Genomic DNA, 144179 nt, shown 5'->3' with positions numbered 1-144179 from the left:
ACTGTAGCCAGAGGGCCACTCCTAACCGGCCAGTTCTGGGCTGTGAAGGAATCTACAGTAAGTGGGAGAAAGGGCCTCCATACACGGCTATTGTTTCAGTTAAGGCTGTGTACAGCTTCAGTTTCTCTCTTGCCGTTCACGCATTCTCTTGAGCCATTTGTTTTTGCCTTGCATTTTTCTGCTACCCCCCACCCGGTTCTTTCTGGACCACTTTTTCCCTAATCTTCCTCTAGCAATCAAATTGAGGAAGAAGAAAAAGAATACGTGTTTGTTCTTATATGCAGCTTTTCTCTAGCCAAAGGAGTCTCAAAGCAGCTTACAATCGCCTTCCCTTTCCTCTCCCCACAGCAGACACCCTGTGAGGTGGGTGAGGCTGAGAGAGCCCTGATATTCCTGCTCGGTCAGAACAGCTTTATGAGTGCTGTGGGGAGCCCAAGGTCACCCAGCTGGCTGCATGTGGGGAGTGCAGAATCAAACCCAGCACACCAGATTAGAAGTCCACTACACCAAACTGGCTCTCTTGTTTGTTCGCTTCCTGCTGACTTTCTGTTGAATGGCCCATTGCTGTGAGACAACTTCACCCTGGGCTCTCTTTCTCCTGCCTTGACAATGAGGAATTTTTTGCCCCTTGTGTCAGCAAACTTTCAAGTGTTTTTGTTGAAAGACACACGCCTGATTTCAGTATATCTCTATACAGCTATAACGCGGCATTACACCGCAGTTCAAATTCGGCACCTTCTTACTTTTCCTTGAATAATATATATTTTTGCCACAGCCATTGGCTTCCTTGCATGCTCAGAAGCCACAGGAGCATTCATTGCTTTTTCTGGCCTCTCAGTCTTCAGATAGACAGACAGAATACTTTTATAGGCATAATTCAATTATTAAAACCACCATGAGCCAGCCGGGCAGTCCATAAGCCTAATGATAAATAAAATAAATAAAATATTGACAAATACAGGCCCAGTGTTATGAACAATCCCAGCACGCGTCTGTGTAATTATCCTTTTTTGAACTAAGATTCCATTCTTTAGATACTGCCATCAAGAATGTTGCTACCTTTACTGCAACCCTGGAGTTTCTATCAGCTAGTGCCCTCGGTCGCCTCCCTCCCCCCTTCCACCCAAATATACTTGATGAGATTTTTTTAAAGTAGGTTGATTCGCAGGGCGGCATCTCATGCCAATGAAAACGTGACTTGTTGTTGGCAAATAAAGGCCACAGGCTTTTTATTCCTGCAGCACCCGAACTGGGGTTGGCCCAACATGGTAGCAACCTGCACCTCAGCCGTATTGGCTGCTCACCTGAGGGTCCAGGACACCTTGTGACTTGCCTCATCCCAGCTGGGAGAGCCAGTCTCCTGTGCCTGGAATCCCTCACCAAGAAAGCGACCGTTGAGGGGGCCACCGGGTGTCCACCTCACTATGGCGCCCCTAGGTCATTTGGCCATGAGCCCCTGACCTCCCAGCCGGGCAGGCAGCACTTGCGTGTGTGCCGGTCACATTAAGGAGACCCCCCCCTTTTTCTTCCTCTTGATAGCAAAATAAATTTTAACTCTTTTGCCACTCATGTGGTCTTTCCCCTTGCTTCTCCATTTGGCGGGGAGGGCAAGGGGCACCCCTTTTGCTTGGAACAACACTAAGAATAACAATTTGGTTATTCTCATGCATGCACATGCCTAGCCCCTCTTTTAGCAGTGTACTCATATATCAATATTAGCATATTCCCAACAAAAAATACAGAAAAGGGAAGAAAGGAAGGTTGGAGCTGTGACCCCCACCAATGTTGCTTTCACCCTCACTCAAAAATCCTGTTTTTTTAAAGGCACGTCTATATGGAAACTGGAAAAATGTGGAAGACATTTTAGAACCCTTGTATGCAACATGAGTCTGATGCTAGCAGATCATCTGTGTGAAAAATCCATGTGCTTGTGATTGTACAATCACTTCCCAAAAGGAATATAGAGTTTAAATCAGTATGCCAGTTGGAGTGGCACCGCTGTTGTTCTCTGGAGATGTAGGATATACATTTTCTGAATAAGCAAACTGAAATTTTCAGTTTTTCATTGGTCTTGAGCATCTTAATCTGCCAAGGAAGAAGGACAGCTGGTTTTTTATGCCCTGCTTTTTACTATTCGAAGGAGTCCCGAAGTGGCTTACAATCTCCTTTCCTTCCACTCCCCACAACAGACACCCTGTGAGGTGGGTGAGGCTCTAAGAGCCCTGATATTACTGAAGAAAAAGAAGAAGAAGAAGAGTTGGTTCTTATATGCCACTTTTCTCTACCCGAAGGAGGCTCAAAGCGGCTTACAGTCGCCTTCCCATTCCTCTCCCCACAACAGACACCCTGTGAGGGAAGTGAGGCTGAGAGAGCCCTCATATTACTGAAGAAGAAGAAAGTTGGTTCTTATATGCTGCTTTAATCTACCAGGAGTCTAAAAGCGGCTAACAGTCGCCTTCCCTTTCTTCTCCCCACAACAGACACCCTGTGGGGTGGGTGAGGCTGAGAGAGCCCTGATATTCCTGCTCAGTCAGAACAGCTTTATCAGAGTTGTGGGGAGCCCAAGGTCACCCAGCTGGCTGCATGTGGAGGAGTGGGGGATCAAGCCCGGTTCTCCAGATTACAGGCCTCCCTTTTTAACCACCACACCACACTCAGCTCTTGACTGTGTCGAATGGAGGAAGTGAGAAAGAAAGTCCTGTGCCTTTGGCTACCGCCATTGATTGGACAGCAGCAATCGCCTGGTGTGTGCTCAGCATCATCTCGGCCAAAGTGGCCTATCTGAGCATTGTGAAAGTGGAATGGCAGCAGTGGGGCTCTTAAAATTCATAACTATTTTGAGCTTGACCTTGGGCTGCTTGTGGAGTCTGAAGGTGGAGTGTGATTAAAAAATCAGCCTCGGGTAGTGCAGAAATGAGCATTGGCAGCACTGAAATACAGCTTATGTGTGCGTAGTTCACACTTAAGAGTCATTTGAGCATTAAGCACCCAAGTGACACTTGCCTTTGCAAAACCTGCTCCCGGTTTTGCATCCATACAGAAAAATCTGCAGGTGCTTTCATGTTCTGCCAGCCAGCGTCACAATCACTTCCTTTGAACTAGTCCGAAGAGGGTAGGGCATCTCCATCTGCTTCCTTCTGATGGACAGAGCGGAATCCGACCTCACAAATGCTGTGAAAAGACGAGAACAGAAACTCTGAACTCCTGGCAAAGGCAACCTTCCCGGTGGGAGGGGGGAGAGGCTTTTGAACTCTCACTGAATGGCTAATCTATATTTCATAACCAGAAAGTCAGCATTTCCTTTACGTAATTGCACTAGGAGGAAGTACATAAGGCCTTTGTGGAACCTGTAAAGACTATTGCCTTGGGCCATTTTTAATGTGCAATAAATTATTCAACAATGAGGCTCTCTCCGTTCTATTTACAGTAAGTCTAAGCCGGGTGTGCGTGCGGGAGACATAACTAACGTGAAGCAGCCTGGGCTGGAGCGGATGGGCCTGGAGTGATTGCGGGAGTCATTAGTCTTGTCTCGTGCTCCGTGGGGCAGTCCCGCTGGTTGTGCAAATCAGTGGAGCTCCATTGACCCCAGTAGAGCTCTGTTGATTTACACCTCCTGTGGATCAGAGAGGTCAGTTTAAAGAGCACTTTGCCGCAGTAATTTTAGATGTATGTAATTAAGTCCGTCCTTAAATTTCTCGTGTCTTGGAGAATTTAGTCCTCATGAAGGGTCTCATCAGCATCCCTTTCCAGTGAAATCCAAGGTGCGCCCCCCTTTTCAACATGGCACTGTACTTCCCCCCAAAAAACAGACAGAAGCCCTATGGTGCCTAAGAGATTATTACAAGTTGTCTTCAATTTACAACCCATTGGAGTTTTGTCTTATTTTTCTACAATAGGCTAATACAAGTGGGAACCTGCAAGACTTATGGGATGTATCCCTGCTCCTCCACTGTTTCCTCTTTCCTTTCCCTGGAGGTGCCATAGCATCCTCTGTATTCCTGCTTCCTTCTTGGGTTGCCAACCTCCAGAAGGGGCCTTGTAAGTTCCCGGAGTAACAACGGGTCTGCCAACTACAACGTCAGTTCTCTTTAAGGGAAACTCTTGGAGATTTGGGAAGGTGAGCTTTGGGGAGGGAAATGACCTCAGCAGGGTATGATGCTATAGAGTTAATCCTCCAAAGCAGCCATTTTCTTCAGGAGAACTGCTCTCTGTCATCTGGAGATCATTTATAATTCTGAGTAATCTCCAGCCTCCACCTGGAGGTTGGCAACAGCATCCGACTTGGAGGAACTGGCTGATTTAGAGGGTGGAGTATTATTCAGTTCTGAGGTCTCTCCTCTCCTCGATTTATTTATTTAATTTATTTATTTACAGTTTAATTTATACCTCGCCACTCTCGCCAATGTCATCTCGTGGCAGCTAATAAAAAACATAATAAAAATACATAATATAAGCCATAAAACCCACATTAAAACATTAACAATATAAACAATATTGAAATAGTATCAAAAGCCCACACCTAGTCTCTCTCCATCTCCAGGGATCTCCTAACCTGGAGTTGGCAACCCTATCTCCATGCCATGCCCTAGCCAACCTATTTTCATTTGCCCCTTTGTTTTCAGCTTTCCCTCTCCCTCCCCACCCACCCTCCAGCCACCTCTACCTAGGAAGTCTGGTGCCAGGCCCACTTGCATAGTCAGGAAACCTCAAGGACCTCACCTCACGGTCCCCAAGGTCCACCCACCCCAATATCTAGGAATTTCCTATCCTGGAGGTGGCAACCTCATCTCTTTCCCACCTACAACCAACCTTCCTTTATCTGCCTTTCTGTCTGACGTTGCCTCTCCCCTCCTCTCCCCAGGAAAACTATGGCCCAATTGCGTGGTGCCAACCGCCAGATCTGGCCCACTTGCCTAGCAGGAACCCTCACTCACTTTTATTTTATTTATTTTCAGACGTTTAACCCACCCTTCTCGACCATTCACCAACTGCAGTTTTATGTACCTCCCATCTTCACCTCTATTTACTATTTATGTACTATTTATTTACTATTTACTACTTATTTAATATTTATTTACTTAATCTAAACATCCGTAAGAAGTTCTTGACAGTTGGAGCGGTTTCTCAGTGGAACAGGCTTCCTCGGGAGGTGGTGGGTTCTCCATCTTTGGACATTTTAAAACAGAGGCTGGATAGCCATCTGACGGAGAGGCTGATTCTGTGAAGGTTCAAGGGGTGGCAGGTTACAGTGGATGAGCGATTGGGATGTGACCAGATTTCTGGTGCCACAAGGCGGGACGCGCCGTCTCCACTGCAGCGGCAGTCGGACCTTCCCCCCTCCCTCCCCGACTGGCCTCAGAAGGGCGGCGGCGGGGCGATGGTGGCGGCAGCGGTGGTGGCAGCGGCAACAGGTAGGCTCTCCCTCCCTCCTCCCTCCCCAACTGGCCTCAGAATGGCGGTGGTGATGGCAGAGACAGTGGCGGTGGCAGGCGGCAGGCAGGCCTCCCCCCCCCCGACTGGCCTCAGAGTGGCAGCGGCCCAGGAAGAGCGGCCCGAGCAGGTGGCAGCAGAGCTGGCCAGGAAGCCCCACCCCGAAGCCCAGGTACCTGCTCGGGGGCCTCCTGAGCCCAGGTGCCTCCGTGGGGGCCTCCTGAGCCTGGGCTGCTTGCTGGGCTGCCTGCTGGACGTGCAGCCAATAAATAAATAAATAAACTTTAAAAAATTGGAGAATGCTGCGGGACAATTAAAAAATGCCACAGAACATGGGGCAAATGCTCAAAATGAGGGACTGTCCCACCACCTTACCCATGAGGTCCCTTCCAACTCTATTATTCTATGATTCTATGATTTATACCCGACTTTTCTCCTCGGTGAAGACCAAAGCAACTTACGTCATTCTCCTGTCCTCCTTTTCATCTGCACAACAGATGCAACTATTGTAGGTAAAGCTGAAAGTATGTGACCAGTCCAAAATCACCCACTGAGCATCCAAAGCAATATGGCATTTCCTATCTCAGATCCTACTCTGAAGCTCTAACTGCTCTACCACACTCTACCCTCGGGGTAAATTGCTGTTTTGGAGGGTGGACTCCAAAGCCTTTTACTCCATTGAGGTCTTTCCATGCCTCAAATCCTGCCCTCTCCTGGCTCTGCCCTCAAAGTCTCCAGGTATTTCCCAAACCCGAGCTGGCAATCCTACTCTTGAAGGTATGCAATTTGACCATCTTCAGTATGAAGCCAAAGATTTAAATTGCCCTACTCTTAAATGGAGAGCCTCTTGTGGCGCAGAGTGGTAAGGCAGCCGTCTGAAAGCTTTGCCCATGAGGCTGGGAGTTCGATCCCAGCAGCCGGCTCAAGGTTGACTCAGCCTTCCATCCTTCTGAGGTTGGTAAAATGAGTACCCAGCTTGCTGGGGGGTAAACGGTAATGACTGGGGAAGGCACTGGCAAACCACCCCGTATTGAGTCTGCCAAGAAAACACTAGAGGGCGTCACCCCAAGGGTCAGACATGACTCGGTGCTTGCACAGGGGATACCTTTACCTTTACCCCAAGGATGCTGTATCATCTAGTCTGACCTTAAATAGGGCCAAATACAGAATTATAACTGACACTTCCAAGGCCTTCTGCTCTCTTAAAAGCCAGGAAGCCCAAAAATAAGTGTCAGTGTTTGCTGAACTGGGAGGCACAACCCCCCTTGGGAGGGGCATGAATATTGGGATCTGGGCTGTTGGCAACAGCAGTTTTTCACAGATGACTACATGCCAGCCTTTCTAAGAAGACATCAGCAAGGATCTGGCTCCCTTGCTGTTACGACTTCCAAGTAACAAAAGCAAATGGAAGTTGGCGGAACTTCTGGAGAACCACCATTGATATCCAGAAATGGTCGTTCCCCTCACCCATATGGAAAACAAGTCTTATGACAATCCCAACTCAGTAGGTTCTCAGTCTCTTCCTCTCAGCAGCCCTCAAAGCTGGAATATTATAGAGTAGCTTTTGGAAGGATACCAAGAGAAGAATCCTCTGACTCATGGATCTCTCCTTGGAAGTCTTTAGAAATTTATAAACAGAGGCTAGATAGCTATCTGATAGAGAGGCTGATTCTGTGAAGGCAAAGGGCTGGCAGGTGACAGTAGATGAGCGATTGGGATGTGAGTGTCCTGCATAGTGCGGGGGGTTGGACTAGATGACCCATGATTTCCCTTCCAACTCTATGATTTTATGATTCTAATTCCTACTGCACGTGTGAAGTTCAATATGTGGTTCATCAAAGGATAATTTTGAATGTCTCGTTCTTGCCGTTTCAGCCTGAAAATCTTTGTTTCAGTTTTATTTTGTGCAAATTGACCCCATTACTCTATTTTCACATTATCTTCCGTTTCCTCACATCTATTTCCCCATGCTCAATACATTTTTGAACATTTGTGTCAGTAAATCAGCACTACTATGAGATACATACATGATACATAAAAATGATACATGCACATAAAAATACCACATCAAGGGCATCTTTAAACAATACACCTTTGTGTACACACACACACACAAAAATCAGTCTCCAAAATGAACAACAAAAAATGACAACTGAATTATTACATTTTTATCCTGTCCTTCCTCTGAGGATTTCAGATCAGCATATATCACTATGTCATTCTCTCTTTTAACTCTGTGAAGTGGATTAAGCTCAGAGAACAAAGTCGTTGTGGTTGTATAGAGCTGGATATCATCCACATATTGATGACAACCAACCGCAAAGCTACAAATGATCTGTTCTAAGAGAAACATTGAAAAACGGGAGAGTGGGGGGATAGAACTGTGCCCTGTGGAACACAACAGGTTTCACATTGAGGAGAGCTCATTTCCAGTAGCAGCCCTTGGAGTCTGATCCATGAGGAATGATTTCAACTAACTCGGCACAGAGACCCAGATATATACTTCACATTTTGGCAGCATCAGTATAAACTACTTGAGGCTGTAGTAGCAGAGTAGTAACATGTCTTTGACATCATTTGTAAGTTTCCAGTTTATTTTATTCATTCATTCATTCAATTTACTGTGATGTCTCGGGGCTCTGTAGCATAATCTATGACATTCCCTCTTGGTATTGGAGGCATTCAGGGGGATTGACTCCAAAAAGTTCATATTGATATGAAATTAAGCTTTTATTGTTATGGGTAGTGGTGCCAGGTCCTTCCTAGCTGCTGGCAAGGGATGGTGGGTGTGCATTCCAGGATCAGGGAGGAGCACAAAAATTAAAGTGATATGCTGACATAACCCGGAAGTCAGCACATTCGCAACATGGGTGTTTGTGTGTGTGACACGGGCTTTTAGGCAAAACCTTTGTGGTAGAATTAGCTTCTCACCATAGAGTTTTGTCCCAAAACCAGAGCTTCCAGGTGACATCACCACATTGCATTTACTTCCTGCTTCTTCCCTCCCTATGCCTGGTATTTATTTATTTGTTTATTTGTTTATTTGTTTGTTTGTTTATTTATTTATTAGACTTTTATACCGCTGTTCCCTTAAGCTCACGGCGGTTTACAAGATAAAAATTGCAATAAAACCCATAGTTAAAACAATTAAAACCAATCCACAATACCAACGTTATCAATGTTAGGCAACAGGCGAGCACTAACTAACCCCACTAACCCCCCCCAAAACCGCCCCACGTTAGCCGAGGGACATCAGGTTGCTAATACTATAATACTGTAATATGGGAGTGAGGCAATCAGATCATTCAGATGAACCCAGGGAGCCCAGATCTAATGCTGGGACCGCCCGCACTGCTCTCCCAGTTTCTGAGAACCCTAAAATAGGGGGAAAGACTCCATACCGGGGGATTCCCATGACTCCACTGGCAATCCTAGTTATCGACTCAGTCAGTTGTTTCTGTCTTGATAAGAAGGCCCAACTACAAATTTTGAATGTGGTTGTCGTCATATGCTTCTACCAGCATCCATGGCTTCCAGGGCCCAGTGCTACACAGCGGATGTATTCGTGACAATTCATAACTTCAGCAACCTTCACATGGCATAATTTTGATAAGGAAAATGAGCAGGGTAGGGAGTGGTCATAAGAGTAAGTCCTGGGACTTTGTGGCATTTCGACAGAACATGGTACACACATACACAAAGATGTGCAAAAGCTGGATCATGAAGACTGTCTAATTCTTTTCTCCCCTGCCAAATATATTCAGTCATGAACCGTGTTGAAACAGGCATTTGTATATTTGTGATTTTCTCCAGAGCGATAAATCCTATTTTATGTTCTCCAGATGTATGTTCTCTGCAATCCCTCTGCTGGGCTTTTTAGCTAGGATTCCAGGAACCGCACAGAAAGAAAATCTAAAGCCCATTATTTTTTCCCCTTTAACCACTCTTTCTGGCTAAAAAACCTGACTCATTTTTCCACTAAATTCTCTCAACCAGGCATGTATTTTTAAATAGTCCATCACTCATTTTCTTTAACATCCTTTTCCATTCACATGTTCAACATTGGCAATAAATGCAAGCCAGCCAAGATGACCTATAATTTTGTAATGTGTGCTTTATTACATACTTAACACTTTAATAAGTTTCCAGATTGCTGATTCTGAAAGTGTGAGGTGGGTCTCTCTGCAGACTCATGAACATGTTTGGTTTGTTTTCATTGGTGCCATTCACTGGCCAGGAAGAGGAAATGCAGACAAGTCCTGTGGGCTCTGTAGCCAGAGGGACTATTCACTCTTGTTGAACTAGAGGGGATCTGATAACCATTTTCAAGTATTTAAGAGGGTGCCCTATAGACGATGGAGCAGAATTGTTCTCTCTTGCCGCAGAGGGACAAACCAGAACGAATGGGATGAAATTAATTCAAAAGAAATGCCATCTAAACATCCAGCAGAAGTTCCTGACAGTTGGAGCGGTTTCTCAGTGGAACAGGCTTCCTCGGGAGGTGGAAATTTCCATCTTTGGAAATTTTTAAACAGAGGCTGGACAGCCATCTGACGGAGAGGCTGATTCTGTGAAGGCAAAGGGGTGGCAGGTTACAGTAGATGAGCGATTGGGATGTGAGTATCCTGCATAGTGCAGGGGGTTGGACTAGATGGCCCATGAGGTCCCTTCCAACTCTATGATTCTATGATTCTATGATTCTAGTGGCTGTACCAGCAACCAGAGAAACAGCCTCCTATTATTCATGGCTTTGTTTAAGGCTCAAACAGAGCTAATTTATGTGCTAGCTAAGTAAACAACCACTTAGGAGTACAGGTCATTAGCGGACTTTAAATTAAAAAAAACAAAAAAGGGGGGGCTTTACTAAATTCTCTTTTTGGGGGTAATGCTATGGGGCCTCTTAAATCTGCCAGTAGTTCAGGGTGTCAACATATTCTTAAACTAGTCCTGAGCTCAGGTGATACTGTGTTTCTTTGAACCTTCGCTTTTTATTTGTGTCTTCATGTGGGCCTGTGTTAAGAATTGAATATTATAAACTTGATTCCCCCAAGGAAGCTGGAGCAGGTGTATTTAGAGTCTCTTAATATAGTTTAAGAACATCTGGTTTAGACAATACTAAGTACACTTCAAATATTAGATTATTGCTTCCACCAAATGTGACTGGTATACTTTTTTTTGAATGTGAGACAAGCTCTTTCAGAGTGAAAGATAACTCTGCTTTCCTAACGATCTCTTTTTTGTTTGACATCTAACACTTCCCAGAATATTCCCCGACCTGGTGGAATGAGCTCCCGGGAGAGCTGCGGGCCCTGCGGGATCTTTCAACGTTCCGCAGGGCCTGCAAAACGGAGCTCTTCCGCCAGGTTTATGGTTGAGGCCGGGGATGATAACATAGATCTACGCCCCCCCCCCTGGGATTTGGGACCCGAAGTGAACATCATCAGGACCTCCTCTCCACCCGCCAGTAGTGGGAGGGGGGGAAGTTGAGTTGCCGATCTCCGCCATGTTGGTAATGTTTAATGTTTTTTGTCTTTTAATGGGGTTTTAATGGGGATTTTAGGATACTGTAACAAATATAATAATAATAATAATAATAATAATAATAATAATAATAATAATAATAATAATAATAATAATAATAATAATAATAATAATCTCCCAGAATTCCAAGCAGGGGGCTGTCAGAGCTTCACTGAGTTCTGCATATGATGGATGGATTGAGGATGCAGTGTGGAGTAGTGGTTAAAGTGGTTAAAGCTCACTAGGTAACCTTGGGCCAGTAACATACTCTCAGTCTAACCTACTTCACAAGGTTGTTGTGAGGTCGGTCCCCATCAAGGAGAAATTTAGAAAATCTTCCACATGAAATTATTTTGTCGAAAAGAAAAGGTGAGAGAAGTCAAAAGTGATTCTGGCCTATGGAGACAAGAAAAGGTAAAATAAAGAGGTAAAGTAAACCCTAGTCTCTTAAACTCTGAATCAAATAACCATTTTCTGCGATGCAAGAAGTGAATACTTGGCCCAGAACATTCTTAATCCTGGATATTTAACGCTAGTAGGGCTGCCATCTGATTGATGTAAAATAAAAGATTTAATCATCTGATGAATTAGTTGATCGTTGTATCTGAATAAAACAATGAAAGAAAAGTGTGTTTCCATTCCTTTGATATGCATATTTACCTATCATAATCTTACCATAATCCTACCCATAATCTTTAAAAGGCACATGTGAGGGCGAAAGGGGGATGGGAATCACTCTGCATCTGCCACCCACCTTTTTCTGTTATTGTTGTTTTGCAAACGCCTGGGTTAAAAATGGTTTTAAAGGAATGGCTCTTGTTCTTATGTAGTGACGGGGGGAGGGGGGTTTGTTACTGAATATTTTTTTAAAGCCAAGAACATACGTTTCCTAAAACACTTCCTAAGACAGTTGTGCAGGGCCTGCAAGACCAAGCTGTCCCACCAGGCCTATGGTTGAGGCCTACAAAATGCCACCAATAAGATAGCCTCCCTACATAAACGCTAACCTTCTATAGGCCATCCAGCTCTAACATTACATTACCTCCCCCTTCCTCCTACTGAAGAGAAGGTAGTGAGTTCCTCTGAGGGTTTCCAGGTAAAACTGATTTTAATATTTAAAATATTTTAATTGGGGCCGGTGAAGTAGTAACATCTAATGGGCCTTCCCTATCAAAAAGATGCCCCAGACCATGATCTATGGAAGATCAAAAATTAAGACTCCTAATGCTGCTATGCTGTTTCTAACACCAGATGCTATACTGAATTTTAAAACATATTTATTTTAGATTTTAAATTAAATTCATGGATTGTTTAATGATTGATGTTGGTAATATGATACACTTCTCTGAGCCAGTTCACAGGGCCTGTTTCTGTACTAGCAATATATTTCAGATTTGCATTTTTAAAGGGTCAAATTTTTGTCCATTTCTGCACTAAAACTTGCTTCTTCAGATGCAATCTCACAGCAGCAAAGGAACCCCTAGAAAACTGGATTTCATATTTCATTTTGCAAAAGCATTTTTTTGAAAAGGGGAAGGGAGCAAAGCATGATGGGAGGCTGCCTCTGTCAGACTCAGTGCAGAAAGTGTATCATGAATTTCAGCCTGGGAAATGAGGGGAGGGAAACCCAAATGTGGAAAGGCTAGGGTCAACTCACAGCATCCATGGGAAATCCAAAGCAAGGCTAGAACAAGGTGTGTCTCCTAATGCGGAAATGTTCTGGGTAGGGCAGAATATCAGTTAAATGAATAAATGAATAAACTCTTGTAATATGTCTTACATGTTGTAAGCTGCCCTGAGACCTCAGGAAAGGGTGGCATAAATACAAAGCCATGCATGTTGCCCTAATGTGATTGTTGGTAGAGTAGGGTTGTGTTATAAGTTTCATTCTGGTTTTGTTGCCTGCTAGGTAGATGATGTGGCAGCGTGAGGGGCTTCTTCCTGCAACACTGGGAAGCCATTGCCAGTCTGAGTAGACTTTGATGGACAGATAATCTGACTCATTGTACAACTACGTATCATGAAATAGGCCTTTGAGAGACTGCAAAGGTCTCATCATGAGACATTATTATTATTATTATTATTATTATTATTATTATTAGATTTATTTCCCGCCTCTCCCGATAGGCTCGAGGCGGGTCACAACAACTAATCCCATTAAAATTCCCATTAAAACATCACTCTACTAACATGGCGGCTAAAAATCCCATCCCTCCCCCAATTATTAAGAGGTGAAGAGGAAAGGATAGGGGAGTAGCGTACACTCCAACATTCCCATCTGCTTTTGTGTTGGTGTGGTCCTACTCCTGCTGCCTCTCCACTTTTATTGCTACTGAGAGGAGACACAAAATATGGGCTCACCTGATAGGTGATTCCTGGATCTGCATGTGAGCTAAGATTTTACCTGCAAGCCACCTAACCAGTGGGCCGCAGGGGTCCTATGCTGTCAAAAGTGATTTGAGCTCTTCATGGCAATGTGCTTGAGATTTTACAAGAGAGAACATGGAATGTGCTCTATAGTTATGGTTTCCAACCTACAAGTGGGACCTGAATTCCAGAATTACAATTGATCTCCTGACTAAAGAGATCAACTCCTTTGGAGAAAATGGCTGCGTTGGAGACGGGAATCTATGACATTATACCCCTCTGAGGTTGTATGCTTCCCCAGACCCCATTCTGTACCCCCAGCTTGACAGGAATTTCTCAACCCAGAGCTGGCAGCCTTATGACAGTGTATTGTGCATGAATTACTGCTTTCCATGCATGGCTAATAGGGGACTAATATACATGCTGAGTGGTACCTCCCATTGGCGACTGTATCATCTTTCGTTGACAGTGTGATTAATAGGTTGCAGAGGAATTCTCAAGGACACTGTGGATCTGATTCTTGGGGATGTTAGATTAGCTTTGTTGGATCTACAATTCATTATGCTTTTGACTTAGCTGAGGAAACACAGCAACCTTCTTGACTGTGTCATACCAGTGTTAGTACGTGGAGGAGAACCACAGGGACAGCTGTTGAGAAAGGCTGAGCTAGAAGTTACATATGCCTGTCTATCTCTTTTTTCCTTCCTAAGATGACTTCCTTCATCTTAGGAAGTCTCAAAGCAGCTATACAACGATATAGGCTAGATATCAGGAAAAGGTTTTTCACAGTCAGAGTAGTTCAGCAGTGGAATAGGCTGCCTAAGGAGGTGGTGAGCTCCCCCACACTGGTAGTCTTCAAGCAAAGGTTGGATACACACTTTTCTTGGATGCTTTAGGGCTGATCCTGTGTTGAGCAGGGGGTTGGACTAGATGGCCTGTATGGCCCCTTCCAATTCTATGATTCTATGATTCTGTAATTCTGTGATTCTATGATTCTATGATTCTTCCTCAGGCTTTCTCAACAGGGGTTTCAGGAAACCCTGGAGTTTCCCAATGGCCCTGGAAGTGTTCTGCCAATGGGGTGGGAGTTAATTAATTATAATGTATTTTTAGATGTAAAAAAATGAACAGGATGATATGACCATATTTGGTTATATTGACCCACCCACCCTAATTGGCCAGTGATAGAATTGGAGAGGGTCGAAAGGGGAGGGGCCCCAGTCATAAAATCCTTGCTGGCCAAGGCTTATTGCATTAGTGATCGGAGTCCACAGTGGTAAGTACTCTCATTTTAACTTCATTGTATTGGGTCAGGGGGCAATACAGTGGTGGAAGCCTTCCCCAGTCCTGTTCCTGGCCCAGTGGAATAGGCTGCTGGGCCATTTCTGGTGTGTATGTGTGGGGGGGGGGGTGCAGAAGAAATGGAGCATGATGTCACATCTGGTGGGAGTGTTTGAGTCATGCCACTTCTGGTAACGTGACTTCTGAGGGTATGGCAGGGAGGTGTGTCCTGCTGACATCACATCTGGGGTTTCTCGAAGCCTGAAGAATGCTTCAGAGGTTTCTCAATGGAAAAAGGATGAGAAAGGCTGTTCTAGCTAATTGATGCTCTGTCATCAATGGAGCCCCCGAACATCACTAACCCTCTTAACTTTCAATGCTAGCAATCAGAGCCAGGTAGAGTTTCTGTGAGCCCGGTTCAACCAGCCCTTTCCAACCCCTTCTTTAGTCAATATATAGAATAACAGCAATTCCCATGCTAGCCCATTCCCTGTCTCTGCTCCAACTGACTAGAAACCAACCTCAGTAAATGCATCCCAGCATGTGTTCAGTGAACAATTTGAAAAGATCAGTAGAAACAAGAAATTATTTTGAACAATCTCTATTGCAGGCATTTAATACCTCAATATGCCATTCACTGCATGGATAAATCCTTTAGACCAGTGGTCCCCAACCCCCGGTCCAGGGACCGGGACTGGTCCGTGGATCAGTTGGTACCGGGCCGGGGCTCCTCCTCGTCCTCCTCCCTGGCTGCTGTCTCGGGAGCTGTCCTGCCACTCTGCCACCGGCACACCTTTGGTGCTCTCCGACGGCCGCCATGGCTGGGGCTCCTCCTCATTGTGGCACTGCGCAGCTGCTGCTGGCAGCATCCCCCAGCAGGCGGCGGGAATTCAGAGGCGCCAGTGGGAAAGCAAGCGGAGCAGGGGCTCAGGCAGCGGCGGTGATGTCCTTCAGCAAAAGACTACTCCCCCCCCCCCCAGGCCTCAGTAAAATTGTCAAGCGTTGACCGGTCCCCGGTGATAAAAAGGTTGGGGACCACTGCTTTAGACATACATCATTAATACCATATTTGACCTGAATTGGTAGCTGCTGTACCGTAGCAGTAGCATAAAGGGGAGGCACATTTTGTGGGGCTGCAGAGACTCTTCAGAGGGCAACATTAATATCCTTCACCATCGCTACCATCTGCCTGCTTCACAGCATCGGCTCACCCTGATGTAAGATAAACTCAGACTCGTGCAAAGTGGTCCCTCTTGAGCTCTGCTTGATGGAGTTCTGTAATTAAGCTGAAGAGACCTGCAAATTAGTGGGGGATTTGGCACGCAAAATGATCTATACACAAAACTATCGGACCATGGCCTGAAGATCCTTCTATATTCAATGCGCCACGAAAGAAGCAAAACACTGCAGGTTTTGCTGAAGCTGCAATCGAGTGTTCTCCCCCCTGTTGTGTTGTGTTTGAGTGTTGTTTTCTCTTCTTCACAACATATAGTACTTAGAGGTATATCGAATCTTGGGGCTGGAGGAAAATTTAGTGTTCTAAAACCGTTGTGCTAGAGAAGCAGGAAAAGAACAGCCATGAAACAACACAAAGATTAACCTGGCTCAGCGTTTTGATGACTCTTCATGTGACGTAATGCTCCATTTGACGTTATGCTATACTGACCTTTCTGTTTACATACTGAAGCGAACAGTTATGTAACAGAGCCCAGCGAAAGCAAATAGAATTCAAACACAAAGGAATAAATTCTACATCCAGAAAAGAAGCGAAATTACAGCAAATTTACACACACAGATGAAGAGACTCACAAGATACACAATGAAATTTGGGGTACCAAAAATAAATGCATTTTTAATAGTATTTGTTACTTTCTAGGTGTTTTTTCAGGACTTAAAACCTTTCTTTCTGTCATGGGTTATGCAGTTCCTGAAGTCCACAGGCAGTTAATGTTTGAGTTTGTGAATGCCTGGTAGATTTTCTTACAGACTGTTCAAGCCTAGACTGTTGAAATATTCTGCATACTGTTGACTTTTTAAAGTGTTTGGGCACTACACTGACTGAGAAATTCCACAGGTAGATTACTGACAGGAGCTGGTTTATGGATTATCATATGAACATTGCAGTGTAAGCACTAGCTTCCAAGTAGTTTGTGGTTTAGCTTAATTATCGATTTATTTATATGTATTTGATTCTTTCATTTTATATTACCAGCCATCTTGGGGCTTAAAATGAAAGTTGGAATATAAATATTTAGGTAAAGTTGTGAGGATACTTTAAAAGTGACAACCTTCCAAATATTTAAAGACAACAATCACGTCCCCTTTCAACTTCCTCTTCCCCGGACTGAACATTCACAAGTCCCTCAGCCTTTTATCTTCCTCTTCTTCTTCCTCTTCCTCTTCTTCTATATCCTTCAGAAGACAGCCTCCAATGAGCATATCCCTCAGCAGGCATTTTCCTTCCAATGCCATTTCCTCCTTTCTTCTTAACTCCATCTTTGATTTTGTTTTGTTTCCTCCTCTGCCCTTGTTGCTCCTCCCATCGCACCTGTAAGGGCCTGAGCTCCAGTGGCACTAAGTGCCATCTTGTTAGACAGTTTTGTGATCATGTTGTAGAGCTCAGGGGAGGATCCATAGGAAAATCAACCCTTCCATGGTCCTTTGGACTGGTCTCTTCATCCCAATTCTGGTTCACACCGCTCCTGTCAATGACATTTATCTCCTTCCTCAAATTCATGCAGGATATCAATCCTCTCCTCTAGGCCCTAACACTTATGACAAGTGTTGTCCATCCTGTCTTCAGGGAATAAAACAAACATGGCACACTCCTTACAGGCATCTGAATATGGGCCTTGAATATCCATCATCACCTTCCAAATAGATTCCTCCCCTCTAGACTCAAGCTGATCTCCAGGCTGATCCCCAGGCAAAGAGCCAGAGCCCTTCAGCTCTCACCCTTTGGCTCCCACCAAAGGCTCCCACCTCTGATTAGGAAGAGCCTTTGAGGTCACAGGGTCACAGCACAGGGCAGGACTTGAAAAGGCCTTGGTTCTGTGGTCACCGTAAGTCAGTTGCAACTTGATGGGACACTATTATTAAATCCTACCACTTCTCACTGGAATAGCTGCTATGGAACATATGTACCCTTGGATTCTTATCTCGATGAGATCTAAGTCTGTGCAGTGAGTGCCAAAGAAGTTACGACAGAGGTTGACCACGCACCCCTTCTCTAGAATGAAAACAATTCCGCTTCTGACGCGACTCCTTCATATCATGAATGCCTGAAGAGCAACAAATGAGAGGAGGCCGTTGTGAGTGCTGTCTAATCTTATACATTGCATCTGTAGGCATACCAGAGTGGAAATATGTGGAGCATGTGCTGAGACTATTAATCAAATTCTTTATTAAGCTTTAGAAACAGTATGGTTCTATGAATAATGCATTTTCCTTCCTCACACACTGTTCACCTTATTTAAAGACATGGAGCTGTCATAATTAAACGTCTTTGTTTCTACCTTCCTTCTGTGCTAAATTTGGGGGGAGTCGGCGGGGGGGGGGCGGCGGAGAGAGGTGGCTGTATGTGGAGATTTACTAAAGTATGTCGAAACGTTTGTAAGAAGCAGTTGCCTCTGAGCCTACCACTACACAAATAGAAGAGGTACTAAAAAAACCCACGCAGCTGCAGGATGTATGCAGCGCATCAGAGAAGATTTTCATATTTCCTTACAATGTACTGCTTGAGATGAATTGCGCTTTTTAAAGAGACCTGCCACTGGACAAACTCAATCTACCAATAAATTTGTTCACAATCAAATTCATTCACCTCCTGAATTTTCACCCTCTTCCTGTTTGTCTCGTGTGAGTTGCTTTGATTCCTTTTTTGTTTTGTTTTGTTTTGTTACTGCCATTTCCTAGAGATGGGGATCGAAGTCCCTTGGTAGCGTTTTGTCTTTCTTTCTCTGATTATCTCTATATTAGCATAAGTATTCTGTTACGCCTTTTTTAGAATTGGGGGTGGGGGGCGGTTGGAATTGGCTTTTTACCGATTATACCTATTTGAAAGATCTACTTCAGTTTTCCATAAGGCCCCTTCCCTATAGGTTTGGATGAATGAACATTCTGGTCATGCGCCATCCTCCTCAAATTTGTCTTTGAATCTCTGTTTGACTGCATCTTTCCATAGGCAGTGAAATGAGACGAGTGGGGGAAAAGCCTAGCTAAATCCATCTCAGTCTGTCATGGTGATCAGTGGACCTAATGAATTTGGCAGAGAATTTTTGCAGCACAGAATTTTGGAAGCTACCCTAGTGTCTGGTCTAATCTAATCACTTAAAAAAAGAAAAGAAAAGAAAGAAATCTGACAAAGTCCACAGTTTGATCGTTTTCTGTAGCACCTTTTGCGAAACCATAAAACATTTATTCATTTATTTTAAATATTTCTATCCCACATTCTCTCCTTAGGCAAGGAGGCTAACGAAACAACATCAAGCTGCAAACACCCCGAATAAAAATGCAGAGGAGAGATGCCAAAACAGTTCCATCAAAGACTAGATATTGCACTGTTGTTCAGGCAGGGAAATTTAGGAGGCGAGATACTGAACGAATGTTACGCAGTTAATGAGATGACTGCAGCTTTTCTCAACTTTTTTACCGTTGAGAAACATTATATTGCACCATTTCACTTTTTAAAAGCTTCCCACTTGGTATACCTAGGCTAAAGTCTATCAATTTTGATAAGATGATTTGTTTTCCAGTATCTTTAACAGTTGAACCCCATTCCATTAATCTGTCATGGTATCAGTAGCCAGACCTCTCCTGACTTGGAGGAGAAGTTTGCCTACAAACACCCTTTTCCAACAGAGCAGCACATTGCCCTGCAATGGCCTCACCGGGCTGAAAGGAACAATGGACACCACTTGCATCCAAGATGACCAGATTACTCTGTCGGTTCCCAAATAGATATGGAACTGTACACACAAACACCATGCTTCCAGGTGCTGCTATATAGTTATGAAGAAGAAGAGTTGATTCTTATATGCCACTTTTCTCTAGAGCCAGTTTGGTGTAGTGGTTACGAGTGCGGACTTCTAATCTGGCATGCCAGGTTCGATTCTGCACTCCCCCACATGCAGCCAGCTGGGTGACCTTGGGCTCATCACGGCACTGATAAAACTGTTCTGGCTGGACAGTGATATCAGTGCTCTCTCAGCCTCACCCACCCCACAGGGTGTCTGTTGTGGGGAGAGGAATGGGAAGGTGACTGTAAGCCGCTTTGAGCCTCCTTTGGGTAGGGAAAAGCGGCATATAAGAACCAACTCTTCTTCTTCTTCTTCTTCTTCTTCTTCTTCTTCTTCTTCTTCTTCTTCTTCTTCTTCTTCTTCTTCTTCTACCCAGAAGAGTCTCAAAGCGATTTACAATCTCCTTCCCTTTCCTCTCCCCAAACAGACACCCTGTGAGGAAGGGGAGGCTGAGAGAGCCCTGATATCACTGCTCAGTCAGAACAGCTTTATTAGGGCTGTGGCGAGCCCAAGGTCACCCAGCTGGCTGCATGTAGGGAAGCTGGGAATCAAACCTGGCTCGCCAGATTAGAAGTCCGCACTCCTAACCACTACATCAAGCTGGCTCTCACACCAAGCTGGATCTCAACCCCCCCCACCCCCACCCTGATGGACCTGGAGGGAGTAGAAAGGGGAGGGGCCCCGGTCATAAACATTCTTATTGGCTGAGGCTCGTTGCACATGGTAGTGACTGAAGTCCAGAGAGGTAAACACTTTCATTTGAACTTAACTGCATTGGCAACAGAGCAGCAGATGCCTGCCCCAGCCATGGGCTATTTCTGGCTTTGGCAGGGGGGTGGGGAGGAATAGAGTATGATGTCATATCCAGTCTGGATGATATCACTCCTGCTGACATGTGATCTCCAAGGGTGTGGCAGGAAGGCATGGCCAGCTGGCCTCTTTCCTGGAATTTCTCAGAGCCTGAAGAATGTTTCAGGGTTTTCTCAGTGGTGAAAAGGTTGAGAAAGGCTGCACTAATCTAGACACAGAATTCCAGGGGGGGGGGGGGGGGTATCCATGTTACTTTGTTAGCAGCAAAACATACACGAATTAATAATTATTGTAGCATAAGCTTTCATGGACTAGAAGTCCCTCAGATACATTTTCCAGCCCACTATGCTCTCAGATCTGACTGAGTGAGATGGTTCCATAATCTCTGGGCCAGGGATTCCCAACCAGGGTTCGGTGGACCCCCAAGGGTCCGTGGGAGTGCCAGAAGGGATCTACAGCCTTTCCCCTCCTGCCTTAATGGATTTAGCCACAACTTAGGGATCCGGCAGCAGCCTAAGCATGAGTGAATTCTCTCATGGTTTCTGCACTCGGGAGGGGGTGGAGCCTGCATGCTTACTCCTGCCTTAAACCCCCTCCTATCTCTCCCTCCTCAGTCGTCCTTGAGCCTGCCTGTTAGCATAGTCATTTCTTCTCTCAGGATAATTACCTGTATATGTGTGTGTGTGAAATCTGAATAACTCGAGAATTTCAGAAGGGATCAGTATTCTGTGTGCAGCCTGTATGTCATAATTAGAGTGAAACACTGTGTGAAGCATGATCTTGGGACTTAAATAATATTTGCAGAAAATCCCCAGGCAATATAAAGCCTAAGGAATAATAAGCATTTTACCAGCATTTCTGCATATGATCCCTTTGGTAGATAGTGGCAGGTGGTTTCTCTCTCTTAGTAATCGTCACTCAGTTTTTTGAGTGTATACATGTGTACCTCCTATGACTTGTAAAGCCCTTTTTAGAATGCTGAGAGCTTTTAGTGCTGTCATTTGAAAGTAATTTGAAATATTGTAGTTAAGTGGACAGGCATTCTTAAACAGTCTTGCGTATGGCAGACATTTATAACAAAATTCTCCAATGGAAAGGGAATTGTGTAGTCTCAAGGGTTAGCACAGCAATGCAGTAACTATATTTCAAATTAACAGTGGCTTAAGGCTGCAATAGAATAGAAAAAGACCCTGCCTTAACAAGGTGCTTAGAAATCCGCATGGTTTTGAAACACATGGCCTTTAGTTCTCGGGGCTTTCATAGATTTGAGGTTGTATGTCTCCATTTATTTTTTTTTAGGTGAAGCAAGTTTCTAGCCCCCAGAGAAAGTAATTACGAATATTTGTAAATTCATGGATAGATATTAGCGATTACAGAATGCTGCAAAAAGGAAGGACTTCTAACCATGAGCTGTTTTTTTATTATCAGCAATAAAAAAGAACCAAACAGTGTTTTCTTTATTCTTCCATGTTTCCCCAGCTTTATTTGTAATTTCTAAAATTTCTTAAACATCGCTCCACAATGTGGTGACCAATAGGTCACTGTTCCGCCTCTTTAAAGTTATTGGTATCTGGTGTTTTAGGCACCTTAAACCATTTTTTTCAGTCCATGACCAAAATGATATTTGAAATTTAGAAAAAAATCCACAAGAGGAAAAAAACAACCAAATCTGCAGCCAAAACACAAGGCAATGATGTCTATTAATAAGACTTTTCACAGTTAGATCAATGTATGTCAAACGTTGGAATTAAGTATTGGGCTCTGTTTATAGTGATGATCTCGTAAATCATATGGAAATTAAAGGACTTCATACAAAATTAACTCACCCCCCCCCCTCCCGTCCAGGTCACAACATTTGCATATTTGTAACAATTACAAGTATATATCCGGAAGGATAGTAACTTCATGCCCTCATTTCAGAAACTCAGCTGTTGATTGCTTCCAATCCAGGGCCAAGGGTTGCCTATTCTGCCCCACCCCCACCCCAGCTACCAGAAAGGGATGAAGGTGCGGGGTTGCCAGTTCAAAGTTGGGAAACTCCTGGAGACTTGGGGGTGAAGCCTGGGAAGGACAGGGACCTGTCATTTCCCTTGCTGTTTGCTTTCTCTATGCCTGGCATGAGCCTTGCAGCTCAGGTGGGAGGGTGATGGCCAGGGTTATTCTGCCTCATGCTAGGGGAAGACTGAGAAGGCAGGGGGTGAAGTAAAGGGTGCCCCTTCCCATTGCAGCAACCTGCTCTGAGCCACCCAGCAGTCTTGTGAAGCCTGTGCACCCTTACCTTACCTTCCTTTCCTGCCTATTTGCACTCTCTTCCCAGCATGAGGCACAACAGCACAGGTGAGAGAAGGGTAGTGAGTTGCTGAAGAGGATAGGCCTTTCTCTCTAGCATTCCTGGCACAAGACCCAAACCTGGTAGGTGTTGTACTGTTAGGATTCCCACCAGAATGAAAGGTCTGGTAGTTCAACTTGATGATGACTTTATCCACTTATACACTTTCCTGAAACATGGGATAGGTGCCATATTGGCCCATTATGCACGGGGGGGATAGCGCACGGAGCCGGCTGCAACCGGCTGCAGATTCGGGGCATGCCGCCGAAAAAGCCGCGTTAGCGAAACACGGAAGAAAGCGCAGCCGGGTGACTGGGGCGCAACCAGAAGCGGTGCCAGGGTCGCCGCATGTATAATCAGTTACTCTGGGATTTGCCGCCGTTGTGTCCTTCCCGTGCATAAGCAGTTTGCTTCGCTTCTTCTCCCTCCACGTTTTCCATGTGACCCAAAATCGCCGTTTTGGTGGCCGTGCATAATGGGCCATTGAGAAACACTGCTCAGTAGCCACATGTAGCATGTGAAAAAGTCACGTGTAGATCTTGAGCAACTGAACGAGTATCATTGCTACATAAGGAGGGAGGTAACGTCTTCATAGGACAAGCTGCCAAAAGATTTGCTAGTTATACTGAAAAATTCAAAATATTTGAGGTTGAACATTGCCAATTAATATGCCTTGCCAATTAAAAAAATGCTAGGATGGATAAAATTTTCCTTTCTCTTCTCTTGTCAGCATTATTTTACATTGATGCAGATATTTAAACAGCTGAAGCACAAAATGATCGCCTGTTATTTAGCTCCTTGTGAAGTGTTTTCTCAGAGCTCTACAAAATGTGAGTTAATGAGGGGGAAAGACACCAGCAGTCTTCATTCTCATTCCTGTGAGAGTTTGTTATTTATGTTTTGAGGTGTTTTTTTTTGGGGGGGGGATAAGCTGTAAGGCCACACATAAAAAAAGTATGAGCAACCTTCTATGAAGATTGACCATACCTCAACCTACACATTTTAATAATGTTTATTCAGTGTTTCAGTAATCCTGCCAAAATTTTACTTGTGTTATCTGTTTTATTCAATTGTTGTTCACCACCCCAAGATGGCAATGTCCTAGAGGGGTAGCATACAAATTGCATGCATAAACAAACAAACAAGAGGGTTATGATATCCATCAGGCTATGTCCTTATAACCCAGTCATTCTCAAGTTTTAAAAAATATAATTAGACTTTTAGCCCGCCACTCCCACAAGCACCTTGTGGCAGGTAACAATAGCCCCAATAAAACCCCATTAAAACCCCCATATAAAATCCAACGTCAAAGAAAATGGCGGCAGTAACAGCCCTCCCCCCATCCTGGTCCTGGTCCTGGCCGGGCAGCCACCACCTCAGGGAGTAAGGATTCACCTGATAACCTGGAGTTGCCTGGGGAGTGTCCCCTGATCTTACTTGCTCTGGCCTCAATGAAAGACCTGGCTTTTTCTCTACCATAGTCTCCCCCCCTCCCCATAATTCCATGAAGGAACTCTGATTCATTTCACATGAAAAGAACATCAAAATTGTCACCTCCACAATTGTCACCTAAATTAATGGTCAGATACAATTGGGAGGGCACGAATTAACATACGATGAATACACAAAAATCGCTTCACAAAGCTCTATTTTCACTCACTGAAAATTATTCAGGGAGGTTTGTTAGCTTAGTAAGTTCTGAGGAAGGCGGTTCTTCCTGCAAACATCCTTTTCAAGAAACTTGTACTCAAATGCAAAGATCGTGTGGTCTAACTATTGGGAGCCTCCGGCATGGTACCCAATTCCATTCATGCTGGTTCTGTTCTTGGGGGACAGGGTAGAAGCTGGAACACCCAGAACAGGCATTAAACAAACAAGGCGCTGGATGCCAGGTGTTATGTTGTGGCAGCTTACCTAATAAAACCTGTACAAAGGTTAAAATCATAAAACAGAACTCATCAACCTACCTATCTATCATTTATTGATTTGTTTATTTATTTAGACATCACAGAGCAGAGTTGCACCTAAAAAGCAAATCTCCGTCTAAAACACGCAGCTGGTCACACTGACAGTTCAGGCAAATCCCCCCACAATACTAATATCTGAGTTTTCAATCCGATCAACCACAGCTGGGAAGAGCGCATAGAGGTCTATCACATCTCTCCAGAGGCCAGGGCAGGTGACCTTAAGCCACTTGGAAAGAAAAAGTGAGGTGTCACAAACCAACTCTTCTTCACATTCCACTGGCCTATCCAAGGAACAGGATTCATCCACCCTTGTCTGCGATGGTGGAGGGGGGGAGAGGAAGGCCTGGGCTCTGGGAAACACATTTACCAGTCAGAGGCCTCTAGGCCTGGAATCCTGCCCTCCAGAGAACAGGGCTACCTGCCAGAAATGTTTTTTTCTGTATGGGTGTGTTTTGGTTTTCATCAACAGACCTGGACCGTTTCCACACGGGGAACTTCACTGCCCTGGCTCCCATGCGGGGGCATAAATCCAGGGTGGACGAGGTGCACCGGGCTGAATGTTCCCCCATGCGGGAGCAGGAAGAGGCAGAGCAACCTGCCCCAGCTCAAACTCCAGCCTGCAGCCTGGTGCAAAGCCTCCAGAGCAGAAATTGTCCTGGTCACCACAGAAGAGGAAACAAAAACCTAGCTGGAATAGTTAGCAAAAGGTTGAATGTCTGTGTGAACTAAACAAGAAGTTACAAAAATATGTGAATATTTATTTTATGGAACTTAAAAAAAAACCTTTCAAGTTAAAAACACACACAAAGTCTATAGGCCACTGTTGCACTGTACAATCTTAAATCTTAGACCTGACAGGTTTTGACCCTCACTTCTCTCTTGCTGTCTCTCAAAACTCGTCTGTGAATTGGGAGAAGGGAAGAAAAGAAAAACTCCATCAGGGAGCCCTTGTCCACCTCTCCCAGCCATTAGCGCTCTCTCCAGAGGTCAGGTTTGCCATGCGTTGGTTGTAAAAGTCCCCTCAAGAAACCAGGTTTACCTGTTCTGTTGAGATTAGCAAAACAACCTTGATGATAGAATTCGAATCTGTTTAAAGAATTGATTTGGCAGAGTTGGCAACCAATAAAATATTGTCATTTGTGAGATGGAGGTCTTGGAATGGCTTGTTTGGAAAAGGTTATACTTAGGATAACATTGACTAGACCTTATAGAACAGCTCAAGTGGATGATATGATGCAGGAAGAGTGCAGAATTTGGAATGTGCAGGATAAATCTAAGCAGTTATGGATAGAACTAGGAGGAATTCCAGAAGAGGTACCGGATTTACGGAAAAGGATGGAGGATGAAGCTAAGGAGATTGATGAAGATGGTAAGTGGCATAAAGAATGGTTAAAGAGAATTACCAAGGCCCTGAGATTATAGGGATTTCGAATTTGGTAGATGGATGTCATTAATTTGTCAGGGTAGCAGAATGGAAATGTTTAAAGATGAGGTTATTAGTAGTAGCTGGATTATGGATAGGAACTTCCTTCATTGGAAGTTTTTAAGCAGAGGCTACATAGCCAGCTCACAGAAATGCTGATACTGTGAATTTAGGCAGATTGTAACTGGGTAGGCAGAAGGGATTGTGACCCTTTCTTGTATGCCCAGGGAAATGCCAATCACCACTTTGGAGTCGGGAGGCAAATTTCCTCCAGGCCAGACTGGCCAGGAATTCTGCTTTATTTGGGGGGCATCATCTTGGCATGGAATCGGGGTTGCTGTGTTGGGCAGGTAGATTTAAATTTCCTGCAATCTGCAAGGGCTTGGACTAGATGATCTTGGAGATCCCTTCCAACATTATGACTCTTATAGAGTTTTTGAAAGACAGTTTACAACAGCTTTAAAGTTAAGATCTAATGTGATCCCCGCAAGAGAGTTTCTTAGTAGAGGAATCAAGGAAATTAACAGAAAGTGTAGAAGATGCTCAGCAATATACAAGTCATGTTCCCACAGTTTAGGTCAATGCTCAGTCCTACAAGAGATGAGGATCAACAGCACAATTAAATCTGTGATATTCTTGTAAATGAGGTCAAGAAATGGAGCTGGATAATTCATCATGAACCCCATTTTAGGAATATAGATGGAGAATTGCAAAATCCATATTTGATTTTTGTGCAGCATAGAAATGCGATAGTGATGGATATCACTGTTTGGTTTGAATATAGGAAAAAAGGATTAAGTGAGGCAGCTAGAGAGAAGATATTACTGAGAGTTGGAAGAACAGATAAAATTATTGACCAACATCAAGGAAATGGAATTCTATGGCTTTCCTGTGGGAGCTCATAGTAAATGGCTGGAGGACAATTATGCAGTACAGAGATCTTGGATATCCCAGGAAACCAGCAGAAAGATATTGCTCAGAGAATTAGTACAAGGACACTACAGAGCTCCATAGATATGATTCAATCATTCATGAGGTACAAACTATGATAGTGGGTACAAAATGATAAAAGTGGCAAATACAGAATAGGAACATTTTATTGCACCTATTGACTATTTGGGGATATTAAATCAAAAGTATATATAGTGTATATATGGTCTACTATTTAATACAAGAACCTCTTGTGGCGCAGGGTGGTAAGGTAGCCAACATGCTGTCTGAAGCTCTGACCATGAGGCTGGGAGTTCGATCCCAGCAGCCAGATCAAGGTTGACTCAGCCTTCCATCCTTCCGAGGTCGGTAAAACGAGTACCCAGCTTGCTGGGGGGTAAATGGTAATGACTGGGGAAGGCACTGGCAAACCACCCTGTATTGAATCTGCCAAGAAAACTCTAGAGGGCGTCACCCCAAGGGTCAGACATGACTCGGTGCTTGCACAGGGGATACCTTTACCTTAAGTTTAATATATTTTAAAATTGTTTTAAATTTTATAATATGAGGTTTTAATGAGTTTAATTAAGACCATACTAAATTCTAATTGGACTACTTGGCAATCACTATTAGCCTCATTATGAAATTGAGTGCAAACAAGACTAGTAGGTGGGATTTTTCATAAGGATTACATTTATAGATATTGCACATACCAACTAGTGCAAAACATCATGGCCATAATGCCATCACTAAGGAATGACATGGACTTTAAAGTATGATGGACAGACCATCAGCGTCTGACCAACTCCTTTAATTTGAAAGAGAGGGCACTTTAGAGCCCTAGTATACATAGCCAAATGCCTTGTCATCTTATTCGTGACATGCGTGAATGATGAACATTATTCAATCTCCCAGGTATTAAGGAACGCAAACCAAAAATGAAAAATGCTTTGCATTAGATGAAAATCTTAGCAATATTGGTTTTCTGATTTATCTTCTGAGAAACTGTCTTCAGATCAAAGAATCCTAAATCAATATGATCATGTTTACACGTCATAAAGTAGTCGCTAATTTATTTATGTTGGAATTGGAACTTAACTTGCTGTTCAATGTAGAAATTAATCCAGTTTATCATTTTGTTAATGTTTATGCATGGTTTCTGGATAATATTTTCTTAATTTTTAGCAACAAATTATCCACAGAGTCTTTTTTAAAATGGGAGAATGAACAGCAACATTAAATTTACGGCCAATATTGATACAAAACAGATACCTTTTTTTTGACACACTGGTTTTGCTTTTCGATGAGAGCTCTTTAATTATTTCCTCCTACAGAAAACCATTGGATAGGAATACATTTCTAAACTTCAGATCCTACCATCCGTTACAGCTCAAAAGAAACTTACCTTTTGTGATATAAAAGAATTAATACAAGCCAGGAGTCATAACGTAAATACCTTAGAGAATTCACTTCTTGAATGGGGTTACCCAACTGAAATCATTAAATCAGCTAGAGCCAGGACAAATGAGATCCCCCGGGAGTCCCTTCTTAGGTATAAGGCTAAGGAACCCAAAGACAGAATAATTTTTCCATTGGAATATTCTAAATTTACCAACAAGCTATTATCTGTAAATATTGTCATTTGGTCTCCAACATTCCGGACTGCAAAGAAAATCCTTTAAAAGCGCAACATCACTCTAGAAATATTGGGGATATGGTCACTTACAACCAACAAAGGACTTTACAGATAGTAAGATCCCTTCCTAGCGGCAATTTTCTGTGTAATGGGTGCCAGGTCTGTAAATGTTGAATAGAAGTTGATACTTACCACTTTTATGATGTTAACTTTACAGTACAAATTCCTAACTTTCAGTTTTAACACTCAAAATGTCATGTATTGCTTTTTTTCAAAAAATAAATGTTAGCTTATATATGTAGGTATTTCCACCAGAAGACTTAAAATACTAATTATGGGGGTTTGAACTCTACTGTGGATTAGGGTTTGGTGCTTCGGTGCGCCTTGGCCGCTTTGGTGACCGCGGAAGCCCTAGGTGGCCAGTGCTGCAGCGAGGAGGGGAGGGGTGGTGCTGGTGCTGATGCACCAGCCGGCACCCACATGCAGGCACAGAGCTCTGTGCCTCCGTGCGGGCACCAGCTGGTGCGCTGGGACTGCCTATCTCCTGTGCGCTGCAGCGCTGGCCGCCTCAGGCTTCTGCAATCGCCGAAGTCGCTAAGGCGCACTGAAGCGTCCAACCCTACTATGGGTCTGGCCTACTTTTTGTAAATGTTCCTTTAAGAATGAATCAGCAACCACCCTGAGCCTCAGAGGAAGCCAGTATATATAAATGTAATAAATAAAACAAATAACTAAATGCATAAAATAAACTTCAGGAATTTCTATACTTAAGTGCTGCTGTGGACATATGAGAATAGTAGGCTGTGTCCATCTTTACTCAGTCCCCCAGTTCACTACGTTTCATATTCAGGAAGATTTTTTTGAATAAGAGTGTTAAGTATGGTCAAATAACAAAATGGTTTTGCTTCTATATTTGGTAAAGGTAAAGGTAAAGGTATCCCCTGTGCAAGCACCGAGTCATGTCTGACCCTTGGGGTGACGCCCTCCAGCGTTTTCATGGCAGACTCAATACGGGGTGGTTTGCCAGTGCCTTCCCCCAGTCATTACCGTTTACCCCCCAGCAAGCTGGGCACTCTATATTTGGAAAGTGTGTTTTTCTTTTGGTGTTTTCTGACTATACACACCCAACTGCACACTGCACTTATCAGCCAAACCGAAAAAGGAAAAGGAGCACAGGGTAACAATAGTACGAGGAAAAAAGACCTGTGTAAGGTCAATGGAAAAAAATGTTTGCCACTTCTTCTTACTGTATTCCTTTATTGTTGATTATATACAAATCAATATTTTAAGTACCAATATACTAGTATAAGTAATGGTTTTGCAAATTTTGGTTTCTTCAGCTGAAAACTAATTTAGCATTTTTACTTAACATAAAGTTATATACACACATTTATAAAATACACTAACGTTTAATATTAAATATTAACACAAAGCTAGCATACTTTCCTGTGCTAAATATAGTTCATTATAATTGTCTTTCATGTTTTTACTATTACTCTACAATTATTTTTTTTTTTCAAACTTAAATGGACTCCGGGGAATGGCAGAGGACAGGAAGGCCTGGAGGATCATTGTCCATGGGGTTGCGATGGGTTGGACACGACTTCGCACCTAACAACAACAACAACCATTATTTTACTAACATTAAAAAATAAGCACTGAAGAAGGAGAATCTTACCCAAATACAAAACAATTTAATTGCATCAGTTTGATAAATGCCCTCTAGCATGCACAAATCATTACAACAGCTCAGAATGTAGCCAAATTTAAGAGAGTTCACAGCTGCATCTTATTAGAAGAAGAGTTGGCTCTTTTAAGCTGCTTTTCTCTACCTGGAGGAATCTCAAAGTGATTTACAGTCGCCTTCCCTTTCCTCTCCCCACAACAGACACCCTGTGAGGCTGAGAAAACCCTGATATTACTGCTCGGTCAGAACAGCTATATCAGTTCAGAGGTGAGCCCAAGGTGTCTGCATGTGGGGGAGCGCAGAATCAAACCCAGCTCACCAGATTAGAAATCCGCACTCCTAACCACTACATCAATGCAGCTAATTAATTGTCATGATTGAGGCCGTGAGGTGTTCAAGTTTCAGTTTTATATGTACAAATGGAACGATGTAACGGGAGCTTGGCAAGGAGTTGGAGGATTGTGCACGATGTCGTGCAATTTTTTTTTTTAAGCGTCCACGAAAGGTAAGACTATCGCTGTATTAAACTTGTGCAGAATGGACCTTGGTTTTCCTAAGACCAATTAATGGAGGATATTTACACCCTGGAATGTCCTCCACTAAATGCCAATTGCAACTCCACTAAATAACAACAACATAGCCTTTCTATAGCCTTTTGCTAGCCTTTCAAACAAGAGTTGATATATTTAAACTCGTTGAAACAACTGAAATTGAAAGCTTTTTTTGGAAAAACAATGAGGAGACTTATTTAAGAAACAACCTGAATTTATTCCATATATAGAAGTTCCAAATATTTCTGTTTTCTCTTCAATTATAATAAAGGAAATTGATACACTGGAAAGTAGCTTTTAGTGCTCTAATTTTTCTAAGAAAGATAGGGATATTCTACACAACTTTAGTGAGGACTAAAATAGCAGATAAAGGTGGAGCCCAGGTTGTACTGGATATAGTAAATTATGGAAATTAATAGACAATTGAACAATACTAATAATTATACCCCAATTAGGAGGAATCCTACAAGACATATTCAGAAAATATTAAAAGTCACTATACAAGGTGCATTGGCTTTGGGTTATATAAATTTACAATTGTCTAATTTTTTGTTACCAGAATTTCCATGTGCGTCCATCTTCGATGTTCTTCCTAAGAATCACAAAAAATTGTGCCCCAATTATTTCAGGATCAGGTTCAGTTGTAGAACAAGTGGCAAAACATTTGGATCATTCCTTAAAGGTTCCATCTATGGCCACACCTTCCTTTATTAAAGATTTTATTAATAAAATAGAAGTGAGAGATGTGTCATCAGGTTCTATCATAGCCACCATGAATGTAGTCTCCTCAGTATATACATCAATACCATTGGATGGTGCTAGAGAAATCATCAAGGACAGTTTCAATAATAGAGAAAATAAAATGCCACCCACTTCACTACTGTTAGATCTCTTAGATGTTTGTTTAGAAAAAATTATTTTAGGTTTCAGGATAAATTTTACATACAGAGTGTGGAGAGCCATGTATTATTAAATAGTTTAGATTTATTGATGATCTCTTTCTTGCTTGATGGTAAGGTTGATTTTCATCAATTTAAGGGTTATTTAAATACCTTAGATGGTTCTTTTGAATGTATTGGTGATTTAATTACAGGAAAATTGCTTTTTTAGACATGGAGGTGTATATTAATGATAACTTAAAATTACAGGTACATCCTTATAGAAAAATTCCTGACAGGAACACCTTCTTATACTTTTTCTTTTCATCCTTTTCGTTTAAAATATAATTTGCTGTTCAGTCAGTATTTGAGAATAAAACGTTACTCAACAGCTAGATGAAATAATATTAGAGAAGCTGATAACTTGGAATGGAATTTCTCAGAAAGAGGATACCCTACTAGGGTGGTTAAACAGGCAATGAAAAGTACAGATAAAATAGAGAGGAATTTTTTACTGGATAAGAAAGTTAGACCAAAGAAGAAAAGGTTATTTTGATCCTTTACTTTTTCACCTGACAAAAACCTATAGAAAAAATAAGAAAGGAATTAGCATTTAGAGGAGGACATTCCAGGGTGTAAACATTCTCTATTAATTGGTTTTTGGAAAACCAAAAGTTTAGATCACTATATTATACGTACTGACATACATACAACGGAGAAAATGCATAGCGGAAGAGAGATGTGAAGCAGGGGCTTATATCTGATGCTCTTAATGACTGTACTACACCTGTTAAGGTTTGCTGCTCTGCCATCTGGACTGAATTTTAATGGCTCATCTCTTAGTTGCTGTACTGCACTGTGTTGCTTTTCTTTTTTCATTCATGCTTGATGAAAGGTCCCCATGGGGGACCCATCTGCAGCTGATTTTATGATGTCTGAAAGTACTGGTTCTTTTTATCTGATCTCCAGCGGAGGGGGGAGTCTTCCCTTCTCCAGATGGAAGAAAATAAGAAAAGGAAAACATTAAAAAGGAGCACCGCTGGCCAAGACTTCATTGTCTCAGAATGAATTGGCAGCAACCTATGGACATTGCCTAATCTGGAACAGTTTGGCTAGACACCACTTACTAGAACGCCTAGTCCACCCTAGGCAGTCTTGGAGGTCTAAAGGAAGGCATCTGTGCTTTACTAACTTGCACGGCAAAGACTTTGAACTTCAGAGTTTCTTTGTTCTCAACTTCATTTTAGAACTCCTAAAACAGTGATGGATGAATGGAAAGAACATCACCTTGTGAAAGGCTTATGGGGGGACGGGACCCTGCAATGTGCAGCCATCTGGTCTGGACTAAGTCCCACATACTTTAGTTTTTAGTTGTTGGTGTACAGTAAATATTCAATAACACAGGAGACAGATTTCCCTTTTCTTTGCCCTTGCAAAGGAACTTGTACATGTACAAACCACATGTTTCTAGTTGGAGACATGCAAAATGGTCCATGTATGTGCTCACAATTCATCTGCTGCTGAACATATGTAAGAATTGGGGCGACCAGATATTCTCTATGGACACAGAGCATACTGAAATGTGAGAAATATAGCCTTCAAGTCACAACAAACTCCTTTTAAGGCAATCAGAAGTGGCACAATCGGGCAGAATATGGTTGGGAAGCATAGCTGTGTACATGCCCACCCCACGCCCCTCCCTTTCCCACTCCTTTCAGGCCCATCGTTGGCTATTTTGGGAAGCAGGGGAGATTGACATGACCATATATAGACATACCATATGATAAATGTTTAACAAATTTAAAATATGTATAAAAAATTAACTCTCACCCATTCGGGAACCCCTTGCAGGTCCGTCAAGAAACCCCAGGGTTTCACTAAGCCCTAGTTGAGAAAGCCTGGTATATGTGGATCAAGACAGAGGGGAAATAGAATCTGCCACAAGCATATGGCATGCATAAGAACACATGGTCCCTGTTGTTCATACACATCCTATATATATTCAAATTATGCTTCTGTAGGGTTTGTTCTGATCATTTACTGAAGGAAGGTGGGTTGGGATGGGGACTGCTGCACCTTTTATTGCTATCAAAAGAATGACAAGTCATTTATTTCCATTTAATACAATCAGCATTGTAAACATGATAGATAGGAATGTGCAATTTTGTTTTGCTTTCTCAAGGCCAATGCAAGTGGGCGATAACTATCCATCAATCATCATTTTCAGCACACATTAGCTCCTACCCAGTGTGTTTTTATCCTGTCCGCTGCACACATGGTTCTTCAACAGCAGACCCCTGAAGTAGGTTTGTTGGGGGGGGGGGTCAGGATCACACAACAAGCTTCAGTTCAAAGTGGGCCTTTTGAATCCGGTGTTCCTGGAGCCTAGCCTGATCCATTCACCGCTATACCACTGACTCCCTATTTCCTTTTATTTATCTATCTATCTATCTATCTATCTATCTATCTATCTATCTATCTATCTATCTATCTATCTATCTATCTATCTATCTATCTATCTATCTATCTATCTATCTATCTATCTATCTATCTATCTATCTATCTATCTATCTATCTATCATTGAATTTCTATACTGCCAGAAACTGGCTCGTGGCGGTTCACAAAACAAAAACAGTTTCAATTAAAAGTACTCCCAATAAAACAGTAAAACAATGTAAAATATAAATACAAATACAAGATGGTGGTATACTAATAACTTTAAAAATCGCTCCCCATATTCTGGGCATCGGTCTTAAGATGTATATGTATGTGTATGTGTATGTGTATGTGTATGTGTACTGGCTGGGAGATGGAAACAGGCCCCCAACACAGTCAACCACCACAGTAGGAGCCGGGGGGGGGGGGGGGGAGGACCAGATCTAATACCCCAGGGTTCCAGCCTGGCCTCAACCAAACGCCTGGAGGAAGAGCTTCATTTTCAAGGCCCTGCAGGGGTAGGGGTGGTATTCAGATTATTTTAATCCTTACTGAAATACTGGAGATTCTCTCATCCTTATCTTTCTCACCCCACTGAACCTGCCTTATACGGAGTCAGACCATTAGTCTATTAAAGTTAGGTCACTGGTCTATCGAGGTTACAGAACCATTTCCTGTGATGGAGGCTTTCACAGGAGGAGTTCTTTCACCTCACCTGCTACCTGATACATTTAACTGGAGATGCTGAGCAGTGATCTTGAGCCTCCCCAAGTGAAAAGCAGATGGTCTTCCACTGAGCCATGCACCCTGAACTGCTTTTCTGATGTTACAGCTTAGTGCTTCCACAGCAGTTCCATGCTGTTAGTGATACCCAGGAAGGCAGGTGTCTGTTGACAAGCAGGAGGCACAGATGAGGTAATGGAGGATGAAGTAGAGGAAGAGGAAGGCAAAGGAATAATTATTTCTCCCAGTCAGTTTGGCTCCCTAACAAGCAAAACAAAGCAGGGTTCAAATTATGTCGCCCCCCCCCCCCCCCGTGATTTGAAAACACATTCAGACCTATCACAGAAAATTAGACTTCCTCTAAATTTAAACAAATGTTTACATGCAAAGTGTGCTTGTGTGTGGGGATTCTATTTACTCTATGCTAGTGAGCAAAACCGATAAGTGGTAGGACCTCTGAATTAGTGAAGATGGAAGAAAAGTGTATAACATAGCATTGCCGTTTGCACCCTCCCATTGTTTCCCCTAGGTCCTCAGATTGTTTTCAGCTATGGTTTTGTGGATAATTCCTCCATCTGAATTGGTCCACATAATTCCCCACATGTCCTCTGAAGGCTAAGGCAGATTAAGAGTAATGTCACACTATACACCCATTGCATTATGGGATATCAAAATGTTTGAATTATTAATGAGGCAGAATTAGGATTGACAACCAGCAGGGGAATTGTGGGTGGGGTGGGCACATGAGGGTGGCTGGAATTGATGGAATGATGTCACTTCCTGGAAAACCTGAAAGTGACATCAAATCTCTCTAGGAGTCTTGTTAGAGCGGTGTGATGTCACTACCAGGTTTCCCCCCAGAAGTGGTGTCATTGCCATGGCCCAATGGCTATTAAAAAAATCTCCCCCATTTATAAAAATGTTTCTTTCTACCACCACTCAGAAAAGCAATTGGAAAGTGGAGATGGGGACTCTGGGAACTCTGGGAACTCTGGGCAGAATCAAAAAGGAGGGACCTGATTCTGGACCTGATTCTGGACCTGATTCTGGAGTTCATAGGACTACCCTATTTACTTAGAATAGGATATCTTGAGTCCAACCAATCCTGTTTTGTCCTAAATTAAGCCAAATTTATCTTGGCAAAGGAATAAGGAAGTTGGGGGGGGGGGGTTCCAGGATTTGTGACAGTAGTGGATCCTCTGTCTTAGCTGTTGATGCAATCATTTGTGATAGTCCATCAAGGACAGTGGGAAATATAGTCATTTATGGTTCTTACTGTCCCTATATGCTGTAACTGCCCCATTACGCCAAACCTCTGTATTTGTGCCACATGCGGTCACAGCAGAGAACCAGAATTTACATTTCCAGTGGTTCTCATATTTGTGGTAGTATTCAGGACCTAGTAGATCAAGATTTTACAAGGCGACATTTAATTCTAAAGGAACATTTTGCTATAATCTTAAATCTGCAGTAAACAGAACTTGTCCAAGATGATGTGCCGAAATCTCTGACACCATTCCGACAATCACCCCAAATCATTAGCCAGTTTGGTGTAGTGGTTAGGAGTGCGGACTTCTAATCTGGCATGCCGGGTTCGATTCTGCACTCCCCCACATGCAACCAGCTGGGTGACCTTGGGCTCGCCACGGCACTGATAAAACTGTTCTGACCGAGCAGTGATATCAGGGCTCTCTCAGCCTCACCTACCCCACAGGGTGTCTGTTGTGGGGAGAGGAATGGGAAGGCGACTGTAAGCCGCTTTGAGCCTCCTTCGGGTAGGGAAAAGCGGCATATAAGAACCAACTCTTCTTCTTCTTCTTCTTCATCTACACTTTTTAGTAGAAATGCCATTGGGTAAGAATGCCAACAAATTCTGGTTCACCACGCTTCCTCAGTTATTTTATTTAATATTTAAAAGATTAAATAACCGCTTAATAAACTTGAAAGCTTACAAAAATTGTAGTAATAAAACCCAACAGCAACTATGATTAAGTTGCAGTAAAAACAAATAAGAAGTCAATGCAAATGGGAGATAACTGTCAGTAAGGTCATAAAACTGCATCCAGTAAAAAAAAAACAAAGCAAAATTACAGTTTCAGCCATTTAATGCTTGGTGAATTCATTTGTAGCCTGAATAATAATGACAGAAATGTCTTGTAGATTTGCCTGGTGCCCATGATGGAAGAATTCCTCATTGTGCCCACCACTTTTTAGATCCATGAAAGAACTCAGAAATGGACCTCTGAAGGAGAACTTTGAGATCATGCAGGTCCATCTGACTCCCTCAAGTAGCTCTGTCACAAGCTGTTCAGTGTTTTATAAGTCCAAAGAAATATCTTGAATGGTTTCCAGGGGCAGTTATGCATTCAGGTTTTATTTAACAAAGTCAGATCACTGATGCTGTTGAATCACCCCTTTTTAAAACGTGCATTTTTCTTTTTGCATACCATAGTTGATTTAATTGCATTTGAGCGAGCTGTCCTCAAATGGGAGAGTACTTCATCCATTATACTCGGAGCTCGTCAATAGGCTGTAGTCAGCAGCAATATCACCTGACCGACATGCTGCTGGCAGAGCCCCATGGGAATCGTAGTTCCTGGGCTTTCCATTCATCCATTGCTGTAAGACAGCTCAGGAATGGGGACAGAAAACACAGTAACATTTATACATGCCATAAATAGCGTGCCTGGAAGCGGCTTACAGGAAGGAATCGTAGCAAAACAAGTTTACAATACTGTGAGGAAATTACACAGAAAATACCATGAGGGGTGAGTGCAATGCGTAATCAAAAATACTCCAATGGATTTTCCTTGACGAAACCACTGCCACATGGAGAATGAAACATCTTTTTTTGCAGACTTTTTGTGAGTTTTCCTGTTGTGCATAACTGACCCAGAACAGACTGGTAACCATTTGTAAGCCTGCAGTAGATCACTGGCAATTTAAAATTGATGAAATCTGATAAAACTGGAACATCCTATCGACTAATTTCACTGAAATATTGTAAAACTGGTGAAATTTTAAAAGGATTTGTTAACAGTTTTCATTTTGCATCCTGGATCTTCACACAGAAAAACCATAACACTTCCTCAGGGGCAGATTGTATTCTGGCCCTTCCATTTTTAGAAGGGCACGAAGCCCTTCTAGGCCTGCACTGTGTGGAGTTGGCATCCTCAAAGCCATATGTTGCTTATTTCCCAGCTGGAGTTCAAGAGTTCCTTGAGATCTTGAAATTTCCCCACAGAGCAGGGAAGTTTTAAAGCCATTTGCAAGTAGCCCTTGACTGCACAGTTGATTCATCTGGTTTTTCCCTAATAAAGTGGGAAAACTGAAAATCTTGATGTGTGGTAAAACACTGAGGGCCATTTCGCACAGAGCTCAAAGTTGCTATTTGGTTGCTGTTAGCGAAATCGCTACTTCAACTAGCGAAATGTAACTAGCCGTGATTGTAAGGATGGGATTGCTGACATAGCCAACACCTGTGGAAAAAGAAGGGCAGCCAGCCAGCTGGCTAAAAAGAGATTGTCATCCTAGAAATGTAAAGCTGGAGACCAAATTACTGTCGTCAGAAAGGCACAAAGTCACAGAGAGACACCTTGGGGGAACTTGAACAGAAAAAGAGCAAATCATGACTTCCTCTCCCCAGAGCCTTCTGAAACAGAGCAGGGGGCTTCTCAGAAGAGGCAGGGTTCTAGGTATACTTAGCCTCCTAAAACTTGAATAGTGATTCCTAGGCAACTGGGACTAAAAGCTGCATTACTGAATGGTAGAGAAGAACTGGGCCTTCATTGCTGTCTGTGGGAAGAAGCTGAGACAAAAAGCAGGTCTTTAACTTGAGGAAGATATATGGACAGCCTGTAAACACAATGCTGCAGCTGCCTTTTATATTTAGATTCCTGTGTATTTTGAATAATATGAATTGTATCCTCATGAGTGGCATGAAGTGTCTTTTGTTTCATGAGATCACACCTAAATGCTTCCCCAAATAGCGAAGTTTCCTTCTCTCTTCCCTTTACATGATATGCCACTCGGCCATTATTTTGCTTGCTGCTGTTTGTAGCAAACTTCAAATGGATAAAACTGATAAAGTAAGATGACCAGATTTTAACATTGGTAAAGTGGGACACCATAGACCGGGGGGGGGGGGTCTTGATTAAAAATTGGTTCTATATGGAGCAACAAAAAGTTTAATAGAATGCATAGAACGCAAAAATAGTATTGTAATATATAAAATTTTAAATTTGCCAGGTGCCCCCAGATGTCCCTCCAAGTGTGGGATAATCTGGTCACTTTATGATAAAGGGATGTAAGGAGCTGGTTTCTCTTTTTAAAAACCATCAAGAACTGAGTGTTTCTAGTCAACTGAAAGCGAAACCAGTGTTAGTTCTGATACGCAGCAGAGAGGAGTACATGTAAATTCTCCAGTTTACATTATAGTGTTGTGCCAACAGCCCAGCTGCAGTATATTGTGTTTTTTCAAGACTGGAAAGGGAACTGGATTATAGTGAACACACATGCACCCGTTTTTAAGAAAGAACCGAAGTTGTTCACTTTATGAATGAACTCAGGTTTGATAAATGTGGAGGGCTGTGTCACATGTCCACCTGTGTGTGCATTGACTGTAACATGAAAATTACTCAGTGCACATACAAAGAACAATCAAATGAGTTCTAGGTGGGTATGACGGTTACCTCTACACACTTCCACACTCTGAGGTTAATTTTCCCCTTGTAGTGTGCCTTGTAGTGTGATTCCTTAGTTATAACCTGTCTCACCCTGTCACTGTAGATCTTTTTGGCTTTACTCAGTCCTGGAATCCTTTTGGGAAGTTGCAGAGTCCTTTTTAAAATAGAACTCTTTATTATTGGAAAGGCACGATGGCATTTTAACCACAAGCAACTAAGTTTTATTCTTACGCAGAGGAATCAGTCTGGTGGGTTATCTGCCCCCACCCACCCACCCACCCCCTAAGTCCTCCCACATTCTTCTCTCCTCTCTTGCCTGTGCTGGTCTGGGATCACTCCTCCTACGACCAGGCTAGGAAGAAAGCAAGAAGGGCAGGCCAGCAGGAAGCTCATAGCTGCTGGTTCCACTGATGGTCTGAGTGCCTCTCCAGATCCTCTCACCTGGTTACAGAAGGAGAAAAAGGTTTTGGTTGGGGGGGGGGTCCATTTTTCTTCCTCCATTAATACCTCCCCCAAAAGCAGCTCTCTGGCACTACAAACAGAGCAGCCTGCATATATGTGTGTGTATGGGGGGGGGGAGGCCTGGGGAGGGCAGAGCCAGCCTTCAGAGGAGTCTCTTATTATATGTGGCAAAGGCTTTCTGCTGTTTCTGCCTTTTTACACGAGAGAAGCCCCAATGGCTTCATTACACTTACTCTTGTCTCAATCACGGGATGCAATCAGACAGCAGCTTTGAAGCAGAAAAGATCATTTATTTGCTCAGCCCCTTGGCCCCTGACCTTTCAAAACTGAAAACGTTAAAAGAAAGTGAGAAGGGTTTTCCCCACGGAGGAGTAAGGTGTGAAGGGTCAAGAGACAATCTAGTGGATCTTGCTACAGAGGTCAGTTCCTCTGAAGAAACAGCACTTTCAGCATCCTGAAAAAGAAGCTTGTTACACAAAAGTTACTCTAGAGGAAAAAAGAAAATCAATTGCTGATTCAATGGGAAGCCTAAGCTGAATTTTACTTGCTTTTTAATTAAATAGCTCTAAAACCGTAGTCACAGTATATGTAACCCAATCTGTACAGACACATTGAGCAGCTGCGTGAAGTTCCATTAACTTCACTTAGATTCTGTGCAGGTGGGAGAATTTAGCTGCGTGGATCAGATTGCAGACTTGGTGCTTTATTGTGTGTTTCCTAATAAATTAAGCTCTTATTGCCAACCGTACTGATGATGCAAGCGCCTGTTTCAGGAAAGCAAAGCTGTTCAAAACTTTCGAGATGAAGGACGCTCTGTCTCCCCTCCCCTTCTGGAGGAATGCAGACTACATTTTAAATTATTTCTTTGTTTAAAATGTTTTATTCACCCACTGATAGACTGTTTTCTCCATCTCATAACAATCCCATCAGACTTAAGTTTGGATCAAATGTTTATCTAAAATTAAGGTGACCAGATTGTCCCACTTTTGGAGGGACATCTGGGGGCACCTGGCAAATTATACTTATGTTGAAATTAAAAATATATATATTACAATACTATTTTTGCATTCAATGCGTTCTATGAAAAGTTTTGTTGCTGTATATAGATCAAATTTTTAATCGATAACCCCCCCCCCCCCCGGTCAATGGAGTCCTGCTTTACCAATGTTAAAATCTGGTCACCTTATAAAATCCCTCTTTCAAGTTTCCAAATGACCAGAATTAGAGATTCTCATACTCTTGTTTCTCTTCAGATCACATAAATATTTCACTTTCTACTAAAGAATTAGATATTCTTGATTCTCATATTATATATAGTAGGGCCATGAGACTCGGGGGGGGGGGAGAAACCCCATTCTCCTCCGTTACCAAGCCCTGCATGGCTTCATGCCTCCACAGGTGCCTGTGGGCCAGGCCACTATGGCAGCAGTGTCTGAGCAAGGCCAGGAAAGCCTTCAGAATACTTTTGCTGGGCCCAGAGACTCTCAGATTCCATTGCCTATGTAGCCGAGCCTTGTCCATTTACAAGTCCAATGTCCATATTTAAGCATCTTTAACCGCTCCTGCAGAGCAGATTAAATAAAAGAGTAAGGGCCCTGAGGGCGGGCCCTGTCCAGGATGAGGAAGGGTGTCCGTTGGCCCTTTCCCCTGGACTGACAAGTGGAGGGCCCAATCGGGAGGCGCGATTGGGCCCTCTGCTTGTTAGTCCAGCCCCAAACCACCAATCAGAGCCAGCGATTACCCTCCCCGGGGCCTGGGGAGGCAAAAGCCTCCCCAGGCCCCGGGGAGGCCTGGGTAGAGCTGGTGATCGCCCTCCCCGAGGCCTGGGGAGCCTTTCTCCCTGGGGGGGGAGGTTCAGGGGGGGCCAGCCCTTCCCACTCGCCTGGGCAGCGCTGCCAGGGCAGTTGGGAATGGTTAGCGCCCGCTGTATTTTTTTTTTTACAGCGGGCTTAATTACTAGTCTTCACATAAGGCTGACATCTTATATCGTATTGCAGGCTTTCTCAAGCAGGCTTTCATGAAACCCTGGGTTTTCTTGACGGCCTTGGAAGGGTCGGAGTTTCCTGAATGGGTAGGAGTTCATTCTTTTTTGTATATTTTAAAAATGTTAACGATTTAGAGGGCATGATCACATATAATCATTTTGACCCATCTCCCTCCCAAAATGGCCAGTGATGGGCCAGGAGGGGATGAGAAGGGGAGAGCCACAGGTGGGCATATATACAGCTATGCTTCCCAACCATACTCTGCAGAATTGCACCACTTCTGGGGTTTCTCAAAGCCTGAAGAATGTTTCTGGAGTTGCTCAACTGGAAAAACTTGAGAAAGGCTGTTCCACTCGAATGTACTTCCTTGGCTATGCTCAGTGCTGTAACTCCCATAAAGTGAGACTTAGGTCTGGAGCTCTGATTGCTTTGGTTTATTACTACAGCCCTTCCTGGATGAGAGGAAAACCAGGCGGATAGGGTGCCAGGCTTCTTGTATCTTTGCCCCCTCACCTCTAGGCAAGCAGTGGGTCCAGCTGTCAGACAACAGACGTGAGATTCAGACCTAGTTTTAATCAGCTGATTTCACTCAGATCCTAGAAATCCGTGTCCCTAGCCGCTGATAAGGCTATGATAAAGAGCTAGGCTGGCCTGCAGGAGAGACACCTTACCCTACCAAAAGAGAAAGGAAATATTAATGTGCTAAATATCTGCAGAGTATATTAATATTTTTATTACAGTCTTATGAGGCAAGGGCACAGGGGAAGGGAAAGAAGATTGGTTATGTCATGGATGCTTTAGGATAATTGTGCATTGAGCAGCAGCTTGGACTAAATGATCTGTATGGCCCCTTCCGACTCTTATGATTCTGACTAAATAGAGACCTATATGTTAAAATAATATCCCTACAAAAAGGGAGAAACCGTAAGGGATCGCCTAAGCCACACATTCTTAGCTACACTCCCAGCTACGGCCAAACACATATTTCTCCACGACTGTGAATCTTTTACTAGATGATGCCAGTTTTATTAAACTGATCAGGCTCTATAATAAAAGTGTGGGAAAGTACACTTCTATCCTCTACTATCTCGATAATAAATTGACACCTGAATAGGGATGACTGTCCCCTGGTTTTACAGCATTTCCAGGAGACAGAGATCAGTCCCCTCGGAGTAAATTGCTGTTTTGGAGGGTGGACTCCAAAGCCTTTTACTCCATTGAGGTCTTTCCATGCCTCAAATCCTGCCCTCTCCTGGTTCTATCCTCAAAGTCTCCAGGTATTTCTCAAACCCGAGCTGGCAATCCTACTCTTGAAGGTATGCAATTTGACCATCTGCAGTATGAAGCCAAAGATTTAAATAGCCTCTTGTGGTGCAGCAGACATGCAGTCTGAAAGCTCTGCCCATGAGGCTGTGAGTTCAATCCCAGCAGCCGGCTCAAGGTTGACTCAGCCTTCCATCCTTCCAAGGTTGGTAAACTGAGTACCCAGCTTGCTGGGGGATAAACGGTAATGACTGGGGAAGGCACTGGGGAAGGCACTGGCAAACCACCCCGTATTGAGTCTGCCATGAAAACGCTAGAGGGCGTCACCCCAAGGGTCAGACATGACCCGGTGCTTGCACAGGGGATACCTTTACCTTTTACTTTACTCTTAAACAGACATCCAAGATAACAAGACTTCAGTTTTTTTCTTTAAAAGAAAACACGCTTATTGTTTCTCTTATTTTCATGGAATTTTGTTAATCCTAGACTAGATGCTTTTTCTGGAATCCATGCATTTAGGGCAATCAAAACATATTTACTAGTGTCGACTAACAGAAGCTTGTGATTCATGCAACAGATCATGGCAGACCATGGGGCTTTGGAACTGGAATTTTTATACTTGTGTGTCATCCAGAGAATAAAAACAATGGGCAAAGCAACCAAGTCAGTGGGAATTTATCATATTTTATAGTTTGTGTAAAAGGGAATAGAAATAAGTCTTCCTTTATCATTCCTGAACAGTTGGCATTTGGGGCAAATCGATATCTTAACCTGTCTCTCTTTTTCTTGACTGTGTATATCCTTCTGTGAATACCATGGCTTTAATACCATGGCTTTAACCTTTTAGATGATTAGATGCTGGAAGGACTCTAAAAATCTGCTTTATAACTTATTTATTCATAATTTGTCCCCCATAAAATTTACAAAATTTGTATCTGCCTTTCTGCCCTTACAAAGTAGAGTTGTTTCTTACATGCTGCTTTTCTCTACCCGAAGGAGTCTGAAAGTGGCTTACATCTGCCTTCCCTTCCTTTTCCCCACAACAGACACTCTGTGTGGTGCATGTGGCGGAGAGAGCCCTGATATTAATAAAGAAGAGTTGGTTCTTATATGCCTACCCGAAGGAGTCTTAAAGCAGCTTACATTCGCCCTCCCTTTCCTCTCCCCTCAACAGGCACCCTGTGAGGTGGGTGAGGCTGAGAGAGCCCTGATATCACTGCTCGGTCAGAACAGCTTTATCAGTGTTGTGGCAAGCCCAAGGTCACCCAGCTGGCTGCATGTGGGGGAGTGGGGAATCAAACCCAGTTCACCAGATTAGAAGTACTCAACCTAACCACTACACCAAGTTGGCTACCAAACCAGCTACCAATTTAAAACATACATGAAAAAATAATTATAAAGCCATTCACAATCAGAGCAGTTCAGCAGGGGAATCGGCAGTCTAAGGAGGTGGTGAGCTCCCCCTCACTGGCAGTCTTCAAGCAGCAGTTGGACAGATGCTAATCAAGGATGCTTAGGGCTGACCCTGCAGTGAGCAGTGGGTTGGACTAGATGGCCTGTATGACCCCTTCTGACTCTATATGTCTTATGATTCATTCAACGCATACATTATTAAGACACACAAAACTGTTTAAATACATAAAAACATTGAAGGAAGAATCACTGAAGGAATGCGAAGCAAAACAAAAAAAGGCTTCAGCCTTTGGCAGAAAATGGCAGGGTGAATCTCCATGGGGAGAAAGTGCCAGAGGCTTGGTGCCATGACCGAGAAGGATCATGTCCCAGATTGCCACTCACTTGAGCCCAGATGGTGGGACCATCTGAAGCTGGGCCTTCAGAGATGACTACAATTAGTGGATGGACCATGATCTGACCCTGGAGGTGGCCAGCTATTCCTGATAACTCACCTTAACCACACTTATTTTTGGTGTCTCTTGTGTGAAAAGATCAAGCAGTTCCCCAAATTAATTTGGGGTTGTGGAACAACAGGAACAGTTAGGTCATGCCTACAATTTGATCCATTATCCTGAGATATACTCTGTGCCCGTCAAGAAGAGCTCAATACAACTAATGGTGCTACGTGTTTTTTCCCCTACAAGCCATGGCTTCTCCTTGTGCTACCTTAGTTAGCTTTTCCTTTGACAGCCAGATTGATATACTGGTTAAGAGTGGGGGCCTCTAATCTGGAGAACTGAATTTGATTCCCATGCAGTTAGCTGGGTCTAGACACAGTTCTCTCAGAGCTCTCTCAGTCCCACCTACCACATGGACTATCTGTTTTGGGACGAGAGAGAAGAGCTGTTTTTGGTATCCCGCTTTTCACTACCTGAGGGAGTCTCAAAGCGGCTTCCTTTCCTCACAAAAGGACCAACGGGCCAACTTCTCAAGGGACTCCTGTGATTCCCAAAATAAATCTCTACTTCTTTGAATTAGCATTGTGCCTGTGGACTGTGGTTAATACAGTGGTCCTCAGGCTGCCATTTTGTACTCATTACTAAGGATCTTATTACCACATTTAATGTGGGGGTTATTTCTGACTCACTGTGCGTGGGATCAGGTTGAGGGTCTATGCAGGGCTAGTCAACTTGTTTTGGCCCACTTGCCCCCTCCACAACGCAACTTATACCTGTAAGGATGTTGGTTTGCCAGCAAACCTGGTGGCGATTGTTGTACTTGGTGAGACATGTAAGCAAGTCAAGTCCCAGCAGCACTGGCAGCATCTCTTAGATTCACCCTGGACTTGGCTGGGGGCTATTCATGCCTGGGAAGTGATGATGAGCACAAGCAATGCTTGTTGTCTTCTCCCACACCTCTAGTTTCAGCAGGGCTACCAGGATCTTGGTTGCTTGGACAACGATTCACGCTGATGTTCCAGTAGTCTGGAGTGTGGCTGCTGGTACATGCTCCAGGGGTTATCTACCCCTGATCTATTATATGTATCAGTGGCGTATTTAGGCTTTGTATTTATTAGGACAGTGATTTTCTTGTTCTCTGCTGGGCAAGGAACAGTTAAAGAAAATCATACATGCATTTGGTCTGAATATTTACACCATTATTTACTGAAAATCTCAACCTGATAACATGGTAGCCTGCAGACAACAATCTTTCTAAAATGGATTTTTATAAATTCCTTATAGAAACAGCTGCAAATTATTCAAAAGATAATTTGAAGTCAGAAAATGACTGGGTTTGTATTTCTTATATTCATGCTCTGTAACTCCAAACCTGCAATGCTGCATTTTATAAACTATAAATTCAAAAGTGCTTTAAACTGAACAGAAGCAGTTTTGTAAACTGCAAGTAAGAATGATCAATGGCTTTTGCTTGAATAGGTGACACAGAGAAATAATTGGCCTTTAAAACTCATTAGTCAGTTTTATTACAATTGTTGCATTTGTATATAGTTTTTGCAACTTGATGCCCCGTTCATCAAAAGTTATCATGTTCAACAGGTGAGTCACACATACCAGCCATGCAAAACTCTAATGTGAATCATTTGGCTTTTAAAATTAGCTGGGGGGAAGGTGGCATCAACTTTCCAAGATGGCACAATAACCTCTAAGCTCTTTAGCCTATGAGATAAGATCAGCCAATAAATCCTATAGTGTCTTGGAATGAAGATGTCATTGAAATGTTTTGCAGCTGGAGGTTTCCCAAATCCTGCCTCAGAACAAGAACAGAAGTAGAGCCTGGTCCATCTTGTCTGGCATAATTCCACACAACAGCTAACCAGCTGTCTTGGAGAGCCAAACATTATGCAGAGGGTTGGACTAGAAGATCCTGGAGGCCCCTCCCAACTCTATGATTTTATGCTTCTACAAACAGGATATAGAGGCTGATACCCTCCCTTAAAGCAACTTCCCAATGTAACCTATTCAGTTTAAACAATGTCAAAAATAATTTCTTTTTATTGAAAAAGGGAAAGAGTTCACATCAATGACAAAGTGATCCCACCTTGTGACACTTGCATTTATGGAAATAGCTATAACCAACTTCAACAGGTGTCACATTTGGAACAATAATTAAACACATCCAACAGCAACCGAGAGTTAACAATTCAAGCCTGCTGTATTTGGGCAGACCAGGGCTTCAGTCCTTTTTTGACTTCTGTCCAGGCAGGCAATCCCTTGCAGAAGCACCAACTTGCACCTGTGCTGTGTGGGAAGATCTTCTGTTCCTCACAGAAGTCTCTGGCATCTTTGCATTCTCCAGATGGAAGGCATCAGCAGACAAATAGCAGAATTCCTAAAATATTAATAGATATAGTTTTTATGCAAAGGGGAGAGGGCCTCTCCCGGCAGCTTCAGGCCTCCAATCCTCCTGGGGAAATTGCGCCTTTTCTTCCTTATAAGGAATACCCCCACTCTTTATCTCCCTCTAGTGGACTCAGGGTGACACACGGGTTTTCAGAGGTTTGCTGCTTGTGTTGATGGGTTCTACAATCATGGTGACTAATAGGCCTCAATGGACCTCCTCGAGAGCCAGCGTGGTGTCATGATTAAGAGTGATAGCCTCTAGTCTGGAGAACCAGGTTTGATTCCCCACTCCTCCATGTGCAGCCGCCTGGGGTGACCTTAACCCAGTCACAGTTCTTTCAGAACTCTCTCAGCCTCACCTACCTTACAGGGTGTCTGTTGTGGGAAGAGGAAGGGATGGGGATTGTAAGCTTTAATGCAAGCTCTAATGGTGTGGAGTGGACAATAGGAAAACACATGTAAAATGGTTTTAACACAAACCAGAATTACAGGGACATGTTTTTCCAGAATAGGACATTTTCAAAAACCTCCCCTGGAGAACAGGGGCTTTCATAAATGCTCATCACAGTTGGGGAAGGGCTATTAAATGGTACAAATATCAGGCAAGGGACCCATAGCTTGGGAAAAGTCCCGAATTCAATAATCCTCTCACTGTCTCAGTGAGATTTTGTAATTCCATGTCCAGGATTTAAACTCGAGTCTGACACTACCCTCTAATGACTACACTGTACCTTATGAAAATCAGATTATACACATCTTTCATTTTGTGTGCCAGCAAGCGTAATGTACCAATTAACTAATGGGAGGATTTAAGACAGGTTGTGATTTCTGGAAGGAAATTGGGGCATTAAAGGGAGAAACTCTGCCTTTCCTTTTGATTCCTCTGGCAAAAAGTTGCTCCAAAAGTTTGGGATTTGGACTCCTTTGGTCAGGAAGTGTTTGTTAGTGTTTCCATGTCATTTTGATGTTGGCTTTGCCATCTCTCACTGGGTTGCTTGAGGTATGCTATTCCTGGTTGCTTGTATAATTCAGGAGGTTGCTGCTGAGTTCAATGCAGTCTGGCTTTTGATGCTAACTTCCCTGTGGATAAAACTAGCAATAACTTATTAACTTGTCTTATTTGAAGGGTCTGAGAAAACCTGGCCAGGAGGAAAATGCATCCATTATTATCATCAAAGAAATCCCAGGCCAGATTTTTCACAACCAGGCATATGATAGGTTGTTGTAACAGTGGTTGTGATGGCGAACATTTGACTGCCCCAGGTTCTTTTAAAGCAGGTGTTACTATGGGAAGAAATGGATTTTACTCCCTCTGCTATTATAGGTGCACCGGAGAACTATCAGTTTGCCAGTGGACAAATTAAAAGTATCAAAGCAGATACAGGTCTCACATATTATCCATACCCTGCCTGGGAAATTCTTTTTTCACACTGCATGATGCTACAAAGTCCTCATGTCTGTTTGTGATTGGCAGGAGGAGTTTGTATCAGATATTTGGTGGGAGTTTTGCACTTCCCAGACACATGCCTTGCTGCTTTTGACTGCAGCGCAGTGAGCCTCTCTCTCTCCCCATACAATTTTCCCATCCTCTAACCATCCTGTGCAGCTGCTGTTATCTCTGTGCCAAAACTTATATCTATCCATATGAATCCTAGAATCATAGAGTTGGAAAGGACCTCCAGGATCATCGAGTCCAACCCCCTGCAGAATGCAGGAAATTTATAAATACCTGACCATTCACAGTGACCCCAATTCCATTTACAAATAATGCCTCCCCCCTAAAAAGAACACCCAGAAATTAACCTTCTGACCCCAAAGTGGTGATCAGCATTTCCCTGGGCATGCAAGAAAGGGCTACAAGAGCCAAGCTCAGACGCAATCCCTTCTGCCCACCCATTTCACGGAATCAGCATTTCTGTCAGATGGCTATCCAATCTCTGATTAAAAACCTCTAAGGAAGGAGAACCCACCACCTCCCGAGGAAGCGTGTTCCACTGAGAAGCCATTCTGTCAGGAATTTCTTCCAGATGTTAACCCGGAAATTTGTTTGAATTAATTTCATCCTACTGGTTCTGGTCCTACCCTCAGGAGCAACAGGAAAACATCCTGCTCCATCCTCTATGTCAGTGATCCCCAACCTTTTTATCACCAGGGACCAGTCAACGCTTGAAAATTTTACTGAGGCCCGGGGGGGGGGGGTAGTCTTTTGTCGAAGGACATCGCCACTGCCCCCTGAGCCTTTGCTCCACTTGCTTTCCCGCTGGCACCCCTGACTTCCCACTGCCCGCTGGGTTGGCGCTGCCAGCAGCAGCTGTGCAGTGCCATGCTAAGGGGGAGCCCCAGACATGGCGGCCACTGGAGAGCACCAACGGTGAGCCGGCAGCAGAGTGGCAGGGCAGCCCCCGAGGCAGCAGCTGGGGAGGAGGACATTTGGAGGTGCTTGGAGAGGGTGGACTGGGGAAGGAGTTCGGGAAGGATGTGCGGCTACACATTCCACCCTCCAAAGCTGCTGTTTTCTCCAGGGGAGGCAATAATTTGCAATTCTCGGAGAATTTCAGAATTGAGATTGGTAACCCTGTGGTGGAGCTAGTAGTGATTTCCATGGGTCAGTTTAAGGGTGTGAAAATGGAGTGGGGGGTGGGTGGGAAGACCGAAGCTTCTTCCTTCCCACTGAAATCATATGCAGAAAGGAGGCGATGTGCTACTGAAAAGCTTCTGTAGACAAAGATCCACAAGCAAATTAAAAGCAGTAATTGAATAATTTTTTTTAATGCTGTAGAGCAGCCTTTCTCAACTTTTTTACAATTGAGAAACCCCAGAAACATTCTTAAGGTTTCAAGAAACCCCAGAAGTGGCAGGATCATGCAGAATATGGTTGGGAAGCATAGCTGTGTACTACGGGGGGCAGGCCAACATGAGGATATATGGTCATATCACTCGATAAATGTTTAACAAATTATATATATATATATATATATATATATATATATATTTAAAATTAATACCCACTCATTCAGGAAACCCTTCCAAGGCTGTCAAGAAACCCCAGGGTTTCATGTAACCCTGGTTGAGAAAGTCTACTGTACAGTTTGAGTAGCAATATATAAATTAAATGAAAAAAAAACTTTTTGTACTTATGGTGTATATGTTTTACTGACAGATGTGTGTGACCTACAGGGAAAAGAAATGTTCCCTTTTAATGTTTAATGTTTAGAGAAATAACTATTTTTAAAAGTATTATTTTTAACAAGACTAATGAACTGTGAGATGGTTTCAGATTGAATTTAATTAAAATAAAGTTTTTATTCTATGTTTTAGTTGAGCTAAGTAGTATGTTGTAACTAGTCAATGAATGAATTTTTCGAATAATTGCTGTCTGAATTAATTGAATGTGCAAAGGGCTTTAATTGTTAAACTTATTTTGTGCAAGATGTTTCTAATTTAATGTCAGCAAAATCAAGGCATTTTGCAAGACTGCTAAGAAAGAAGACCTTAACTGATTTATTATCTCATTGGAGAGAGAAAGGACTATGGCCAAGAGACTACTTAAGGCCATACAAGCTCTGTTCTGTTCCTAGCCTGGCTGCTGCTGCTGCTGCTGCTGCTGAGATGACCTGGAGCTCTGGTAGAGACAGATTCTTTGATTCTGACTCCCAGGCTGCTGGTCCTTCATGGTTGGCTGCCTTGCTGTGCTGAACTCTGGAGCATCATTGCTGGAGAAGACATCTCACGGTTTGACCGAGGGACTCCTCTCTTCTCTCCTCTAGATTTCTCTCTTTTTCTCCCTCTTCTTACTTGACTTCTTGTTTCCCCCCAAAATTGTTCTCTTTGGGTTTCTGTAGCTGGGGTGGGGTGGGGTGTGTTGGGGGGGGGCTTGTTTTGGGATTCATTGTTCATTGTTGGTTTTGTTGTTGTTGCTGTTTTTTGGAGGGCAGGAACAGGGGTGCTGCTTTGAGTTAAAGGAATGTTGTTTAAGGTGTTTTTTCCCCCCTTTCTTGTTGTAGGTTTGGTTCTGTTCTTGTTTGGGGGACAGGCAGAATTTGTTTGCCTAGTTGGGGAGGGGTGTTTCTGGTGTTTTTAAAATTGGTTGTTGAGTCCATTTTTATTGTTCTAGTTCTGTGTTGTTGTGGTTTGGGGGCAGGGGTGCAGAGTTTGTTTGTCTGCTAAGTTGGTGTAGCTTAGGGTTTAGTAGTTTTTTGCAGTTGTTCTTGTTTTTGTTGGTTGCCAACTTTGGCCACAATTCCCTGGATGGCTTTTGTTGAGTTCTGATTGTGTCCTGTGTTTGGTTCTTCTTGAGGTGCCCAATTAGGACTCCCCCTCTAAATAGGCAGTAAAAGACAGTAGTTTAATAATATTTTAGGATAGACCTTCAGTTTCTTTCCTAATTAGGTGGAAAATTCATATTAAATTCATATTAAAGTACATGGAAATGTAGTTTGGTGGGGATGCAGAGAACTGGTTGATAGTAATGCTTACTCTCTTATCAGAACCAAAATTATAGAAGCTGCTTAGCTAGGAATCTTGACTTATAAAGAATTTGACACTGGACTTAGGAGGGTTTAGATTGTTAGAACATGCAAGATCTGTGGTGTGCACAATTTAACAACGTAGGTAGAATATCCTACACGGGGCATTGGAGAAAATATTTAGTTAGTTTATTTAGATTAGGAACATCATGGTATTTTCAAATAATCTCCTGAATGCTGATTGGCTCAATTTGTGATTTCTTGTTCCTTTGAGTATACTTCCTATCTGTTCCTCTTCTGAACATTAGTCAGTTAGACAGTTAAGAACTTTCTCCTTATGTACAACATTTGTTTCTCTTCTCAATGAAACTATTTTATTCTTTTAAGTAGCTGGTGCTGCATTATCTTGCATATTTAAATACTGTCATCAGGGTTATGGGTCCCACATGAGCGCTTAGGCTACAAAACAAAAGGTAGACAAGGAGAAGAAGAAACAGAAAATGGTGGTTTCCTGCAACATTCATCATAACTACATACTGGATAGGCTTACTGAAGGCAACCACTTAATTTCAAAGAAGAGAATAAAAAGTCACCTGCTAGAGATGGGACTGTGGCATGCCATTAGAGACTCCCAACTATGAGATGAACAGCAGGCAAAACAAAGGATCTGGGATTCTCATAATGAGAAGGCAAGAAGAACACTGATGAAAGGTTTGATCCACAGAGATATTCTGAGGGTCATGCAAATATAGACTGAGAAAGCAGCATGGTCCAAATTAGAAAGACTTTATATAAATTCCTTTCCAAAAATCAAAGCTGGCTGCACCCTGATTGGCCCTGCCTCTGCAGCTCCCGCCCTCCGTCCCTGGACCCTAGCCTCTTTGCTCTCAGATGCGCCTCAGTGCCTGGAGCTAGCAGCAGGTAAGGGGAGAGGGCCCTGGGCAAAGGGTCGTGGTGGAGGGCCTGCTAAGGAGGGCCTCTTGGCCTGCTGAACAGGGCCTGCTAATGAGGGCCTCTTGGCCTGCTAAATAGGGCCTGCTAACGAGGGCATCTTGGTCTGCTAAACAGAGCCTGCTAACGAGGGCTCCCCTTATGCCAGGGGAGGGGACCCTTTCAAGGTCCATTCTTAGGAACAGGCTTTGAAGCTAGTATAATAATAATAAGTGCAAACATGTGGCAGAATGCATGTGGAAATGGCTGGCTGTGCCTTCATGGTTAGCCTCAGTTTGAGGAATATTATTGCCCTGAGCACCTGAATGGCATTAACTCCTTAATCAAAGTATCCAAACCTCTTCTATCTTTTTCTTTAAGGAGGTTAATAGCATCAAAGGAGACTTAAATGTCTACTGTCATATTCTAAACATCTAGAAGAGGTTTTACAGTTTTCCCAGTTGCTCTCTGAAAACTGTCAGGCACTGTCAAACCTCACAGTCCTTTTGCCGTTTTCTGTTAAAATAGAAAATAAGGTCGCTGTGCCTTTTAGTTCAAAAATCAGTCGTGTGAATGTTGCTAGTCACTTTGGCTAGTCACTTTGGAGAATGGAGATACCAGCCAAAAGATGCTCAAGTTGGTTGTTACTCATGAATTCATCAGATGAGGAAAGAAAAAAACACCATTGTCCCGATTTGAGTAACTTAGCAGCAACTCCAGTAACTGGTCCTATTGAGAAATAATTATTTCTTCATTATAAAAAGGGACTTTGCCTAGTTTGTGCAATGTCTATTGTATGTATCACCTTGCTTTCATCCCTGGATTGTACCTGTATAATCCACTCTCTGTATTCTTTATGGTACGGCAGGCCTTCAAAGGATTTCTATTTGTAGTGTTCCTCAGCTTCTGTGATCCGAGTCCTGTTGTATTGTTGCTGGATGTCTTGTGCTGTCAGACTGAGTTGTTTTCTATTCTTTGTAATTCACCTTGAATCTCAGTGAAAAAGATGGGCTCGAAAGGAAACAAATGAACAAGTATGAAGGACATGGAGACTAAAGCTTGACCTGCTGCACTGTCTGCTTTATGTGAATGTCATTAAAACTTAGTACAAGTAGCTATCATGATATTTTTTTTTGCATTTACGAGAGTTCTAGTTCAAGCAGCCTGCAGGAATTCCCCAGCCTGGAGCTGCCAACCCTATCCTCACCCTGTGTAGGTGGTCAGAAAAACCTGGAAACCAGGGATGCCAGCCTCAAGGTGAGATCTGAGGATCTCCAGGAATGACAGCTCAACTCCAGAGATTAGTTCCCTTGGGGGGGGGAAATGGAAGTCTGAAAATATGGATCTTATGTCCTTGTGCCACACTGAGGTCTCTCTCTATTCCACAGACTCCATCACTCAATCTCCCAGTGTCCCCAAGTGGCAGGAGCAACCCAGCCTGGCCTGGTGAAAACAGCACAGCTTTTTCTGTGACTGCGCCCAAGAGTAGCCAGAGAGTTCTAGGCAGTTGGGGGGGGGGACCTCAAGGCCACTCAGAACAGCACTGTTCTCATCAACTGCAGTGGCCTGACGGAGCCCAGAGAGCTTTTCGGTCCTGGCCCCCACCTGGTGGAACGAACTCCCAGGAGAGCTGTGGGCTCTGCGGGATTTACCTGCTTTCTGCAGGGCCTGTAAAACGGGGTTCTTCCATCAGGTTTATGGTTGAGGCTGGTGCTTCAAGGGAAGAGCTGGAACCCGTAGGGCTATTCTTGGCGGTGAAGTGACCATCGGCTCTGTGCCCTCTGGGGTATGAGCAGGTTGGGTTAGGTACTGTAGTTCCGCTGCCGCTTGGGTTTGTGTTGGACTTTTTATGCTTTTGAACTTTTAATGTATTAGGGGTTTTATTGGGGATTTTATATGTGTTGTAACCCGCCACGAGCCTTATGGGAGTGGCAGGCTAGAAATCTAACATCAACAACATCAACAATAATAATAAATGCAGTGGCACCCCCGTAGTGGTACCCAGGGATGTGCTACGGTTGCCACATTCTAGACACACGACTGACAGAGTCAGGATATATGGTTTCACCTAACACTGGGCTGAAACTGCTGTTCAGCAGTTACTGAACAGTTACTGTCAAGTTTTGTGGCAATTCTCCTAGCAAGGCAAACTCAGTGTCCTGGTTAGAAACTCAGTAGTTTATTGAGGAGTCTGCAAATGGCTACTTAGGATGCTTTGTCGCTATAACTAAAGACATACAAATGTTTGGAGCAGCTATAGAGCCAGATTCCCCACCCATCCCTGCACCATTGGTTCTCTCAGCCTGAAATCTTATAGGATGCATCCCTTATCCTCAAAGGTATGCACAATTTACAGCTTGACACTTAGAGGCAGGAAAGGGCAGCCATAACATTCAGAATGCCCAGCTGGCTTGAGAGCCTGGGAAACTGGAAGAGAGCCAGAGACAGGAGGGAACCTTTTGATGGCCCCATAGCATCCTGTTCTCTGGTCAAGTCAGCTATGGCATGAGGCAAAGGCAAATATGCCAGTTACATTTTTTCCTTTTCCTAGAATCCCTGGACTTTTCTAAAAAGAAAAAAAATGGAGGGGGGAGCATTAAGTAACATCATGGTCTGTTTTGTGGCTGTATGTAATGTTTGTGGCCGAGCAGGAATTTAAAACTATTTGTCATCTATTGCAATCAGTTCTGTCTAAAACCAAATGGAAGGTCAGTTTGGATTATCCCAGACAGAGATTGAGGTGGCTGGATGGATGGAGTCACTGAAGCAGTCAGTGCAAGCTTAAATGAACTCCGGGAATGGTAGAAGACAGAAAGGACTGGAGGATCATTGTTCATGGGGTCACGATGGGTCGGACATGACTTCGCAACCAACAACAACAACTCTGGTGAAATGGCCGTACAAATGAAGGGGCATTAAAAAAAAGGCTAGTGAAATATCTAAGGAGCTGAGAGTGGCACAGTTTCAATTAAATTCTTAGCACTATCCACTACGTTAGTCTTTATTTACTTGATTTTGGGAATAGCTTTAGCTTGGAAAGCACAGCCGGTTTAATATGTTTCTTCTGTTCCCTCTACTAAAACACCATCAAATGCTTGTCAAAACACTCCTTCAGAAATGTGTATTTTCTTTTTCCATCCTCCAGTGCATGGAGATAGCTCTTTTTTTAACCTAAGGGGGAAAATCTGTTCCCCTAGTATATGACATTAAACCATAGACCACTTTATAATTGATTTGGATAGGCTTACAGAAAACTAAATATGTTGTTCCTGTCCAGTGATGAACAATTATCACCTTGATGAGATCATCAGTAATTTGCTTCATTGGCTTTCTCCCATGGAACAATTACTCTATGGAGAACACTATGCAAAATGTGGCATTATTTGTAAATGAAGCACGTCTCTTGGGGTGCTTGGTTTTTCCTAATTAACCTTTTAAATGCAGATTTCTGACAGTCCTCGGGATATTCATGATTCTAAACACGGATAGGGTTTTCATCACACATTGTTATGTTAGCTGGGAGGGCGATACATTATATTTGCAAGGAAGCAGTCCGGCCTTGTTTTGGATGTAAGATACAGTGCAGGGTTTGGAATTAGAAATGTGGATCTATGGATTGTAAGCTGTGATTTCTTTGGGTAGAAATGTGGACCTAGGACGGAACAGGCAGAGTGGCCCTCCTGCCCTTGTTTCCCTCGACTTCTGCTTGGTGGAGCTCTGGGCTCAAAATTGCAGAGGGGGAGGGTAGCATTGTTTCTCTGAATTGATTACTGTCGTCTCAGTTGTAAACAAAAAAATGTTCAAATATTGAAATAACAAGACGGAAATTCCAGTTAAATATGATGTTTCGTTAGTACTTCCTTAGTTGTCAAAATTGCAATTTCAACTTCAAATTCTCCTGCTGGGATTAGACCCTCGGTTCTAAACCAGGAAAAATCCTTTGCTCTCTCACAGGCTGGTAAATTTCTCCATTATTTTTAAACGAAGCCCTTCAAACTTTCCTGCTGATCAAAAAATACAGACCACCAATGATATCCTGAGCATAATGTAAATTATGAAAAGCAGGCATAATGTTCCTAAAGGTTACCATGCTGGGATTAAAACGTAAATTTTAAACTAGGAAGAATCTTTTGCTCTTTCATGGGCTGTTATATCTCAAATTCAGTTGCCACAAGTAACCTTCTAATTCAAATACCTATCAGTTACGTATTTACAGCTGTGCTCAGGAAGAAGACACAATTAAAGATAATAGCAATAGAGTAAATCCTTTTTTACTTCCATTTGCTACCATTTGTCTTGTTATGTCATTTCCAGCATGACTTCTGAAGTGACCTTATCAATCCAGGATGACACGAAAGGATTCACCCTAGAGTCAAACCATGGAGTTTTGAATAAATTCTACAGCTTTTTTTTCTGATTCAGTAACACCACTCCTGGGATCATGGCAAAGATGACGTCATGGCAACAATGTAACACTGATTGACAGGACTCTGTTCCCTTTATTTCCTGCAGGTTGCCAGCATTGGGTTGGAAACCCTCCCATTCACAGTGTACAACTGTCCCACATCCCCCTCCACCTATAGTCCCAAACGCCATCAAAACCCGGTCTTGAGGACCTGAATGTTCCCCTCCCCCAATAGATTGGAGCATCAGAGGTCCATCGGGCGGGGGGGGGGAGAAATCCATCCATGGAATATTTGGACCATATTCCTTCAGTGCTTGTGTCATTAAGAGATGGGATGCAAGGAACAGATGGTCGCTCCCCTTTCTTTGTTTTGCTGCTAGGAACAGTCCGGACATTGAACTGATCCTGAGTCACACCATTGGTCTATCAAGATCAGAACCCCTGGTCTATTCTGAATGGCAGAAGATCTCAGACACTGGGTTTCATGTCACTTACTTCTTGAGCCATTTAACTGAATATGATGGGGCTTCAACCTGGAACTTGGTGCTCTACTGTTAAGCCCTACAGCCTTGCCCCTAAGAGTGACAGCATTTTGTCATATAAGGGCTTTTCCTAATATGCTGGATCAGCAGAAACCCTGATCTGTAAGTCTCTTCTCCTCAAGGTGAAACTCTGCCTTCCTTCAGCTCAGTACTCATTTCTATTCTTAAACACCACAGGGATGTGGATTTGCTATACAGTTATCTTTTCTTTTAAATAAAGGACCATGACTTCAGCAGGTTGCTTTCTGATGATATAACAGAACCACTGAACTGTCCTTAGTGTAGGGAACTAAGCTTTGAGCAGTGCTCTGTCTCCCTTACTGTTTGTCTTTTCATCTTCTGCCTGCCTGCCTTAAATTTCCGGCATTGCTTTCTTATCTGAGGCCATATAGAACCATTATCTGGACTCACTTCAGTTTTTATCTGTACAACTTCTCTCTTTAGCTCCACTAACAGCAAACCGGGATTTTCCCCTGCCTATTGAACCAGGCAACAAAAACACTTCCCTTTTGTGGGTGAGAGAACCCTGATAAGCCTCTTCCTATATTAGTTTAAACCATGAATGGCTATTAACAAGACTTTCCCTGGAAGTTTCGTCTAAAGGTTGACAATGTCCCTGTGACTCAATTTCCCTTTTTTTCTGGACTTTACTTCTTGTTCTTCTGAAACTCCTTGCAAGCAATATTTTTTTTTCTGTCAGGTTCTCACACCATAAATTTTGACATGTCACATTGTGTACTGATAGTTCATGATAACACTGGAATTGGCCCTCCGGTGTCCAGCGTTGTCAGTGGCTTCTAATTAAAGATCTTATCTTTCTCCAATGCAGAATCCTAGCTCCATGAGACAGCAGGGCAGAGATGTTTTCTGTCTTGATTTCCCTTTTTACAAGTGTTCCCTGTGAATACCTGCAGAATATTACTTTTCATGGGCTTCTGCTTTAATTAATGTTGCCCAAAATAGCTGTCGATACATTTGCTTTTTAAATATAATAATCCATTTCTTAAAACCCTTCCACCCAACTGAAATGCAAGCCCATTAAAGAAAAAAAATTAAAAATTCATACATAATTCAGGAATGGGTTTAAAAAACAAAACAAAGCCCAAACCCAGTAATTACCGTTCAGTGATTGTGCCAGGAATCAGACATCAGCGAAATGTACAGGCAAATTTATAAAGATAGTCAAAGCTGACAATGATCTCCAATTACTAGTCACACAATTTGCTATGATCATTACATTAATAGTTGATCTACAACGCACATTACAACAACGAATAAATAGATCTTAATATGTAGTATGATGTTTTGATCCAAACTATTTTGTTGCTGGGAGAAAATGACAGATCATCCAAAAAAGGCCCTGCCAAGGATCATGGGAACTTCTTGGACGAAAGCCATATAGGACTATTGTAAGGACGGTATTCGACAAGATGAAGTGCGTACATGTGGGAAACTTGGGTGTTCAATGTGATATGTAACAGTGTTGGAGTGAGTACTAAGCATGCTGGAGGAGGGGCGGTGCTACATCAGTCTGGTTGTGTGGGTGTTAACTCACTGAATGAGATGCCTCTCTTTGGCCGATTCCACATGGGCAGAAAAGACTGGGAAGGGGCTCCTATGGATGCAGGGCAAATGCAATCCCACCTTCTTAAAAATGAAGAAAAAAAAACCCCACTCAGTGCCTCTGGAGAGTGTCGCACAAACTCTCCACCCCACCCCAGTCTGAACCATGTCTGGTAGGGAAAATCCTCCCCTGTCTAGACCCAGGAAGATGTGTGGCAAACTGCCCCACTGCAAACCCTCAGTGGCAACCTAGCGCCACTGATGCAGAAAAGGTATTTCTCCTAACCAGGGAGCTTTCCTCTGCCCCCTGCTCTTTCTCTACGGTGCCCTCATACTCCCACTCACAAGATTTAGTTCAGCCAGACAAGAGAGTCATTTGTGATAGGGAACCTGGTCTTTTTTTCTCCTCTTTTGACTGCATCCAGAATGTGAACTGGATCTACTTTTTTGCAGTATACTCTTTGGGATATTTATTGATTCCACTCAGTATCACACTTCTGTGACTAGGCGAAAAAACTCAGCTATGTTAACCAAATATACCAATAAAAAGAGCAAATCAGTTAAACACCACCAGCGTTTATAACTAGCAGTCTCTCTAGCTCTCTCTAGAATTTAAAAGAGGCAAGATGGGCTGTGAACTGTCACTGCCTGACCTATCTGTGACCCCGAACCTGTGAGACAGAGGTCCTGGAGGGTGGTAGGCCCTCCCTGTGTGTGAAAAATGGCATCAGAAGTACTTGCACATAGCTCTGCTTATCCATTTTAGATGAGGGCTTGACCACCTTTTTATAATTAAAGAGCCCAATAACAGAAAATTTCAGAGAAACAGATCAACAAAGAGGCAGTTGTAAAAAGCCAGTTTGAAAGTATCTCTCTCACCACTGTTGATAATTGAGAAATTAATAATGCATAACGTTTCTGCGGTCCCAAAAGCTGGCTGTTGTGTGTCCTTTATTCGGAAGCGACACGTATGAGGCCTCACGCTAAGTTATAAAATTACACAAGAGCACCCTGTACAGATGTTTGGGGGCCGTGGTATCAATGTGTGCATGGTTTGTTCTCCGATTATTGGCATCTGTTCGCCTCTAGCACTTCTATTTCTGTAAAGCATTTCTTAAGAGGCCCTTTGGTACCGTAAAAAACTTTGCCTGTTATTCCCTTCCAATACTGGTTATCCTACCATCCCACATATTCCTACAATATAGCTTAACTTGAAGTATCCGTCTTCTTTTTTCAAAGAGCCATATTTGATTCTGTACTGAATCTCATCTGACTCCAGAGCCATAAATTGTAAAACCCTGGTTATGATGTTTCTCATCATTCACCGCCATAATCCCTTTGAGCATGCTTATAGAACTTTCTGCAAGTTGGGGAAGTCAAGTTAAGAAATTCTAGTTATTTATTTGAATCCCAACTGGAATATGGCAGTTTCTCCTTGCAGGAGAAGCTGGACCAATGTCAAAGGCCAGACACAGAGAGGTTTTTTTTTTACCACATAGAATTATTCCTGGGGACCGGTTTGAGCCATGAGACATGATATGAAATTCAGAAATCATGTAAATATTAAAATAAACAATAAGCCCATTAATGAAAGTGTTCTTCATCCATATTAGCAGACATTTTAGTAATATATGTAAAATGAGCGTATAGCCCTTGCTTCTTTCTGGAAAATACTCTGACACATTGCTTTAATTAAAAGCTTATCTATGAAAACAGTGACTTGGAAACTTTTTCACCTTCAAGGCATTTCACTTCCCACACTCTGCTAATAAATTACACATTGGTTTCTTCGAAAAACAAGTGTTAAAAGAAAACTCCATTTTCCAGCATTGTGTTAAGGCTGAGATGGTTTTTATTAGGTGACAGTATGGCTATAGCATTCAGTGCAAAGCTAAATATCTTGAAAGCAGTACTACAATTCTAAATGGGCTTCATAATAATTTCACCATATCAGGCAATCCTGAAAATCTCGTAGGGGGGCTTGAGCACCTGCTGAGTTGCTTTGTGTCCTGTTCACAGGTCAGGAACACGGACCTGAGTTTCTGACATTTGGTTCAATAGCTCGCTGATCTGTTAATAGGTGTTCATTGTATTCTTTCAATGTATTCCTTCGTAATCATGCAGTATCATGCAAGCCAGAAATTACTGAACGGATTGGAGTCATGCTTGCATTAGAGCAGGGGTTCTCAACCAGGGGTCTCTGGAGCTCTAGCGATCTGTGGGAGCTTCAGAGGGGGTCTGTGGCCTTTCCCTTCCTGCTGAAATGGACTTGGCCACAAGGGAACTGGACTTCCATCTGGAGGGGTCAGTGGGTAGGCCGTGGGTGTGAGAAGCAACAGGGGGTGAGGAGTCAGTTGTGGCATGGTATGGGAGGATCAGGCTGTCTTCTCAGCTCATACCCTTCTTTCGGGCCCATATAAAATGGATCCACTGTATTAGTAGTAAAGGCAGGGGTAGGAAGTGAAAGAAAGGCAAAGGGTGTGGGTCATTATGCCACTTCCTGGGGGGGCAGGGCAGGGCAGCAGGGCCAGCTGAAATGTATTTTATTTTATTTATTGTATTTATATACCGCCCTCCCCGAAGGCTCAGGGTGGTTTACATGAAACAAGAAACGATACAGGTAACTCCAGTTGTAGTAATAATGAGCTGAAAACAACAATATCATTAACATAATAACAGAAATAACATTAAAGAACGGTGGAAACTGCAATGACCCTCAGCTCCACTCATACTGAGGCCCAGTGGGTTGGGTGAATTTTGTAGCGGTCGTTGTAAGCGAAGGAGCTCCCTTTTGAAGGCCCTGCGGAACTTTTCAAGTACTAAACTATCCCAATATGCCTCTGGAATCTTACAGCATTTCTGTAGCTGATTTTTGGCTACTTTGCAGCAGTGACGTAGCAGAGGAGATCTGTTGTCAATTTTGGCCATTTGCCTGAATCTTCTCAGCTTTTTCTTGTATGGCAACACCCAAGTCCAAAGTTATTTTATATGGTCACTGTCCAAGGCTTTTCTGATATTTTTGAGAAACCCAAAAATGCTGCTTGAGGTCACTAGTTGTAAGATGACTTTTCCCTCCTCATAATTGTCTCAAAGAGGGAGGGGCAGCAGATGAGGATGTGGTAAGTTGGCAAGGAGGAATGTACAAGAAGGATGCAGAGGGAAGGAGCTGCCATTAGGGAGGGAAGGCTGGCCTGCAACCCAGCTTGGGGGTCCCTACCCATAGGTTAGGAAACACTATCTTAACTGAGGTAGGAGCCAGATTAATTTATTTTAAAATCTCAGGCACATTTACTGCATTGCTTTGTTTTACACACACATACACCATATATATATATATATATAACCTCCAGTCAAATTCCATATATATACCACAAATATACACTAGACTGCCAGTTCGAAATACAGGATGAGTGACTGACAGAATGTCTGAGGCTATCTTTGGTATCTTTACACTATTGATTCTGGCTGCCATAAATAGTGTTCTGAGCCCATGTAACTTTTTTCAGCTGTGAGAGCCATTATCTGGGTAGATAGGAAAGGGCTCCCCCTCCCCACCAACACACACACCAGTCCTGATAGCAGATGTAGCCTAGCTAACTTAGAATTCACACTCTGTCTCCATGCCTTTCTCTTTTTGGCATGCCATTTCTGTTTTCTCAATTAGTGGAGGCAAGTCTTAACATTGTCAACAGCTGCCAGAACAGAGTGATGTTACTTTTTTTATGACTGCAAAGGCTATTATCCCTTTTAATAGTGATTTTTGATAGTGCCATGAACACGCGAGCACGGAGAATTGTGTGGTGTTTGTTGCGTGGTATTGCTTAGTTAAATTCTGTTTAATGCTGTTTTTTTTTACCAGTTAGAGAAGAGTTAGGGTTGCCATCTTTCAAACTGGTCCCCCTAGCTTTAATAACAGTTTACAGGAAATACAAGGTGCTGTTATTTGCTTCCATGTCATGAGAAGCTTCAGCTGCTCATTTCAATGAAGAAGAAGAGCTGTTTTTTTATACCCAGCTACAAAACTCACACCATTTACAAAACTTTAATCCAGCAAATCATGGTAGTGTACAAATAAAAGGTAAAGGTAAAGGTATCCCCTGTGCAAGCACCAAGTCATGTCTGACCCTTGGGGTGACACCCTCTAGCGTTTTCATGGCAGACTCAATACGGGGTGGTTTGCCAGTGCCTTCCCCAGTCATTACCGTTTACCCCCCAGCAAGCTGGGTACTCATTTTACCGACCTCGGAAGGATGGAAGGCTGAGTCAACCTTGAGCCGGCTGCTGGGATCGAACTCCCAGCCTCAATGGGCAAAGCTTTCAGACGGCTGCCTTACCACTCTGCGCCACAAGAGGCTCATTAGTGTACAAATGTCCAACTATAAAAACACTTAAAATCAAACATTTAAAACTATAAAAACGTCAAGATTACCTAAGGTAAATTTCCAATAGCACAGTTTTGTCGTACTTTGCATGCTATAGCACAATATTTGACTATTTGTTTGGTGACCTCAGTACTTCCCCCTGATAGAAGGCTATTTCCCCTTTCTTAGAGTCACCGGGAATCCAGGGCAAGAGGGGGGCGATGATTTTATTTCGAATTCCCACACAATGTGAAGATCAGAAGAGGACATGCCCTGTACAAAAGCACAAATGAAAATATAACACAATAAATCACGAGAAGTGCATGAAATTTCGAGCACAATGATACATCACAAACCAGCAGGAAAACAGATCACCAAGCATTGCCAGAAGTAAGTTTCTAGGCAAAGAGAAACAAAACTGTGTGGAAAGAAACACAGCAAAGGTGAGGAAAGCCCAGCATAGGGAAAACTTTGTTATAAATCCAAAAAAGGGAATAATTTTGTCCAGCTATGTATAAAGCCTCGAGGACAGTGAATGAAATTTCAAAAGTAGAGGGACCTCTGGAAATATATAGCAGCAAAGATAGGCAGCAGCCTCAAATACAGAAGAGAAAGTAAATAAAGCATTGGGGTTAAAAAGTAGGTTAAAAATAAGAGTTATTCAATTCAAAATAGATACTGGATCCAATGTTAACTGCATACCAGCCCAAGCATATCAAAAGCTGCTATCAGATGTACATTTTGGTGGGGAGAATGATTTGCCAACCTTGACAAGTATGGGGATAGCCTTTAAGGATGTTGTGAAAATATACTACAAATTACAAACGCAATAGGATTATGCATACCCTGACATTTTTGCATTGCAGGGGGAACAAATGCAAAACTAGTCTTGGGTTGGAAAGCAAGGAAACAATCGAACCTGTTAAAGATAGTGAGACTAGTGAACACAGAGTGCCAACTAAGCAAAAAGGGGAAGGAACAATTTTCAGATGTGTTTAAAGAAACAAAGCTGATTATCAGGACTGTGACACATAAAATTGAAACTGGATGTAGCATTTGTTATGCATATAGCAAGAAGAGCCCTAATTGCTCTTCAGGAGAAAACTGAAAAAGAACTTAAATTAAATGGGACACATTGGAGTTCTGGTAACAGTAGATGAACCACAGAATGGGTAAATCAATGCAGTTGCCACTGAGAAGAAAAACTGCAATTATGCATTTCTCTAGGCCCTAGGGCAGAGGTGCCAAACTTATTTGTTACAAGAGCTGGATCTGATATAAATGTAACTTTGGCAGGCCGGGCCATGTTTGCCATGAAATGATCAGATACGGGGGAGGTAAACTTTATAAAGAACACAGGCAAACCCAATCAGCAATATTTTTTTACTCAAAATACAAACATGCTTAAAACATTGACACTCTCAACAGTCTTTCTTTACAGTATCTCCCTGATTCCTACCCTCCCACTTCCATCACTCGTTATTTATTAGCACTGGGGACATTACGGGGACATAATGCACAGCCTCTGTCATCGGGCAATGAAGGAGAGGACCAGTTGCTTGTGGGCCAAATAAGAGCCCTGTGCTGATTCTGCTATTTCTTTATTCCGTTGTGGATTCTGCTGAATTCAGATCAATTTGAACTCAAGTCTTCCTCTATCCCTCCCCCCCAATTGAAACAGAAAGTGTTCTGCAGGTGATTGGGGAAGCTCAGCAGGGTGTGTGTGTGTGTGTGTGGGGGGGGGGAAGCCAAGCACAGCAGGAGCTTCTTTCTTTTCTTGAAAACGCAGGGGGGGGGGAGGACTGGAGACAGTGGAGGAGGGGGAATGAATCCAAGAGGAAAATCTCTACCGAGAAAAGGTCTGGAGCACAGTCACTTTAAGGGAAGCCTTACAACCTGGGAACCGGGAAGCTTTTGAAATAATGCCCTGACCAATCAGGGCATTGCTACAGTGTTGGAGGCTTGAGGCAGCAAGTTAGTTAGGGGAAAAGCAGAGTACTACACTCATGCCCATTTTTCAAATATCGAGGGTTATATTCACTCCAGGATATCGCGGGGGAAAGGTGGGGTCTAAATCAATCATGCTTGTTGCAGAGGGGAAAATTTAAATCACCCAAAATCAAAATGCCAATCAAATTCAGTGTAGACAGGAGGGATTCATTCGAACTGGGACTGGGTAAAAAGCCCCGTGCAGACTACACCCTGGATGGGCCAGTTCTGGCCTGTACATTCGACTGCACTGGATGGGCCAGTTCTGGCTGCACATTCGACACCCTTGCCGAAGAACTGGAAAAATTCTTAATACTGAGAGTCAATTAGGTGTTCTACCTCAAGGAGAGAATTCCAAACATCAGGAGCCACAACAGAGAAGATCCATCCACAAGCAGGGGCTCCCAGGGGTCTCTTCTGCAGGTTTTAGGATGTATGGACAAACATATATTAACTGCCGATTTCCTCTGAAAGTTCAAAGTATTTCAGGGTCAACAAATAATTTCTGGCATCTTGCCTCTTCTTGTTGCAAGGTGGTGCAACCGTCCTCATGCTTGTCGTTGCTGTGGTCATACTCTGATCCCCGAGGAGCAGATCAAGTTACAGGAGCTGTTGCTAGCCCATTGTTTTGAAAGGCTCAGTTGGCATATCGGAGGAATCCTATCAAGTTCCATCCCTGTTTTGTCGGAAATAGTTGCTTGAAATAAACACACCCTTATCTCTCTCCCTCCCCCTGTCGTGTTTCTTTTGCTCTTATTTTAAAGCTCTGACCACCAGCTGCTAAACTCTGCTAGCTGTCTATATACCATACACAGTATCAGATGTTCAGAGTAAAGAACTTTCCTTTCAATTCCTTGTCCTCAGCTGGCAGCTGGTGACGGTTGCCTCTTTTGGTCCTGGATCTGGTTATAGTGCAGATAGCCTTATCGTTCCCATTGGGGTAGATGTAGCGTAGGCAGCCCTTGCAATGGAGTGCCTGCAGCAAATGGCCCACATTAAGATGTCTCCTAATTCCCCAGAGATCTACATTGCCTGTCTTTGTGCCATAAAATTGCCACAAGATTATGTCACAGCGAAAGAGTGGAAGTGGTGCCAGAGAAGGAGTCTTGGCCCCAAGGGAAATGTTTCACAGAGGAATAGGAGACTTAGGGAAGTGTTCAGTTGCAGAGATTGCAGAATTATCTTGTTCTTTGGCTAATGACGCGCAGTGGTGCAGGGATGCGTCACTGCCAATGTGCAACATTCCTCTCCTTGTAGAACAGATCCACAAGAAGCCATTAAGCATTCAAAAAAAGTATTTAAGATACTCCTCCTCCTGTAGTGTGGTTCTCTTGGCTATTGGGAGCTGCTTTAGGCCGTCATTTGGGGATAAAGTTGGGATATAAATGGATTAATTAAGGATCACCTTTCCCTCTGTGTCCCCCTGAGAATATTAAAGTGAAGCGACCCAAATCTATTGAAGATCCCAGACCCAAAAGAGATTAAACTGGCCCCAGCCTTTTCAGCCCCCGCCCCGGCCTGGTGGAACACTGAAGTCTGTGTGATGGGGCAGTCTGGTAGAAGCAGATGCCCCGGATACTATTGACTGTACAAAATTCAGGGGGAAAGCTAACAATTCATATGCCATGCCCCATTAAATCACAAAGACATCCCAATTAAGGAGAATTATAGTTCTCATTTAGGAGTGGTGATGTGTATTTAAAAAAAATCTTTTGTTTCAAATTATTTCTTTGGGAGATTTCTAATTTCTTAATTTGAATCCCTTCTCTAGGAGATGTGATTTTTCCAGTTTAAATCCATTCCTTAGGGCTCAGATTTATCAGCTTTACTTGGGCCCTTCTGATGAAGCTGAACATCCAAGAGTTCAGGCACTTGACCCTGCAGGGCTCTTGTGGCCTGGCTTAAGTCCAACATCACTTGAGGATGTAAAAATTGTGTTATTCTTAACATTTAATGCCTAATAGAGATTTCTGGCATTTAAAAAACAAAACAAAACACTGTCTCTTACTTGACATACTCAGTAGCAAAAAATGAAGCACAAACATTCTCTTGTCGCTTCTTTATTTCTGTATGCTGCCATCATGTCCCTTTTTGCGTGGTCCATTTCATGGCTGGTCCCCATAATGCACGTGTTTCCTTTCATGTCGTTTTTAGATCCTTTTCGCTATGTTTGTACCTGACTATGTTGCTTATTTGCCACCAGTGTGAAGATAATGTTTTAAACATTAACATTTTATGGGGAAATTTGGCCTGAGGAAACAGAGAATGCAAATGAATTTTCGCTGGCTGAAAAGTGAAAAGGAGGTGGGCTGTGAAAATTGGGCGACAGTGCAATGGTGAAATTTCATCACCTCCCCACCCTCCTTGCAGCAATAAAATTCGCCCCTTACCACACTGTATTGGAATGGAGCCAGCTTGGTGTAGTAGTGTTTAAGAGTGGTGGCTTCTAATCTGGCGAGCCAGGTTTAATTCCCTGCTCCTCCACACGCAGCGAGCTGGATGGTCTTGGGCTACTCACAGCCCTATGAGAAGCTGTTCTCACAGAGCAGTCCTGTCAGAGCTCTCTCAGCCTCGCCTACCTCACAGGGTGCCTGTTGTGGGGAGAGGAAGGGAAAGCAATTGTAAGTCGCTTTGAAACTCTTTTGAGTAGTGGAAAGCGGAGTATAAAAACCAGCTCTTCTTCTCAGACATAGCTAGCAGTAGTACAGGAGTGATGGCTTGTAGTCTTCTCCTAGTAGTGAGTGTGCCTTAATTTGGTAATAGAGCACCTGCTTTGTATGCCGAAGATCCCAAGTTCAACCCATGGCCTCTACAGTTAAACAGACTTAGTAATAAGTGATGTGAACTTCCTTGGCCTGAGACCCCAGAGAGCTTCTTCCAGTCAGCTGACCCTGATAGGCCAATGTTGGTCTCAATATAAAACACCTTGATGTGTTTGCCATGTATTTAACAAAGTGGGTTCTAGTCCACAAGGATGTATGAGAAAGTAAAATCATGTTAGTGTTAAGGTACAACTAGACTCATTTTTGCTGCAACAGACTAATATGGCTACTGATGGGCAGAATGCTCTTCCCTCCCCCATCTATCTAAAATGTAACCAACCAGCTTATCCATGTGTAAAGTTCTCCTTGTATTTTTATCTCACTTTAGTCCTCCCTTAAGACTCGGAGATCCTAAATGCTGAGCTCACTTGCAGGATGGCGATTCCAGACATTCAGCATTCGATATTCTATTTCTCCTAATGCTCTTCTTCAGAGATTTCAGATTCCCGGCTAAAACTGTACAGTCTCCGTTGCACTTCACGGCTTAGAGAGGCAACACTGGCGTGCCTGCAGCAGCTCATGTTTCATGTCTTTCGATACCATATCAAAATCATTGCTCTCAATGGCCGTTCGAAGCCGAATTAATGTTTCCCTTGGCCAGTTGTGCGAGCAAAAAAAAACAAATTCAGCCGGCAGCGAATAATTTAGAATGGTTTGGAATAGCAACAGTGCAGTGCCATCCCCCGGCTGACCTTGGAGGACAACGTCCCTGATGCCGTCATATTGCAGGAACGCTAAACAGGTGCGGTGGAAATCATCTCATTCAAACATGGTGCTGGTGTTCTTTGTCGAGATGCAATTCTAGAGGATGAGTAACAATTAAAAAACCCTACAGCCGAGCTGAAAATAGACCACATTCATCTAAATTTGGCACATCTTTTGAGATGCTAGACGAGGCGAAATTGTATCTTTTCTCGGACCCGCTGGATGTTGAGATATTTGCAGGTTTTCCGTGGCAGTGGATTTGTCGACATGGACAGATGACATTCGCAGAATTCTTTCTAAACCGGTGGCATTTGTTTAAAAATGTATCACCATGCTTGCAAACACCCAGGGGGGTATCCAGTAAAGCTCAGGGAAGCTGTTTGGTGATGCGTTAGCTTTTTGGAAATGCTGCCAGGTTTCGTGCTGCAGTTGCTGCGTTCAGATGTGACAACAAACCATGGGAGCAAGACTTGAAAATTATGGGCCTTGTACATTCCCCATCCCTTTGCATATGGTGTGGGGACAAAAGGCTTCCGTATTCCCTGAACACCATGAGACTGCCTTTGAAAATTTCCAGTTGCCCCTAATCCAGCAGCAAAGCAGTTTTCAAGGGTGGGATGCAGGGATCAGATCAACCCCCCCAATGAAAGACTTCTGTCAGCTGCCCAATGGTTTCCAGGCACAATTGAAAATGTGAGCCCATGTAAAGCATTTACAGTGCAGCCAGGATGTTGGGGGCGGAGCTCCCAGGGAGCTAGACTGACACAGCCCAAAGAAATCTGGACAGAGTGACCTGGCAGCACTGTGCCACGTCTGAGTGCCAGCACAGCAACACCGCAGCCCTCCACCGGAGCACGGCTGGCCTATCACTCTGAACTAGCAGGATGGTGTCAGGAGTTTGTCAGCTCCCTGAGCTGCTTCCCAGAATTGGTGTAAAGTTATGAAAAAGAATGGATTGTTACACGCCGCTTTTCACTACCTGAAGGAGTCCGAAAGCAGCTTCCCTTCCTCTCTCCACAACAGACACCCTGTGAGGTAGGTGGGGCTGAGAGAGCTCTATTATACTATTAGATGTATATTTTGCTGGCAGATGAGCAGGGCTAAAACCTGGCCAGATTGAGTACAGGACGCCTATAAAATGTCTTGAGATGGTTAGCACAGCTAATGGTCCCACAAACGGTGCTAGTCCCTCCATGGTATTTCAATAATTAAGAGTTGATAGCCATGGCTCTGTAGGAGATGAAGCAGAGCAATGAAACCCACATTCATGTTGCTGGCAGTAAAAAAACAAGCCTGTTGACAGTTCATAGGGCAGCATCATTTTCTTTCTTAAATTGCTTTCGATGGGTTCTTTGCTTTCCTCCAGTAAAACTTTTGTTTGTTTGTTTTCTATTTTAAGATTCTGCACTAGATAAAATCAGTGGTCCATCTAGTCCCACATCCTGTTGCACGCATTGGGTGGCTTGGTGTAGGGATTGAGCAGTGGCCTCTAATCTCGAGAACTGGGTTTGATCCCTCACCCTGCAGCCAGCTTAACAACCTTGGGCCACACACAGTTCTCTCAGAGCTCTCCCAACCACACCTACCTCACAGGGTGTCTGATGTGGGGAGAGGAAAGTTGGGTGATTGTAAGACAGTTTGAAACTTTCTGGGTAGCAAAAAATGGGGTACAAAAACAGTTCTTCTTCAACTAGTGGTGGTGGCCAATAGATAAGGCATAGATACCAAGTCCTCCCTTTCAGGGGTTTCTCCTTGGTAAAAAAAAAAAAAAAAAAAAAAGTTGAGAAAGACTGACCTAAGCTATGACAAATTTCCAGGAACTGAATTTTTAAAAATACTTAAACTAAAAGCTGTGAAACAGTTGGGTTGTATTTGTTTCTCCATTGCCTCAGCTGTTCACAGAAATGGTCACACATTGTATGGACTTTTGCATATACCATCGGTCTTTGCTATGTACAGGTGCAGGCTTGCATTTTGCATTCCGAGTCGGAGAGGAACTTCTTAGGGAAATGCTGCTCACTATATCCAAACATGCAAGGCAGACTTATGTATATTCCGGGCTAGGTAATTACAGATATTATTAGACCAAGGTGTACTTATATTGTGTAATTTCACTATAAATAGTTGACTTACATCACATGAAAGTTGGTAACCACTCATCCTTTTATTTATTTAGATTTTTATACCACTCTTCCCTACGGCTCTGGGCAGTTTACATAAAACATTTTGGAACATTGACATAGAACAATATCGATATCAATAGAACAATAACATGCCAACTAGAACAACTAGAACAACATTTCAACAAAAGTAACTTTGACACTCCCTTGGTAGGTTTGACCTATCAGTCAGGGGGGGGGGGCTTGTTTTGGGTCAGTCGGCCTCAAGCAAATGCCTGGTGGAAGAGCTCCCTTTTGCATGCCCTGTGGAATTGTGGAAGTTCAGGCAGGGCCCTGATCTCATCAGGGAGCTCATTCCACCAGGTGGGGGCCAGGACTGAAAAGTTCCTGGCCCTTGTTCAGGTCTGATGTGCCTCTTTAGGGCCAGGGATCCACAGCCAGTCGGAGGTGGCTGAACGTATAAGAATGTAAATATGCTTTCCAACACTTTTCTCATTCTTTAAGGTTATCTTATCCGCTTGAGAGGGTACTTTTATAAAGGAAACCAAACTGTGAACTATTGCACTGTGTCTAATATGCAATATCTTTTTGCTTTATGTATTACTCTACTCTCAGGTCCATTCCGCATGACTTCAATGTTGCAAAAGGCTTGCAAATTATAAATGCTAATTTGCAGTTCCGCAAAACGTCGCACACAATCTGCCACACTCCTGAAACAGATCCGCAAAAAGCGATTCGTTGTAGCGCTTAAAGGGAAATCCAGAAAAGTGGATTCACCCTCCGAAAAGCGCTACATTCTTGCAAACAATCTGCAACAGTAGCGAAAAAGATCTGTGCATTCCCATTGTTGCGGTTCCAGCCAAGTCTCTCCCCCTGGCTCTCTCCTCCGAACTTCCGGCGAAGCGATTGGCATTTTTTTTTTCTCAGAGCGAGCAGAAAGCAATGAACTGGCGAGCCTTCATTCACCCAGCGAGTCCCTCCACAGAAGTGCTTTAAAGCTCCCCTAAGTCCCCAAGCACAACACAGCCCCGTTTGCAAGTTCCCTTTATTTTCTGCCGAAAATCACGCCCGTGGGGGGGGGGATTTTTCTTTTCACTCGGGGGAGCATGGCAACGATGAATCGCCATCTCATACGCGAGCTGCCAGCTAGATGGGTCTCTCCATTGCAACGAATTAACGCATATTCATTGCAAGGTTTTTTTTTTTTAACTTTTTTTTAACTTTTAACCCAGCTCACACTCTTAACCATTACACCAAGCTGGTTCTCCAGACTATTCTGCAGCTGTGCTTCTTTGCAGGTCTGAACATGATGAATAAAACAGTCTGTGCATCGGACACCCAAAAGCCCTAACCTGATTAAGTTGGTCCACCCTTCTCAATTAAGAGTTTCCATCTGCAGGTTAGTGTAGAAACCATCAGACAAGCCCATAATTAAGGTGCAGCTTATCTTGACGAGCTTGACCATTTACATTTGGCAACTCATTCCGCACAGGAGTCTTTTTATAGATGTCACATCACAGGGCTGTGGGTGTTTTTGTACTGATCACACATGTTCTTAGCGTACAAAAATGTGGATTGGGGTTGAAATAGCCCATTTCCCAACTCTCCCATCAGATGTTGTGAAAGGAAGGATGAGATCACTTACCAGAACACATTTTCCAGCATGAACCATTCTCTATGATGTGTTTCCTCAGCTGCAGCAAACATATGGAACAGCCCCTCTCCCATTGCCCCACGTTGAATTTTAAGGGGTGGCATCTGACTTCAATGTAAGCAGTTATTGCAATTCAGTGACCAAATGGACTGCAGATAGGAAACATATTGAACTCCAAGGGAAGTGTGTGATTTGGAAAGAAGTGCAAATCGCCAAAAAGTACTAGCTGGGTTTAAAAATTGAGGGCAACCCTGATTTTCACAAATGAGTGATGAATCTCTTTTCAACCTCACCACAGAATAGAGGACAAAATATATGTGAGCCATTTTGCCCTTGTCAGTGGTCTGGTTCACAAATGCCTCTATATCACTTGATTCCTCATAATTTGACAACTAAGTTCCTGTTAACTCGCTGCTGGAAGGGATTATATTTGGAGGATTGTAAACATTCTCTCTGTAGGCTCAGAGACACCTTTTGACATGGCATGTCCCTAATTATAGATGTGCATATGGGAACCCATTCGAGCTTCCTCTTTATATTTACATAGAGTACTATAAGAGCATAAGTCTAGACCAGTAGACTATCAAGCTCATGTAAACCTTGGATGCTGCAAAACACCTAAAACATAATGACATGATTGACACATGCTTTAAGAACATAAGAAAAGCCCAGTTGAATCAGTGGTCCATCTAGTCCAGCATCCATTTTCACACAGTAGCCAACTAGTTGTCATAGAGCAGTGGTCCCCAACCCCCAGTCCTTGGACCGGTATCGGTCCTTGTGGATCAGTTGGTACTGGGCCGCTGCTCCTCCTCATCCTCCTCCCTGGCTGCTGCCTCAGGGGCTGCCCTGCCACTCTGCCGCGGGCTCACCTTTGGTGCTCTTCAGCAGTCGCCATGGCTGGGGCTCCCCCTCGGTGTGGCACTGCGCAGCTGCTGCTGGCAGCGCCCCCCAGCGGGCAGTAGGAAGTCAGGGGCGTTGGTGGGAAAGCAAGTGGAGCAGGGGCTCAGGTGGTGGCGACATCCCTCAGCAAAAGACTACCCTCCCCCCAGGCCTCAGTAAAATTGTCAAACGTTGACTGATCCCCAGTGATAAAGGTTGGGGACCCCTGCCATAGAGCAGTGGTCCGCAAACTTTGTCAGGCTGCGGACCGCTGCGCCGGGGTGCGGGGAGAGGGCGACCCGGGGCCCCGCGCATGCGCGGCAGCCCTGGCGCAAACGTGCATGCGCGGATTTGCCATGTGTGCGTGTTTGCGCCCCCGCCAGACGCAAACGCGCACGCGCAGCAAGTCTGCACATGCGCCGGCTTCTCTTCCCGCCCCCTCCCAAAGCAAGAAGCTTGCTGGGCCACAAGCTGATCGGCTGCTTCGCCGGCCGATTTGCTCACAGCCTGGCGAGCTTCTCGTTGTGGGGGGGGGGGCGGGAAGAGGGAGCCGCGGCCCAGCGCCAAGGCCTTCCCGGCCCGGCACCGGGCTGCGGCCCGGGGGTTGGGGACCACTGCCATAGAGGACATATAAGGCAGAGAGGCCCTGCTGTTGACTCCCAATTCAGATGTTTGCTGCCTCTGGCAATGTAGGCTCCTGTCAGTCACCACGGCTGCTAGCCACAAACCTCCTTCACGAATCTATCATCTTTTTAAAGCTATCTGTGATGGTGCCCATCACTATCTCCACTGTGGCGGTGCGTTCCACAGTTCAGTTACTCATGTATTTCTTTTTTGTGTGTTCTGGATCTGTTTCCCAATGATTTCATTGGATGTTGCTGAGGGCTAGCATTGCAGGACAGAGAGAAAAACATGTATAATTTTAAACACCTCTAGCATGCACCCACCCTTAGTCATCAAATTCTCGAGCACTTCCTCATTGGAAAGGTGCTCTAACCCCTGAATCATCTTGGTTCGCACCGTTGTGCTTCCCTCAGTTCTGCAATGTCCTTTTTGAGATATGGCAACCAGAGTTGCACACAGTATTTCAGGTGAAGCTACACCATAGCTCTATGGTCAAAAGGTTGAAAAAGGCTGGCTTAGGGTGTTGAATTAGGATATGGGAGGACCAGGTTTGAATTGCCACACTAGCATGGAAGCTTGCTGGGTGGCAATCTTGCCCACTTCCTTCTCTCTCACACAGGATGTCCATTCTTTGCTTGTTCTTTCTGAGCTGCCCCTACATCTATTTTCTTCTTTTTTGTTGGTCTATTCTATCCCACCCTGTCATGTCATTATAGATTTTGAAACTGGCCCAGAGACTTGAGGGAAGAGACAAAATCACTTTATCTTCTACTTCTAAAATGGAACACAAGAGATTTTTGAAACTTCAACAAAAAATGTTTCATTTAACTTACAGGAGAAAAAGTCCTGGGGAATCATTGGTAGGATATATGAGGGAAACCAATAATAGAAACTGAAGAAATGTATGGACTTGGCTAAATACCTTATTGGTATTTTCTAGCTATTCTTTCAGCTGGATATAGATTGGAGCTGAATTTTGGCTATCCAGAATGGTCACGTTCAAAGAATCCTGATAATATTCAAGATTTTTAAAGATTGCCAGATAGTTGAAGGGCATTTAAAGAGGTGGCAGTCCTTTTAAGTATCTTTTGGGTGAACTTGTCACTTGGACAAGGTATTTAAAGGGACTGCAAGCCCTTTAAATTCCTTTGGAATTCACTCATGGCTTGAAGAAGGCAATTAAAGGGACTGCATGATCCCTTTAAACATCTTTTTTCCCCCTTCCTCCATTAAACATCTTTTTCCCCCTTCCTCCATTAAACATCTTTTTTCCCCTTCCTCCATTAAAACCAGTGGATGATGGGGAACCTTCTTTGGGGGCCCATAGATTTGGACCCCCTAGTTTAATCTTTTTGAAATCTGGTCTGATTCAACAGGGGTTCTGGGGAGAGACAGTAGCAACTATGCTGCAAATTTGATGCCTTTTCCTCAGAGTCCCAAATCAATTTTCCATTATATGCTATGGGGACCATTGACTAAGACTGTAGACTAATGATGCATTATATCTTGACATGTTTATTTCCTTCACTATGTTTTCTCCCAAAAGTTGAACCCAAATAAACAATAATCTTATAAACTTAGCTTGTTATTCCTGTAGGGCCCTTGAATCTGTTAAACATCTTCATTATGCTGTGTACTATGCTGATTCATTATGCTGATTTATTTCTCACACCTATATGTGTGGCTGGGTAAATTCCCATTTCATAGTGTCTGAGGAAGTGTGTGTGCACATGAAAGCCCACAGCGTGAACAAAACTTTCAAGTGGTCTTAAAGGTGCTACTGGACCCAAACTTCATTCATATGGATATGTCTACAAGAGTATTCTTATTGACTTACAGCTTCAGGAAGAACAATAAATCATTTAAAAGTACATAGTTTCAGTTTCAGCTTGTTTCTGTAGAAAATCAGCTTAAAACCTTGCCACATACAATACTAAGATCAGCAAATAAATATAACGGTGTCATTATAATTCAGCCCTGTATAAGGACTTAACCATTGCTTATGTATGCTGCATGTCCTCATACAAAATTTAGCCACATTGCGTGTTATTTCTGAAGGAAGATCAGAGAGAAGCAGAGAGATGTAGTACTACTCTGATCTTCCTCGGGAGTTTGCTAACACTGGCGCAATATATTGTGAGCGAATGTTATTACAGTATGAGCAGTACAATAGGACATGTTCTCATTCTTTCAGTTTTTCCCATTTGGCCGGGACACACCCATTGTGAATAAGGAATACAAAGGAATCTGCCGTCCAAAGAGGCTGAGGGCAGGACCTTGAAGTGGGCCAGAGTGAATATTCTTCAATAATTAGGGACTTCTAAAGTTGTTAGATAGTCTTCTGGCTAGAAGGAGTTTCTTTTTTTTTAAATAAGAAATGTTATGGTGGGATTCCAATGCAACCAAGCCCTTTCAGACTGAAGGTGCTGGCCCCAAATCCATTGTTTAAGTATTCCTTGGTATTTATGAAAGCCTAGCTGTAACAGAGCTGAAGAGAAGAAATCATACTTTTGCCATTTTTTGACAGTTCTCAGCCAATTTGAACAAAGTTTAATTTTAACCAGTAAGTGGTTATTTAAACCCACATGTGGGTCTTGAGAGAGACCATCCCTGGCTCCAGCCTGAGAACGTTTGGTATCTATCAAGGGACTTCAAATATTGACTGCAGAATCTTGAATTGCACTGCTTCCGGGGGGTGAAGATCTTTGTAAAGACAGAACTGGAAGCCAAACATTAGTTGAGGAATCACCTTTCCTTGGAAAACCCTAATTGCTGCAGGAAGCCTCTTTTCTGAAGAAACTCAGGATGGCCAAGGTAGTTCTGTGGGCATTCTCAGCCATATGCATTACTTGGGCTCTCCACAATCTTGTTGACTGGAAGACTACCCCCAAGTATTACAGTTTTAACCTGTTCATGAGTACCCAACAAGTTCAATGACTATTTCAATGCAAAATTGATATGAGTGATTATTGCTTCCCCAAAATACCAAATAACTGAGGAGGCCCAGCCATTTGTGTAAGAGATATGCCTTGCAAGTTCCAGCACCATCAGTCAGACACCTAATTTATTCCTTTACTACAAAGGTACTGTTGTGTCCAGTTTATCCTAAACATATTGTTGATGTTAAATAATTAACAGTTTAAGGACCATAGAAACAAAAAATATACAATTTAGGAGTGTATCCCGTTGCTATGGCAAAATAGAGTTGTCTAGCTCTATTCACATGAGACTCCTTCGGGTAGAGAAAAGCAGCATATAAGAACCAACTCTACTACTACTACTACTACTACTACTACTACTACTACTACTACTAGTAGTAGTAGTACTACTACTACTACTTCTTCTTCTTCTTCTGTCACAGCAGCTAGGCTTGCTGGGCTGCATGGCCAACTTGCAAAGATACCCCTGTGCACTTCTGTAGCCTTGTACTGCAAAGGACAATTGGCATAGCAGCCTAGTTGTCTTTCAGAGAAGCCTCTCTGCCTTTTCTGGTGGCAGGGGGCCATAGATCAGTGGCAGAGAATCTCCTTGCACTTAAAAGCTTTCAGATTCGATCCCCAATGTCTCCAGTTAAAAGAATTAAGTTGTAGGTAAGGCAGAAGACCCTTCCCTGAATCCCTGGAGAGCCATTGCTAGTCAGACAATTCACCTTAATCGACCATTGGTTTGACTCAGCTTGGGACAGCTTCCTGTGTATCTTCTCAGTGAGGAATCCATGGACAGCTTCTAAAAGGGAGTTCCAGTGATTAGGTTTACCATTTGACCATTTCTGCTGGGAAACTCCCTCCCGCACTGTCTCATCTCTGCTAGTGCTCAAAGGGGCTCATGGGAGGAAGGGAAAGGGATGTCGATCAATGTCATGATGTCACTATGGTAAAACTATAGAGTTTGGGGGACTTCTTTGTGAATTGTGATGTTGATCAACACCCAACGCCATTTCCCAAAGTCTCCTGGGGATTGAGGGCAGCAGCCTGGTAACCCTACCAGGAATAGAGTTTGCAAACCAATATAGAATCATAGAATCATAGAGTTGGAAGGGGCCGTACAGGCCATCTAGTCCAACCCCCTGCTCAACGCAGGATCAGCCCAAAGCATCCTAAATATCCTAGAGACAGACTGTTTCTCAGGAATCTGTACTTTCTTTGTGCTGCAATTACATAAATGTGTGTGTAATCGAATGAGATTGTTTGCAACACTGTCTGCAGCAGAGCGCCTGCCCTTGCGTTTTGATATGCCTGCTGCCAGTGCTTGAAGGATGCTGTGACAGCAAGTCTTGGCAGAATTCAATCTACATCTTTGCATGTTGATTTTGCAGAGCACATGTTCTGCACATTTTGCAGTTCGGAAAAGGAGAGCGGGCTTGGAGCAATGCAGACCCATTGATTTCAGTCATTTTCTGCCCTACTCTTTGGAGCCACTTCTATATCAGGGACGAACGGTTTCTTAAATTTTCATTTTCAGTTCGCTGCATTCATCTCACCTAAAAATATAAACATGAGTTTCCAATAAAAAGAGTGTGGGCGGCAGACAGAGACTTTTCCTTTCAGTGTCTATGCATAATCATCTCCCCAGCAAGCTTCCCATTTGCAAGCTACAACCTAATCCCCATCCCTAAAAGTGCTTTCACTGAATTTAAATAATCTGAATAAAGATCATTACAATGGAAATTCAGGTCCACAATGCAGGGAGGAATGGTTAAGGGCACAATAAAGGCATGCCTTTCCTTTTAAAGATTTGTCTCAAAGGTTCGCTATAATCAGTGACTCATTGCACAATGTATAATGACCCATGGGTTGTTCTTTCCATTGTTTATCAGCTTGACACTTGGAGCACCTTGTACATTGGAAGCAAAGTGTTCCCGTCTGCTATGCTGATAATGCCAGAACATAACATAAAAGGAACTCTCTCTCTGTGTTGCTATGATATACCTTAGAGACATGCACAAGAAATGTTACAGAGATTACTAATTTCTGACAGTAGACAACAACTTTCTGAAGAGTTGAAGGCTGTTTGAATGAAGGATGATTTTGAATTTCTTATCCCTGCTCAGAATCAAACTCAGGAATCTCCATGTTTATGCTATTTTCTCTTACTGTGTACTGATTTATTCCCAGTCCAGTAGTATCTGTTTGCTTCAATGTATCTCTGTTGCTAACTTGCAGGTTTGCATATCTCTCAGTGATGCTAAACGTTACAGTGTTTTAAATAGTTAGCTACCTTAATGGCCTTTGTAAGGACAGGAAAGTGGGATAAAAAATTTGGTAAATAAATAAATGATGGATGGGGCTGATGAAGATCCAAAAGCAGTCCCAAAAGGACTGAAAAAAGCATATGGCATTTGTTTAAATACAGGGATGTCTAAATATATCACCTTGCATTGATACGGTGTAAAGTATTTTCCATTCAGGGTGCTGGGTATGATGAGTCATCCAGAGCAACACTAACACATGGATTGGTTTCATAAAAGGGATTTGTTTAGTTTAGACAGGCCGGCTTCTTTCCTGACTCTGATAAACACCGTACGTGACTCATTATTTTAACATCATATATGTTTCCTGTTTATAAGCAATCGTTTAAACAGCCTGCTATTTGGAGACAGGTTTTAAAAATTCCAGTATAGAATTTTTCCATGTGCTAGTGCTCCTCCACTCCCATGTACTGACTTCTTTCTTCTGACTAAAACGTAACTTTATTGTCTTAAAAACATGTGTGTTCGGTAGCAGAAGAGGAGGGTTTCCTTTTTGTTTTGTAAGACATGCACTGGTTTACTATATAATACAGGAGAAAATCTACACCTTGAAACCTAATGCTCATATCTAATTCAGGACATTGGGTTGGATCTTGTGGATCTGTTCCACTAACAGTAGCTCAGGCTTAAGTGGAAGAGCATGTTGCACCAAAGAAAGGCCTATTGTGCTCGAGGAGAGCGATACCATTCGTATAGGCTTTCTCAACCAGGGTTTCATGAAACCCTGGGATTCTGGAGTTTCTTGACAGCCCTGGTTGGATTTCCTGAATGAGTGGGAGTAATTAAATGTTAATGTGATTTTAAAATTTGTTAAACTTTGGATCATGTTGACCGTCCCATTCCCCAAATGGCCAATGATGGGCCTGGAGGGGGTGGGAAGGGGAGGAACCCTGGGTAGGTATGTACACAGCTATGCTTCCCACCCATATTCTGCATGATCATACTACTTCTGGGGTTTCTAGAAGCTTGAAGAATATTTCAGGGGTTTCTCAACAGTAAAAAAGTTGAGAAAGGTTGATTTAGTGGAACAAATCCACAAGATCCAGCCCAGTCCACCTGCACTTAAAAAATGGGGTCCTACCACCTGCTCCTATTGACAGTTGTCCATCCACCAGGGTCTCAGAAAGGATTTCAAATGATCACCTCTGCTGTTTTGAAATACAAATGCTTATTTCCATTTTGCATCTCTCGTGTGCAAATCAAGCCTGTAAATCTTTACTTTTCTTACCCTTTTATGTTTCTTTGCACTGATTTTTCCCCCTTTCAAAAGTATACAAACCAGCTAACGTGTACACAATACAGATCAGTCTACAGAGGTAATAGTCAAAAGCAGAGAACCAAAACCACGGACAGAAATCTAAGCAAACATTACAAGAAATGAAATAGGGAATGTGTGCTCATTCCTATTCTCAGGCAGACAGAGGTCTTTCCCAACACCAGCTGTCTAAAGATCCTTTTAACTGGAGTTTCCATAGATTGAACCTGAGGCCCTATATATACAGGGACTTCAAAATGTCACTTCTGACAGGTGTTCATCCAAACTCCTCTTAAAACTTCCAGCAAAGGAGATTCCACCACCCCCTGAGGCAGCATATTCCAACTACAAACAGCCCTCATAATCAGAAAAGGCTTTCTAATATTTAAGGGGAACCTCCTTCCCTGTAATTATGAATGTTAAATTCTGGAAACAATGAATATTTCCATGACAATAGGCCAGAAAGTTATTTGCGCATAACTGTTGCCTTGGTCCAGAATGCTGAGCATTCCTCAGTGTGGCCCACACAAATGGCCCGATTGATTTCAAGGCGGAGGTGCACATAAAGGAATACCTATGCCATAGCGGACCTGTTCCTCCCACCCCTTGAACTGCATGGGACCACCCACATGAGCAGGAATGCTCTTGGCATATGCAGTCGTCACAGCGCAGTGGGCATTTTCTACTCAACTTTAAAATGTCCATTGTATGGAATGCGCTCCTGTTCAGCTGCCAAATCACAGCCTTAAATGCTTCCCCTCCTTTTTGTTATATAGTTAATTTCAGAACTCTGCTCCTACATGGCTCAACTACTCATAATATTTTTTTTAAAAAATGAACTGCAGAAAGCTCATTACATTTTTTTTTTAAATGGGGTCCTATAATGAAAACGGAACTTTCCATCTATAATTATGCTTTATGGTTATGGAGAGAAAATTGTATTCTCTGTGACTCTTTCCCTCTGCACACAATGAATTTGGGCACCAATTATTTTCAGAGACCAGTCTTTTTGGTTTCCTCTCTCCATCTCTTATTAAGCCTATAGTCTTAACCATTTTAGTAAAAGTTCACACCTCGTTAACCATTCCTGTGTGGGAAGACAGGATCTCCATCTTACAACCTGAAAATTTAAGAAGGATTGCATTGTGAATCAGATAGAATCTGAAAACCTAATATATTTTTGATTAATCTATTTTTTGGATCAGTATGGCATTCTTTCTAAAAGGGCAGAACATTGACTTATGAAGAAGAATTGGTTCTTATATGCCGCTTTTCTCTACCCGTCTTCGCTTTCCTCTCCCCACAACAGACACCCTGTGAGGGAGGTAAGGATGAGAGAGCTCTGATATTCCTGCTTGGTCAGAACAGTTTTATCAGTGCCTGGCAGCCCAAGGTCACACAGCTGTCTGCATGTGGGGGAGTGGGGAATCCAACCCGGCTCACCAGATTAGAAGTCCGCACTCCTAACCACTACACCAAGCTGGCTGGTCATAAAGTTAATGATAATAGACAGCCAATAGCAGTTATGCCTCAACATTAAATAAGTTGTTAAATGGACTCTCACTTCTGAATGGTCTTACAAACCACTATTTTAATACTGTTGTTGTTGTTTAAAATTGTCTGCTGAGTGGAGTAGTTCGGCAGCAAGAATGGAGGAGCTAGACGAAATTGACTGAGCTGTGTTAGAATGCGTATGTGCAAAAAGCACATTGTTCTGTATTGCATGGTTAAGAAGGAATGTGGAGAAACAACTGAGCTGAACTGAACCAAACCAAACCGAGCTGGGTAGTTGATGGGTCGTAAATTCTGAACAGAAAAAAGGGAAATAATTATTTACTCAATGCGTGATAAAATGTGGAATTCGTTGCAAGAGGATGTAGTGATATCTATAAAAGGAGATTAGATACATGGGTGATCGGTCTAGTCATGGCTATTAGCCATGGCTATTAGCCATGACTACTAGGTATTTGAGCATCCTTAATTCAGATGACTTTGGCTTGTGCAAATTCCCTGGTCCTCAACGTAGCCTTTGTCAGTGGTCAAAGGGGCTCACTCCTTCCTTTGTCACCAGCAGAAAAGTTGGTTGGATCAAAGACACTGATTTTGGTAGAACTTTTCTCCATAACTCAAGCCAGAACTATACACAATGCTGAACCACAAACACAAAAAACTCTTCCCCTTCTCTTTGAAAAGCAAAACAACCCATGATGTGATTGAATTGTACATTCCCCACTATTCCCATTAGCATCAGTATTATGGGACAGGAAGGGAGATGTACATGTCATGCATGGTCCTTAACTGCAGTTTTGAGATGAGGAAGGGAGAATCTTGATACTCTTTTGGTGCCATCTTTAATTTCATTTTAAAGAGTGCTTAGATAGAGGGATTCCACCCTATGATTTAAAATGCCTTCCCATCTCTCCTACTGAATCTGAATTGTATGAAGTCATAGCCATTTTATATATTTAAAACGTATACCAGAGTGTTATTTCATTGACATCTATATTTCTTGGAATAGCTTCAAAGCAGTCACCTCATGCAGAAATGTCTTTAAATTTAGGTTTCAGTTTCCACCCAGTGTTGCAAAACTGAGTGGCGTGTTGCAACTTTGTTTTAAACAGTAGACTTTTTGCAAAACACATATTGAGTAACCAGAATCCATCCTTATCCATGTGTGTATACAGCAACCTTGCCAGCTCAGTTCACATAAAAAAAAAGAATTTGCCCTTGGATGGGAATTTAGCAAGACACCAAAGGGGAAGATGAATTATGTTCACTTAGGTTTTCCACCTCACAGAAGTATGAAATCCTGGTCCAGAGGTGATCTTTGAGTCACTTTTCACATAGATTGTTTCATTTAGGGGTGTTGTGATTATGTAATGCAAATGCATATATATTTATAAGCCTGAAATCAGCAGGCAGTAATAAAACTATCTCCCAGCTTTAACGTTTACTCAAAATATAACTCAACAAGATAGTTTTAGAAAGGAGCAAACCAACTATGTCATTAGAAGGCAAGATATTACGGCTAAAGCTCACTTATTTTGGACACATCATGTGATCAGACTTGTTAGAAAAATCATTAATGCTCGGCATGGTCAGTGGCAAAAGGAAACGTGGTCGCCAAAGGATCTGCTGGCTCGACACGATCAAAGCCGACACAGGGATGACCATGAACCAACTAAAAGAAGCAGTCATTGACAGAGGTGCATGGCGGAAACTTTCCTATAGAATCGCTGAGGGTCGGACACGACTGAACAGATGACATGACATAACTCAAAGCCCTCTATACTAAATTAGATTTCACTGCCATCAAATCTTTAATACTTAATCAAAAATTTTGGCTTCGCTGTCTTCAAACACATATAACCATCTTTCACACAAATTTCCAATATCTGCTGTTGCACATCGTCATAATGACCCCTTATGGTTACTCCGGTATCTAGTAAATAGACTTCAAGTGTAAGAACATGAGTGTCTGCAAACTCTCTCCGTTTTCAAACCCACATGTATCTATATGAAGAAATCTTATTCATTGTCCATGCAAACCACATTTTATTTAACTGCAATCCCAAAGATGGGACCAACTTTTCCTTCTACCTCTGTGTCAGAGTCATTCTGTATCTATGTAATATATTGCAGAAGGGATGAAATTGAAGCCATCACACCTAAGTCAAGAGTAACAGTACTTCCTAAAAGCATGGCCCACTCTTTCAAATGTCTGTAACCTGATGTACACACACATGCTCCTCCTCACTGCACGAATGATCAAGTACTGATGTCATTGTAACTATACAACCTGTCAACATAGAATCATAGAATCATAGAGTTGGAAGGGGCCATACAGGCCATAGAATCATAGAATCATAGAGTTGGAAGGGGCCATACAGGCCATAGAATCATAGAATCATAGAGTTGGAAGGGGCCATACAGGCCATAGAATCATAGAATCATAGAGTTGGAAGGGGCTATACAGGCCATAGAATCATAGAATCATAGAGTTGGAAGGGGCCATACAGGCCATCTTGTCCAATCCCCTGCTCAACGCAAGATCAGCCCTAAGCATGTGTGCGTGCAGGAGAGACATAATGGCACCAGTAAGTGTAAGCACTAGGAGGAAGGGTGGGAGATGATTAGAACCGAACGAGTTTGCCATTCTTTAATGATCCATTCCTGCTTTCATCCTCTGAATAATACAATTCTCCCAACTACTCGGAAGTCTTCTCTTCACAAGCCAAGCCTCTGCTGTTCCATCAGTCTCAGCTCCGCAAGTTGTTTCGACAGTTTTAAAAATGAAGTTGCTTTGCGAGGCAATCTGTCTGAAAAGGGGCGATGAAATGAAACAAATGAATGAACACATGAGTGAACGGAATGTTAGCTCTTGGCACAGAATCAACGAAGAAAAGAAATAAGGAATGATTAAGAAAGAGAATGACAACAACTATGATGACAAGCAGTAGACATCATCAACACAAAGCTATCCTTACAAAGGAAATGGTATAATTATCATATACCCATCGTCTAATTCCTCCAGAGGAGACAATGCCATTATCCCCAAAGGGAACATTCTGAGAGCCATTTCCTATAGTTGTCGCATTTGATGTGCCATAACCTAATTAAGTTATTATATGGTCACAGATCACAATTAATCCATTTCCATCTGGGTCACTGCAACCCCTCGCCATTATTTTTAGCAGAACATCTTGTGAAGGATGAGAGATTTACTTACGCCGCCACTGTAATTATTCTCCCCTTTCATACGTCTGCTGAGTGCCTGTAGTTTGATAAACTCGACATGAAGCAATTACATTAACAGCTGAGGTGGGCGGGCAACTTTGTACTCTCGCGAAAAGAGGTATTGACCTAAAAATCGGGGTAGGCAGCGCTTGTGCTCAACCTGGCTAACTTAGCTTTCCTTCCTTGTTGATGAAGGGGCTGCAACGTTTCTAGAATGTTCCATGGTTGAATTTTGGACCATCAGGAACGCTGTGCTCCGTCTCCAAGAAAATGCAGCATTGCGAAATTAACTTTCTTCACTGCTTGTTTGCTTAAAATTAGTCATTTATATCAAAGAGGGCTAGGAATTTAAATCAGCCATGAGGAATCCAGCCAATACTTTTGCTGCCACAAATATTTGATTAATATTGGAGTTCCTTTAGCAACAGAGCAATTTTGCTCAAGATGGAGAGACAGCTGTTATTGCAAAAGTTGCACGCGTGAGCGGTCTTATGCAGTTTCCACCCACTCCGTAATGCCATTTGGGTAGGCATGATATGCTGCAGTTGATGTAAGGGGTTGGAAGAAGAATGCAAAGAATTCTGGGTGCCATTCAGATGTCCTGTTGTGGTTGTATGCACTGTTAACACCCAGGCCTCTTGGAACACATATATATATGAATCTGCCTTAAGGCCTAACTAGACATGGTGTTTCCCTCACAGGCACACAACAGCTGCAGGGACGTTTGTTAAAAAAATAAAGGAGAGCGTGTTTGGGCTTGGTATGCCACTGTGGGGAAAGGAAGAGTTTCTGGCTGCTCCCATAGCCATTTTCCATGCCAAAACAACAGTAGGTGGGAATTATCTTCCTGTTTGTGTAGCTTCACATGGAGTATTCTGTCAATGTGGAACAGCGAAATGGGGAAATAACTCCCTGCCCAGTGCCATTTTAGCACTTTCTCCCCCTTGCAGCAGAATTCCAAACACAAACTGGCTTTGCTTTGTTTTTGAATAGACACTGCCTGCAGTTGCTGTGTGGCTGCTGGAAACCTTCGAAAAACAGTACATCTAGTTTGATCCTTAGACTGAAGCAGAACATTGGTCTATTTATTACCCTAAGAGGCAGTCTCCTAATGAGCTGAGCAGAATTAAAAAGGTAAAGGTAAAGGTTTCCCCTGTGCAAGCACTGGGTCATGTCTGACCCTTGGGGTGATGCCCTCTAGCGTTTTCATGGCAGACTCAATACAGGGTGGTTTGCCAGTGCCTTCCCCAGTCATTACCGTTTACCCCCCAGCACCATTTTACCGACCTCGGAAGGATGGAAGGCTGAGTCAACCTTGAGCCGGCTGCTGGGATTGAACTCCCAGGATCATGGGCAGAGCTTTCAGACTGCATGTCTGCTGCCTTACCACTCTGCGCCACAAGAGGCTCTTGAGCAAAATTACGGTAACTTAAAAGAGGTGTTATGAGAAGGGGTAACTGGGATCTCCAGCAATGTCTACTGAGATTGTTTCCTTAGACTGTTTCCACACTGGGAACGTTGCTGTCCTGGCTCTCATGCAGGAGTACAAATCCAGGGTTGACAAGGTACAGTGAGCCAAATACTTCCCAAGGCCCATTATGCCGGGCCATAATGCTCGCGCTGGCGGTGGCAGCTCTTCAGGGAAAATCCCCGATAATGCTTGCTGCCAGCGCGGGTGTGTCCCGGCCCAGGGCTACGGAAGGCCCTTGTTAAGCAAACGCGGGAACTTCTGCAGCTTCCTGGGTACGCTGAGGGCCGGCAGGGGCTGAGGCGGGCCAGTGCTGTGCATAATCGCCAGCGCCGGGTCTTTCGGCTCGCCCAGCCCTGACCTACAGTGTCCTTGTAGGGACACCGCATGCCCCTGTGGGCTCCGTGGAGCCGTGGACCTAGCAGGGGCAACCCCCTGCCCCCACCAGTGCTTGTGGAGGGGGTCTGCCCCCCACGCCCCCTGGCCCCTCCCAACCTCCCCCCCACCCCTTCAGCTTACCTCGGCCATACACGGGGAATGGTGGGGCATCGTGTCCCGCTGCAATGGCACGGTGGCAGCACTGGGTAGCTAGCACCGTGCATAAAAAGTCCATGTGGAAGCAGGAAGAGATGGGGCAACCTGCCCTGGCAGCCCAGTGGAAATGATCTTAGTGAACCTGTAAAATAAAACAGTTCGATGTTTGACCAGAAAGGTTTTTATTAAGAGGAAATGCGGTATAAAACACACTGAAAACACAGAAGTCTAGCTAAGAATGGGGGAAGTATTTCAGAAAAGGTTATATTACCAGTCTTAATGAGAAGAGGACCAGTGTTTCACAGAAGGGGAAGAGAGCCACAACCTCCTCCTCACCTCCTCACAATTATGATGGTTTACCTCTGGGCATTGGGGTGTATGTACGGGTTTAAGACACACACAAATACACATACTACAGAGCAGGATGCCTCTTGATACAGAGCAAAATGTTGCCCCAGGGCAGTCCAATGTGCTAGCATCTAAAAGCAGTACTTTTATGGGCTTTCTAGGGTTGGACAGTGATCTGGGAGAAATGTAATGCTTTTACTGGGAGCTGAAGTATAGGTGTGAATGATTCTTGATGATAGGTTTGGAGAACAGTGCTGAGTATTGTGTAATTATGATAAATGGGTGCAGAGAAATGAAGATGGAGCCTGATGGGATTAGTTGGTAGATTCTTGGGGAAATGTCCTAAATTATGCATCTCCCTGGCATGGGAAGGAGATTATCAGTGGGTCATCCATTTCTTCACACACATTCTAAACTACATTGTCTGGACTTGTTCTTAGCTGACATACATTTCATCTCACTTTAGGTTAGGCGATGCATTACTTTATGGTATTTGAAATGATATTAGAGGAGGGGTATTTATGGTATTCTATCTTTAAACTACTTCTCAATGAGAGGAGGGTTCTGACTGTTAACATATTAAGGTCAGTATTGTCTACTCTTACAGGCAGTGATTCTTAAGGCTCTTAGGTATAGGTCTTCCATATCACATTTTATCTGGAGATCCTTTTATCTGGAGATGCCAGGCACCAAACCTGGGACCTCCAGCATGCAAAGTAGGTATATCTCTGAGTCACAACTCCTCCCCAATTTAATTTAGAAATCAATGACAGCCCAGAGGATGGATACTGGAGAAAGGTGTTACCTGCAGCTTTTACTACTCTCAGTTTAGCAGAGATTTCACCTGACATGGCAAGCCGTATCCCATCAGATCTCAGAAGCTAAACAAGGTTGGTCCTGGCTAGCACTTGGAAGGGTGACCTCCAAGGAATACCATGACATGGGGGCAGGCAATTGACCTCCAAGTGTCTTTTGCCAGGATCTCCTGGCTATATTATACACATGGCATATGATAAAAAATAAATGTTGTGTGGCACAGGAGTCTTCTTGAGCTGTAGTACAAGATTGAGAATGCCATATTGGGCAGAAGGCTGGATCTAGGTGAGAGAGAGACCCGTTTCCCTCAACTAGGAGGTATTACTGGCAACTCGGCGGTGTTCCTGGTTCTCATAAAGCACTCAGCATGACTCTGCAGTCTGGCCTTTCACTGTATTGACCAACTGCAGAAGGTGAACATTCTCATAAAAGTCTATACATTGCACTTAACAGAAACAATTTCAGGAGTAAAATACCTTGCCCAGGATACTTTCTCACAATTATGATGGTTTACCTCTGGGTATGTATGTGTCATAAGGAAATATGTGCCTTACCTCCTTTTCACATGGACATGTAAAGAAGACACAAGCATTCAAAGAAGACACAAGCATTAATACAATCAGAGATAAGGAATCATATGTCACGGATTTCAGTGGAAGAATTAAGCTTCAGTACCTTCTGCTGAAATCAATGGAACCAAAATGCAACAAAGGCATATATTTCCTTCATTTCTGAATCTAGTTCTCCAGGATAGTTTTATATAAAGCTGCAGAGGGTATATAAACACTCATCTAGATTATATTCATTCTTCCATTGAAATGTCTGAATTGTTAGTTATGGTGCTAGCTGCTAATGCATCAAAATCTTGTCTTTATTTCTATTTTAAACACACACAAGAATGGCTTGCAAAATAGCAGGTAGGTCCAGAGACCAGTGGATGCAAGCTATGACGTGGTTCGCACCCTGTATCTTTGACTTCTGTGAACTCTGACTCAGAGTTGCGTTGAGTTTCTGAATGCACCACTATTGACTGAACACTGTTTGGCTGATAAACATTTGAGGTTGTGGGATGAGATAAGCCCATTTATCACATGTAAAAACAAACACTGAAATGCTTACCTGCTTTTGAACCCCCATGATAAGATATCTCAAATGTGAGTACTATGAAACTTCACCGTTTCCATTACACACACCGTGCTATAAACGAAAGGGTATTCTAGAATTCCTGGAAAGATTGCCTTCCTTTGCAGATTTGAGCTACAGGTGACAGGTGGATAAAGGAAGAAATAGTAAAGGAAAAATAGTGGTAGCCCTGAAAGCTTTAAATAGGTGCAGACAAAACAACCACCAAGGTTAATGATAGTGGAAACAAATATATCCAGAAAGAGAATTGTCTGTGACATTTTCCATTATTGTTCTATCAAATGGAAACCATTTCTCTGCTGTTTTGAGGCCACTTTTGTTAGGACTCTCATGACAAATCTCATGGGCCCATCCTTGTAGAAAAGTTCGCCAGTTTTGTTGTTCATACACATTTTCTCAGAACTATTCTGCATAAGTAGGATTGTTTCCACACACCCCTCATTCTCTCTAATGCGTCATTTCAATTAAGATATAAAGAAAAAGAGAAAGGAACCAGAAAATAAAATGTGGCATTAACAGATGAGGTAAAAGGGGGCAGTGGAAATGAAGGAAAAGGACACCATATGGTTAGTTGGTTTAATCCTGAGGAGCAAACACTTCACCCAAAGTGTTGTAGGATCCTTCACAATCTCGTTGTTGCTTGAGTTTTGGACAAACTGATTGTGTTAGCCTGCAGGCTATGCCAGAGAGAGACAGAGAGGGACTTCCAGTGATCCATGGCTCCCATGTTGTTCATTTGAACTGACTTTCTAAGCTGAGGGCTATAGGCTCAGCTCTATAGTAGATATGCTTCTTTCTTTGGGAGAGGCACCAGAAACCAGTGTTGGGAAAACTATTGTTCCACCCCGTAGAAGCTGTTCTTTGAGGTCCCTTACAAACCCAACCTATGCAGAGTTGCTGTCAAAAAGAGCAATCTTTATTTATATACAGAAACTGTTTAAGTATGATTGGAATGCTCTACAAAAAGACACTAGGCAGAAATGTTCTCCAGTTCATCTCAGAGTGACATATTCCACTGAATTAGAGTTGCCTCTATATTTTAACATATTAACAGTTCTAATACTGAGATGGTCACACTTGTGTGCTGAAACACACTTCCAGTAGCTTAGATGAAGGTATGTTTCTCCTGATACCTTCTGACCAGATTCTTGTGACTGCCCAGTGGTGGAACTAGACTCATTACCCCATGTTTTCTTCTACCACCCAAAATATGAAGAAAAAAGAGATCTTTTTTGAGAAGATGGGAGTAAATTTATAAATAGCCTTAATTATTTCATTTTATATACTGCCATTACTCCCAGGAGCTCAGAAAGCATTTTATCTCACAACAACCCTGTACAGTAGGTTCAATTGAAAAATATTGGCTTTACCAACACTATCAGAAAGCTTCTTAGCTGAGCAAGGATTTAAGCAAGGATTTGAACCTGTATTTTCCACATCCAAACCCAACACTCTTCTCAGGGAACAACCATCTGCTGGCTGCCATTTCTCTTTATTTGTTATATACACAACTTGTTTTTCTTCTGAGGAGTGCCTCACACAAGATTCCCGGAAAGTTTCCCTTCCAGATCCTTATAACACCAGACTTACTCAACCAACAGAATAGTGTTCTGCTTTCACACCTGTCTTCTGGGCTACCACACCATTGTTAATTTACTGTGGTTTAAAAACCACATGTAGGGAGCTCTTAGAAAGCTCACACCTTGAATAAATCTTTGTTGGTCTTAAAGGTGCTACTGGACTCTGATTTTGTTGTGCTACTTCAGACCAACACGCCCCCCATTTGAATCTATCCTTGTGGTTTAAAATTTTTCTTTTCTGGATGCCTGTCCTCTTGGCTTCTCCACTCCTCCGCAAAACAGGTTTCAAGGTCACAGAAATGAATATCTTTGAACCTGTCAGTGGAGGCTGTTTCAGAAGCCCCTGCTGTGCTGAATGATTGGCACGCAATGCCAGTTCAATAGTATCATGCTTGCGGAGTGGGAGGAGAGCTGTCAGAGGGTAGTTCTAGATGCAGATGCAGAGAAAACGTCCTTCCATGCTCAGCGGTGATTTCTTCTCTGTTACACTCAGATCGACTGTCTAAGGGTAATTGCGGGCCGTGAGAAAGAGACCACGTTCCCTGCTACAATAATTATTATCCTCTGAAGCAGCAAGAATTCAAAAGGCAATCCTTGATTTAGCTTGAAATATCAAAGAGTCTAGGGATGTTGGCCAAATTCTGGTCCAACCGGAATTTGCTCTCAGTTTACAAAGCCCTGCTGAACAGGTTCCAGGATGGAACCAAAACTTTCTGGAATCCATCAGGAAGCCTGAAAAGTTTGAGGATGTTTATGAGATTCTCCCAATTTGAATTTCTTCCCAGATGTTAGGGTTCTGAATTACATGACCATGTTTATAGAGCAGGACTTATACACACACATGCACACACACCTTTTTAGCCTTCTGGGGAAGTGCCTTTAAAAAAAAAATTGTTTGCCTCTTTTCTCTCTCTTCCTGATTACTGACATCTGCCAGTAATTAAAACCACACAAAAAAAGGAATCCTGGTTCAAGCACACAGCTGAAGGCACAACAGTAATAGGTAGAGGAAAGATGCAGGTGAACAGCCATGTTAGTCTGAAGCAGCAGAGCAAAGTTGGAGTCCACTTCAATGACACCTTTAAGGCAAACAAAGTTTTATTCAGAGTATAAGTTTTCATGCCTTAAAGGTGCCACTGCATTCCAATTTCATTCTGCATAGAGGAAAAACAGTCAAGAGCTATTTCATACATCACAAAGCCCTTGGGTTTGTGAGTGGATGAAACAACTATGTTGCATCAGGCATTCAACCAGAGTGTTATTTGAAAGTATCAGGGAGTTCCTAACCAAAATATGCTAACTACATACCTTCTCCGATGCCCCCAATATTCGTCTTATGTTGCCAAATCAGGCATGTTAAAGATCTTGCAAATTCTAACAAGACTAACCTACCTCATGTGGTTGTTGTGAGTATAAAATGGAGGAGAGAAGAGTAACGAAAACTGTTTTCAGCCCATTGGGGAGGCAAGCTGGGTCTAAGTGAAGCAAAAAAAATTGTTTCATGAAAGAAGCACACAGCAGTGGCTTCACGGGGCAGTTTGAGGAAAGCCAAAATAGCTTGGGGGAAGTGCTGAAGCTGCTTTTGCTCATGGGCCATAGTTCCAAGGAGAAAAGGACACAGATCATTCTGGAATGCCCCCAAATCGCACAGTACACCTGATGCAAACTCCACATGTTGTCCACCAACAAAGATAAGAACTTTGCATTGAATGCAAATGCCCTGACCTGCATGTTTCAGGCTAGGCTAGTCTTGTCAGATCTTGGAAGCTGAACAGGGTCAGCCCTGGTTTTCCTTGGGTTCCGACCGCCACAGATGTTCAATCACCATGCAGAGGTGAGCAACAACAAACCATCTCTGAACATCTCTTTCCTTGAAAGCCCTACAGCAGGGGTGGCCGAACTCCGGTTCTCCAGGTGTCCATGGATTACAATTTCCATGTTGATGGACTCGTGGGCCACCTCTGCCCTACAGGATCTCTCAAAGTCATTTGCAACTTGATAGAACTTTCCACCACCAATGAGCGAAATGGCCCTCATCCACTCAAACCAGGTAACAAGGCATGCATTAAATTTTCAATTTTCCCACCCCAACCCCAATGATGAAATGGCCCTCATTCGCTCAAGCCAACCAACAAGGCATGCATGAATTTAAATAATTTCAACTTTAAGTTTCTAGGTTAAACCAAAAGGAAGTCAGAATGGAGAGCAGGGCAGGCCAACCTGCAGAGTCAATAGAAATGAAAGTGGAGATGACTGTTTATTAGTATGTGGGCTCTTGAACTCCCTGAGGCTACTAGTGGAGCTCCTGCACTCCCCCAAGGCTATGTGTGGAGCCACCTTTTCAGATGAGCATGACTCTCCCATTCTTTTTTATCCTCCAAGCAGCCTTGTGGGATAGGTTTGGCTTGAAAGGGAAGGAAGGGCACAAGATTATCTCATGGCCTTTGTGGCTTGAATGAAGATGGACACCTGACAACTAATCCCATACACTAAGAGTTGTATGTCAAGGAGGAAAAGTGGAAAATAAAGAAGATGGAATCATTTGAAGCAGAAAGAGGACCAAATGATGAATAAATTATATGAGTAGAACAGAGGCAGAAACCGCTCAGGCAAACAGTTCTCAGTTTCCTACTGTTGTCATCCTACGACTGCCTTTTATGCATTTTACATCAGTGTCATCATGATGGTATTTCTTTGTCCATTTCCTCTTTTAATCCCTTAAAATCCTTATCCCTGTATGGTACTAATGTGCTAATAAAACCCCCAGAGATAAATAAGATATGAAGGGAAGACGAAGAAGAGCTGGATGTTTATATCTGCCCAACCAAAGCGACTTATAAACACTTTCCTCTTCCTCTCCCCACAACAGATACTCCGTGAGGTAGGTGAGACTGAAAGAGCTCTAAGAAAACTGCTTTGCAAGAACATCTCTAAGAGAACTGTGACTAGCCGAAGGTGACTCAGCTGGCTAAAGGTGAAGGAACGGGGATCAAACCTGGATCTCCAAATTAGAGTCCGCCACTCTTTAACCATGACACCACGCTGGCTCTCAAGTAAATATTTCAAAGGCAGTGGACTGACTTCTAGGATTGCCAGCTTGGTATAGTGGTTAAGAGCAGCAGCATCTAATCTGGAGAACCAGGTTTGATTTTCCACTGCTCCACATGCAGCCAGCTGGGGCCAGTTACAGTTTCTCTCAGGGCTCTCTCAGCCTCACCTACTGTACCTCACAGGGTGTCTGTTATGGGGAGATGAGGGGAAGGCAATTGTCAGCCACTTTGAAACTCCTTCAGGTAGTAAGAAGTGGGGTACAAAAGAAACAGCTCTTCTTCTCCAAGTGTGACATGAAGATCTGGGGCCATTCCGCACTAGGATCTATGTAGCAAATTGGTTGCGGAACGAAAAAACGCCATTTTAAATAGTGGAATTCGTCGTTATGCATACCTGCCTTTGTAGTGGAATCCAGTTGCGTTTCTATCGTTTCCCACAGGATTCCGGTCTCGGCAAAAATCGCTAGCCAGGAAGCGATATTGCCGAGCTTTGTCCCGCCCCTGGCCGTCAAGCAGCCAATGGGCGGCTGTTATGCTCCTCAAAAGCCCCTTTCCCTTTAAGGAAGGTTAAAAAAAAACAAGTTGCAACGAATCTGCGTTGATTCGTTGCAATGGAGAGACCCATCTAGCTAGCAGGTGGTGTTTGAGCTGCCGTTTCATCGTTGCCACGCCCCCCCGAGTGAACCTCCCCCGCACGGGCGCAATTTTCGGCCAAAAATAGAGTGAAAAATAAAGGGAAAATAAACCAGCAAACGGGGCTGTGTGTTGTTTGGTGCTTGGTGACTTAAAACAGCTCTGGGGAGGGACTGCAGCCAGGGAAGCCTCACTGGGTAAACGAAGGTTTGCCTGTGCGTTGATCTCCGCTCGCTCTGAGAAAAAAAAATGGCGATCGCTTCGCCGGAAGATCAGAGGAGAGAGCCAAGGGGAGGGACTTTGCAGAAACCGCAACAATGGTAACGCACAGAACTTTCCCGCTAGTGTTGCAGATTGGTTGCAAGAGTGTAGCGCTTTCCGGAGGGTGAATCCCCTTTTTGGGATTTCCCTGAAAGCACTACAATGAAGCGCTTTTTGCGGATCGGTTTCAGGAGTGTTGCAGATTGTCAACAACGTTGTGCATAACAGCAAAATAGTAGCAATTTCAATTTGCAACCATTGTGCAATTTTGAACGAGTGCGGAATGGCTCCTGGAATTGCAACTGATCTCCAAGCTACAAAGATCATTTGCCCTGGAGAAAATCGCTGCTTTGGAATGTGAAGCTGATCTGATGGCATTATACCTGGCTGAGTTTCATGCCCTTTCCAAATTTCATGAGATTTCATGATTTTAAACTTTTTCCCGTTTTTACTTTTTAATTTTTTTTCATTGTATTCTGGAGATTTAGGGGTTTGCCAGGTTTTCGGAAATCTATAGCATAGCCTGGGTTATGCCCCTCAATTCACATGGAGGGCATCTATAATTGCCATCTTGATGATTGCCGTGACTATAATATCAGTAAGATAAAACTGCTAACTTGTACCAATATTAATGGAGATATAAGCATTACTTTGCCATACAGTTATAGCAGAACTCTCATTTTTGTTCCTGTTCTTACTTTCCTTCTGAACATAATTCTTGACTCCCAGACAAACAACTTCATTTCTACAGTCAGGAAACACTAATATACTGACAGCCTTTTTGTCATCTAATTCTGGAAGAATGAGGCATCATCTCTAATAGGTAGTGGGAGTCTAGCATATATCCCTCCCGCTCCTATAATAGATCTCAGATCCAAGAATGGTAAGTAAACAGCTATTAAGTTTTTCAGAGACCTTTCTAAAAACCATTTGTGTCATCATGATTTTAAAAAGCACATTTTTCATCAACAAGATGAATAGCTTAGCTGAAGATGTTTTTATGAAGGTCTTTGGAATGAATACTTCTCCAAAGATCATTGTTTGGCTGTGATCATTTGTATAGTCTTGCAATGAAAGGGTAATGTAATTATCCCAAGGCTACTGGAAGGCAAGGAGCTAGGGATGCCAGTCCCCAGATAGGACCTGGGTAGCCCCTGGAATTATAGCTCATCTCCAGGTGACAGAGATCAGTTCCCCTGGAGAAAATGGCTGCTTTGGAGGGGGGACTCCATAGTACTATACTCCATTGAGGTTCCTTCCCATCGCAAATCTCACCCACTCTCAGCTCCACCCCCAAAGTTTCCAGGTATTTCTCAGCCTAGATCTGGAAACCTTACAGGGAGTGTTCAAATCCCACCTGTGTAACTTCTTTCTGGTTTTCTTTAGGATTAAATCTAGATTTTAACTCTTCTCTGGAGACAACATCTGTAAATGATTCCATATGTTAGACCCAATAGATATGCACCAACAACTCTTCAAATCAAATCAACATCTTTAATTATAGTAATTGACCAGCAATAAGAAGGAACAAGTGAAATAATACAAGAATAACTTTTGGGTTACAAAGTGAAAGTTAAAATTAGTCTTTAACAATTAATTAATTAAAATCCATTGAAAACTAGACAGCTAAGCTAGAGAGAGTTTAGTTGGAGAATTGTTTTTAGAAACTTTGACTGCACCTTCTCTAAGTTATAAAGATTGCCAGTAATGCTTATTGGAGCACCATATACCAATTGTGCAAGAGCTTTGGACTTAAAGATTAAAGATCTTTAAAGCGGCTGGAATACATCTGCCCCTTTCTGCCAAAAGAATTTTTGTATAGAGCCAGAACATCTCTGTACAGCTGAGGACAAATGAGTAACATGAGCAGATCTTGAGTAAGTTGGCTGAAAGATAACCCCTAAGTATTTATAATGCTGAACCTGTTCCAGCACAGTCCCATTCAATCTCCAAACATAAGGTTTTGTTCTTTTAGCACCAACAACTCTTCACATTAGCAATATCATAACAAGATGTGAATACAGGACCATTTCCACACAGAGGCGGACAACGCACACCACCTCTTGCTTGCAAATGTGCGATAGTAAACTGCACGTTTGCACAGTTATGGGAGACCCCTCCTGCGTTATCCCATCATCTCATCATGGTTTTTCCTTTCCCAACAAGGCAGCAGAGAAGCAGGAAGCATGGATAATCCGCAGGTTCACCCCTCCGCCCCCACTCCTTGGGTTGTCAATAAACACAAGCCACCTATCCCTTCACAGTGGTTGTTTTGAGGACTCAAACTTCCAGCCCCCTCAAGTCCCAAAATGTGTGCTTGTGTGTGTGTGTATAGCATCGTGGAAGTGTGTGTGTGTATACTTCTGTGCTGCTATGGGATCATGCCAAAACAATAAAACATTTCCTTAGGTCTCTTTTTGGGATTCTTTGTATAATGCTCAGTGTAGTCTGCATGGGACTTTTTACCCACTGCCAGCTTGAATAAATCCCTGCCATCTAGACTGAATTCAATTTCCACTTTGATTTTGGGCACTTTACATTTTCCCTCTGCAACATGCATGATTGATCCAGAGTGACCCTACCTTTCCACCATGATATCCAGAAGTGGATATAATCCTTGATATTTCAAAAATTGGCATCAGTAAATATGCAGATCTCTGCTTTTTCTGAATTAACGTCTTGCCTCATGCCTCCAACGCTGTAGCAAAGCAGTCTTCCCTGATTGGCCAGGGCATCAGTTCAAAGACTTCCTGGTTCCCGGCTGCAAGGGGAACCTTATAACTGCACTCCAAAAACCCTAACTTCTCTCAGCAGAGATTTGCCTTTTGGATTTATTTCCCCTCCTCTGCTGTCTCCAATCCTCTCCCCTGCCCCCTGCCTCCAATCTTCTCCCTCATTCAAGAAAAGAGACTCCTGCTGCACTTGGCTCCCCTCCCCGCTTTGAGCTTTCCCAATCGAGTGCAGAATACTTTCTGTTTCAATTGGGGGGGGGGGGGGATAGAGGAAGATCCATGTTCAAAAACAAAGTAAATGCAGAATTAGCCCTCGTCACTCTTTATGTTCAGGTAGGCTGGCCATGGTAATTGGAACCTGATGATTATGTGTTCACAATAAAGATTGACAATAAAAAACATGTACATTAAGCTAATAGGGAGAGGATTCTCCCCATTCTTTCCCCATTCATACTCCACCACCAGAAAGCACTAACAGGAATGTAGGTTGCTGCTCAATCCCAATATTACTGTGCACAATGAAAAGAACATTTTGTTTGAACATTATATTTTAAAAAAATTGATCTGGAAATGGAGAGGGGAGGATGGGTGCAAGGGTGGGCAAAACACTGCAGAGACTGTTGCAAGTTTTTCCTTCTAGACAGGCTTGCTCCTGTTTGCGCCTCATTGTGTGCCGTGACAAGAAACGGGGTAGTGAATTCTACCGCTTTTCCACATTGTGTGACAAACAGAATAAAAACTCGCACCACCTGACAACGTCATGTGGGACAATGTCATGTGGGAGCAGCAATAAAAACTGGACACAATGAGGGGCTGGGCAGGGGCAAATTCCTCATGTGGAAATGGTACAGAAGATCACTAGCTGTTTCCATAAAGACTGTATACTTGAAAATGGAAGTGCTCTTTTCAAGAGAGCAACTGCTGCAATGTTCTTGGATACTTCCCTTGCACATAAAGTTGAGCTGGTTTGATGGATAGGGCAATATATAAATCAAATGAAAATAAATAAAATAATTTCATTTAAAGATTTCAAAAATGAATGAAAGGAGTTGATGAATTAGATCTCTTCAATTTTCATTCCCACCCACCCACCCACCCACAAGCTATTCCTGATTGAGTTACCAGATGTCCTCTTTGTAGAAGACATGTCCTCTTTGGGACTGATGAAAATGTTCTATTTTGGGGTTGGAAGGTTAGGAATATTCATAGTTAGTAACAATTATCACAGTTGGAGTATTTAAAATGAGATTCATCAACGTGATCACTGGTTTGAAGTAGTCAGTTGGGAAATAGGTCCTCTTTTTTGCTTTTCAAAATTTGTTAACCCTAATTCCTGAGCACTGAAGCACACTTGGCAACAGACTGTGAATCAGTGCAAGAGTATGCAGCTTGGAAAGAAATCAGCGAACCCCTGCTTTTTTCTTGCACAACTTCTTTGAATGGAGAAAATGCATATGCAAGAACTGAGGCGAGGATTTCTGCTACTCCCCCCCTTTTACAACCCCCCCCCACTACATCACACTCTGTCCTCAGGAGTCCACCGAACATCTGGAACAGCTTTGGGGGAGGCAGGGGGCTGTAAGAGGAAGGGGGTAAAGATCCCGTCTCTGAATTCCATCTGTTCTAAAAATAAAAACACATCGTCAGAAATAGCTCTTATCTTTCAAAACCCAGAAAATAGCTTGGACTCCTTCAATGACATCACTGCAAAGTCCCAGCCGCCTTTTTATTATTCCCTTTTGTCTGGAATTCTCATTGCCAGCCAGGAAAGTAATGATGGGGGAGGCAAGATTAGTCACCAGGTAGTTTGTGATCAGAGCTTAAAATCCAGCCCATGAAAAGTCATCTCCCACCTAAGTACTTGTGCAGCCAACATTACCACCTGGGAGTTCCATTTATTTTATTTTCTAGCTGGCTAATTTAAAAAAATGGTTGTGGCTTGGAAGAGCATGGTTTAGAAAATAAAGATATGTGCTTCTACAGCAATACTCTTATGACGAAGTTGATCGTCTGCATCTACACACACAGAGAAACTTTTTTTTACAAAGCTATTCAACAGCATGATTTACATTAAGAGGATTCACAAAAGCCAGCATGGTGTAGTGGTTAAGACTTGTAGACTCTAATCTGTGGAACCAGATGTGTTCTCCACTCCCCCATCTGAAGCCTGGTGGGTGACCTTGGGCCAGTCACTGTTCTCTCAAAACTCTCTCAGCCCTATCTGCCTCACATGGTGACTGTTAGGGGGAGAGAAAGGGAAGGCAGTTGTAAGCTGCTTTGAGACTCCTTAAAGTAGACAAAAGTGGTATAAAAACTACCTCTTCTTCTTCTTCTTCTTCTTCTTCTTCTTCTTCTTCTTCTTCTTCTTCTTCTTCTTCTTCCTACTCTGAAAAGGTCTGCAAAGATGCAGCAGTCACCGCTGATGTTTTGATGTGAAAATCACTGTTACCCATTTTGCTGTTACCCAGTAATTTGTTGTTTTCATGCTGTTTTCTGTTTGCTTGCACTTCGTTTTCATTATAAAACATAAAGGCTTTTCAGTGTCATTTGGTGCATCAATAAATCCTCATTATATGCCTGTTACAATGATATATTACTAGGGAGTAAGCTCCACTGACCTCCACGAGACTTACTTCAGAGTACAGTTGCTTAAGCTCAGACTGTGCATTTTGGACATAATGTATTTAAATGAATTATCTATGCTTAAAAACCTTCAGGAAAGCCTAAGTTATGCCTATCATTTCTGAAAGATACGTGACCCATTCATTAATCATTGGGTTATTAAACATAATGGCTGGGAGATGTTTTGGTGGCTTTTCCTTTTTTTCTTTCAGTACCAGAGCACCATGCAATGCCATCTCCTAAACTAGCGATCCCCAACCTGTGGGCCGCGGACCACATGTGGTCCGTCGACTAATTGGAGGTGGGCCGCGAAGGACGCCTTCTCCCCCCCCCCCCGCCCTTTACAACACACTTCGGGTGTCATTGTCTCCCATCACTCCCAGATGGGACTATCTCGTTGCAGAGAAACAAGCTCAGGATTCCCATTGATTTGTCATTGTCATGAGTTAAAATTTCCAGTAAAATTGTCAAGCGTTGAGTGGTCCCCGGTGATAAAAAGGTTGGGGACCACTGTCCTAAACCATTTTGAGAAGACTTCTCAAATCCACAAGTGGCTTGCCATGTAGGCATAGCAGGGTTATGGCTCAAGAGAAAGAGGAGGAAGGAGAAGGAGAAGGAGAAGAAACAGGAGGAGGCGGAGGAGGAAGAGGAGGAGACAATGAAGAAGAAGAATTAGCTTTTATACTGATCCTGTTCACTACCCAAAGGAGTTTAAAAGCGGCTTACAATCACCTATGCAGATCTAGTTGCTCTTAATTGGATCCTGGCCAATGTTCAGAATCCCACAGTGCCCATCCCTGCCTGGTCTACACTTTCCATTCATATAGTTCAGTATCTCCCCTTTGCTGAGACAACAGATATTGCATAGACGGGATATTGCACAGGTTTGAGAATAGTTTGCAGTCCATCCTCTCTTTGGCCCATTATGCACGGCCACCAAACGGGCGATTTCGGGTCACATGGAAAACGCGGAGGGGGAAGACGTGACACACACCGGTTATGCACGGGATGGGGCGCAAAGGCGGCAAAACCCAAAGTAACCGATTATGCACGCGGCGATCCAGGCGCCGCTTCTGGTTGGGCCCCGGTCACCCGGAAGCTGCGCTTTCTTCTGCGTTTCGCTAATGCAGCTTTTTCGGTGGCGTGCACCGAAGCTGCGGCCGGTTGCAGCTGGCTCCGTGCGTTTTCCGTGATTTTAGTCGCCGCCATTCCACCCCGAATGTGTATTATCCCCTCCGTGCATAATGGGTCTTTGTGCTGTTGAGTTGGATGCATCTTTTCCATGATACACTGCCTGCTTTTTGTTCTGCACAGTCAACAGAAGTTATCCCAAGATTAAGTAGGTTCATGATCAGACACTGAGGGTGCACAGAGACATCTAAGTAGTAAATCTCAGCTAAAGAAACCTCAAATGCAGTTTTCGTTAAACTATATAGTTGAGAAGGTGGCCACTGCAAGGAATCAGTCTAACTATGCAAGAAATCTGTTTTTCATATATTTTGACGGCATCCTCCCATGGAATTATTAAACTCACCTGACTGCCAGCAGCTATCAGGGAGTCGATTTTTGAGACAAAATTAATTTGCTTGTGATATTTCAAAAAGTACTTTCTGCCCCTGCCTTGCTGAGCAGGAAGAATGCTGGTGATCGTTTTCTCCTCTCCCTGCTTGGGGTGGAGATATGACAAGCTGATTGCTACTGTCCTGTTACCTACCTGGTCCAACCTTAGGAGTATACAGATGCAGTCTGGTTCTCATCACTCCCACCCAGAATGTAGGGAAGAGAAGCCAATCATACCTGTTCTTCCTTCCAAGCAATTTGGTTCTCAGTGAGCTCCAAGTGTGAGATGAATGCAGGAGTCTGTCTTGCAGAAGCAGCAGTTTCCAACCCTTTCCCTCCTCCCATGTCTCTAATCTAGGGATGTCAGTTTGTCAGGTGGTCTGTCTGGTCTTCCACTATTAATATCAGTTAGTTCGGCAAGGAATTAACTAGTGATGTTCTTGAACTTCATGCCATGAAAAGCTTCAGTTTTCTCCTAATTAACTCCCCCACACATGTTCAGTTGGCACCCTTCCCCTCATCTCTTCACCTTCCCCTTTTGTTTGCTGCCAGATCAGCAGACAGACCCTATTTCATTTGGAGCTCATGCAAAAAAAAGGTTGACTCCCTGTGCTTGAAGTGTTTAGCACAGCTCTCGAGATATCATGACTTTTGTCAATGTACTGCTGTCAGATAATTTTTATAGAACATGTCACCCTCTCTCAGATAGAACTATTTCACATTGGTTCCTGTATCTGATATAACAGATTAATACAATCCATCTTCAAAGACACAGCTTGGTAAAATAGTTAAGACCAGTGGCTTCTAATCTAGTGAGCTGGGCTTGATTCCTTGCACCTAGGAGTATTATGCATGGAAACCTTGCAAAAATCTGCCAAAAAGGCATTGTTTTAAACATTTCTGCATGTGGTACTGTTTTCATCAAGGAAAACCCACCATAGTATTTTTGATTATCCATGGTATTCCTCCCTCATAACGACAATTGTGTCTTTTCTGTGCCGTATTTAAAACTATCTTTACAACAACTTTTCTTTTATGACTGTGCCAAGGATGTCTGTTTTTGCATGCATAAATGACATGTTTTTGGTCTCCTCTCCTGTGCTACCATACACCAATGGCTGAAGGGACAGCCTCTAGTCCCTTGTCCATCAATGGAAGTTTGAGACACCCCTTGTTCAGCACAGACCTTCCCACCTCTACTATGACATTACACCAACATAAATTAATTCATTGATTTCCTAAGAGGCATTTCAATCAACTCACTACAAAGAACAGCATATTTCTAAGGGGAAAAGTTGTAGTGTTTTCAAAAGGCTGTGTGCCCCCATGGAAATTTCTAGTTGAGAACCCCATGTCCATAAAATACAATTCCCATGAGGCCCCATCAGCATCATGTGCCAGAGTGGTGGTCAAGATTCCACTCATAAATATTATATTAGCCCTACACAAAGGATTCAGTCTAACAAGCGTCTCTAAATGGTTTTGTACAGGAGGTTAAAATCTATATCTTTAACCCGCTCCTAGCGGAGCAGATTAAATAATTCATTAAGGGCCCCGAGGGTGGGCCCTGTCCGTGATGAGGAAGGGTGCCGATAGGCTTCACGCCTGCCGATTGGGCGCTCCGATTGTCAGTCCGGCAGCAAGGGGTTCCTCTAGTCGATGATGAAAAACTGAAAAGGAACAAAGACCCTGCCAGAAAACATGAAGGTTGAGCAACAAATCTATTCCTCCCTAAGATAGAGCAGACTATAAATCCAATAAACAAACAAACAAGCATTGTATTTGTATCTTAATTTTAATATATATTTCCTTCAGTCTTATGGACATGCCCTACCTGTATTGGAAGGGTGGACTAGACAAATAAAGATGCTGATGATCTCTAGCTGAGTAGTATGAAAAGTTTTTTTAAAATGTCTACCACTTTCTGAGATTTGCCTCTGTCTGTTAACTATACATTTTCCAGCCCCGACCTGACCTGGTAGAATGTTCTTTCAAGTGAGATCAGGGCCCTGCAAGGCATTAAACAATTCGGCAGGGCCTGTAAAACACAGCTGTTCCACCAGGCCTATGGCTGAGGCTTAAAATGGTCTCTGACAGTATTTGCCTCCCTATTGAAAGCATTTAACAACTGGAGATTATTGTCCAAATATTTGTCACTTTAACAACAAGAATTCTAATGTCAAAAAATGCCCTTTATGTTCCACCATCTCCCAGCAGAGAGAAGGCGGCAACTTTGATATAACTTTTAAATTAACTGTACTGATTTTTAAATGATTTCGATGTATTTATGTGTTTATAGCTTATGAAATGTTGTGAGCCATCCTGAGGCTTTGGGGAAGGGCAATATACACATCTGAAAATAAATAAGTACGTACAAATACATATCTGTTCCTTGTGGGATAAACTTCATCAGCTCACATCTGCAATCAGACAGTTAAAAGTACAATTACGACTCCCCCCCCCCACCCCCGAGTTTCCCCTCCTCCGTTTGTTGGCAACCTTAATCCAGTAAAATATTGGGGATCCCTATTGGTCAAGTGTGCCTGTTACAAAATGATTTAGCAATGGAAATTGTCACTGCCTTGGTTTTTCAGGGAAGCCCTTATCCCTGCAGTCTCTTCTTAGCCTTTTCTTATACATTTGCAGTAGTGATTCTACAGGGAACACACACAAGGTAAAAATGAGAAAAACTAATATGTACCCCCTACAATGGCAGGAAATTAAACACGGGGAACAATCCCACCTGGTGCTCTTGCCTAGAGCACAGAAGAAAGGCAGCATTTCACAAGGTCTTTGCAAATATTCCCTGAGGGAAAATTCTTGCTCTGCTTGAATAACCCTGAAAGCAGGACACTAAAATATACATGCCTGGGTACCAGATGCACCGGCAGGGCCTTAAACAGACAGTGCGTCCTAAAAATATACCTTCCGCAGTGAAAGGCAGGGGAGTGGGCTGTACATGTGCAGCCTATTTCTAATTGCCCTGCTTTAAGTACTGAGCCACATCCACAGTTCCTGCCCAAAACTTAAGGCTGCCAACCTTAAAATCCCGTGAGAGGCAAAAATAGGGGGAAACGTTGACTGTAACAAAATCTTTTCTGACACATAGGCCTTTACAAAAAGCAACTTTTTGAAAGGTTGTCACTTGGAGGAGGGCAGGATGCTGTTTCTGTTGGCTGCAGAGGAGAGGACATGCAGTAATGGGTGTTAACTACAAGTACAACGATATAGGCTACATATCAGGGAAAAATTTTTCACAGACAGAGTTGTTCAGCAGAGGAATAGGCTGCCTAAGGAGGTGGTGAGCTCCCCCTCACTGGCAGTCTTCAAGCAAAGGTTGGATACACACTTTTCTTGGATGCTTTAGGATGCTTAGGGCTGATCCTGCGTTGAGCAGGGGGTTGGACTAGATGGCCTGTATGGCCCCTTCCAACTCTATGATTCTATGATTCTATAACTTTGAAATATGTTCAGAGCAGTGAAACCTTCCAAAATGAGCTTTGAACAGCTACTGGTAAAAAGCTATTTTCTGGAAATACATTTTCTTTCTTTAGAAAACGTTTATATCTGTAAGAAAACAAATACTAAGAACTGAAGAACAAACTAAGTTGGTATGTACAGTATATATAACCCCCTGGTGGGTCCTGGAGTGTTATAACTGATCTCTAAACTATAGAGATCAGTTCTTTTGGAAGAAATGGCAGCTGCTGAGTTCCCTCTCCTCTCCAGACTCTCCTCTGTGAGCACTGTCCCCACATCACACAGGGATTCGCCAGGCTGGAATTGGCAACTCTTCCCCCAAAAAGATCTTTTCCAAATTCACATTTCTTTATACACACCACATGATGTTACAACCTTTTTTTGGTAGCCATAGGCCTTTAATATCTGTCGAAAACAGTGGGATTGTGGTCTGTCGCAACACTCTCATGATGCAGTGGTTAAAGGAAGCAGACTCTAATCTAGAGAACCCGATTTGATTCCCCACTCCTATACATGCAGCCAGTTGGGTGACCTTGGGCTAGTCATACTTCTCTTGGAGCTGTGCTTGCAGAGCAGTTCTCTTAGAGCTCTCTCAGCATCACCTACCTCACAGGGTGTCTGTGGTTGGGAGAGGAAGAAAAAGGCATTTGTAAGCCACTTTGGGGCTCCTGCAGGTAGAGCAAGGTATAAAAAAAACAACCATTCTTCATATCTTTTACTGGTTCAGAATACTTATAAATGGGTGGGTGACAGAATAGCATAATTGATCCTGGTGCAACCTTCTGAACACAAACATTTGTGAGCTGGGCTTCTGTATTGTAAGGTAAACCACACAGTTTTGAGGATGGGGGTATGGAGAATGTCTATGAAGAAAAAGTAGATAACGGAAAGTAAAAGTCGATCGCAGTGGAGAAAAACGGATGATTCTGCTCTGGATTGATTTTTTTAAACCCTCTGTTTCCTTAGAGAGGGAAATTTATGCACATTTTTCATATGTGTTTTGTCTCTTGCATTGAAAACCCTATGGGGTGGCCATAAGTAGCTGTCACTTGACATTAAGAAAAATCTCCTACTTAGAATAATAACCAAAGAAAGAGACAAGTATATGCATCAGTGATGTCCCTAGCTGCCAATTAGTTTCCTCGTCTCATTCATAGTGTTGGTGATCTAAATCTTCTGGGTTATTTTCAACGTTGAAGAAAAATTCCATTTTGAAGAACCATGGAAGACATCAGCCAAGGCATCAGCCAACAACAGTCCTATCGCATTCTCAATTTTGAGGTGGCCTCTGGCCTTCAGGGTCTTTACAGGCGACAGTCAATCATTTTCTTCTAGTCTCTGCGGTATATCACATAGAGTCAGTGTTATACCAGTTGAACTTCTCCAGCATCCACCCTCTGTTGTCCTCAGTTCTGAGATATGCTACAGAGCCTGCCCTGCAAAGCTACTATTTCTTCCAGGGAAACTGATCTCTGTTGCCTGGGGATCCATAGTAATTCCACTCAAACACCAGGCGCCACCTGGAAGTTGATAGCCCTAGACCAAACCCTTTACAAGGTTACATCTCTTACAATTTAATCTCTTTTCCAGGAAAAGCAGCCTTAAGACAGAAGTCCTGAGCAAATCTATTTGGAATCCTACTCAGGTCTATTATAGAATCTCAGAGTTGGAAGGTACCTCCAGGGTCATCTAGTCCCACCGCTTGCACAAGGCAGGAACTGACAACTACCTGCTTACACAAAGTGACCCCAATTTCATGCCCAAATGACCCCTCCCCACCACATACACTGAAAATCTCCAGAATCCTACCTGGCCTGGAGGAAATTCACCTACCATCCCACAGTGGTGATCAGCAATACCCTGGGTATGCCAGGAAGGGCCCCAAGAGACAAAACACTGACACATCCCTACCTGCCCACCCACCCACCCACAATTTGCCTAAGTTCATAAAATCAACATTTTATGTCAGATGGCTATCTAAGATCTGCTTTAAAACTTCCAGAGAAGGAGAACCCACCGCCTCCTGAGGAAGCCTGTTCCACTGAGGAACTGCTCTGTGGAACAGGCTTCCTCAGGCGGTAGTTCAATGGGGGGTTACTCTCAGGAAAGCAAGATTGCACAGTTAGTTGTTTTTAAGGCTGCCAGGCATTTTCTGGCAACTAGCAGGGAACAGGGAGGTGATTTATCGGGAACAGCCTGGAGGCTCATACAACCACAGCAATGTGTCTGTGTCACTTCCAAGATACTGGGGCGACGCTCTGGAAAAACTCTATGGTAAATTAGGCTTCTACCATAGAGTTTCTGCCCAAGTCTCACCCCCAATATACTAGAAGTGATGGTGTCACTTCCGGGTCACACAGGAGTTATGTAGACCTATTGCTACACACAGGAGGATTTTAGCTCTCTTGGGGGGTCAGGCCCTCCCCAGTGGCCAGCTGATTAGTGGAAGGGAAGTACAGCCTGGCACCAGAGAACCCCTTCTTCCACCTGGGTGTCTGGCAGCCCTAGTTGCTTTGGTTGCCTGTAGTTTACAATTTTTTTTCTGGTTCATGGCCTTTCTTCACCCATTGGTCTTACAAAGCCTTTTCAGCCCTTCTGAAGATTTTCATCAAGAGACAGTGAGAAGTCATGTGAAATGGGTCTTGTGTTGAATAACAGCCCCCTGCCCTGCTTCACCAGACTGCAGGTTTTGAGTTATGTTTTCCAACTGTGGACAAATTATGGTCTGCAGAGATATTATAGCCGCAGTACAATCTAGTTTGCTTCTTCCTTCTTCTTCTTTTAAACTCGCCCCCCTCAGTCCAGACAAGCAGCTCTCATGGTGCTAATGCAATTTAAATTAAAAGGAAGACTGTGGGAAATTCTCAAAGCAGCCCTTGTTAATGCTTGGCTCTGCTCAGGCATCAATTAGAACACACATTTTACATTTCTTGAGTGATGGTGGTGACTTCAGTGCAGCTAATTCCAGTAAAACTTCAGGAGGATATTCTGCAGAGCTGAGTCCAGGGGATGCAGCACTTTCTGTTCTAAGTGTGCTGCCCACAGCTTGATAAATATTGTAGGGTGTTGTTCTTGAATGAATGGTCAGATTCTGTACTTGTGTTAGAAGGATCAAGGGGAAGATCAATAGACATCCTCTGCAATACAACTTCTTTATCTCAGAATGATTTGCATATCAAATGTGGCTCATTTTTCCAACTCAGGGAGACAGACAAGTGGCCATCCCTTTTCCAGGATTCCATCCAATATATTCAGTGTTGTTTAAAAACATAAATATCTTCATGCCGAATTAGGATAAAGCTGACGCAGTATAGCGTCTAACTGTGCCGAACAGAGTGAGACCATTCTAAGCCCCTTGACTTCAGTGGACTCAGAGTGGTCTGCATAGGACTACACTCTCAGAGAATGATGTGGAAGCTCCAAGTTCAAATCTGATCCTGCCATGCCTCAGAAGTCCTCAGCAACCCAACCAACAATAGAGGGACCAGAACATCTACTTGACAGCCTTCTTAAAAGAATTTCCATGAGATAATGGATGTGAAGTGTTTACAGCAGACTTTCTCAATTTTTTTTTCCCTTGAGAAACCCCTGAAACATTCTTCAGGCTTCGAGTAACCTCAGAAGTGGCACAATCATGCAGAATATGGTTGGGAAGCAGAGCTGTGTACACGCCCACCTGGGGCTCCTCCCCTTCCCACCCCCTCCAGGCCCATCATTGGAAAATGATACATTCATGTAGAGAGATATACCATGTGATACTGCCTATTTCCGGACAAAACGATTGGCAGTCAGTTACAAGGCTCCGTTCTTTCAGCCATCCCAAATTACATAGTCAGTAGTTTTGTGGTTTTGAAGCTGTTTCGAAGACCACATTTTTCTTCTCCCTCTTCTCTGTTGTTGCTTCTTCTGACAGTACAGTGCTGACAGAATAACTGCCAACGTGATGGCAGAAGTTCTCCTGTAACCATCTTTATTTCTTTTGAAAGGTGTGAAGAGCATCAATCCAGGGTGAGTCGACACCAGGGGAAAAATCAGCTGCTGACAGTTGGTGTCAGCAACAGATCCCCGATTTTATTTCACTCCCTTTAAGGGCCATGGCAGAGCATGACATGTGATGCTTAGCCTTGTCTTTGGAGCTATGATTCAGACCGGCGAAAAGTACTTCGAAAGAGCAGTGGCGCTAAATGTAGTTTTATTCTGCATTGCCATGGCAGCTGGCAATTGGGTTCCTTCTGTTGCCTTCCGTTGCTGCCATGGTCCACTCAGCAAATAGCTATTAGAAGCTTCCTCCTGAATACAGATCGTGGGGCTGTGGCTTAGTGGCAGAGCGTCTGTTGGGCATGCAGAAGGTCCCATTAGGGTTGTGCGTGGCGGCATCCGAATGGGCCATTCCAGGCTGACACAGCCAGTGACGTGCCGTGGGGAGGGAGGGGAAATGCGGGCTCCGGTGTATAACTTGGTGCCGTTACGTACTGGCGCCTGCACCTCCCCCCCCCCCCCGCAGCGCAGTACTGGCTGCATCGGCCTGGAACGGCCGATTTGGACGCCGCTGCGCACAATCCTAGTCCCAATTGCAATCTACAGCCTCTCCACTTTTTTCAACAACTGTAATTCCCTTTGTAGAAATCCTTTGCCCTAGGGCAGGAGTAGTCAACCTGTGGGCCTCCAGGGCTCATGGGAATTGTAGTCCATGGACATCCTAGTCCCAATTGCAATCTACAGCCTCTCCACTTTTTTTTAAAGGATCAGGCGATGTGATAGGTGATGTGAAAGTCCTCTGCCTGAGGTCCTGGAGAGCTGCTGCCAACTGACCTTGATGGGCCAGGGTTCTAAGGTTGCTTCATCACTGTGTTCATGGATAATTAGACTGCTATGTTATGAATATTTGGGATTGAGTCTGCACAAGTTGTGGCTGTTCCTAGTGAACCAAACCAGGAAGAGAGGAAACAGGATCATCATGCAGCTGGGAAGTCACAATAGTCGGTCACATTTGAGTTTTTGGCACACAAGGTATGCAGGCCTCATCTCCTTAGGGCCCACCAGCAGTAAGTGTTAGAGCACAAGTTCCTTTTGCAGAATCCTATATATAGTTCAACAAGAGGGGAGAATACTTGTATCTTCTCTGCCCTCTATTGCAGTGGTCCCCAGCCTTTCTGAGGTTGGGGACCGGTAGGGCATCGGGGCGCGGCCCATGGCCCATGCGGGCCACGCCCACGCATCTGCCGCGCCCGCGCATCGGGCCGTGCCCGCAGGCTGTGCCCACGCAACGGGCCGCACCTGCGGGCCGTGCCCGCACATCAGGCCGCGCCCGCACATCGGGCCGCGCCCGCATTGGCGCGGCTGGCCCTGCTTCCCTCTCCCCGCCCTCCCGCAGTAAGAAGCTTCCCGGGCCGCAAGCTTGCGGCCTGGGAAGTTTTTTACTGCGGGGGGGGGCAGGGAGAGGGAGCCGCGGCCCGGCGCCATGGCCGGGCCGCGGCCCGCAGGTTGGGGACCACTGCTCTATTGTACAGGTTTAAAGCCTGGTTGACACATACAGTAGAATGCAATGGTAGCACACTTGCAGTCATGTTAACTGGCATATCATCTGTGAGCAAGGGGGAGGGAGTTTGGTCACCACTTGGGGGGTTTAATTAGGTTTTAATAGTGTTTTTTTAATAGTGGTTTTATCTTTTTATGGGGGTTTATAAGACATTTGTGACTCACCACGAGCCACTATGTGGGAATGACAGGATATCAGTCAATCAAATAAAGTAATAAATATGGTCTGTTTTTACAGGAGGGTCCTATTTTGAGTTGATCAGTCCAAGGTCTAGTATCACAACAGCACTGATCACCATATGACTGACGTGAAGCTAGCCAATGAATCAAGGTTACAATCTTCTGCACACTGACATGGAACTGAACACAGTGGAACTTACGGTACTTTCAAGTAGACTTCTGCATAGGCTACTGCAACAAGAGGCTGAACTCTAGCACTTACTACTGGGCGGGCTCCATAACAGTGACATCACTTCCAGCATAACTCAGAAGTGATGACATGATGTTAGGCAAAACTCTTGCATTGCTTATCCACAGAGTTTGGGCCAATGCAAAAGAGTTGCCTGATTTGATGAGGTCACTGCCTGGTCACGCCATTGCATTGACCCAATGCAGATTGCCTCCTCATTCCCCCCAGTATTTCCCCCTTAACACCCACCCGGCCTGTGAGCCAAATTTTCCTAACTAAAAGGAAGAGGTCATCAGCCAAAATAGTGGGCCTGGTCTTCCTAGCTCTAGTTTGAAGCTCTTGAAAGGAAGTTGAACCTCTCTTGGCAATGTCGATGTACCATTTTAATCTTGGAACAGCTTGGTGTCAGTCTTTGCCTTTCATTCTTCATAAAACTACACCAGAGCTCTGCAAGTCTGTGACAAAACAACTTGTTGAACAGTCTCTCAGAGAATGTCATTTCCTGTTCCAATAATTTTTTTCAATGCTCTCCAGTTCAATCGATGTTCAACAACTGTGATTCCCTTTGTAGAAATCCTTTGCCCTAGGGCAGGGGTAGTCAACCTGTGGTCCTCCAGGGCTCATGGGAATTGTAGTCCATGGACATCTGGAGGACCACGGGTTGACTACCCCTGCCCTAGGGCACACCATTCCAAGCTATCCCAGATCACACCCACCTGTGACTTGATCTCTGTAATTTTGAATAATCTGGATCATTTGTCATGGACCACCTAGTATCTGAAAGACCAAGAAAAGTATGTTTTTTCAGCTGTCAGGGTTTGCACACACGCTTGCCAGCCCAAAAACAGGATTCTGTGTGAAATTCCTCATTGCATGGCCGTTTTGCAGAGGCCACCTCCAGTAGCTCTCATATATTAAAGAGGATTATGAGAGAATCACAACCAGGTGGCTTGTTTGGATTTAATAAGCATGAGTCTCACGACATTATTAATGGTGTTAAGGCACTGACTTTTCAGAATTTCTAGAGGAAATGGAAACTATTATTACAAGAGTCACTGTGACATGGAAAATAACATGGTAATCAAAAAATGTGCAAGTGCATTAGTATTTTGTTAGGGTATGGAAGTATTTCAGATCAGTGGCTTCAGGGAGAGGAAGAATTTTCATTTCAACACCTTTAACATCATAGCAATGCCAGGGAAAATGACAGATTTAATTAAGAGGAGCAATTCAAACTGTTGAAGATTGTATGGTACAGTATTCAGGTACTCTACGAACACCACTCTATACCTGTTTCTCAGGGGAGGCATGTAATAATGAGTTCTGGATTTATTCTTCCCCTCTCAGCATTTCATATTACCCTATTATTAAAAAGGAGAATCCTGTTCCATTGTGACACAGCTGTAAAAAGGGGAAATAAAATCCTTAGAAATACTGGCTATGACATTTCCTGTAGGGATGAGAAACTATTAAATAATGCAGAGGGATAAAAGGTTTTCAAAGTTTGCAACATTGCTGCCTGGGAATCAAAAAGTTCTCATGGAAATTGGCATGGGCCCACCAGCATATATGGGGGTCTCTTAATGAAACTACTCACACTACCAAAAAAGAGTCAAGTGGGGAGCCGTGTTGGGCTGAAGCAGCAGAACAAAGTTGGGAGCCAGTGGCACCTTTAAGACCAACAAATTTTTACTCAAGGGATAAGCTTTCAGATGTTGAAACCTATTTTGGTAATAGGTTTGCAAATTTGATTGAGAACTCATTGACGTTAACTCTACTGAACATTGAGGCAGTGGACTGGAATTTGAGGTATAGACTCAGGGCATGATTCTGCCTTGCCAGTTCAAACACTAGGTCAACTCTTATTTCTGTTTTCAGAGGAGGAAGACTGAAGATTGAGATTAGAAAGAATATTGATATACATGACCAGATCCCATTGTACATTTCACATTCAAAACCCAGGTTGATCCTTCCACGTGTTTTCCTAGAAGATCAGATGTATAATGAATTGCATTGTGAATGGTTAATGGAGACCTTCCGTGCACAGTTTCTCAACTGGGATTTTGTGAAATCCTGGGGTTTCTTGATGACCCTGGAATGGTTTCCTGGATGGGTGGGAGTTAATTAATGTTTAATACATTTTTAAAAAATTGTTCAACATTTATCAGGGGATATATCACATAGGGTCATGTTGCCCCCCTCCCCAAATGGCCAATGATGGGCCTGGAGAGGGTGGGAAGGGGAGGGGCCCCAGGTGGGCATGGACACAGCTATGCTTCCCAACCATATTCTGCACAATCATACTGGGATTTCTCAAAGCCTTAGGAAAGTTTCAGAGGTTTCTCAACAGTGAAGAAGTTGAGAATGACTGCCTTCTATGCATAGTGCTTTATTAAAATACAATTAAACACTGTATTCAGATACATTTTAAAAATGGAAAAGTCTTGTCAGAATAGCTAGAATCTTGCTTTTTTCAGAAGTGGAAGCATAATTTATGTAGCCTTTTTTTGTTGAGCTGTATTCTTTGTGACCCACAGTGATCTGAAAGTGTTCCTTAGGGGATTGCTTTTCCTTGTTTTTTGTTGAGACTGACACAACTATATTGTGGAGAGATTGGATGTGTGCACAGACCCAAAACATCAGCTTTGTCATTCTGAAAGTCCAGTTGACATATATTTGTCTCCAGGCCTATAGCAATAGCAATGGGCAATTAATTTATGTTAGCTGTGTCACTGTATATAAGAATGTGGTTCAGTTCAAACTCTGCCTAAAGGTAAAGGTAAAGGTATCCCCTGTGCAAGCACCGAGTCATGTCTGACCCTTGGGGTGACGCCCTCCAGCGTTTTCATGGCAGACTCAATACGGGGTGGTTTGCCAGTGCCTTCCCCAGTCATTACTGTTTACCCCCCAGCAAGCTGGGTACTCATTTTACCGACCTCGGAAGGATGGAAGGCTGAGTCAACCTTGAGCCAGCTGCTGGGATCGAACTCCCAGCCTCATGGGCAAAGCTTTCAGACGGCTGCCTTACCATTCTGCGCCACAAGAGGCTCCTTCAAACTCTGCCTAGGGGTCCCTTATGTGGAACATGGGATTAAGTCAACAAGTGCTTCTACTATACGTTAGAGATAATGCTTTGGGAGCAACTAGAGACAGGGCAGAGTTATGACAGAGAAACCCAAATTATCCACCTCCATTGACATCTTATGACAGCAGGTGAAGAATTTTGTTTCATCCATCATTCTCTTGGTGATCCCGCCTCCAGTCCTATGTTATAATTGTTTCTGTATGTGTGTTTTATCTTAGTTTTATTGTTTTAATTACACGTTCTGTGTGGCTTTAGTGGTCTTTAAGATGTGTTTTTATGATGCATGTTTTTAATTTGTTGGTTTCTTTGGTGGCCCTGATGAAAAAGGTGGGAGACAAATTTTGTAAATAGATAAAACATTGTGTGGGGGTATTTGAGCACAGTTATGGATGACTAAATTCGATGGCACACACATCCAGAAATATTTGACATTCTGTACTGGATTATAGTATCAATGGGTGATTTATGTGGGACTCAGTTACCATTTGACAGAACCCATGGTTTGTTTTATAACCTAACATCAAACCACACAATATCTGAGAGAACTTCACCTGGTCAGGGTTATATATATGGTTTATTTTTCAGATGTATTTGTAAAAACTATGTTATGCATTATTGTCCACTGAAGAAGGCTTAAGAGTCTGAAACACATATGGTCTTGTGTTGGCTACTTAGTATTTATCATCAGCTTTGTATGACAAATTTATAATAGTTTAAATAAAACTGATATTCAGGCTTTATGCTTTTAATTACATTATTGTGCATACAGTATAATAAATATATTTCTTTTGATATATATTTTATCTGCTGTGGCTCGACCTTTGAGGCATTCTCTGACTAAATTATACAACCTTTATCTTTCATGAAATGACACAAATAATCTTTTGGATTATCAATAGTGCCTGTGTCATAGATTATCTAATGCATGCATGTACCTTCCTCCCCATGGTTTGTTCAGGATGTCTTGCTGGTAATTTTGTGAAACAGTGTTCCTGTTTCCTGCCCATCGGGGAGTAAATTCTGTAAATTTTTGGGGTACTGGTGTTTTGAATATCCTGGACGCTATCAAATGTTGTATAGATAGGAAGAACGCTGCCTAAGTCTGATTTCTTCGCAACTAAAGAGAGAATGACACTTAAAAAAAATAACCCTCTAATAACTATGGATCTTTTAAAAGGAGAACCTCTGAGAAAGAAAAACTACACCCAAAAAGCAGGGCTGTAACAAACCCTTTGAAGATGCACCAGGTTCCAATTAGTGTATGCAGAACTTGCAGAGCCAAGTTAAGGAGGCTAAATTTAACATAATGGCTCAGGATATCCATGTCCTGTTTGCTGTTAGCCAGACAAAGGGGGAGGGATTGTGGAAATGAATGGGATAATCCCTCACACTGAATGTCAAACAGACAGAACTGATTCTTTTTTTGTAGCCAACGGGATTGGTACAAAGAGCTTATTTGCGTCGCTTCAAAACATTTAAATTCCTGATAGGCTGATGCAAAATTTGGGGAGTTGTGGGGGGGGGAAGGGAGAAAAGGGCCTAACACACATTATTAGCAATAGGTTAAGTCTTGGCGATATCAATTAAATCAGGCGGTGCTAGATAAAATCATAATTGGACCCATCTGTATCTATTTGACGAGAAACGTGTCCTTGTTAATGTTTGGTGTTGTCTTTAATGAGCCTGATTGTCATCTTCCTAAAGGGGGAAGCGCACGAGGCACCTGCAGGTCTGCATGAAAAGAATCTCTTATCGATCGAGTTGCCAAGCCTGTCAGGCACTTAGTAACGGCAACACCGCAACATAAAATCAATCTGACAGGGTATTTATACGGAGGCTCCTAAGACGCATCAGAAGCTGGTCTGTTTTATAGATCCAAGTTATGTGCAAGATGCTGTTTCTCTCTTCCCCTCCCCACCCCCAGCTCCCTAAAAGACTTGGCTATAAGGAGAGCAATGGCTCATTTCACAGAGTTTAAAATACCCACACTTAAAGGGAATGCAAAGTACATTTATCCCATGCGAGTCCTCTCTCTATGGAGAGATGTATCCTAATAGCTGCAATCCGTCTTGTTAGGGGTTGGAAGGTTTCCAGATTTCTAGAGTCTGGCTTTCTGGACTAGGTCTCCCAGGATGCTTGAGATGGGGTGGGGGAGGCGGGAGAGATGGAAGAATAAAAAAGAAGGAGGTATTTAAAAATAGTAGAAAGAGACTTTGCCAGGAACAATAAACAAAATGTTTCACCTTGACATTTGTGGAGCCTTCAACTACTCGCAGGTTGATCATCCCTTTCCGGAGCTGGGACTTTTTGAAATGTTCCTGAAACTTATTCAAGAGTATGAGTGATTAACCAGTGGTTTTTTGGTGCCTCTCTCCCGTTTTATGGATGGATATTCATCATATTCATTTCGAAGCCATTGGTATTTTCCCTTCCTATGTGCTTTCATTTTAATGGACCTCATGCTGTAATGTGCTCTCTGAAAAATCCCCAGATTACTTCATCTGGAAATCTCCCAAAAATACATTCCCTGTTCTTAAAATCCATTGTGCTTATTGGTTGCCTTGGGTATACTGACAAATTTATCAGATTCATTCATAAGTATAGATCGAGATGGGTAGCCATGTTAGTCAATCTGTAGCAGTAGAAAAAACCAAGAATCCAGAAGCACTTTCAAAGACTAACAAAAATTGTAGCAGGGTCGGAGTTTTCTTGAGTCACGGCTCATTTCTTCAGGTAATTCACGAAAGCTCCATTCCCCAACACAGATTTTATTAGTCTTTAAGATAAGATGCTGCTGGACTCTTGTTGTATTCAACCATTTCTGCACTGAAGGCCTTGCTCCGAGCTGCAGGCTGGACTTTGAGATGAGGCAAGTTGCCCGGCCTCTTTCTGCTTCTGTATGGGGGAGCATTTTGCCTGGTGCACCTCATCCACCCCAGATTTGTGCTCCTGCATCATTGGTGGCATTGCAAACAAAAGAATTGCTTCTGGGTACAGATCTGAATATGTACAGTCCACACTGACAAGCAAGTGTTCCCTGATCCCATAGGCTGTGTTGCACATTCCATTGTGTTCTGCAACTCAGGGCTGTGACCACTGCTAGATCTTCTCAGCGCATTTCCGTACCTGTTAAATATAGTAAAATGCTTATCTTAAGTAGTCATTATATTCCAGCCCCTCCATATGATGTCGCCAGCATCCAGCGTCTGGGTAGTAACTGGCCGGCTATATCCTCCATTTTAAAGCATGAGTTTGGGAATCGCATAAAGTGGATTCACCAACTTATTTGGTGCTAGCTACCAGAGAGCAACCAGCAGGCAACCAGCAGAGGGAAGGTATGGAGGTTCAAATGCACTAAAGGCGCCTGCCTTGTCCCACCCTCATCCAACCTCCCTCTCCCTTGTTCCTGGAGATGGGAATGTCTTTTTTAAAAGGTCTAACTTCCTGGAGCAACAAATAGGCAGACAAGCATGCAGGCAATGCCAGAAATATTTTTTCCCCAAAGTAGTAGTAGTAGTAGTAGTAGTAGTAGTAGTTGTAGTTGTAGTTGTAGTTGTTGTTTCATTTTATTACCCACCAAGTGGCTCATGGCGGGTTACAATAGTCTGCATAAAATCCCAGTAAAATCCCCATTTAAACCTCCAGACATAAAAACATAACACAGATCCAACTAATCACAGTAACAAAAAAGGAGTTACAGTGGAAAAAACTAACTCAGATCACTATCATTGTCCCAATAAAAATCTCATAGAGGGGGATGGGAAGAGGGGCGCAGGTGGAACCTACAAGCTCCCATTCACACTGCTCTATCCTGGAAGGGGGGCCATGCAGATCTTCCTTGCTGCACTGGCCTCAACCATAGACCTGGTGAAAGAGCTCCATTTTGCTCCTGTAGAATGCCGGAAACTCCTGCAGGGCCTGCAGCTCCGCCGGGAGCTCATTCCATCAGGCAAGGACCAGGACTGAAAAGGCCCTGGCCCTAGTTGAGGCCAGGTGCGCTTCCCTGTGTCCGGGAATGTTACACAAAATAGTCTCCCCCCCCCAAAAAAAAAAACCAAGAATGAGATTAATTTTTTTAAGTATCAAGACTCATGATTCCATAACGGGTGGCATTCAAAAAGCACTATGCATCTATGATTAGATGCATAGGCACTTCAATGGAGAATTATGAATTTAAAAAATAGTGGGCATCGCAAGACCATTAAAACAAGGAGAAAGGGGATTGGCTGCCTGGCTTGATTGACAGGCAAAAAAATTAGTGTATAAAGCGCATTGCTCTCTTCCACCATTTCTAGCACGCGATGTGGAGGGTGTGAAGCGCAAGAAGTTGGCAGACTAGAGTGAGGCAGCAAAAAGGTGAGTTGAGGCCAGGATGGGTGATGATGTTTAGCGCTATGCCATTCAGTTGGTGTAACTCTATTTTTGCTGATGTGCAGAAATGCCCTCAAGTATAAATTCAGACTGGCACAGTTGTAGCCCTGTTAAATGTAAAACATAATGGGAATGAAGTAATGGCTCCTATGATTTTATTTTACAGAAATTGGTGTTACATCATTTCCTTATTGATAACTTTTCCCCTGCCCCTTTCCAATAGGACAGCGGTTCTCAACCTCCGGAGGCACATGCACAGGTGCGCACCACAATCTGGAGGCAGTGTGGAGGCGGCCAGTACCATGGCTCCGCCGCTGCTGCCGGCCACCACCACCACCCACCGCCACCACCTGCTACTTCCGACGGCCACCGGCCACCGTCACTGCCGCTGCAGCAGCCACCAACCTGGTGACCCTGTGGAAGGGGCCAGGCGACCTCACTTGGGGTCAAGAGATATTCAGGGATTATCCCATTAGTAGCAAGAAAGCCCATTGCAAACAGGGCGCTAGGACCCAGGGGACACCAGGAGGTGCAGATCTCTTTCTGTGTCTCTCCATGTGCTTCGCAGCAGGAGGCAGAGCAGGTAATTATGGCTCCTTCTTAGGAGGGAATGAGGACTTGTGTGCAGTTTGGGGCAGCTCTCTCTGTGTCTCTCTCTGCCTTCCTTGCGGCAGGAGCAATAGGAGGGAATGAGGGCTTGTGTTCGGTCTGGCAGGACTCTTTGTGTCTCTCTCTGTCTCTGGCATGGCTGAGAGGAACGTGGCTAGTGTCCAGGGAGAGAGGGCAGGAGCTGAAGGGGCAAGGCCAATCAGGGTGCAGCCAGTGTTGCTGGCTGCACCCTGATTGGCCCTATTCCAGCTGAGACAGCTAGACACGTTCCAACCCCCCAGGCTGTTTCACAAATATATAGAGGAACCATGGGTAAGGATATGATTAAGTAATTATACTTGAACATCCACAGGTTTAGTTCAGGTTCACTGGTCATGATCAAAGAGTTTGTTATTTGCATGCACCCAGTCCAAGTCAGTTGGGCCCATTTGTATGTTCTAGACCACCAGCTCACATTTATTTTATTTATTTATTTATTTATTTAGATTTTGATACCGCCCCTTCCATACGGCTCTGTCCCCTATCCATCTGCTGCTGCCTTCAATTATTTAAAAGGTACACACTTTTTGGAAAAACAAAATCTGCTTTTGAGTTGATACTTACGACTTAGATAGCTCAGCATGCTTCCCCCCTCTGTCTGCCTAGGACCCGAGCTAACTTTGCGATCAGTTCTTGTGATGCCTTAATGAACTGGTATCTCTGATTACATAGATCCAAAAGCTGGCGGTGAAATGTCTCATTTAAAGAAGACTTTTTCACATGCAACCCAATCTTTTGATCTGTGCTGAACATACCATAATAGCAGTGGTTTCTGTGCAGATTTATCCTCTCTGCCTGTAAGTCATCAAGCAGGTCTCCCTGTGTACGCATTCTTGGAACAAGGCTTAGAGCAAGCTAAGCCTTGCTTCCCTTGCACATTAAGGGCCTTAATCAGGGCTCTGACAGCATCCCATGTTTCATAGCAATTATGGCTAAGTATAGTGGATAAGATCCAAAGGTATCTTTTTGCGAGCAGAGACTCTTCTGCTTATTCAAAGAACATATGTAGACTTTCCATTGGAGCATTGGTTTCACCCTATATTATTTTTAAAGAGCCTCTTATGGTGCAGAGTGGTAAGGCAGCAGTCTGAAAGCTCTGCCCATGAGGCTGGGAGTTCAATCCCAGCAGCCGGCTCAAGGTTGACTCAGCCTTCCATCCTTCCGAGGTCGGTAAAATGAGCACCCAGCATGCTGGGGGGGTAAATGGTAATGACTGGGGAAGGCACTGGCAAACCACTCCGTATTGAGTCTGCCATGAAAACGCTAGAGGGTGTCACCCCAAGGGTCAGACATGACCCGATGCTTGCACAGGGGATACCTATATTATTTTTGAGGTCACTCAGTTCATTGGGCTATTCCATGAGTGAGTCTTTTATTGAATCTGCACGGGCAGAGAATACCGGGCTGGTGCCCGTATGGCGGTGGGGTTAATCTCCGCAGCCATATGACATCAGCCCCGCTCTACCCCAGGCCTGACGTGCATTAGATGCTCCATTGCTCCACAGCATGAGAACACAGAAATGTCCACATTTCCCAGTGTGCTGTGGGGGCCAACGGGGCCTGTCCCACTGCAGGCCCATATGAATGGGGCAAGAGAGAAGCCTTCCAGGTCCTGCTTCCCACTTGGCTCTGTGGTGGTTTGTGATGCTGCCCGGACAGACAGGGCAGTTTTTTTTTAATTTGCACAAAGGTGGGATTAGAATCCCACCTTTGTGCAAATAAAAAGCTCTCCCCCCCCCCCGGGTGGCAGAACCATTCCGCCCCGGCTGCCTCCATGAAGAGACAGTAATTCAGGGCAGACCTGGTCTGCTGCTGAAAAACCTCCCCCGTGGGGGATGCAGAAAGTGATGGTGCATGTTGCTCTTCCACATCTCACCATAAGCAGCCCAGCAGGTCTGCTGCCATATGGAATCGATATTAGGATATCAGCGCAGGCTAGTATATGTCATAGGTGAGGTTCAGAATTGTAAAGTACATTGCATCAAGTCAGACTGAAGAACTTATCAAAGGTTTCTTTTTTTTTAATCACATATCAGTCTTATTTTCTTTTCAATTCCCATCAATTTTCTCTCTATCCCCCCCTTTGTTTGCCCATTTTACATCACATCATACATTAACATCGACTGATTGATTGATTGAGACGGAGTTGGAGTACCTTTATTGGCATAAAGATTGATGATTGATTGATTGATTGATTGATTGATTGATTGATTGATTGATTGATTGATTGATTGATGGGATTTCTTTACTGCCCTTCCCAGCAAGTGGCTCAGGGCAGTTTCCAATATACTCCATCATCTGCAGAAGAGCCTTGGCTCACAAAATGATACCTTTGGATCTTGCCTCCCTATTTTATGAAAGGTCAAGGAAATTCTCTTTGGAAACTCCTGGCACTCATGAAAAGAGAGTGTTCAAAAAAGCAAGCCGCAGTTCGGCAACGTTCTGAATTATTTGATACGGCATACATGGACATGAAAGAAGAGGCTTACAAAAGTCCCCAAGGCTGCAGAGATGACGGCTTACACAAAAGCCATTTTTACAACTAGCCTAGGATGCCATGACCCTGCGACTCTATGCGCTTTTTAGACATCACAACTAGATCACCATGGGCATAGATGTGGAACTAGAGGAGTTCCTTTCTATTCTTAAAAAATCTTATTTTAAAACAGGAAAAAAGGCCGGAAGTGCTTCTTATTCTACATCTTATTGATTAGCAGTGACATTTGTCTCTCACAGAATATAGTGGTTTAGAAACAAGCGCTGTAAAGCAGTTGTTTAGCCTTGCAGATCTCTGGAGAGTTCTTGTTGGCATATCAAACTTACAGATTCAGTCAAGGGTCGGATTGATGTCATTCATAAAGAGCTCCCTGCCTCCCCGACAGGATCTTACGCTTTGCTCTTTGAGAAGCAGCTACTGTTCCTGTGGTGAGCCTCCATGCTCACACAAATTCTGTTATCCTTTTCCTTTGTGTATATTTCATTTTAAAAAGAATACATGTATGTATGTGCATATGTGGCAGACGTGTGTTTGAAAGTACATTAACATTCGCGTTTATCAGATAATTTCAGGATGGGCCAGCCCCCCCCTTGGATGGACTCTCTATAGGAATTGTAGATTTGTTGTTCTTCAAAATGCACATTTATTTATTTAGTTGATTTTATCCAATTGTTTCTCTAGACTGGACTTCTGTAACTCGCTCTAGGCAGGCCTGCCCTTGGCCTTGATCCGGAAGCTACAGCTGGTCCAAAATGCAGCGGCCAGGGTCCTCACAGCAACACCATGGAGGACCCACATTTAGCCCATTCTCCATCAGCTACAGTGATTGCCAGTTGAATTCCGGATCGGGGTAAAGGTTCTGATAATCACCTTTAAAGCCATATGCGGTCAGGGCCCAGTGTACCTGAGGGACTGCCTCCCCGCCTATGTCCCTCAAATAGCTTTATGCTCCACCACCACTAACCGGCTAATGATCCGTGGCCCTAAAGAAGCCCGCCTGGCCTCAACCAAGGCCAGAGCTTTCTCAGTCCCTGCTCCCACTTGGTGGAATGAGCTCCTAGAGGAGATCAGAGCCCTGACGGAGCTAAAAGAGTTCCACAGGGCCTGCAAAAGCCATTTGGTTGAGACCAGGTGACCAGCAACATCTACAGGGCCTCTGCTCCCTACTAGAAATCCACCCATGTGTTCTGCTCTGGACCTCTTTGCATTATTATACTGTTACCTCTGTTACAGAGGTAGTTTGGTGTAGTGGTTAGTGGTGAGCCAGTTTCGTGTAGTGGTTATGAGTGCGGACTTCTGATCTGGTGAGCCCTCACTCCCCCACATGCAACCAGCTGGGTGACCTTGGGCTCGCCACGGCACTGATAAAACTGTTCTGACTGCACAGTGATATCAGGGCTCTCTCAGGCTCACCTCCCTCACAGAGTGCCTGTTGTCGGGAGAGGAAAGGGAAGGTGAATGTAAGCCGCTTTTTTTGAATCAACCTACACATTTGTGTGGGCTTGAACATGGGTCTCCCAGATCTAGCACCCTAACCACAACATGGTTGGTTTTGAATGAATCCATTGCTTGTTTTGGTTGTCATCGATGAAGTTGATTCACTGGAGCCAAGAGTGAGTGCTTGACTCCACTAATGGATTTTTTTAAAAACCGTAATCATTGTCATGATAGACCATTACCTCCAGATCTATGAACTCACCTACGATTAAGCACCACATTAATTTTTGGCACCTACTTCATGTGCTTCTCTCTTTAAGTAGCAGTGGACAGGGTACCAGACTAGGAGTCTGAAGCTCTCTATCACTACTGAGGGCTTTTGTATCCTCAACATCTGTTATCCGGTGTAGTAAGGTTTTCTCCCTCTAAAGCATTCCGTACTATACAATATGGATGGAAAGTGCTGTTGAACTGCTATTATAATCCATTTGGATATATTTTGACAGATTTCATAGCTTTGCACTCTCCGTTGAGGGTGAAATTCACTGGAACTCCATTAGGGCATGCTGAACATGTTGTTATTTCAGTCCTGAAATGTTACAGAATTCCATCAGATGGCTTTTAGAGCTTTTAGGAACATTTGGTGGTGGGGGGGTGCCAAGGATGATTCATATCCTACAGAATTTTCAGACATAATTCTCCATCCCTGGTTTGCACAATACTGAATTTCCATAACAACAATGGCACTCTTTGTCCTTTCTTTATTATTATGAATTATCTTCATATAATTAAATTGCACGTGTATTGAGTTCCCACTCGTTTTGTTAATAACAGTTTTCAAGACACCCCTTTTATCTTCAAATGAGGATTTCTAAAAGCCTGGTTGCTCAAATCTAGTTTTGTGGCAATGATGTCACGGCAGTCTTTCAAAATTCATTACCTGCCTCAGAATATGTACCTGCCATGAGACCAAAGTAAGTTTTAGAGTCCCCTGTCTCCTCCTAACTTCAGGGGCGAAATGTTAACCACTGCATAGGAAGTTTGCACATCAAAATTAAATCGGGTCCAAGAATGACATTTTTGGAGTTAGAAGCCTGGAATTCCAAAATGGAGAGATGAGATTTTCACAGCTCTGACAACAACCCAGATTTGCATACTGTTAATTTTCACATTATGCTTCACCCATGTGCAGACATATGGCTGTTTCATATCATCATCATCATCAGTATATGTGCGTGTGTATTTATATAGTGTGTGTGATATATGCACTGGAATTTAGCTAGTGGCTCTGTGCTTTTCTTAAAGAAAACACAAGCGCAAACAACTGTATCTCTGGAGATGTTCAAGCGTAACTCGGTTGGTTGTAATAAACAGTTGTTTCCAAAGAAAGGAATGACAATTTGAATTTTGCTCTGATGTCTTGAAACTGATATGTGACCTGTTCCGTTTGTAGATCATATCCCTCTTATAGGAGCTTGCCATGCAGGCATTGTTCACTACTCAAGCAAAACTTCTCAAAGTGTTAAGTCAGTGGAGAATGGAGACACTGGAGGATACACTGGAGAGAAGGCACAAAGCAGCTCAGAAATGAAAGTTTATGATCAATTTTCGCTGGTTCATGATTCGTGAACTGAAGGTCACGGCCAACCAACTGGCACAAACTGTCCATGAAGGTTCAAGCGGTGCATGGCGGTTCGTGAATGGATACATTTCTGGACTGTCTTCACTTGGACAAAATGATTAAAACATATTAAAAACATGACAAAGATATTTAAAAGATGTTGTTGTTGTTGTTAGGTGCGAAGTCGTGTCTGACCCATTGCGACCATCACGATATTTTATATTTAAAAGATATAAAAACAAAACGTTGGTTGGGAAGGAAGGAGCAGCATATCAGCTGCGCAATTGGTAGGGCAAGGCTCTGCAGCTGTGAATTCAGGCTATCGCTTACGAGGGCTGCATATCTAGCATCGCAATCCCATCATCACCAGTGTTTAATCCGTAGATTTGAAGGAAGCCACGGAACTGGGAGTTCAATTGCTTTAGGATGCTTAGGGCTAATTCTGCGTAGAGCAGGGGGTTGGACTAGATGGCCTGTATGGCCCCTTCCAACTCTATGATTCTAGGATTCTATGATTCAATCGGCTCTTTATTGTGGCCCCAGCAGTATGGTACAAGAGTCAAAACTGAACCAAACCCACAACCAACCACAATATATATACACAAGGTACACAGTAGATTTTCCCACCAGTGTGTGCTATTGGTCAGTTTCATTTGTTCTCTTTTGCCCCAGAGGGACGGACCGGAACCAATGGGATTAAATAAATTCAAAAGAAATTCCACCTAAACATCCGGAAGAAGTTCCTGACAGAGCGGTTCCTCAGTGGAACAGGCTTCCCCGGGAGGTTTTTTGCTGCCTTCTGGTTATTGAGCAGACATTATTGGGGGAGCGGGGAGGTAGTTGTGAATTTCCAGTATTATGCAGGTGGCTTGAACACATCAAGCTGCCTTTTACTGAAATACAATCTTGATCCATCACACTCTGTATTGTCTACTTACACTGGCAATGGCTGTTTCAGGGAGATTTCACCTACTGCCTCATCTTTTAAACTGGGGATGCTGAGGATTGAACTGTTGGCCTTCTGCATGCCAAGCAGATGCTCTACCCCTGAGACATGGACTTGATGATCCTTAGAGCTCTTTGTTTCCTTTTTAGCAAAGGTGTTAATAGCTGAAGGACCATCTCCTCCCCCGCTATCCAGCCTGCCAGTTAAAATCTACCTCTCAAGCCCTATCCTATGTGCCCCACCTTCAGAGTTGGGGCAAATGCTGAGTTGAGGCAGGGCATTTTCTGGGGTGGCCCCTCATCTCTGAGATGCTCTCCCCTTTGAGGTTTGATTGACACCTACTTTATTTTGATCCAGGCTTTTAACTGGGGGAGGGATGGGTTATTTTACCAGATATGTAATGGTCTGTCTCTGTTTTAGAAATAGTCTTTCTGCTGTCCAAAAGCTTGTTTTTAACAGCTTAATATTATGACATTTTACTTGGAAGCCACCTTGATCAGGACTCTAAGGAAGCAGCACAGAAATATCTTAAATATATAAAGACCTTCCCAAATTATATCTTCAGGACTTGACAGGGGACTTAAACCTGCACATTCTGTACCTTTGTTCTGTGAGATTTCTCTTTTCCCATAGTCTGCTTCCACATTTCGTTTCCTTGGCAAGGAAAGATTTTTGATAAGGATTCAGTATTGCACGACCCACAGATGCACACTCTATGACAAGGTAGCATTTCACTTACAATAGATGGGACAATGCTGTGCCTTGTTCGGCTGCGCGTGCGTGTGTGTGTGTGTGTAGGTCTCCCTTGAACATTATTGCTTGGTAGTTTCATGCTGGAAGCTTATATTTAGTTTGCTCATTTCCCCATCACTCATGGCGGTTTCACCCTTGCTGCTTGGCAGAAAGCTATAAATTGGCTGGGGGAACGGCTTCGTGTTTTATTTCCTCCCAGTAGGAGTCTGTAAATCATACTCAGCAGGTACTTCCCCCATATTCAGAGGACCCTGACTTCTCGTTGTTGTTGTTCCATCAATTTTGCCAGCCATTCAAGAGGCATTTTCAGCTCTCGGGATATTTATTTGCATGGAATATTTTAAGGTATAGCTCTTCTCTCTTGTATCTATAAAATAACTCCAGCCCGACAAATTGATTGCTGTTATTACCCCCAACACATTCTGAGCAAACAGCGGCATCAAAAGAGACATGCCATTGTTCTTGGGAAATCAGCATGCGGTTCAGCAATGCATTTTATTTTATTTTTTGCAAGCTACAGATAATACTGTGCGATACATTATCTCAGGTGCATTTATCTTGGGGGGGGGGGATGAACATTTTAAATTACGGGGAGGTGGCCAGTTTGCAATTATTTCTGCAAGAATTAAGTGATGTGAGCAATTTCCAACTCCTTTTTGCTGCAACCAGATATGAAGCAGAATAGGTCTCTGCCAGAGGAAACCGAAGTCTTGTCAAGTGTCCAGTCTTCCCATCATACATAGGGAAGTGCACTGTGTGACTTGCTTCTAAGTCCAGGAATGACAATGTATTTAGAAGGGGGTAAACTAACTATACCGATAAGCTTGTATGCTTCCCCAGTTTCTCTGCATAACACAGTCTGCAACTGGGTTGGGATGACATACATCCCCACCTCTACCCAATGTTATCTTCAGAAGCTTTCCTTTCTGTGTCTTCATAGAATCATAGAATCATAGAGTTGGAAGGGGCCAGACAGGATCAGTCCAAATCATCCTAAAGCAACCAAGAAAAGTGTGTATCCAACCTTTGCTTGAAGACTGCCAGTGAGGGGGAGCTCACCACCTCCTTAGGCAGCCTATTCCACTGCTGAACTACTCTGACTGTGAAAAATTTTTTCCTGAAGCTGGGCAGATGTGCACCAGAAAGGTACACCGCGTAAACCATATCAATCACAAAAGCAAAAAACAATGCTGGGATGGGCAAATAAAAATACGTTTATATTAGGAGACAGAATACGGAGATTAACTAACTGATAACTCCTGAACTCCTGAACTCTTGCGAGACGCCCTGTTCGTGATTTGTGATTACATGGTGGTGGATGTATCTTGTACAATGAATACTGCAATGGAAAACCTAACTAATGCACAGATGTATCGCCTATTATGCAAAGGCAATTCATAGATATTGGAAGTAGTCAAAAGGTTGAAAAGGAGAGTCCAGACACCAAAAAAGAGCTTTCAGACAGAATCGATGGTTTGAAAAAAGTAGCTGATGAAAACACAACCCAGCTGGCAACACACCAAACAAGAATCCAAGTCTGCAAGCTAATCAACAGGAGCGGGAGAGAGTGGCAGAAGACAAATTCGAAGTCCCAGAAGTAGAATCCAAGGCTAGGAATGTAAAAATCAAAGGTGTTTCGGAAGAATTTTGGAAAATAGACTCGAGGAAGGAAATCACCGAAAGCCTGGAAGACTATCTAGAGGAGGAAGAGATCCGGATTGACAAAGTATACAGAGTTTATTCAAAGGCGGCCGCACGCAAGAAACAACCAAGAGACATCTATGTAAGCTTTGACAGCAAGGCTGCAAGAAACAATCTACTCAAAAAGCATCAGGGGACGCCTCTGAAATTGGTGGATCAAGAAGCACAAATCTTTCAAGACTTACCAGCAGACATATTATGGAAAAGAGCACAATTCCATTTTTTGCGACCACCTGAAGAATATGACGAACAGTGGAGCAATTACCTGGACTTTTTAAAGAAAGACAGTAACTTTTAGGTTAGGGCTAATATGCGATGGGAACTGACTTTATATTTCTTAAGATAATAACAGACTATACTCTCATATGTATCAATAATTACTTTGCTAGCTGGTCGTTTTTTTTTTCTTTTTTCATCTTTCTGTAAACACTTTATATATAATAAAAATTTAAAAAGAAAGAAATTCTGCATTGCAATTAGCCAATACATGGCTAGACATCATCTGTAGGATCCAGTCAGTTTAAAGCGAAACTGACCAATAGCATGCCCAGGCGGAAAAATCCGTTTTTTTCTGTGCACGTATATAAGTTGGGATTTTCATGGGGGGGGGGGGTTGGTTGAGTTTTGACTCTTGTACCACCATGCTGGGGTCACAATAAAAAGCTGATTGAAATCCCACAAAACAGATGAGTTAGTGTGATTCTGTTGCTCTTGAAAAGACAAACATTTCCTCTATTGAGAATGACCTTTTCGATGGAAAGAGTTTCTTTTGATGGCAAAGTTTTCATTTGTTGAAGAAAACTTTGTTGGCCAAAAATGTAGTGGAAGGGAGATATGGGATCCAACACAGAGGAAATGACTCACAGAATCCAGTCCTTTGTGGGTTTATTAGTTATTTAAGATTTTATATATTTAAAATATTTATATTTATTTATTATATTTCTATTTATTTGTTTATTATATTATATACTTGTCTTCCTCTTGAGCACCGCCCAGCAGCAAATCATTGAGTAGCTCCACTTTTTAAAGTAATGGTTAAGAGAGGCAGTTTCTAATCTGTAGAGCTGGGTTTGATTCCCTGCTCCTCCACATGCAGCCAGCTGGGTGACCATGGGCTAGTCACAGTCTTGTTATGGCTATTCTCACAGAGCAATTCTGTCAGAGCACTCTCAGCCTCACCTTCTTCATGGGGTATCTTCTTCTAAAGCTTTCTTTTATTTTGTTGTGTATTGTATGGGCTCTGTGTCATTGCTAGCATTTGGTGTTCTAAATATTGTAATTGGTAATTGTCATTTTGACACATTGTAAGCTGATTCACTTACAGTTCTGTAGAGAGGCAGATGTAAATATTTTAAAATAATAAGCTTATGATTGAACTTATACATCATAATGAACAAATATATAAATATAAATATAAATGAGGAGAAGAAGGCCAGCTTATTGAATGACCATTGTGGGTAGTAGCCTCCGTGACCACTAGCCTGTTAGCTCTACGCTCAAAGAAACTATTGAGTGAATCGGAAACTGAACTTAACCATGTTTACACAGAAGTAATCTCATTAGATTTATTTCCAAACACGTATCCTTAAGACTGTAATATTGCCAAAGTAAAACAAGAAAAAAAAGAGAACACACATAAGACTTTCTCAAAGATTCAGAATGCCTGCCTACATATATTAAAAGTAATGAATTGTGACATGAACTTGGGGATGTTGAAGAAACTTCAATTATTTTGCATCTGCTGTTGTACGCCAGCTGCGTGATGAGAGAGAGAGAGAGAGAGAGGTGGGGATTTATGGTTACTGAAACCTATTTTCAAAGTGTTGTCACATTCTCCCCACCCTTGCCCTCTGATCAGATCAGATAAAAAGCTAGCAAGTCTCAGCATTCAAGAAAAGGATGTTCATGGATTTTGGATTGTTAGAAGGTGTTTAGTATATAGCATGGTATCTTTGATGATGTAAAGTATCCTCTCTTACATACATTCAGACTTAGAACTGAAACGGGTCTCAAATAACCACAGGTGCTCACTATCATGTTAATCTGAGGCTATGTTGCTACTCATGAAAAAATTGGGCTTCCTCCAACAAACTGTGAACTCTGCAAGTAGAGAGCAGAACCTTCCAGTTTCCCCTCTCCCAAGGCAGCCCACTGGTTTCCTCCCAAAACAGTGCCCTGTGCTGGAATATGAACTATCTTAATGTGCATGATTCAAAAACATATGAAGAATATCCTACAAGTGGCATCAAAGGAATTGTGTAGTATTTTGTAGTTGGTTTAGGAATTTCCTTGTTTTTTTTTTTCAAATACTGTCCTCCTAAGTCCTTATTTGGAGACTTCCTGCTCCTTTGAGCATACTTCCTCCCTGCTTGCCTCCATACGTGTTTCAAGATAGGCCCATTCAAGAGGACTTTGGCAATAGGTGTAAAAAATGAAATTGTTTCTCCCAAGCTATTCAGAATGCTCTCATGTAGTAGCAAGCTTTGGCAAAACTAAAATCCAATCCTTATATCCACGGGTTAAGAGAATACATGTTATATTCTCATTCTCCCCCAGAGGCGGAAGACATCTTGGGTTGTTCCATTCTCCGGTTCAGGGAGGCAGGCTCACTTTCCCCCCCCCTCCTTCATCCTGAGTGGACGTGCCTCTCCTCCCACTTAGCCTTTTATGTTTATACAGTGACAGCTGTATAAAGATGAAGCAATACTGCAAATCAACTCATGGCTGGTGAGCAAAGGGGTGGATGGTCATAGTGCAAAGGGAATCTGTGTTGGTAGGGAATACAAGAAGTGAGAGATTTCAGTGATGCAGTTGTGTTGCATCAGGATTATAATGGGAAACCCACATAGGGCCTTCCAAGCTTTGCCTGATTGTTTACCAGTTCCAATCCTGACTCCTGCTTTCTGCTTCTGGACTTTAGCTCTTGGTGCACTTTCGCGCATGCGTGATTTCGGCCGCGCATGCGTGATGTGCAGCGCGGCCCTGATTCCCTCTCCCCCCCCTCCCGCAGTAAGAAGCTTCCCGGGCTGCAAGCTTGCAGCCCGGGGAAGTTTTTTACTGCGGGGGGGGGGGGCGGGGAGAGGGAACCGCGGCCCAGCGCCCTGGCCTTCCGGGCCACGGACCGCAGGTTGGGGACCACTGCGCTAGCAGATGGGGTGGAAGAATGTAGGGAAAAGGTAGAAGAGGGAAGGAGGGATGGGAGGGAGAAAGGAGGGCAAGGGGTGGTTGAAGGGATGGGTAGAAGGCAGAAAGAAAGGAAGGAAGTAAGGCAGGAAGACAGGAAGGAAGTGAGAGGGAGAGACAGAAACAGGAAGGAGATTGAGAAATAGTGGAAGTCAGGGAGTCAGGAAGTCGGAAGGAAGGAAGGCATGCAGGGAGGTAGGTAGAATGGGATGGGACAGGGGTGTGTGGGTTCGGGGGGGAGTCACAAGGGGGGTGAATTGGGAGGGGGAGGTGGCAGGGGAAGAGTGGGGGGTAGAGAGGGGTGGGTGCGTGGGTGTTTTGGGTGGGGGAAGCAGCGGCCGATCGCAGGGGAGCAAGGAGGTGGGTGGGGGAAGATCGTGGTGGCTGAGTGTATGTGTGTGTGGCTAGGGGCGGGGAAGCATCGGTGGAGCGGTGGGGAAAGATCGCGGTGGCTGTGTGTGTGTGGCTGGGGGTGGGGAAGCATCGGCGGAGTGGTGGGATCACAGGGACAAGGAGAGATGGGTAATGAAAAGTGAGGTAAAAAAACAAGTCATCATCTTCTCTTCTTCTTGACATTAATTATCAGGTTTTTGGTTGACCAGTGCTTGAGCCTTGATATTAAGGCCAGGCAGAAACTTAACCCATTTCTCAGTAGCCTAAAAAGTCCCCTTTTGTCTTCTCCCTGCATTTTGCCACACCATCTCCCATGTGCTACAGCAGTAGTACAATCCATCCATGTCCATGAGCTAAGACTGGGGTGACACTGCACAGGACAGGCGCTGGAAGGCAGTGAAAAATGTAGCTGTTTTTCTTTATCACAGGCAGCAGGCTATCATTCTGCATGGGTGAATGCTGTGTGAGTCATCCTGTCTCATATTTTTCTTTTCATCACTGCCAAACACATTGCAGGAAGAAGTGCTTTTGTGGGTTTGCAGTTTTAGAGTCTGCAATGGAAGAGGCACAAAAGGAAAATGTTTTGAGAAAGGCTTCTGAAAATAGGCCCCAACTATGCCCAGAAATGGGGGTGGGGGCTCAGTGGCAGAACATCAGGTTTGCACGCAGATGTAGAATCAGAGTTGGAAGGGACCTCATGTGTCATCTAATCCAATCCCCTGCACTATGCAGGACACTCACAACCCTCTTACTCATCCACTGTACCCTGCCATCCCCTTGAGCCTTCACAGAATCAGCCTCTGTTTAAAATTTTCCAAAGATGGAGAACCCACCACCTCTCGAGGAAGCCTGTTCCACTGAGAAACCATTATGTCAGAAACTTCATCTGGATGTTTAGATGGAATTTCTTTTGAAAATTTCATCCCATTGGTTCTGGTCTGTCCCTTCATGGCAAGAGAGAACAACTCTGCTCCATCCTCTATATGGCAGCTTTTAAACAGACCAAGCTCTCCCAACCTTTCCTCATACGTCTTGGTCTTCAAACCCCTCACCATCTTTGTTGCCCTCCTCTGGACATCCTCCAGTTTGTCTACATCCCTCTTCAACTGTGGTGCCCAAAACTAAACACAGTACTCCTAATGAGGCCGAACTTGAGCAGAGTAAAGCGGTAGCATCACCTCCCGTGATCTGGACACAACACTCCGTTTGATACAGCCCAAAATCTCATTTGCCTTTTTAGCTACCGAGTCACACTGTTAACTCATGTTCAGTGTGTGGTCTACTAAGACTCCTAGATCCTTTTCGCACAAGCTACTGCCAAGACAAGTCTCTCCCATCCTATATTGGTGTCTATGGTTTTTCCTACTTACATGCAGTTTATTCAGTTTAGACCAGTTCTCGAGCCTATCAAGATCATCCTGTATCCTGATTCTGTCTTATGTTCTGTTTGCTACCCCTCCCAGTTTAGTATCATCTGCAGATTTAATAAGTATCCCCCCTGATTCCTCATATCAATCATAGAATCATGGAGTTGGAAGGGTCCTCCAGGGTCAGCTAGTCCAACCCCCCGGATAATGCAAGACATTCACAACTACCTTCCCACCCACAGTGACCCCAATTCCATTTCCAGATGATGCCCCCCTCAGTTCCATCCCAGTGAGGCAATGATGTGAAAGTATTCTGCTTGAGACACTGGAGAGCTGCTGCCCACTAGAGACAGTACAATGGTGCTTCTTGCGCTCTTACATTCAGGCATGGCTTAAAGTGTACTGCATCCTAGAAGCCTGCCCCAATGGATCCTCCGAGACTCTGGTTGTGGTACTGGTCAAGCCCAGATGTTTTGACTGGATCCTTGCATCTCTATGAAATATCCCCTGCTGTTCTTCATGCGCATACTGAACAATGCCCTTCCAATGCCCTGTGCAACTGAATTTTTACAGTGTGAAATGGCAAAATTTGATCTGGAGTTGGGCCACGCCCAGGCTTTATATTACTTGTACAAAAGGTGGAACAGATGTTCCATCCTGGGTAGGTTATGCATGTAAAGGTTTCCATCGAAGCCTGCATGCTGACCCTTTTATAGCATCATTTTTAAAAACAATTGTGTTTTTCTGCAAAAATTATGCACTGAAAGACAGACTTACCATGGCAAATAGTGTATGTGGAGGTGCAATCCATCCATTGTGGTGGATGCTCATTGGCAGGCCATGGTCAGCTGCAATGTTTCATGACTGCCACTCTGGCACATGCTACTGGCAGGGCCTTATAGGAATTGTAGCTCATGGACACAGAGACCTCAACAAGAAAATTCCACTGCGGCACACAGAGAGCCAGTTTGGTGTAGTGGTTAGGAGTGCGGACTTCTAATCTGGCATGCCAGGTTCGATTCTGCACTCCTCCACATGCAACCAGCTGGGTGACCTTGGGCTCGCCACGGCACTGATAAAACTGTTCTGACCGGGCAGTGATATCAGTGTTCTCTCAGCCTCACCCACCCCATAGGGTGTTTGTTGTGGGGAGAGGAATGGGAAGGCGACTGTAAGCCGCTTTGAGCCTCCTTCGGGTAGGGAAAAGCGGCATATAAGAACCAACTCTTCTTCTTCTTCTTCTTTTGAAAACACAACAACCTTTCACCCTCAGAGGGGGGTGGATTGAAATGCTTGCAAATGTCTCTGGAAGAACGAATAAATTATTTAATGCTGGTGAAATCTTGTCATAGCAGAGGTGGGAAGGTCTGCACTGAACAAGTTCCCATTGTTGGACAAGGGGCTCGAGGCAGTCAATTTCTTTCACTAGTATACGGTGTATGGTATACAGTAACACAGGGTAGAAGATCAAAAACACTCTAGCATTAATGCATGCATAAACAGGTGTTTTCATGATCGTTGTAAAAGAAGGGTCATTTTAAAGCAAGTTTTGAATACTGCACTGAAAAGACGCAGTAGCTGTTCTGAGGGGGGATGCTGTGCATAATCAAAAACACTACAATGCCTTTTCCAACTCCAAAAGCAGAAATAAAAACACCAACATCTTTTGGGGCAGACTTTTTGCACGGTTTCCTGCGATGCATAATCCACCCTGGTTGCACTTAACTGGCTTAAATTTCTTCTTCCTTCCCTTCCTCCAGTGTCCCAAAATCCATGGACTGTGAAACTACATGGCATTAAGATTGTTGCTGGTGTGAAGCTAAAGAGGTTTTAGTGCATGATCATTTGGTGTCCACCAAGGACGAAGATGGCATCCTAATGACAATTCTAATTTGAGGAAAAACAATGAGAAATCTTATAGCCAAAGTAATTCAGTTCAAGTAATTAACAAAGAGAGTTCTTCACAGCACCTACTTTAAAGTCCACTAGGAAAATACAAATTAGAGAACTAAAATGTTATTATTAGATAGTACTTGTTAAAAAAAGGCAGTACTTGGAAGGGGGAAAAGAACAAGAATGCTACATTGAAAGGAACTTGTCTGGGCTCTCATTAATAACTAAGAGAACAAATGTGGTTCAAAAATGTTAAATTAATACTTGTATTGAAGGCATTTCTGTCATTCTTATACTGGTGTCTTCCTCATGGATGGTTTCCACTGCTCATTTACCTGCATATCCCAAATAGTCATATGCAAGTAAGATAGAGAATGGGAAATCTTGACTGAAGTTAAAATGGATCTATAACTTAGGGAACAGACTAGAAAGGGGAGATGGCTAAAATGCAAGCTATTACAACACTCAAAACAATGGAATACCCAAGACTCAACAAGGACCTTAATTTCTTATCACATTACATGTGTTAATCTCATTCAATTCTTATATCCACATTCCTTACAATCCCTTCTTCTTTTTATTTTATTTGGGACAATGTGATTGTAATGCAATGTAAGTGGTATGTAATGGTAATTTAGAATCTAACTCTCTGGTCTCAGGACAAGATAACAAACTAACACTGCTTGTTATATTTGGGGATGCTTCCATGCTTGGGTGAAGATGGATGGGGCAAGTAACTAGTTTCTTTTAATTATTTCTTTTAACCACCGGGAAAGTACCTGCAATTAATTATTAACCTTGACATTTTTATTTCTCCAATGTTTTCATGAACAACTGAACTCAAAAGGACTGATTAGCTGTTTTATCAAAGAATTGTATTGCACAATTTGGATGACACAATATTATGACACAGTTTACTAATTTTCCATTAATGTACCTTTGCTTTATATCTGTATTCTTATGATCCTCGTTCCATTTTGTCTGAAGAAGAGTGCATGCACTTGAAAGCTCACACCTTGAATAAATCTTTGTTGGTCTTAAGGGTGCTATTGGACTCAATTTCCGTTGTGCAACTTCAGACTAACACGGAACCTCTGAAATCCTTTAATCCAAAACTCAACACGAAACAAAATTAAACAAATGCAACGTGTCTCCTTCCTAAATGGGATCAAATCCTTTCTTTGAGTACATCACATGAGAATATATGTCTTGTAACCTATTTATCCTTTCACCTGAAAAGAATGTTTACACGAGTCAGGCTGCTTTAATATTCATTTTTTAAATGTTTGTGTGTGATGTAAACAGTATTTCTCAAACAGTTGCGATTAAAGGTTTAGATGTCTGGCAAGGGCAAGATATCCGAGAGTGCATCTTCCCAAATCTATGCTCTGGAGGCAAATGAAATTACAAAAACTTCCTCTTGCGCAACTCCTCTTTTTAGCAGTTCAGTGCATTTGATACCTTACCGCTCCCCAAGAGCACGCTGCAATATTAATACCTCTGAGCTCAAACTGGCGGCAACTAAGAATTTGTGAGCAATTTCAGCCCTGATGGTCCACGCCCATGCCTCACAGGTACCTCTTCTTGGCAAAATAAAATGAGTCCAGCTGCGCCGATGAGTGCGTACATTTTAATAGTAAATAAATGAGCCCCCAGTAGCTGTCTTACTGTTAGCAAGGGAGCTGGTTTCCAGCTGCTTGTTTTTGTGCTAACAGCTGAATAAACACATTCCTGGTAGGATATGATTTTTAGCGAGAAAATGATTACTCGGTGGCTTGAGCTCCTGATATATTCCACCTACTGTTGTTTCATCTGGAAGCAAAATGTATCACGGCCATTCGCCATGCGAGCTAAGTGGAGCTTCCATCTTTTGGGAATGCATTACTAGAGACGGATAACAGTCATAGAAAGAAAGGCCACTGCAGGCCACTCTTGGAAGCAAAATGCTGGACAAAGTGGACCCGATCCTGCAAAGTTTTTCTTTTTCCTGCTCTGAATTTTATATTTAACGAATAGCAAGTATACATCATGCTGCTCCATAATTATCTTGGTTAAGAGTGGCGGTTTCTCATCTGACAAGCTGGGTTTGATTCTCTGCTCCTCCACTTGCAGTTAGCTGGGTGACCTTGACCTACTCACACTCCTGTCATTGCTGTTCTCACAGAGCAGGGGTCTCTCAGCCTCACCTTCTTCACAGGGTGTTTTCTTATTCTAAAGCTTTCTTTTATTTTGTTGTGTATTGGCTCTCTGTCATTGCTAGCATTTGGTGTTCTAAATATTGTAATTGGTAATCGTAATTTTGACGCATTGTAAGCTGATTCAGTTACAGTTCTGTAGAAAGGCGGAATGTAAGGGTTTGATTCCCTTGCGCCAGTTCTCTCAGAGCTCTCACAGCTCCACCTACCTCACAGGGTTTCTATTGTGGGGAGAGGAAGGGAAGGTGATTGTAAACTGCTTAGAGACTCCTTTGGACAGTGGAAAGTAGGGTATAAAAACCAACTCTTCTTCTTCCTGTATAAATATAACATTAAGCGAAACCACATTTAATCTTATTTGCTGACTAACCTAGACTGAATAGAGACTACAATACTATGGACATTATCCTTCTGAGAACATAGTTGTTATTATTTTTTCTACATACAATTCTAACAATCCACCATCACCTCAAACCTTTATGTGCCTGTTTTGTTATTTATAACCATGGGATGAACAACCTTTCTTTCACCTTATACCAAAACTTGAAAAATCTTACCAGCAAGGTCATTTCTATATATAACTTTTCCTGTTCTAATAGGGAAATTGTAAACAGTTTTTTCCAATGAATTTAGAAGAACCCAAGGAGGCACTTGTGAAGACTTGTAGAAACATCTCATTTTCTCCTTCCTTTCTAAAGAGCCTGTTGATGCGGGTGAAGGAGGTGAGTGCAAAAGTTGGCTTGAAATTCAACATCAAGAAAACAAAGATCATGGCATCCGGCCCTCTCAATTTCTGGCAAATAGATGGGGAAGAAATGGAGGTAGTGACAGATTTTATTTTCCTGGGCTCCAAGATCACTGCAGATGGGGACTGCAGCAAAGAAATGAAAAGACGCTTGCTCCTGGGGAGGAAAGCTATGGCAAATCTAGATAGCATCCTAAAAAGCAGAGACATCACCCTGCCAACAAAAGTGTGTTTAGTCAAGGCTATGGTATTCCCAGTTGCAATGTATGGCTGCGAAAGTTGGACCATAAGGAAGGCCGAGCGTCAAAGAATTGAGGCTTTTGAACTCTGGTGCTGGAGAAGACTCTTGCGAGTCCCTTGGACTGCAAGGCGAACAAACCGGTCAGTCCTAGAGGACATCAGCCCTGCCTGCTCCTTAGAAGGCCAGATCCTGAAGATGAAATTCAAATACTTTGGCCACCTCATGAGAAGGAAGGACTCCCTGGAGAAGAGCCTAATGCTGGGGGCGATCGAGGGCAAAAGAAGAAGGGGACGACAGAGAATGAGGTGGCTGGATGGAGTCACTGAAGCAGTAGGTGCAAACTTAAATGGAATCTGGGGAACGGTAGAGGACAGGAAGGCCTGGAGGATCATTGTCCATGGGGTCGCGATGGGTCGGACACAACTTCGCACCTAAGAACAACAACCAGATTTCCACTTTTTAGAGGACGTGTCCTCCTTTTGGTATGAAACATATCTTAGGCTGTGCTCAGTGAAATGGAAATAGTCATGGACGTGATGTCCCTCCGTCTTGCTCCACCCCCACCCCCCGAGGGTGCCATAAAAGTCAGGGAGGCAGCTGGCAGAGAGGTGGCCAATGGCAGCAATAGTGGTGGTGCAGCAGCAGTGCTGGAGGTCATGGTGGTAGCCCAGGCAACAGTGGAAGAGGTGACAGAGTGAACGAGGTCAGTGCCAGGCCTGGCCAGCTGCCACCCTGCCTATCCTTCAGGTGGCCCCTGGCACCATGGCTACCAGCAAGGGCCAGATTCTGTCAGATTATGATTCTCAAATTTGTTTTTTTTTTAATGTCCAGCTTCTTTGGGGCTCATTTTTTGAAAAAAAAACTGATGAAAATGTTGTCTTTTGGGTTTGGAAGGTTAGGAAAATACCTAGTTTATAGCAATTATCCCAGCTTAAACAGTTGGAGGTATTTACAATAAGATTTCTCATAGTGATCTCTAGTTTGACATAGTAAATCAGGAAATGTCCTCTTTTTCGCTTTTCAAAATATGGCAACCCTAAACTAAAAATATAAATAATTGAAATCTTGGTGCTGTTGATTTAAGAACTAGTCTCACCATTGATTTAAGAACTAGACACCATGGTCACATGGAGATTAGCCCTGCTGCCACCAGCCTGGCCTTTCTGCCCTATGTATAATTGGTTGTTGGGAAGCAATGTGCCGAGTTTGGGCCCCTCCCCTTCCCACTCCCTCCAGGCCCATAGAAGGTGGGTGGGACAACATGATCATAAATATCACCCAATCAATGTTTATTTCTTATATATTTTTTAAAAAATCGTTTATTAACTCCCATCCATTCAGGAAACCCTTCCAGGACTGTCACAAAACCCTAGGGTTTCATGAAACCCTGGTTGAGGAAGCCTGTGATAGAGGAAGGATCAGTCGGCAGCCTTTCCCCCTCTCTATCTCCCATCTTCCCCACTTTTGTTTCCGAGACAAGCAAAATTTTTGTTATTAAAAATTACTTCCTGTTCTTTACACTGAACTCAGCACTCCTAAATGGCCCTTTAATCAGTTATTGTTAGGGAAGGAGAGGGGGGGATAAGAGGATTTAATTACTACTGTTGTCTTTGAAACCCAAGAAGGATTGCACATTAATTTTCTCTATTTTTTTAAGACTCATAATCATGGGATTGCAAAATGGCCATTGTAGCAAAATAAATGAGAAATACTTTTTTTAAAGCTGCAAAGTAAAAAAATAGTAATGACAGCCTTCCCCCATAACCTCTCACAAGAACTGTGGCCAAGGAAGGTGAACAGGAAATAATGAATTAGGAACAACGTTTTTGAGGATCAGCAGCTCAGTTAAGGGATGTAAAACTCAAGCCTTCTGGGAGCCCCCTTTAAACAGTCAGGTATTCTTCAAGGGCTTAGTGTAGAAAGAATATGCAACAAATGTACTTCCCCTCATCCTACTTCTGTGCATACTTACTCTGTAGCACATCCCACTGTGTTTAACAGGGTCTGCTATCTACAATTTGCATTTGACTCCCCTCGCACTGAGCCTGTGAGCCAGAGGCCTGGACACAAGGCGAATTGGGGGTGAGGGAGGGTTAGGGCTGACTTTTGCATTGTTGCAATGGACATTTTCCCAAGGACGGGATCAGTGTTCAAAAGATGTCTAGTCTATTCAGAGGAAAAGTATACACCAACACTCTGGAAACGCAGTCCCATTTGGAGAATGGAGAAAGAACTTTGAGCAACATGTTCTATCCTTCCCCTTGAACATCACATTTTTTACCCGCCCTTCTTTCAAGTAGGTCATGCCTGGAATGTGGGACAAAGTCAACCAGCAGAGCCTTGAAGCCCCATCTTCCCAGGCCCTAGTCCCCTGGCCTGTCTCAGTTGGTGTCAAACAAAGGGGGAGGGGGATCATTCCTTGCAAAGTGGGATGTACATTTACATTGTACTGAATATCCGGATGAACTGATGTGCTGTTTATGCGGCATAGCACTGTCAGAACTCCGTGGTGCAGTAGATAATTGAAACTGAAAATGTGCCATTTATACACATGGAAACCTACTGATTAGAATCCACGCATTGTCATATGTGTGGGAAAAGATGAATCTGGGGGAAAAAAAACACAAAACCAAACCCGGGAATCAAGCTGAAGTCTGATTTCTCTCCTGGTTAATTGTGAGTTTGATGTCATGCTAGGATTTGAATAGCACTTGGATTCTGTTGAAATAGGAGTTCTTCTCCACTGTCGTCTGCTGGAGACAGCTGCCTGCAGAGCATCAGTGGGGGAGCGCTGGGGGCCGCTTCGAAAGAGCCTTCATTTCTCTCCGGCTGGATCTATTTTTAGCAAGGTGAAAGGAAAAGAAAGGTGCTTAACGTTTTGTTCCTCGTATGTCAAGCGGGCTGGCTCTTTGGAAGAAAAAGGGATGACACTTCTTTGTTGTGCAGAGGCAAATTTCTTTTCTCTAAACCCGCGTGTACAGAAAGCCAAGCAGCAGATTAAAAAAATGGAATTGTCACAGCCAAGACCGTATTTTGTCTTCCGTGAAAGTCAGCCATAACCTTCTGCCAATACAAAAGAAATCAAATACAAAATCCAATCCAGTCGCCCTATCTGGCTCTCTCAGGAAATGCTGCTGAGTGCAGTCAGCTGTTTTCGAAGCGCTTTGTTTGAAATATAATTTCCTTTGCTTCTGTCTGAGTCAATGCGAAAATGCATTTGCTTTTAAGATTTCAGGCTCTTGTAAACGATGGACCCCGATGATTCATATTTTCCATCCTGATTGTTTGCTTCGCTTTCGCACAGCGGCAGGTGAGCTGTCATGTTCAGGATCGTCAAGCCATTAAACTTACGCAGTTTGCTGCTTGGGAAGAAAATTTGCATGGATGTAAACAAGCCCAGGAAACGAATGCGAGACATGCCCCTTTCACAGGGGACCTATTTTGCCTCTCTTTTTCATTTGTATCTGCTGGACGGAGGCTGGATGCTGGCAGGGAAGCACTTAGCAGGGTCCTGATCCTTTCCCTACTGGAACTTGGCAGGATTAATTATGATCAGGGCCGCTATCCAAAAAGGGGAACACCCACCCCCAATCTGCCTGGATTATTTCTTTACCTGCCTTCAGACAACCGGGAAAGGCAGGCTATAAAAATAAAGTTATTATTATTATAAAATTATTATTATTTATTCACAGCCCACCATTTTTATTCAGAATCAGACTCAAAGAGGATTACACAGGGTAAATCAATGCCGTCAAATTGCACGAGACATTGAATAAATAATATATACATACTCAGTTGACAGAAATCTAAAACAAAACCAAATATAGAGGCAGGATGTGTGGAACAACACACAAAATGGGGGGAGGAGGATAATGCCTGCAGCAAAAAGATAATGCATACAATACACATTCCTTTTAAATAAACACCTTCTCAACCCTTAAATATATTTATTTTATTTATTCTTACATTTATACCCCGCCTTTCCCCAGAGGTTTCAGGACTGGTACTAGGACACACTGTTCTGCAGTGCTTCTGGTCCTGTCTTGAGGTTTCAGAGTGTGGCGCTGGGGGATTGCTGCTCTGCCCTGTGGGGTTCTCCAAGGTTCCATCTTGTCCACCATCCTTTTCACCATCAATGTAGAGCTTCTGGGAGATATCATCTGGAGATCTGGGCTGAATTGCCACCAATGTGCAGATGACACTCAGCCCCATATTGTTGTTGTTGTTGTTGTTGTTGTTGTTATACAACTCTCCCCTTAGGCTCAAGGCAAGTCATAACATAACCTCAATTAAAACCCCTATAAAATCCCATACATAATACAACAACACAAAACAAAGATGTGGTGGAAAACAATAAATAAATATCCCAATCCTGACATACTGAAGGGGAGGCTGAAAGAGGGCACTGTTGATATTTGCTACAGCTACTCCTATCCTATGGGGGGCCCTGATCTTGCATTGTTGGTTGATCCTAGGGAGGCTGTGGAAACAATGAACTGGTGCCTAGAGGCAGTCTTGGAATGGATGAGGGTTAACGTTGAAACTAGGACCATTTCTGCACGGAAGGGTAAAACACAAGTGACTTCCTGATTTCAAATGCGGGATGGTAAATCTCACGTTTGCAGTCCTCCTCATAGGGAGGCTCCTCTTGTGTTTTCCATCCTCCCTGTCACGGCTCCTTGCCTCCTGATGAGTCTGCAAGAGAAAACAAGCCTAACTTCTCCCTCCACTCCTTGGCTTGTCAATCACAGCAAGCCACCAATCATAGCACAGCAGTTCTCTCATGGATTGAAATGTTCTCCCCCTCAGTCCTGAAATTTGTTTTTCTTTTTAAGGCACTTCTGCTCTGCTATGCGGTAAAGCCACAACAGAGTTGCATTTTTAATAGAAATCAACACTGCCCCATTGCTATGGAGTAATTCCCCATTGCTATGGATACAGCATTCCCTGCCCCCTTTTTGGAATTCATGTTATTTTGCAGTTTATTT

This window comes from Paroedura picta, chromosome 1, assembly GCF_049243985.1.
Source record: "Paroedura picta isolate Pp20150507F chromosome 1, Ppicta_v3.0, whole genome shotgun sequence".
Classification (NCBI taxonomy): Eukaryota; Metazoa; Chordata; class Lepidosauria; order Squamata; family Gekkonidae; genus Paroedura; species Paroedura picta.
Note: the sequence above shows the minus strand (reverse complement) of the source record.